At 39.1% G+C, this 129,170-nt stretch overlaps 4 protein-coding genes and 2 long non-coding RNA genes across 8 annotated transcripts; 5 read left to right on the plus strand and 1 right to left on the minus strand.

Annotated features, from left to right (window-relative positions):
- Nucleotides 1-9,320: 9,320 nt before the first annotated feature.
- Nucleotides 9,321-13,851, minus strand: LOC117292147 (adhesion G-protein coupled receptor G2-like). The gene is made up of 7 exons (XM_033774083.1): nt 13,688-13,851; nt 12,724-12,854; nt 12,256-12,355; nt 11,766-11,931; nt 11,238-11,304; nt 10,515-10,785; nt 9,321-9,953 (listed from the first exon to the last, which is right to left on the minus strand). Exons 1-7 carry the CDS (start codon nt 13,745-13,747, stop codon nt 9,702-9,704), a joined length of 1,047 nt encoding a protein of 348 aa, XP_033629974.1. The 5' UTR covers nt 13,748-13,851; the 3' UTR covers nt 9,321-9,701.
- Nucleotides 13,852-20,558: 6,707 nt separating this feature from the next.
- LOC117292220 lies at nt 20,559-23,168 on the plus strand. The gene is made up of 3 exons (XR_004519275.1): nt 20,559-20,731; nt 22,208-22,321; nt 23,087-23,168. It is a non-coding gene; the product is annotated as an uncharacterized LOC117292220 (long non-coding RNA).
- A 22-nt stretch (nt 23,169-23,190) lies between these two features.
- Nucleotides 23,191-26,624, plus strand: LOC117292268. Its single transcript, XR_004519283.1, has 3 exons — nt 23,191-23,277; nt 23,812-23,947; nt 26,539-26,624. It is a non-coding gene; the product is annotated as an uncharacterized LOC117292268 (long non-coding RNA).
- Nucleotides 26,625-30,709: 4,085 nt separating this feature from the next.
- On the plus strand, nt 30,710-81,601 carry LOC117292619. The gene is made up of 31 exons (XM_033774739.1): nt 30,710-30,961; nt 38,249-38,491; nt 39,286-39,558; nt 40,321-40,563; nt 41,886-42,158; nt 42,464-42,694; nt 43,084-43,194; nt 44,029-44,340; nt 46,266-46,574; nt 47,660-47,971; nt 49,707-49,889; nt 51,183-51,413; nt 53,010-53,120; nt 54,950-55,255; nt 56,903-57,214; nt 60,801-60,983; nt 62,226-62,456; nt 63,355-63,627; nt 65,283-65,513; nt 66,349-66,465; nt 67,480-67,607; nt 69,252-69,398; nt 70,290-70,668; nt 72,132-72,322; nt 76,475-76,642; nt 77,478-77,608; nt 77,982-78,081; nt 78,406-78,571; nt 79,034-79,100; nt 79,553-79,823; nt 80,385-81,601. The coding sequence occupies exons 1-31, from the start codon at nt 30,883-30,885 to the stop codon at nt 80,634-80,636; spliced, it is 6,564 nt and encodes a 2,187-aa protein (XP_033630630.1). The 5' UTR covers nt 30,710-30,882; the 3' UTR covers nt 80,637-81,601.
- A 6,759-nt stretch (nt 81,602-88,360) lies between these two features.
- On the plus strand, nt 88,361-103,246 carry LOC117292620 (adhesion G-protein coupled receptor G2-like). Of its 3 annotated transcripts, none has more exons than XM_033774740.1 (19): nt 88,361-88,625; nt 92,440-92,561; nt 92,694-92,981; nt 93,172-93,282; nt 93,931-94,069; nt 94,421-94,693; nt 94,987-95,217; nt 96,256-96,372; nt 96,877-97,004; nt 97,130-97,276; nt 97,495-97,873; nt 98,306-98,499; nt 99,056-99,220; nt 99,997-100,127; nt 100,529-100,628; nt 100,987-101,152; nt 101,616-101,682; nt 102,140-102,410; nt 102,969-103,246. In XM_033774740.1, exons 1-19 carry the CDS (start codon nt 88,544-88,546, stop codon nt 103,200-103,202), a joined length of 3,345 nt encoding a protein of 1,114 aa, XP_033630631.1. In that variant the 5' UTR covers nt 88,361-88,543; the 3' UTR covers nt 103,203-103,246. The 3 variants fall into 3 exon arrangements, with proteins under 3 accessions (XP_033630631.1, XP_033630633.1, XP_033630634.1); XM_033774742.1 differs by having other exon boundaries at nt 98,309-98,499; XM_033774743.1 differs by lacking the exon at nt 92,694-92,981 and having other exon boundaries at nt 88,362-88,625.
- A 12,620-nt stretch (nt 103,247-115,866) lies between these two features.
- LOC117293022 (serine/threonine-protein phosphatase CPPED1-like) lies at nt 115,867-123,752 on the plus strand. The gene is made up of 5 exons (XM_033775229.1): nt 115,867-116,044; nt 118,839-119,045; nt 121,529-121,810; nt 122,581-122,721; nt 123,427-123,752. Exons 1-5 carry the CDS (start codon nt 115,960-115,962, stop codon nt 123,618-123,620), a joined length of 909 nt encoding a protein of 302 aa, XP_033631120.1. The 5' UTR covers nt 115,867-115,959; the 3' UTR covers nt 123,621-123,752.
- The last annotated feature ends 5,418 nt before the right edge of the window (nt 123,753-129,170 follow it).

Below are 129,170 nucleotides of genomic sequence, written 5' to 3' on the forward strand. Positions count from 1 at the left end.
ATAAAAAATATACAATGAATAATCTACTGTCAAGACATGTAACGAGCTAAGTGTAAGAGGATTTAAATAAATGAGTTTTCAGCAAGTTTTTAAACAATGGAAGAGAACTACAGCATCTGATGTTATTAGGTAAAGCATTCCAAAGTTTAGGAGCACAAGCAGAAAAGGCACGATCGCCGTACGATGAGGAAGTTCTAGGAATAGTTAAAAGGGACTTAGCAGAAGAACGAAGAGTGCGAGAGGGGGCATAAGGTACAAGGAGATTTGCAATATAAGACGGAGTTAAGCCGATATGAGATTTAAAAGCAATAAGTAGAATTTTGAATTGAATTCGTTGTCGAATGGGAAGCCAGTGAAGTTCCTGCACTATACAATGTAGGTGTAATATGATCACATTTTTTAGATTTGGTTAAAACACGAGCGGCAGCATTTTGTAAAAGTTGTAGTTTGTGACAATGATATTGAGGATGTGAGTGAGGGGCCAGAACAAGGGCTCAAACCTACTGCAGGTTCTGAGACTGGTCCAGCTAATGTAGTGGGCAATACAGGGTTAGATATAGGCCTACCTGATGGGCAGGAAACCTCTCGGAGGTATCCAAAAAGGGGACACCGACTACCTGTGAGGTTTAGGTAGCACTGTTAGGTAGCAGGGTTATTGATGGTGGTAGGTATTGACTGAAGGTTTTGTTTGGTTGTTTTTGTTTTGCTGCAGGATGGTTGAGGAGTGCTATAAGTGTCATGACACCTTCACCTGCAAACAGGGCCTGTGGCGTCACCTTCGGGTTAAGCATGGCCCGCCCAAGTTTCTCCACTGCAAGTGGTGTAGCTTTAAGGGAAGGAGAAGAGGTGAGATAATTTTGGGAGACACTATCGAATTTGCCACCCTGATCACCTGGCGGAGGGTGCGAGGATCCAAGCCAAGCTCGAGAAGGAACCTCGCAGAGGTTCCCCTGTGTTGAATGGGGGAATGACACTCCCAATCTCGGTGGACCGGTCAGTGCTGGTTGGACGACTAGCTGGTGATGACCCAACCAAGCGGTCCTTAGCCCCAGCTATGGTGAGCAAGCCACCCCTATCGCCCAAGGCTCCAACCGAAGATAACCAGGCACCTCTGAGCCCCACAGTCATCAGCCTGTCACCATCCCCGATATCGCCTCTTCATGCTCCACCAAGGTCCCCTTCGATTCGGTTGGGGGGCGAACCCCGCACCATGTTGGCAATCATGAGAGGGAAGCCTGCAAACACAGACGACTCTCCCCCAGGGACATCGTCCGAATCATCGTCCAAGAGCGCAGCTCCCGAGGCAGACCAAGATGGCGGCGAGGACTCCGTGGATCCGGAGGTACCAGCAAGACGGACCCGGTTTGCCCTGGTGGAGGAGACGATGTGTCGGAAGACGTACTTGGGCTCCAAGCTCGTCGACGTGGAGAACATCACACGCGTGTATATCAAATTAGTGGACCCTTCCCGCTACACCTTGGACCCCTAGCTGAGTAGACGAGCGATGAACTTAAGACTGAAATAATTTTTATTCTTGCCACAATGACCTTTTTGAAAAATCAGTGCAGTATTCCGTCAAATTTATATTTTGATTATTGTTAAATTTTAAGATAAATCACAGTGTTCTTGTTTAATTATAACGACTTGTATGCTTGCGGGTTCTGTGAGGTGTTACGCCGTTGTGAGGCATACGTGTAGTCTGTATTTGAGACGATTGTGTAACTTGCGTGAGGTTCACCTGTCACTTGGGCCCGATGATGACTGCTCTATGAATGACGACAACCCCCTGGGGTCAATTTCACAAAGTGATAGGACTAGTCTTAACTTAAGACTAGTCCAAGGAGATATTTTAACAACGTACGGCTAGTCCTATAGTTAAGACGAGTAACTCGTTCTAACTCGAGATAAGACGAGTCTTAACTCTTTGTGAAATCCACCCCCAGTGATCTTCACTTTAGGGTAAAGATTAATAAGGGGGACGAATTCTAACTTAAAACAATAAGTACTTTTAGTTACTTTTTATAGTGCCCTTCGGTTTTCGTTGGGGCTACAGTCGTTTTCCCCTCAGACTTTCCGCTTTGGGGAATAATTACAAGTATTTAGTTAGGTTCATATTTAAGTTGATACTTTTTGTTTGTTCATGTACAGCGGTTTGTTATTTTGTACTAACAAGGCAATGTGCGTTTGTGTGTTCAACAGCGGAGGTCCGGTAGTAGAGTGACCTGTAACTCTTCCCGGTGTGGTTGATGTGTGTCTGTTTAGCCGGTTTGCCCTGTGTTTGGTATCCGGCTCATAACCTACTACTAATCTACTTGCGGGAACATTTCACAATTTGGTGTGTGAATAAATTCGGCTTTTAAGCTGTGGCCTAAATCAAACTACTTTTGTTATTGTTTAGTCTGTAATGTGTCTGAGTATAAACCATTGTTATTCAATAGAGACGTATTGTAGTCACTTTGGTTGGGGAGCGAGGAAACTAGTAAAACAGACACATAAATCACAGAGCTGGCTGGGACAATGTTATGGTTCGCTGAATATAAGGGGGTTGGTTGTATCGACAACAACCTTTTTATCCTTTTGACAAGCATCATATATAACGTAACTTCAACGGCTGATGGTTGCACTTTGGTATTGTCACTTTTCAACTCGGCTCCGTTACGGGCTGTCTGGTACCTTCCATACATACATTTTGTTGTGAAGATTTTAATTGTGTAAATTGTGTGATATGACGAAAAGATACTTTTTCCTTTTGAACTGAATTCATGATTTATTGTCTCACTCTTCTCACGCAGGTATTTAGTAGGGTCAAAACGTGAGGCCATTAACTTCTTTGTTACTACGTTATTGATGTGTCTGTATAAAATGGAAAGCACAGTGACACAAAAGAATGAACAAACTGTTTATCACTAATCTTGACAGTCCTTGATTATTTACTATATATCAATAATATCACGCCTAAAACTCAACTGCAGTTTTCATATAATTAACAGACCCAAATAGATGTGAGTGTATTATTATTAGCAGGCACGGCACTGATCGTTTTAACGATCAGTGCCTGCCGATGAGCATACCGCAACATGTACATTTAAAACTAACTAGACTGTGAAACAAGGGAAGACTTGTGCTCAACATCATGAGCACAGATCAGCCTCCTGCTAAAATAAAACCAACAGATTTCAGTCTGTGTGTGAAGTGTCAAAATGTTCTAAAAAATTACAAACTTACATCACCAAAACGTTTGTCTTCAGTTGAGACATTTCTGTTTAGTGTTCATAAGAGGAGTGAATGATGCAATCCAGATTTCTTAAATCCCCCCAAATCAGTCCAGCCAACAAGAAGGCCTTTGAAAAGGAAGGGCCTATAACAGCACATGTAGTTGACATTCCACGAAAGCGCTTGAAAGGTATACAAAAGTTCTGACTGTTGATAGTATGCTCTCACTCTCACTCATATAGGCCTGCTTTAATCATATCAAAAGCCTTTGTTTAAAAGTAATCATTATTTTGGGGTATGTGAGATTAGAAATTGAAATGTCTATACCATAATAAAGTTAGTATTGTTTGAAGCTTTGCACTGTGTGGAGAAAGTAGAAGGAACTATAAATAAATAGTAAACTTGCGGGTACATGTACAACCACATGTATATCTCTTTAGTGTGAATGTTGGTTTGGTCTCGACATTTCTAACGGTATACTCTGCTCATCTCTGAAGACGAGCAGAGTTTGTACACTGTTCGAAACACCAAGACCAAACCGGCTCTTTTCAGAGCCAACACTCACCCGTTACAGGTTTACACATGGTTGTACCCGCAAGTTTACTATTTATTTATACTTCCTCCATAATAAAATTGTTCTTCCTTGTATTAGAAACACAGCTTTTGCTTTTTTTGCAACAGCAAGACATAAGTTAGACTTGACAGATTTTTGAGCTCAAAAGACCTTAGCTCTCATTGTTAGCGTTGGAGAGCTCTCAGTAAAGCTAAACATCAGTTTGTCTTGTGAGCTCAAAAATCTATCAATTGAATAGTTCTGTCAGATAAAACAAGAAAGGACAGACACTGTTCTTTATTCCTGTTCTGTACACATTTTGTTATTGATTGTATAGTTTTTACATTGCAGATTGTACATGAGAGTGAGTGGTCATAATATACTCTATTGCGTGCTATTTAGCCAACCAGTACCCATGCAAGTCCATAAAGTCAATAAAAGGCAAGCTGCGAGGGCGTATTGTTGCTCTGGCCTAATTTCATGGCTCTGCTTACTATAAGAAAAGAATCAGCGCTTACAAAAGCAGGGAATTACGGCGCTTATGTCAAGCGTATTTCACAGGTTAGCAGGAAATTTTTGCTTGTGGGCATGCTTACTCCACGGTACCTAGCACAGAAACCTAGCACTTGCACAGTAAGCACAGAATTTGACGGTAAGCAGAGCCATGAAATTAGGCCCGGTTAATTTTGGGCATGGAACTGTTTTGGGAGATGAGCTGAGTTGCAGATAGTCAGAGCTGAGCAGTAGATCAGTGCAGCAGGATGCAAAGTTGCAGAACAGCTAGCCCACTGGTGGTTGCTGATAGAGATGGTTAGTTAGCTGAATGAGCAGAGACAGAACAGATATCCAGTGACATACACAGCAGGCTACACAGAGCACACAATAAATCAAACCGTATGCTATTTACTAGAGCAGCGCAGACTCCCCACCCCCTACACATTTCCACAATTCATAAGATGCACAGTATACAAATTGAATCACTCAATCTGATATTACATACCAAGTGTACTAATTGTGAATATTGATGGTTGAAGTTTGCATGAATAAATAACCACAATTCTTCTGTTGAAATTAAATAAAACGTTTCAAAGACTGATTTATATTGCTGTTTTAGTTGTCAGATAATAAGTAGACTGGCTCCTTGATCTTCCCCAAACTCTCCTTTATTGACTCCAAGATCATCATGACCTATCTGCCAACTGTTCAGACTTGATTGGAATTGCCAGATTTTTGAGATTACAGATTACAGGCTGCAAAAAATCAGAACATTCCTACTTCTGAAAAGAAACCACTGTGAACAATTTCTGGCAAAAGTGTATTCCATTTGTTTGTGACAGCAGAGATTTTCTTACAGAGATTTGAGCACATTGTAATGGTGTACATAATTTGTTATGGATGTAATAAGCTTTACTGCATAACCTTTTGTGTTTCTATCTGAGAACTTTATAAACTGGTGTTCCTATTGTTGAGGTTTCACGGTTGGCAGGTATGGATTATGCCCCTTTTAGCTTCCATATTTATATCATCAGCCTCTGTGGGTAAATGCTCTCCAATAGACAAAACCCCAAACACCGATGAAGCATTGGCGTTAACAATCCTGTTCCTAATCAGCGGATGCAGATCAACTACTTCCGAGTCCCATCTATCCCTACAGCTTAATCAACCCAGTCATAGCAGAGAAATCATCAAGTGCAGAGAAAACACAACTTGAAGCCCCACTCTCTAGCGAGTGTCATATTTGTTTAATCTTATATTATTCTTAACTGTAAAGGTGTATTTTAAAATAAATGAACCCTAAATCTTGAAAACGTCAGAATAAATGTGTACTGCACACCTCTGTTAAACACCAAAATGTATTTTGTTCTCTGATGCTTTTATGTTTTGTTATGTATGTACTTCATTTTAATCAGGACTCTAGTCTTATCTTAGTCCTTGTTGTGACAACTGACAACAATTTTGTAAATAAAATAGTTGAAGGCAGGCTTGTCATTGTATTGTAATTGATTAAACCATGGATGGAGCTGTAAAAGGGACAGAAGGGACAAACAAGCCCCAATTTGATGTAGTTCTTTTCAAACGTTTGAGTTTTATCACAACAATAGGATAGTCATTCATAACTGTGGAGTTCCAAAATTTCTTCTAAATCTAAGCATACGATAAAATGCCGATATAAAATGGCGATATAATCTTGGCAGTCATTAATGAATCCGAGAAGTTGACATTTACCTTAAAAAACAATCTTCATTTGTACTTATTGGCCATCTGATGTGAAAAAAAGGAGTGAGATCAGATGATCGTGCATATGCACCCGGTCACTCTTCGCGTTTGTTTACATCAACATCCGGGACATTTCACATGCCTCACCTTGCCAGAATGGCGTCCGCTGGCCCCCACGATTATTTCACGTATTTGCACTGCGTCTGCGTTGAGTTATCGATCTTGCGCCGCTACGCGGCGCTATACGATCGTTGGTGGCGACGACGTAACATTTTTCCAAATTTATTCCTCCATGGATATACGTACATTGTACTGTTCGGTGCCGGTCGGAGTCACATGTATCATATCATTGTATGATTTATTCATTCATTGCATAACACATGGAAGTTAGTCCTACTTTACTTGCGGTTAATGACAAGAAAAATACAGATATTTAAGATTTGTTTTCTCTAAACATACCTTTGAAACATAGCAAGTCTTTAGTGAACAATCAGGTGTACCTTGAAGAATCATAGGCGGATGGAAAAACTTCTAATTTTTCATAAACTTAGTGAGGTCTTTTTTTCCTGCTGGTGTCGGCCTCAAATCTCCCTCCATTGCTCAAACATTGAACAAGAGAGGGCGCTCTCCAACAATAACGGGGATTTAAAAGGACTGGAAGGGGTTTCCCCTTTCAGATTATCATGAGTGTACTTTAGCCCTGGCGGCCTTACACTTTCGTTTTGTTTCTGTGTTGTTGTTTTATCGTGTATTATATTTATATCTACATTGGTTGTTCAATATTATTCTGCCTATAATTTTACCTAAACCATCTCAGCTCCCTGGGGAGTATAGGCCTATTATACTCCCCAGGGAACTGAGATACAACCTGTGCAGCCAAGTATATGCAGCGAACCAAGCTTAACCAATCACAGGAACCACCTCTGCCCTCAAGTTTACCCCTTGTTGAAGAGAACCAATATAGTTAGAGTGTCGACTTGCTGAAGAACACAAGTGTCATGACCGGGATTTGAACCCACACCCTGTTGCTCAGCAACCCAGAACTTAAGATCTTAAGACCAATGTACTAAACCTCTCAGCCTTGACATGCCACAGAAATGGTGCAGAATTTATGGTAGAATAATATCTGAATGATGACTGCTCTATGAATGACGACAACCCCCTGGGGTCAATTTCACAAAGTGATAGGACTAGTCTTAACTTAAGACTAGTCCAAGGAGATATTTTAACAACGTACGGCTAGTCATATAGTTAAGACGAGTAACTCGTCCTAACTCGAGACAAGACGAGTCTTAACTCTTTGTGAAATCCCCCCCAGTGATCTTCACTTTAGGGTAAAGATTAAGAAAATACACTTGGGTGTCGCAACCTAGGGGTGCATGCAATCCTTCTTATTGTTAAAACCCTGCGTTAAAGGGGGGGGGCATCACGTACTGCCAAATTTGTCCCTTTCAAATAAAATAATAAAAAATTGCTGATTCATTAATGAAACCAAAAAAAAATAATTTCCTGACTTCCTTCATTACACGCTTGAGAAACAAAATGAAAAGTTTGACGTGACGTCATATGCAAGAAGTCTATTGTTAAATGAATCACATGAAATATAGGGATATATTATAAAACAAACAGGATGTATTTTATTCATAATACAATGTAGCAAAATAATCCCTCCTTGAAATCTGGACTGTTCCATTTCACAAGGCAGAGTCGAGTGAAATGATTTCCCCTCCTTATATCTACTTTAAAGGCACTCTGGATACTTTCGGTAATTACTCAAAATAATTATTCGCATGAAATGAAACCTTACTTGGTAACAATGTGGAGAGCTGTTGATAGTATAAAACATTGTGAGAAACAGCTCCCTCTGAAGTAACCTAATTTTCGAGAAAGAAGTAATTTTTCACGAATTTGATTTGGTGACCTCAGATTTAGAATTTCAGGTCTCGAAATCAAGCAAAGAGAAAGCACACAACTTCGTGTGACAATTTTTTTTTTCCCTTCATTATTATCTCGCAACTTCAACGACCGATTGAGCTCAATTTTCACAGGTTTGTTATTTTATGCATATGTTGAGATACACCAAGAGAGGAGACTGGTCTTTGACAATGGGAGACTTTGAGGCGCTAGGTGGCAGCAGACTGACCATGTAAATTTCCATTGTTTACAGAGTTCTGAGCATGCGCACATTACAGAGAACAATGGATTTTACCTGGTAAGTCTGCTGCCACCAAGCGTCCTGAAAGTCTCCCATTACCAATAGTGTCCACTGCCTTTAATGTACTCATATCCTGCAGCCAATATTTGTATAAAAGGTAGCCCTGTACTTCTATTTATTACTCATAACTCTGTGTACAATCAATTTGATTATATAACATATTGTATTATTCATTTTGAATTACTGTGATTTCTGCAATATCAATAAATGCATACATAATATCCTTCTAACAAGTTAACTTTTCAGCCTTTGAGCTAGCCTTGCTCAAGGCAGTCGCATTATTCGCTCCGAAAAGACGCCGCTGTAAACCCACCCTTATGCCCTGTGCATGGTGCGTGCGATCACACCGCATGACCCACCCGTATACACATTGTCACATCGTACGACTACTGTGCACACAAATCATCCGCCCTCGTACCACTAACCGCATGCGGAGGCCGCTGACGGCCGACGCATGCGGATAGTGTACGGGGGCATCGTGTCGTGCGATGTTACGCACAGTGAATACGGGTGGGTTTTTTATACAGCGGCGGTCTTTTTTCGGAGTGAATAATTCGACTGCCTTGACGAAGGCTACCTTTGAGCACAAGTAAGAAGTGCTAACTGTATTCTAACCAAGACGAAAAACCTAAGCTTAGATATGTTTTCTGCTTCGCAAAAATTAATGTTCTAAGCAGACAACTGTGCATATAGCGTCATGATGATATCAATACAATATTATTTATACTATGCAAAACTATATAGCGACTCCGTTTAGAAATAACGTATTTAAAATCAGTGAATATATACCAAAGAATCACCGTTTAGCAAAACACTCTAAAGGTGTTAAACTTTCAAAAACTGAGCATATTAATAAGCATACGGTGCAAAAAACTCAAATGTAAAAAACAACAAAAAAGCCCAATATACTTAGAAGTCTCGCAGCTCGTTTAAAGAAGGAATCTGTTCATTGACGCTTAAACTGTTATCCTCTGCTCAAGTTGATATGGGGAGTCACAGGGTCCATTAATTTATTCTCCAGTCCCTCTCTTTAAATAAAATCACCCCTAATTTTACAAGTCTGAGCATCAATCTTGGAAAATGTCCCTACACCTCTCGACAAAGAACCATTTATTTCAGGGCCTATGTCATCCACAATACCTCAAGTTGGAAGTCAACAAGCCCAGGTCACAAATAGGCAAAATTTTTACACACTGTAAGTCTTTTCTCAGACTCTCAAATCTGTCTAGAGTAGAATTATTTTGAGGGTCTAGCTACCAAATATTAATCGGGACAACGATCTGTTTTCTCTTATTTGAAGGGCATATAACAAAGTGCACTTTGAACAGGTTAAAGGTGAGGTTGGAGATTTAAAATTGTTCCCAGTTTCATTGGGACTCTATCTATTGTTAAGTGAGTGGATCATAAAACTCAATTTGACCTTGAAGCTCCTCTAGTAAAAAGGAGCTATGCCCATCCCTGAGCCTCAAATCCCTTCCCGGGAAAACTTAAAAGCCCTGTAATTCAGAGAGCCTCTGTCGATACATATTTTTTACGTGACTCCTCCACTGCTACAGACACGGAGAGATCAAGGCTGGCTGTGTTAATACTTGAAGTGCCGAGTGCAGTCTGAGAGGTTGGGAGATCGTAGGACCTATCGGGATGAAGCTCAGGTGCTTGACAGACACGGCAACAGCAGATCCGTCTAAGGTAAGGGGCGACCGCTGCTCGGACCTCTTCACGTCGAGCACAGAACATGACAAAGACGACCACACCCTACCACAAACAATAGCGACATACATATGAATTTGTAATTATATAGTTTTTATATTGATTGTGTATACTTGTATTTGGCCAGTGGATGTCACGTTTCTATGGTTTTTAACGTGGACAATAAATAAATCTATTCTATCTATCTATTCTATAATATTTACTTCTGCAATATGACTAAATAAAGTGGTGGGCTTCCAAGCAGAGGGCCGACCGCCCACTGACTTCAGTAGAGTGTAAGCGCCTTTTCACATGAGGCAACTTTGAGGCAACCAATTGCGATGCATGCAAATGGAACACTTTGGTAGCACATTTTTTGAGTAATTTTTCAAATAATAGCCTTACAATCACTAAGAAACATAGGTGAATATTTCAATTTGATTGCCTTTCCTTCACGAACATTGCCTGGAATCAGTTGCATGCAAATTAGTTTGCGCATTTTGATATGTTCATAAAAAACTTGAATTTGTTATCATAAGTTTTGTACACATTGTGTTCTCCCTGTTTTATGTATGGAATACAGCTCAAATAACCCAAATAATTTAAGAAACAATACAATGAGCAGACCTGCAAGGAGTTAAACAGACAGAAGAGGAGCTGGAAGGCAAAAGTTGCCCCTTCAATGGCCAGAAACCCAAAGCACCAAGTTAAGCCCATGAGGGCTGAGATTCCCACAGCATTCTGGAGGCGTTTGGTTATTTGCTCTGACCGAGATGCCTCTTTGACCTTGAGGAGACTGCGCATGACCAGGATGAAAGTGATGACGTTGTGGAGGAGGATGAGAGCGATTGGGGTGATGAGACCGAGGTTCATGGGCAGACCAGGAGAGATGAAACAACTACAGTCAAAATAAAAGTGATGATTGTGTTGTAAAACAGCTCTAATTAATTGTACTTTATTCAATAACAGACCCAGAGGTAGACCGGGGAAACGATGGCTGGAAGATATCAAGCACTTCTGTGAAGAGGCTGACACACCATCAGTGGCAGCAGCAGGACACCTAGCAAGGAACAGAGACCTATGAAGACTCATAGTTGGGAAGCAAATCTCCGGGAACAACCTCGGGAGGACGGCTATGATGATGATACTTCAATAACACTAACAGGTTGTCAAACTACTCTAGCATTACATGAACCTACATAGCATCAGGCAAGTACGAGGTACAAGTTTCTGTACTCGACGTCTCATTGTTGAATTGAAAAAATTCTAGAGGAATATTTTAAAATCCCTTTAAATTCCGGTCCTAGTAGAAAGTTAGTATTTCATAGGTATCGCTATTACAAAACTTACTAATCATCATGCTTGTAGGATTCTGTCGCTGCTGCCAAAGTTGCGGTCAGGACAATCAGTGGAGATCCTTTAAAAAATAAGAGCAGTGTGAATTAATAGTAGGAGCAATGCAGGTGTTCCACAAGGTGTTTTTTTAGGCCACTCAATATAAATTCCATGCAAGTTCTGATGTGTCGAGCCACTGTATCATGTCATGAATAGCAAGTTATGCAGAATTATTCAACTCTGAGGAGATCCTTTAAAAAATTAAAAAACAGTGTGAATTAATGGTAGGGGTAATGCTAGTGTTCCACAAGGCTTTGTTTAAGGCCCATCATGATATTTACTGCATGTGCTGATGATGTGCCCAAATGTATCGTATCATGAGTGGCAAGTTATGCAGAATTATTCAACTCCTCTAAAAAGACCCTTATACCGATGCTAAGTTAGGACTGGCTCAGCGCCTTTGCCAAAAAAGAAAAGATGTGTCCAACCAGTCCTATGTTATGTGAAATCGATTGAAATTGAATTCATGTTTTAGAGCTTTACCCCAAGCAAGGAGTCCAGCTTTGATCATGTATCGTGGCGTGTCTTCAGGGAACACCTTAACGGTGCTGACGTACATATTCCTGGCTTCAACAGCCATCCACATCAAGGTGGTCAGACTCAAGTAGTGAATCAGAGCTCCAACAAATACACACCATCCTCCAGAACCCTGCAGATGAGATCAGAGAATAATGAACTGCACGTTCCCTTATCAATTGGTCGTCGAAGTTGCGAGGAAATGATGAAAGAAAAAGCACCCTTGTTGTACAAATTTGTATGCTTTCAGATAGGAATAAAAGACTTCTAGCTAGAAGTCTCTTAATATTTTAGTGAGAAATTACCTTTTTCTCAAAAACTATGTTTCTTCAGAGGGAGTCGTTTTTCACAATAGTTGATACTATCAACAGCTCTCCATTGCTCGTTACCAAATCAATTTTTAAATTAAGATTTGTTTTGAGTAATTACCAAACGTGTACCTTCCCTTTACACTTACCCTTCCATTGTCAATGCCAGCCAGGAACACAATGTACAGCATCAACAAGGAGAAACAAAAATGGATGAAAATCTGACGAGATTTGCCGGTGCGTAGTTTGCTGGATGGAAAATCAATCATCAGCTATTAACATACATTGTTTGTCTGTTTGTTTGTTTTTTTGTTTTTTTGTTTGTTTGTTCGTTTGTTTGGGCTTTGTCACTTAAGCCACAACTGCCATTAAAGAATGATAGATCTTTAATTCCTTAAAAAAAGATATGATTTCTTTCTGTCCATGTCTCCAATACAATTTGAATGAAAAAGGATGGCTTCACTGTCAAGGGTTACACAAGTGAGTAAATAAAGCCTATTTAGAAATAGGTGGAAAATTAGATGTTCTGGTCGGTCAGCTGATATTTCTCTACATCCATTCTTCAGTCTTGTTGAAAAGAGCGGTCTTGCGACCAGTGCCACCCCCCACAGACTTACCTTATAGACAAATAAATTACTACTGTAATAGCGAGAGCTGCGACTGATAGAGCACCTCCTATTTGGCTGATGAGATCAAGTGCTGGGGTGAAGGAGAGACCATCATCTCTACGTTTCTGACCCTTCACATCCTGCGCAGAGAAAAAGGTAAAAAAAAATTTGTTTGGATGTTTCCCGTAGATCCATTACATTTTTACCCTGAGGCGATAAAGAGTTGTCTCAATAATGACACCTGCACTTCAACATCCACTGCTTTGAAACCTCAACATTGAAACCTTAACATGTACCTCATTTAACCCTCAATACGTACCTCATTTAAACCTCAATAACTACCTCCCTGAAACCTCAACACGTACCACATTGAAACTTTAACATGTACCTTATTTAAACCTCAACACGTACCTTATTGAAACCTCCACACATACCTCATTGAAACCTCAACACGTACCTCATGGAAACCTCAACACGTACCTCATTGAAACCTCAACATGTACCCATTGAAACCTCAATATGTACCTCCTTGAAACCTCAATGCGTACCTCATTGAAACCTCAACAAGTACCTTATTTAAACCTCAACACGTACCTCATTGAAACCTCAACACGTACCTCATTGAAACCTCAACAAGTACCTTATTTAAACCTCAATATGTACCTCCTTGAAACCTCAATGCGTACCTCATTAAAACCTCAACACGTACCTCATTGAAACCTTGACACTTACCTTTGTGACACCTCAACATGTAACTACAGTGACCCCTTAACACATAACTCCTCAAAACCGCAACATGTACCTCTATCTTGCACATACCTACTTGTATAAACCTCAACATGTACAATCCTAGTAGGCTACTCTTAAAATCAAAACATGATTTGCAAAATTAAATAAATATGCTCAAATCAGACTCGTAAATAAAGTGTTGGATTATGTAAAGTGTTCCAGAGTCTTGGAGAGAACTACATACCACAAGTATGGCGAAGTTAGTAGCATGGTCACAAACACATGACACTTTGTCATCGGTCATCTCAGCAAGCTGGCAGCCCTCTGTGGACCAGAAACTGGACTCCTCACCAAATTCCCAGAACACACATTTGATTGTGTCGATGTCTTCTTGGGATACATTGGGTAGAATCTAATAATAAGATCACAAAAAAGTCATCTTGCATGGCGTTTAAGTTAAACTTAATGCAAAGTAGACCTATGATGGTATCTCTATAAGGTGCCGCTGAAGCAATCACACAACATCGGTAAACAGTATTGTCCAAAGGCCCACACTTCGTGTATCACAACTTATATATAAAACTAGACATTAGGTGTTTGTGAACAAACACAAAGCTGTTCCGTGTTCTTTTGCTTTGATTATGTGTTAACATTACCAAGGAGTCTATAACTGAAAAAAAGTTTGAAAAATACTGTACAGTGTCTTGAGTTACGGTGCCACTTCATGGGGTCACGGTAACCTAAGGCTAATCTCTAACGCCCAAGGAGTCTGTAACTGAAAAAAGTTAGAAAATCGGTTGTGTAGTTCTTGAGACATGGTGCCACTTCTGGTTGACCCGGAAGTAGAGGTCAACTTGGGGTCATGGATTTTCAAAGTTTATTTTTAATGCCTTAGGAGGATAAAACTGAACAAACAGGATTGAAAATCGGTTGTATAGTACTTGGCGTATGGTCCCACTTCCGGTTCACCCGGACGTAGAGGCCAACATGGGGTCACGAGTTTTCACAGTCAATATTAATGTCAAGGAGTCTGTAAGTGAAAACAAATTGAAAATCGGTTGAGTAGTTCTTGAGATATGGTCCCACTTCCGGTTGACCCGGAAGTAGAGGTCAAATTGAGGTCACGGTTTTTCCAAATTTTTCTCCTATCCCCATGGAGTCTTATAACTACAAACAGTCGACATTCTTAAAGAAGAATGTCGTCTTCCTGTGATAATTTATCTCGGAATGTCGACATCCTAAAAGTAGGATGTCGTCTTCCTGTGATAATTTATCTCGGGATGTCGACATCCTAAAAGTAGGATGTCGTCTTGCTGTGATAATTTATCTCGGTATGTCGACATCCTAAACGTCAGTTGTCATCTTCCTGTGATAATTTATCTCGGGAAGTCGACGTTCTAAAAGAAGAATTTCGTCTTCCTGTGATAATTTATCTCGGAATGTCGACATCCTAAAAGTAGGATGTCGTCTTCCTGTGATAATTTATCTCGGGATGTCGACATCCTAAAATTAGGATGTCGTCTTGCTGTGATAATTTATCTCGGTATGTCGACATCCTAAACGTCAGTTGTCATCTTCCTGTGATAATTTATCTCGGGAAGTCGACATTGTAAAAGAAGAATTTCGTCTTCCTGTGATAATTTATCTCGGAATGTCGACATCCTAAAAGTAGGATGTCGTCTTCCTGTGATAATTTATCTCGGGATGTCGACATCCTAAAATTAGGATTTCGTCTTCCTGTGATAACTTTAAATCTCGGGAAGTTGACATCCCGAAAGTAGGATTTCTTTTGTTGAAAGGATTTTACTTGTATACGTTTTGTTAACTAGTATTACATTTCCAACAATATTTCTAATATTCATGGTCATAATAACGTTAAACTAAAATAATGGACGAAACAAAATGTCCCACGTTTGGAACATAATGGTCCCGCAAGTTCAAATACGCGCGAGACTTGCTTAGTCTACACAGAAGGTAATAAATAATTTATTACAAGCAAATGCAATCGTACAATAATAGAAAACAAAAACTAAAAATCAATGCAAAACACATGTAGGGGATTGAAGGGCCCATAAAAAGCAAACCTTAACGAGTACGGACCCCCTCCCCCTTTTTTTTCTAACGAAGAAAGCAATGTAAGCAATTCTATTTAGTGGGTGTAATCTTATGTAGAGGCAAAACAATTCAAAATTACAGGAAGAACAAACACAAAAACAGTTAGCGTAAAATAAAACTTAACCATATATTTAAATGAAACAGATAAACAAAATACCCAAAATAAATACTAGAGAAATTGGGCCCCACAACTCTTGCTGGGAAAAAAACCATGTCGAAATATACCATTGTTATCCATTAGAGACGTTTTGTAGTCACCTTGGGAGCGAGGAATCTAGCAAAAACACACGAAAATCCCATGGTTGGGACATCAGTTTATACACCAGACAAATCTATTATATGGATATTCTTTTGAATATTTTATTTTGTGCATATGGTCCGTGATTCATGGTCCGTTGAATATAAGTGGGCGGTTGTATCGACAACAGACTTTTATCCTTTTGATCACCATCAGCCCCATGTATAATAAACTTCAACGGCTGACGATTGCACTTTTGGTATTGTCATTGTTAAACTCCGGTTCCATTGTGTGCTGTCTGTAACCCTCCACACATAGATTTTCTTGTGAATTGTAGCTGTGTATGATTCATGGTTCGCTGAATAATGTGGCAATAACAAACTTTTATCATTTTGAACTGAATGCTTGATTTATTATCTAGAGGTAAGTGCTTGAGGCCAGTAAGAATATTGTGCACGTACACCATGTAGTTTTTGTTGGAAACCGTTTGCTAACAGCCATTTATGTTACACTTTGAAATAAAATCAGAAAATTTATAAGTTTGCTTGTTGCATAAAATTAACTTGAAGATGATGCCTGAATTGATTTTTACAATCAGAGTTGGACTCTAGACTGACGTGTTGGACTCCTTGAACACTCCGAGTGGTTCAATAGGTAGTGCAATTCCAATACTTATGCTGATGTTATCATGATGTCAGCATCAACAGGAAGTTCCAACAACTTTGTCCCCTTGTACAATTAAATATACAAATATGGGTCACGTGGTTAATTAATTACGATTTTTTTGGGGGGGTCGGTGGTTTGATGTTTGATCTATTACAAGTTGATTTCACAGAACTCTTAACCTGCAAACTCTGCGCTTATGATCACCATTTTTCGCTTACTGTGTTTTTAAACATCATCATGTCATGCATGCACACAGGTTATGTTGGGCTAACATTTGAGAAAAAGAAAAGGCAACACTATCGATATAAAGATAAGAATCAAACTTAAATATTACAAAAAGAAATATATTTTTAGTTTTGGGGGATAAAAAAATATTGATTTCGGACGGAGATTCGAACTCGCAATTCTCAGATGTGTAGTCGCGACTGATGACCACTAGGCTAGAAGGGCACGATGTAAAAATGGGGGGTTTTTACATGTGTGCATCAACAGAGGGGATTATGATCCGACGGTAAGTTAATAACAAACCTGTGAAAATTTAGGCTAAATCGGTCATCTGAGTCGGGAGAAAATAACAGGAGAACCCACCCTTGTTTCCGCACGATTCACCGTTTTATGACATGTGTTTAAACTAAATCTGTTATTCTCGATATTGAGAACTGATATTGTTTTCTATGGGCGGCCAAAAGGGCCAAAAGCTAAATAAAATAAAAACTAACTATTTTTGAACACTAACATCAAAAAAAATAATAAAAAATCAAAGAACAATTACAAATATTAATGATAAAAAATAAAACAAATAATAAATTAACAGAATTTATGTGTTGATCGTAAACACAGAGCATCAAAAGTTTAAAATGAATAACATAACAAAAAACAGTATACTGTAAATTTAGACGAAAGGGAAAAGCTAAAGAATTAGTCAAAACTGGAAATATTAATCCATTAGAAAAAATTACACTAAATGAACAAAAAAGTTAATAATAAAAAAATGTTTATCCCTGAAAATAATCCATTAGAAAGAAAATTACACTAAATTAAAACAAGGTTATAATGAAAACAATTGTTGTCCCTTAAAAATACATACACGAAATATTTTTCAATTAACAATAAAAAAAACAATAAAAATAAAATCCAATAAAATAATCCATTAGAAAAAAAATACACTAAATAAATAAATAAAAATAAAAAGAATGTTTGTCCCTTAAAAATAATTACACGAAATGTTTTTAAATTTAACAATTAAAAAAAAAACATATTCAATAAAATAATCCATTAGAAAAAAAATACACGAAATAAAAAATAAATAAAATAAAAAGGTTTGTCCCTTAAAAATAATTACACGAAATGTTTTAAAATTAACATTAAAAATAAACTAAAAAAAATTACATTAATTTTTTAAAATTAATTCTACCTGAAAACCAACAACGTCAGCTAAAATGCACAAGCTACGTTAACAAAATTTAAACAAACATTGAGGGCGTCAAACTAAAGACAAATTTTGTAAAGGACAAATTTCAGAATCAAAGAACAAAAGTTTTTACGAACTGACCATAAATGAACGTAGAGGGCGCGTATAATGGCGAGTCGCGAGTTTATTTCCCAGTGGTAGGGCCAAGATTTCCCATTGGCTGCAAGACTGTTAGACAGCATCTTCATCGTACATCACTTCTCGCCGGGCCAGTGTTCCCCTATTATTACAGCTATTATCATATAATAAGAATAGCTGTATGGGTTGAAACATGTGATTTCATGGAGCTATAATAATAAAAAACAATTTTATTTCACAGTTGCAGTTACAGTGCATTGGTCCATGCATGATGGGTTCATGTACATGTACATGTACAGTCCATGCATGGGGTGACGATCATTGATAAAAACCTGTGCTTTCATGGCTGATCATGTGTGTGCTATGGACCTGCAAAAAAAAGAAAAGCTCTTGTAGACATTCGGATATAATGGGGGTTTTCATGTACACATCAGAGCACTGGAGCCCGCCCCCAATTCCATGGCTCTGTTTACTGTGCGTATCGACGCTTGCGGAAGCAGGGAATTCTGCGCTATGTCAAGCGTGTTTCACAAGATAGCGGGGAATTTCGGTTCTTGCGCACTCGTAATCTACGTTAGCAGCTCCTCACCGTAAGCAAAGAATCAACACTTTGGAAAGCAGGAAATTCTTTGCTTACGTCAACATTTTCACAGGTTAGCGGGGGATTTTGTTGTGCCCGTGCGCACTTCACGAATTCGATCGCGACGTCTTTCATAGTACATAGTCTTAGTCGCACGACTAACCAAGTGGGTTGAATACCAATAGTCGCGACTCGATTAAGCAATCAAAATCCGCAATTTCCCATGAGTTGTTCTAAAAGATATGGTTAAGACTACTTTCCAAAAGATATTTTGTATTATAGTGTTGTGATAATACTTACGAAGGACTTGTACAAGTCTACACTCATGCTTTGAATCTTATGCTAGTAAGCCGATTGTATGTCACACAACCAGATCTGCAGTTGCTCAATAAACCATTGTGTTTCAACTTATAACAAAGTCTCCAACCTTATAACCATGGTTGTTCCTTGGCTACGCAGCTACTTAGATACGCTTACGTTCCAAGATACATTTAGGTTCCAAGTTACGCTTTATTATATCAAAAGGTACGCTTTCAATCCCTAGTCGATAGGCTCACGTTTCAAGATTTGCAGCATCACCTACGTTTCAAAAACCAAGGACGCTTTCGAATCCCTCAAGATTCCCTTCCCCCAAGATTAAAAAATCTTTCACTGTGACTACTAACAGGGCCCACCAGTTTCATTTGTTTAGCAAATCATACTGCTAACAAAATTTCTTCACTATCAAAAAATTTAGTCGGGCACCAGCCAACAGTCCAAAATTTCAACTGGTTTTCAGAGCAGACTGTATCACTGATTTTATTTTATTTTCATGTTATCCCTGATCGTAAGCCACCAGAGTAGGCCAGCTTTCAGCTGCATATGGCAAAATGCTCCATATGGATCCTACCTTCATGGATACACGTACAATAGTTTTTAACTTTTAAGTCGTCTTGCAATTGCATGGCCAGCATCTGAGACCATAGAGCAAATAATAGCTTTAATAATAGGGGAACACTGGCCCGGCGAGAAGTGATGTACGATGAAGATGCTGTCTTGCAGCCAATGGGAAATCTTGGCCTTACCACTGGGAAATAAATTCGCGACTCGCCATTATACGCGCCCTCTATGTTCATTTATGGTCAGTTCGTAAACACTTTTGTTCGTTGATTCTGAAATTTGTCCTTTACACAATTTTTCCTTTACAAAATTTTTCCTTTACAAAATTTTTCCTTTACAAAATTTGTCTTTAGTTTGACGCCCTCAATGTTTGTTTAAATTTTTAAACGTAGCTTGTGCATTTTAGTTTACGTTGTTGGTTTTTAGGTAAGAATTAATTTTAAAAAAATAAGTATTTTTTTTTAAAGGATAGGTTTTTTTTTATTGTTAATTTTAAAAACATTTCGTGTACTTATTTTTAAGGGACAAACATTTTTTTATTATAAATTTGTATTTTATTTAGTGTATTTTTTTTCTAATGAATTATTTTATTGGATAGGTTTTTTTTTATTGTTAATTTAGACACATTTCGTGTATGTATTTTTTGGGACAAACATTTTTTATTATAACCTTTTTTGTTTAATTAGTGTGGGGTTTTTCTAATGGATTATTTTAAGGGATAAACATTTTTTTATTGTTAATTTTGTTTTCATTTAGTGTAATTTTTTCTAATGGATTAATATTTCCAGTTTTGATTAATTCTTCAGCTTTTCCCTTTAGTCTAAATGTACAGTATACTGGGTTTTTTTTAAATAATATTCATTATAACTTTTTGGTGCTCTGTGTTAACGATCAACACATATATTTCGTTAATTTATTATTCGTTTTATTTTTGTATTTAATTATTTGTAATTGTTCTTTGATTTTCGTTTTTTATGTTAGTTTTCAAAAATATAGTTAGTTTTTATTTTATTTAGCTTTTGACCCTTTTGGCCGCCCATAGTTTTGACCCCCAAAATCTATTCATTCATGATGCTAAGAAAAAGCTACTACCTGGGCGTACACGCACCCACCCATTGTTACCAGTACTCCTGGCCGTGGAGGATTAGTCGTGATTAACGAGGGATTAGCGGTGGAAGTGTCAGTGACAGCCTGGTGTGGGCGAACTCCTTTGTTAGTTGTAAACCACAGTCAAGTACCAACTCTTTTGTGTTTCACCTGAGTAAGTCTTTCTATAATCTCTGGAAACGACTGCGTTCCGAAACTCAACCGATTGACCCTCTGTAAAATAATCGTTTGCGGCAATCGTGTGATGGTTGCCGAACCGGCCCTAAATGGACCGCGCGCCTTACATTTGTTTCCGTATTGTGTACACGATGAAAATAGTGTGTTAAAGAGGCAAGACTTGTCATCTTAAATATAATTTTATTTTTATTTTTATATAAACAAAATTGCTTACGCGTAATCTTCACAGTTAAAGATAATTGGCCAGCCAGCTTTGCACTGTTTATGTCATTTATTACCATACAGTAAGCACCGAAAATTAGATTGCCATTTCGTGGGCTTAACGGCTAGCAGCGCTATGAAACAGAAATTTTCGCAGTAAGCACAACTTATCAGCTGTTATAAGCAGCCCGCAGTCTATGAACTTGGCCCATGGCCGGGTGTTCAGGGGTCAAAGGTGACTTTTCATGGCACAAATTTTTCGTACGCTCAATGACGAGCCTGCATCTTTAAAGTACGGGACGGGGAAATGGGGGGGGGGGCACCCTCTGGTCCTCTTATGATCCGCATTCATTAAGGAAGAATAATTTGTCTTTTTTTTTCAAAACTTCTCCGATTCTTATAGAAAATGTCTTGAGGATTTAAATTTTGGTTTATAAATTCAAAACTACTTTAATTAAGACAACTAGACTCACAGTCCACATATTTTGTAAAAAAAAACAGCAACACTTGTGTGGACAAGTGCTTGGGTCCACCCTGAGGTTGTAATGCATTCCTTTAAGCAAGGCCCTGGACACTATTGGTTAATGTCAAAGATCAGTCTTCTTACTTGCTGTATCTCAACATATGCATAAAATAACAAACCTTATAATTGGTAATCGGTATTGCGAGATAACTTTGACAGAAGTTTTCGAGAAAGAAGTAATTTTCCACAAATTTGATTTCGAGGCCTCAGAATTAGATTTTGAGGTCTAATCAACTTGCATCGCAAAGCACACAACTTCGTGTGAACAGTTTTTTTCTTCTTTCGTTATTATCTATCAACTTCGACGACCAATAATTGAGCTCAACTTTTCACAGGTTTGTTATTGTTTACTTATGTTGAAATACACCAAGTGAGAGAAGACTGGTCTTTTTACAATGTGTACTGCCGTCGATTTCACAAAACTCTTCCTAACTTAAGACTAATCTTAGGACTTAGGACGAGTCCCAACCCTGCACTGTATCATACAGACCTTAAGATTGATCCTAAGTTAGGACGAGTTACTCGTCTTAACTCGAGATAAGACGAGTCATAACTCTTTGTGAAATCTACGGCAGTGTCTTTGATAATGGAAACCTTAAATAGACACACACTCATGGTCCTTGCATGTTCTTTCATGGTTCAAGATCAACTTCAAGATCAATGTGGGGAGTGAAAATGGCTGTCAAAAAAAAATTAATAGTTCATTTTTGGTTTTAAACGTTATTGTAGTCTGCAGTGACGCTTTGGGTATGGGGAGCAGGAAAATACCTGACAGCAGTTTATCAGCCTCGACTGCCGGCAATACAGACTACGGACCAAAGAAAGCCAGGCTCAATACGAATGGTAATTAAATGTGATTTCTGAAATATCGCTTGACACAATTTCCCCACGCGAGAGAGCGCTGACTACTACTAACGGCCAGAGCCGTATATTGGGAGAGTTACGACAACTCGCGGTTAGAAGCCATTTTGTTCCACAAGAAACGCGTGGGCGAAAACGGGGTGCCAGACTAGTCTGCCCAGTGTATGGGTTGTGCTGCATTTGGAGACAACACGGCGTCCAGCGACCACGTGACCAAAGCAAACTGGTCCTTTCATGTCGCCGACTCTCTCAATACACAGCTCTGCCAACGGCTCTTTCAAAGTTAAGACTGGCCCCTGGTTTATGGGTCAGATTTAACTGCGAATCTCCATAACCATATTGAATTCAATGTGAAATGATGCGAGGTCAAATGTAATGTATACGTGGGCTCAACGGCAACTCTCTTGCGTAATTCACAAGCCAAATTTTGACGCCAGATGATACGGACAAAAATGTTTACCAAATCAACAAAAGACGGCTTCCAAGTCTAGACCCCTTGCAATTCCTTTGGTCGCCATCTTTGACAAAACGTGCACGCGTGAAAGGCTACCACTTGGCCGAGGGTAGTGTGCCGAGCGAACGCGCGTGCACTTTTCTGTTGTTTTACATCAAAGATGGTGGCCAATGACGTCACCTGCAATCCATCATTTAGCTACTTTGACTGAGCCAACTCCCCCCCCCCCTCCTCCCCAACAAACACACAACAAAGCATATTTTAATTGCATTGTCTTGTTTTTTCCCCAATAGGTGCCTATTGTTCATCAGATCCCGCAAACAATTGGTACCGTGTTTCACTTGATGAGACAGTCACCATTACGGGCCTCATCACACAGGGGCGGCACTATAGCAATGTGTGGACCAAAACATTCACAGTGAAGCTCGGTGTCGCTGGTAATCAGTTGGAGTATGTGACTGGAGCCGATGGGTTGCCAATTGAGGTAACGTCTGATTAAAGGCACTTGACACAATTGGTAATTACTCAAAATAATTATTAGCACAATACCTTACTTGGTAGCGAGTAATGGAGAGAGGTTGATAGTATAACACGTTGTGAGAAACGGCTTCATCTGAAGTGACGTAGTTTTCGAGTGAGAAGTATTCATTTCCCACGAATTTGATTTCGAGACCTCAGAATTAGATTTTGAGGTCTCAAAATCAAGCATCTGGAAAGCACCCAACTTCGCGTGACAAGGGTGTTTTTTCTATCATAGTCATCTCACTCCTGGCGTCAATTCAGGGGCAGCCGTTGCTCACAATATTTTATTCCATCAACCTCTCCCCTTTATTCATACCAATTAAGGTTTTATGCCAACAAATATTTTGAGTAATTATCAAAAGTGTCCACTGCCTTTAAAGAATAAAAACATAAACGCACAGGACAGAGAAATTCTGAACAGGAACAATGTTCCCATTATGTGACACACAATCATGATATACTTTTTGGATAATAATTTATTCCTTTTTCCCTTCAGTTTTTGGGTAACACAGACAGCGGCACACAGGTAACTAACTCGTTCCCAGAGGCCGTGAGGGCTAACGTGATTCAAATAGAACCAGTCGAGGTGGAGCGGGCATTTTGCATCCGCTTCGAGTTACTTGGCTGCAGAGGTACGTTAAGTGATTTATCTTTTGTTGAGTATTCCAGACAATTTTTATTGATCACAACAGTAGTCCTATATTGAAGCTTTGCATGGTGATGTATCAATAGGCCTATTGGTTTGCGCATAGAGTAACACCAAACCTACTTGCTACAGGTACTTATGTTTAACATCTATTAGTTAACAATTATAACATCAAAGTCTTATAATGCGCTCATATCTACCAGCAAGATACTCAGGGTGGTGAGGATACAATATACAAACTCTCAGAAAGATAGGTTATAACAGCGATGCATTCTGAGACCCAATAGTATTATGTAGCACTTTATAAGGGTTTATTCAGCCATCTTTTCGATAAGTGCACTGGGGTATTTTGTATGCGTTACATAACACATGGGACCAACGGCTTTACGTCCCATCCGAAAGACGACACAATGGTTGAGTGTCTTGCTTAAGTGTCTTGCTGACACGGCTGGGTATAGCTTATGTTCTTTTAAGAACTTGCTTGCTATATTTATATTCTACAACCGGGGAGTAAATAATTGATCTCTGAATTTGGAGACTTCTCTTATATCGCTCCCTTCTCCTGACGACCTAGCGCAGTCGAGACGTTTTAAGAACTCACTCTGCGGTAGTGAAACTAATAGCGAGGATTCCCTCGATCCACTATAGGCGAAAGTAGTTCCGGGCAATTTATATACTTTCCGCCCATGGTGATAGTTAATAATACCCGCTAAATTTGTTGTAAAAAGCATCGAATTTGAAAACTTTTCCCGGTGCCCTCTGGTGGGCTAAGGGAGCCAGTCTGTGATCGTCCTATTTAATAAAGAACCATATGTAATCATTTACATTTTGCCACAATTAAGGAAAACGTATATTATGAACGTGTTACAAAAATGAGATATTAAGTAATAAGAAATGTTTTTATTTACCATGGAAATTCTACCTCTGATGTTCACTAATCACTCAGAAAATTATAATATTCTTAAGTGTTTTCTTTTGAACCCCCTATTTTGTATGAGATGTTATATTTAAAGGCAGTGGACACTATTGGTAATTGTCAAAGACTAGTCTTCACAGTTGGTGAATCTCAACATACACATAAAAAAAAACAACCTGTGAAAATTTGAGCTCAATCGGTCGTCGAACTTGCGAGATAACAATGGAAGAAAAAAAACCTTGTCATAAGAAGTTGTGTGCGTTAAGATGGTTGATTTAGAGACCTTAAATTCTAAACTTGAGGTCTCGAAATCAAATTCGTAGAAAATTACTTCTTTCACGAAAACTATGTCACTTCAGAGGGAGCCATTTCTAACAAAGTGTTATACCTGTCAACCTCTCCCCATTACTCGTCACCAAGTAAGGTTTTATGCTAATAATTATTTTGAGTAATTACCAATAGTGTCCACTGACTTTAAAGCGCAGAGGGTCTGTTGTTCATTTCTGTCTTTAGCTTGTTTAGAGAGCCACTTGGTGCTTCGTGGCTCCCGGGGATGGATGTATCTTTTAAAGATGTGTCCAGCGATTGCATTATTTTCTTTGAAAGTTATTAGACTTGTACCAAAATTTGGCAAGGGGTAATTTGGGTACGTAGTTGAAGTCATGGGGTACATTAGTTTGCAGAAATCGGTCGTGAAGTAAACGTTTTAATTATTCAAATTATGCAGATCTTTAATTTTGCATATTCTCGCGACTTAAGATTTGCATAAAGTGAATAATTATTCTAAAACGTTTACTTCACGCCCGATTTCTGCAAAGAACTTGCACACCATGACTTTAACTACGTCCCCAAAATACCCCCTTGCCAAATTTCTGAATGGTTCAAATAATTTACAGCAAGGAAAATACTGTGGCTGGAACCATCCAGTCCCGGGGGCCACGAAACACAAAATGGCTCCCTAAAGAAGCTAAAGACAGATAAAAAAATGCAAGAGATAATATGGTCCGGTTCGTAGCGGTTCGAGCTGGTCTGGGACGCTTTAACGAAACCACCTAGGCCTATGTCAAAGTTTACATCAAAATGCATGGATTTCATTCAGTTAAAAATTAAGGGAATTCCAGGTCTTCAACTATCTTGATGAAGTGTGCAACGTAAAGCTTAATTTACTTCGACCTCTATCTCACGTTGTTTACGCACAATGTTCAAGTACACACACGAGCAGGTAGTTGAATGTGCCGATGAGGGCGCACCACTTTGAGAAATAGTAGGAGCGTTCACTTAGCTTCCCTGGGTCTACCCCGCGGTGCGCACTCGGGTGAGCCCCTGACAAGAGTTAAACGAACGACCGCTCTCGTAGTGACGTCGTTTACCTGGGGCCAGCCCCCAAGTGACCCACTCCACAACTGGGCTGACCTGGGTGAGCCCCTGGAATGACGTCAAAAGCTATTGCACCGGGGCAGACCGGGGATGACCCAGGGAAGCTAAACAAACGTACCCAATGTTTAGCAAAACCACCGGCATTGTTACAATAACCCCCCCCCCTTTATTTTGCAGCAAGTTGTTTGCTCTACACATTTTAACACAGTATTCATATTAAACAGAAACGGGAGTTACTAAAAAATATAAATTTAGTTAATGCATACTACTTCTCCCCTCTGCAGATTCTGAATAGAAGACGAAACCAAATGGAAGATGGTTCGGGTGATCCACCAGAGACGTATGTAACTGACTAGACTAGACTTGTGGACAAGTCGTTAAATGCCTGTCGCCCTGATAGCATTCCGACTCTATTCCTTATCTCCCCGCGATTCTTGCGGTATTCTCGCGAGACTGCTTGCCCCGCTAGTCGCGGCAACGGGGAGTTCGCGCGTCTCGCGAGAACACCGCACCGCACAACTCGACTATCTCACCGCGGCATACAATTAACAACTTGTCTACAAGTCTATAGAAACTGACATATCTGACCAATATTTAGTTGTTGTTCAAAACATTTTGAGAGGGCCCCCTGAATCAATATTCAGTTTCCAATTGGCATAGATATGAATCCGTGTGTGCGCCCCACGGAGTAGTGGCGTAAAATGTAGAATTTGTTTTATCTGAAAGCACACACCAATTTGTGCAAGAATGGTGTTTTTCTTTAATTTATTCTCTTGCAACTTTGATGACCAGTTGATTCCAGGTTTTAAAGTACAGATTTATTATTTCGTTCATATAGTTGGGATACACCAAGTGAGAACGCATGGTCTTTGACAATATTACCAAACGTGTCCATTGCCGTAGTCAAGTAAAACATAAACAAGGTCTTTATAAAGAATGCCCGCACTGAAAACAACCCCAACATCAAAGGGTGTTAAAAAATAACACAAATGTAATTGTTTTTGAAGAATTTTGTGCTATTTTGACACCCTACGGTGAACATTTCGCTTCATTTGTTAGTATTTATTATCTATATTTGACAACACACATGTTGTTACCCGAGTTTTTGCAGTACGTATTATTTGAGAAGCTGACCTACTCCTTGTTGAATATGCTGTGAACAATTCATTGAGATCCAATTCTTTTTAAAGGGAAGGTTTGAACAGTTCAACCACATTCAGAGCAATCAAGACACTGTAGACATTTCCCAACAGCCCTAAAACACATCTCTTTAAAGGCACTGGACACTATTGGTAATTACTCAAAATAATAATTGTTAGAATAAAACCTTACTTGGTAACGAGTTATGGGGAGAGGTTGATAGTTTAAAACATTGTGAGAAATGGCTCCCTCTGAAGTGACCTAGTTTTCGAGAAAAAAAGGTTTTGGGACACGGCTCCCTCTGAAGTGACCTAGTTTTCGAGAAAGAAGTAATTTTCAAAAATTTGATTTCTAGTCTAAAAATCAAGCATCTGAAAGCACACAACTTCTTGTGACAAGGGTGTTTTCTCTCTCATTATTATCTCCCAACTCCGACGACCAACCAAGCCCAAATGTTCACAGCATTATTATTTTATGCATATGTTGAGATACACCAAGTGAGAAGACTGGTCTTTGACAGTTACTAAAGTGGCCCAGTGAGGAATATTTCCCCCAATTTCATGGAGATTTTGATATTTGCTTATTCTGCTGCTGTTTTACCAAGTACCCCTTTACTCATTTTTCTTGCCAGTGCACAGCTGGAATACATCTACTTGAGCAAGCTCAGTGGATAATTATAATTTTAGAAGCACCTTCGTTGATACCTGCACTAATAGAAGAAGTAATTAAGATTAATAATATTCAGCCCACTCAAGGAACAAAATGAGATGGACACAGAAGGGCAGTTTTGTTAGTTTCATAGCACAAATGAGTATGTTGCCACTTTTTAAAGTTTAGGTTTAGCATAACACAACACGGAAACTGAGATTCGATCAAACTTCCTCAAACAACAAGAAATAATTTCTTTTCAAAAGTGTGCAATGTGTGTGCTCAGGCATTTAGATCAACAATCAATATATTAGTTTTGTTAGTTTCATAACACAAATGAGTATGTTGCCACTTTTTAAAGTTTAGGTTCAGCATAACACAACACGGAAACTGAGATTCGATCAAACTTCCTCAAACAACAAGAAATAATTTCTTTTCAAAAGTGTTCAATGTGTGTGCTCAGGCATTTAGACCAACAATCAATATATTTTGAAATGTTGTGTTTTGTGACATTTTTTAAAGTTTGAATAGGTCTAGCACAATAAATCACAGAAACAGATTCGATCAAACTTCCTGTTAAAAAAAAATGAATTTCTTTATTGAAAATGTTCAATGTGTGTGCTCAGTCAGGCATTAAGAACAACAATCAAGACATTTTTTCGCAACGGGTAGGGTCTAGATTTTGTTGTACTTCCCACGCGCTTGTTAACCCTAGGTATGTTTTTCTTGTGAATAATTACAGTTTTTCCGGGTTCACCAAAAACCACAATGACTAAAGGCGGACATTGAGTTGCACTTGAACATTACTGTTGGATTCGAAGTATTGGCTATTTGGTTTCAGGATGTGAAATGTCAGCCACAACTATAGGCATATCGTATTTTTATGAAAATGCATATGATTTTTTATATACAACAAAACACATAAGTATGGTGGCCCTGAAGGGACATCGCACATCGCAAACATCTTTGCAAATAATTATTTGCGATGTCGCAAAATATCTTTGCAGATATTTGCGATGTCGCAAATATCTTTCCAAAGATATCTATCTGCAAAGATATTTGCGACATCGCAAATAATATTGCAAAGATATTTGCGATGTGCATTGTCCCTTCAGGGCCACCATACATAAGGCCTTTTCACACTATCGACCTTCTATCCGTGTCGAACCTTATCCGGACGATAGGGTCCGTGTTGGTTTGGTTAAATTTCAACACGGAAACAAACAGCTTCGCTTTCACACACTAGCTACTGGCAGGAAATCAGCTAGATATATAATTAAAATAACTAGATCGGCCGCGCGTACATACGCGCCATTGCCTGTGTATAAAAAGTTTTTGTTCGCCATGGACGCGGTACAAATTTCACGTTCGAAAGGCGACGCGCGGAAAATGAACACGGGAGATAGGCCTTTGACGCGCAAAATGTTACGTGCTGACGGCAAAAAGTCGCGTGCTGACGGCAACGCTCAGAAAATGTACACGGGAGATAGGCAATGGCGGCCCCCATGCCAGAACCCGCGTATGTATGCGCGGCCGATCTAGTTGTTCTATTCTATATCTATGCTGTAGTGTGCGCGGATGGCGCCACGCACACTCAACACGGATCGAAAATTAACCCGGATGTGTTCACACTACCTACGGCTCTCGATCCGTGTTGAAATCTTCGACACGGATAGAGATTTATCAACCCACCTCCTGGGCAGGGTTGGTTGCCATATCCGGATCGACACCGTGTTGAAAAGGTTTGGGAAGGTCTGCGGTAACACCATGTACTCTAAATGAGTTGGAGTGGTTCTGAGAAGAACCGTTTTTTTTGTTTAACTCGACGTTTCGATCATTATGCTCTGATCGTCTTCTGGAGAAAGCTGGACTCTGATGCCAAACACGTAGACTTCGTAAACACTAAAAAAACATACCACACACATACGTTTACTATTGAGCCTCTGAGCACCTCCGGCGATACTGGATATTATTGTGGGTGCAATATTTGTCAATGCAGTTTAGTTTCTTGTGGGTGCAGCGTAGATGTTTCTCAGTCCCTAAAACAGCTACCACAAATAAATCGAAAGCACTGAACACTATTGGTAATTTCTCAAAAAAAATTGTTTGCATAAAAACTTACTTTGAACAAGCAACGGAGAGCTGTTGATAGTATAAAAACGGCTCCCTCTGAAGTGACATAGTTCTTGAGAAAGAAGTAATTTTCCACGAAATTGATTTCGAGACCTCAGAATTAGATTTTGAGGTGTTTATTCTCCCATAATTATCTCGCAACTTTGACGACTAGTTGAGTTCAAAGTTTTACAGGTTTGTTATTTTGTGCATTATTATGTTGAAATACACCAAGTAAGAAGGCTGGTCTTTGACAATTACCAAAGGTGTCCAGCGTCTTTTAATAGATAAACTTGATTGTGTGTTAATTATCTGGAAGATTGTTTCAGTTGCCATTGATTTCACGAAACAAACGTACACAAACACTAAATTCTACAGACGGTTATAACGTTTTCCTTTTCGGTTATAATAGTGTCTGGAATGGTGCCAATAAACCGTTTTAGTATAGTGACGTCATCATTGAGCTTCCAGGCACCTTTTAGTCTGAGCCACAATAGGATACCATTGTGCGTGCAAATTTTGTGTGATTTTTATATCTGCCATTGACTGTATGGTTTAGTTCCTTGTTTATGTTTGCTGCGTCAGGTAGTCTCGACTTACCCTCCGTCTCTGAAACAGCTACCAGAAACAAATAATCTACTTTTTAGACGAATTTGATTTTGTTGTAATTATCTGATGGGTTGTGTCAATCATTAACACTAAGACATAAACCAAACGCGAAGGGGGAAATGACACGCTTCGCCCAGATTCTTCAAGTTGTGGCGGCAATAGTAGGCCTTTGTGTCGTCGCTGCAGTGAACGCCCAAGGTAAGTGGTTTTTGACACCAGTTTGTAGGCCTAGGTTTAGTTTACAAAGTGGACACTATTGGTAAATGTCAGAGACTAGCCTTCACAGATGGTGTATCTCAACATATGCACAAAATAACAAACCTGTGAAAATTTTAGCTCAATCGGTCATCGAACTTGCGAGATAATAATGAAAGAAGAAAAAACACCCTTGTCACACGAAGTTGTGTGCGTTTAGACGGTTGATTTCAAGACCTCAAGTTCTAAACTTGAGGTCTTAAAATCAAATTCGTGGAAAATTACTTCTTTCTCCAAAACTAGGTCACTTCAGAGGGAGCTGTTTCTCACAATGTTTTATACCATCAACCTCTCCCCATTACTTGTTACCAAGTAAGGTTTTATGCCAATAATTATTTTGAGTAATTACCAATAAAGGCAGCGGACACTATTGATAATTACTCAAAATAATTATCACCATAAAACCCTACTTGGTGACGAGTAATGGGGAGCTGTTGATAGTATAAAACATTGTGAGAAACGGCTCCCTCTGAAGTAACGCAGTTTTCGAGAAAGTAGTAATTTTCCACGGATTTTATTTCGAGACCTCAGAGTTAAATTTTGAGGTCCCGAAATCAAGCATCTGAAAGCACGCAACTTCGTGTGACAAGGGTGTTTTTTTCTTCCTTTATTATCTCGCAACTTCGACGACCAATTGAGTTCAAATTTTCACAGGTTTATTATTTTGTGCATGTGTTGAGATACACCGAGTGAGAAGACTTAGCAGAGGGTCAGGCATGGTAAGGGTGTTTTTCTTGCAAAAGCTTCGATGACCAATTAAGACCAAATTTTAACAGAAGTTGGAATTTTATATACAGGAATCTGACACACGATGTTATGCTTGAATCGCTTCTCAGATTCAACAGTTTTGGGTGACAAAAAGATATTCAAAATAATTTTTTGAAGGGAATCCTATCTCGAAATAATTTATACTATCAGCGGTTGCAGTTCTTCTCATCGAATAGGTTTTGATGGTAATTTCTGTGGAATCTTTTACCAAATGGATCCATTATAGACACTGGACACTGTAGGTAATATTGTCAAAGACCAGTCTTCTCACTTGGTGTATCTCAACATATACATAAAATAACAAACCTGTGAAATTTTGAGCTCAATTGATCGTCAAAGTTGCGAGATAATAATGAAAGACGAAAAAACCCATCCTTGTCACACGAAGTTGTATGCTTTCAAATGCTTGATTTCGAGACCTCAAAATTAATTCTCAATCTCAGGTCTCGAAATCAAATTCGTGGTAAATTGCTTCTTTCTCGAAAACCACTTCACTTCAGAGGGAGCCGTTTTTTACAATGTCTTAAACTATCAACCTCTCCCCATTACTCGTTACTAAGAAAGGTTTTATGCTAATAACTATTTTGAGTAACTACCAATAGTGTCCACTGCCTCTAAGGCAATCGTAAAAATGTAGGGTATCAGACCTTATATGCTTCCTGCAGGAAAGTTCATCGTAAACATTTTTTTCTTCTTCTGAATTTAAAGCAAAACCAGGCACGTTGAGACCGTTATGAACTGCCTAGGAATGTCAATTGTTGTTTTATAATGCAACTGCTTCCGCCATTGATTTGTTTTGATGAAATTATAAACAATTTGTGGAGCCATCTCTAGGGTGCGTTCGTTTAGCTTCCCTGGGTCGACCCCGGTGTGTGGAGTTTTTTTTTCCAGGACGAACGTGTGCAGATAATTACCCACGTTCGTTCTGGACAAAAAAAAACGCCACACACTGGGGTAGACCCAGGGGAGCTAAACGAACGCACCAAGGCGTATGAAGTTAAACCACGGGTGGTTGTGCCTGAACTGCGCATGTGCATACTGTAAATAGCCACGTTATGGAATTCGGTTTCCCCCTTTTAAATAATCCTTGGGGGCGTTATTATCGAACTCGGGCTTTCTTTCCCTTTTTGAAACAATCCACCGAGAGGGATGGTTGTGACACTTCACTAAGTATTGTCGATTGCTCAAAAGTTGTACATGGTTGTTAAAGATGCTATGTCAGATTTTTGGCCCCAAACATTAAAACATTTTTTTTTAGTGAATGGTATTTCAAAGAGTATCACCCGCTCTAACGAAAAAAAGTTCAACTTTTACTTTTAATGGTCAGGAACCATGACAAAAATTTAAAACGTTTCTTATAAAACACATAAGAATTGGTCACGTGAGACATTTCCCGACAAAAATTCATTTTGAGCACTTTATTTCACTGCTACTATTGGCGGACTTTTTCGAGGAATGGCTCAAATGAAAGCTTGTAACTTTCTCGACCCCCATCAAAGTTCCTAGTGAACTTAGATATTGGCAAAAATTCCTTGGGTCAAATCGGCCAAAAATCCGACGTAGCATCTTTAACTACACGCATGCCCTTTTCACACTTTCATGGTAATTTTTGGTAGATATTATCATCACGCTACCCTCACGGGATTTTCCCGGGAAATAACTGATTCACAGGAAATAATTAACCCTGCTCTCACGGGTAGGTTTGGAAGTGTTTACGAAAATAGAAGTAAATTACACCCGCCGTTTACACAAAAATATGAACTAAAAAGAAAGACCACGAATGGATTAAAACGCGTGGCATTGTGGAAACGGACTTCCGCCCACAACCAATGGCAACTTCCGCAATGGTTGACCTACCTCTTCAACACATTTCCTATGGGGTTGGATCGTAAGTTCATTCATTCATTTTTTGTAAATATATTTTGTTACCACACACAAAAAAAAGTGATAAAATTTACACTATATTGTAATGATTAAAGAAAAACATAAGTACAATAGGGTTTTGTGTGAGGCTGGAGGTTTCCTAGAAGCATCAGTGCACTCATAAAAATAAAATAACAAAACAAAGAACAGTAAAACAGTATATTAAAGGCATTGGACACTATTGGTAATTAATTGTCAAAGCGTAGCCTTCACAGTTGGTGTATCTCAACATATTATGCATAAATTAACAAACCTTGAGAAAATTTGAGTTCAATCGGTCATCGAAGTTGCGAGATAATAATGAATGAAAAATAGCCCTTGTCACACGAAGTTGTGTGCGTTTAGATGGTTGATTTAGAGACCTCAAGTTCTAAATCTGAGGTCTCGAAATCAAATTCGTGGAACATTACTTCTTTCTCGAAAACTATGGCACTTATTCAGAGGGAGTCGTTTCACACAATGTTTTACACCATCAACCTCTCCCCATTACTCTTCACCAAGAAAGGTTTTATGCCAATAGTTATTTTGAGTAATTACCAATAGTGTCCACTGCCTTTAACTCCTCAAATTGCTAGCAATATGACTAACTTGATCAGAGGTAACAATGGAGTTAAAGGTGTGATCCTTCCAGGGCAACTTGTTCAAGATCAAATTAAATCAAATCAGATCAAATTAAATCAGATCAAATCAAAACACGCTGATGACACCAGTATTTATTACTGACAACACAGAGTTCAATGCATGACGAAGTTTGTTTTACAGTTATGGAGAAGGGTCAGGCTCTAAAATAAATGCTTCGAAAACTCAAGGATTGTGGCTTGGTGCGTGGAAAAAAACAGAACAGATAAAGCCAGGGAATTTCAATTGGAATAATCAAAAGATTAAAATTCTTGGCATTTATTTTGGAAATGGTGTCAAACCAGAAGATATTTGGTTGGAACGGGCTAACAAAACGAAAAATGTTCTGAATAGATGGAAAGAAAGGTCTCTGACTATGAAAGGGAAAGCTGTTGTTGTGAATAGTTTCATTGGTAGCGTATTATGGTTCAGTGGTCCCTTGCCCCAAATATCTGAAAGACGAATTGGATAGAAGTATTTTTGATTTCTACTGGAACTCTAAACCTAACAAAATAAGAAGAGACACTATCAGAGGTCCATCAGAATTAGGTGGAACTGGTTTAATCAACATTTCATGTAAACTTGATGCTTTGTTATTAAAGTGGCTTCAGAAATACAGCTCGAGACCTGGGAAATGGAAATTCCTTTTCGAGTTTTGGATCAAACAGGCAAACACCGATCAATCACTCGGGTGGTTTGTCTTTAACAATGCTAAACTGATTGGCTCTAAATTGCCCTTTTTCATAGAAAGCTTGTGCTGGTCTTTCAAACGGCCAATGGTGTGATGAAACCAAACGTGACTTGTATTAATGAAGCCATTGAAATACCTTTGTGGAACAATACTGTCATTACCAATACAGACAAAAAAATGGATACTAAAATCTTGAAACAGCATGGTATGGTATGTCTGAAACATGTCATCAATAATGGCAACCTTCTAACTGCTCAGGAATTGGCCAAGAAATGTCACATCAAACCAATTAATGCAGGGAAAATTATGTCAGGCTTAAGGAAACATGTAAGTGATGATTTGTTAACAGAAAACAGAGAAGGTCCAGCACGTCACGTCAGTAGTATGTTGCATTTTTAAAATAATGATGAGAGTGTTCATGTTTCAGATACTACTGTGAAAACTATTTATAAGAGCATGGTTATGGACCGCTTTGTTCAGCCAATTGTTGAAAAGACCTGGCCAATTAAGCTTAACATTCGTCAAAACATTATTGACTGGAAAGAGGTTTGGAAAAAAGCTAGCACCCAAAGTATTGATTATGACGATAGAGATCTCTGGTTTCGGTTGCGACATCGCATTCTTCCTACTTGTGATGTTTTACAGAAAATGAAAAAAATAGCACCTAAGGACAATCAATGTGGTTTATGTAAACAAGAGGAAGAGACTATAGAACACGTCTTTATATATTGTAAATGTACTTGGACTTCTTGGTTATTTTTGGAATTATGTTCTTCGTAAGTATAAGGGTAATAAACACTTTCATCTCAACGATAGTAACAAAATATTGGGATACGGCAAACAAATTGAAAACATAAATTTTGTTTGTTCCTAATAGCTAAACTTCACAGAACTATCTGGAACTCCAGATGCAGAAATCGCCCTGCAATCAATCCGGTCTCTGATAAAAAATTGTTGAAGTTTTTCCAGCACAAACTTAAACGAATGATTCTTTTGGAAAAACAAAGACTTAATGATGATGATTTTGTTGAATTGTTTTGTAAAAACCAGGCTTTGTGCCACATGATTGGGGAAAAAGTTGTATTTTCGTTCTAAGTCCTCTTGTTTTGTATTTTTTCTTTTTAGTTTTGTTTATATAATGGTCTTTTAATCATTGATCTGTTATGTAGTGTTGTTGTTTTTCTGTTGAAAGGTTTTTGATGGAATGTAATAAAAGGAGATGCATGTCTCCATTGCAGAAAAAAAATAGTGTCCACTGCCTTTAATACAACTAAATTACAACTTAGATATTGGCATAAAGTTAACTCGAGATTGGAATAAAGAAAGTCTGCTTAAGTTGAGTTTTTAGTTTCTGCTTGAATAAGAATAAACTCTGTATTTTTGTCAAAGAGGAATCCAAGGAATTGGATGGTTGTTGTGCCAGAACTGCGCATGTGCGTACCGTTTTTAGCCTCGTTATGGAGTTCGGGCTTTGTTTTCCCTTTATAATCCTTGGAGGAGGCGTTATCATTATGGGATTCAGGCTTTATTTTCCCTTTATAAACCTTGGAGGGGGCGTTATAGTAATGGAATTCGGGCTTTCTTTTCCCTTTTTGAAATAATCCTCCAAGAGAAAAATGGTTGTGACACTACACTGCCTATGAAGCTTTGTGCATGGTTGTAGCCTGCTCGTTATCAAGAATAGGTTCGAGCTTCCTTGGGTGGGTCGACCCCGGCGGTGCACCCGGTGCACCCGGTGCGTTCGATTTACATCATTCCAGGGTCTCTTAGGTCAGCCCCAAGTGCCGTGCCGTGCCGTGTATGACGGTGAGTGATCGTTCGTTTAGCTCACGTCAGGTGCTCACTCGATCGAGTGAGCACCGCGGGGTCGACCTGGGGAAGCTAATCGAATGATGACACCTGCCAAAATCGCTCTATATAGCGCCCCCTCTTGACAAGTATTAGTGTCGAGATGGTCGCGTTTCTAGACTCCTTTACGTAATGTGCAGTTAACTGGTTCGCAACCAGACTGCTTGCTTGTTTATGTTTTTGGTGTTGAAGCAGAGAGTCGCACGTGTAGAGCGACAGTTACTTGAGATGTTGTCACCAAACTGACGATTTCTACTGGCTAAAGTAAGAAACAACTGCAAGTTGTATTTATTCATTTACATTTTTAGTTATTCGACATGGAAGTTGGGAAAAACATGGACGATATAATCAATAATGAAACAGAAAAACTATAAAAACTGTTCCTGCAATGAAATACAAATAATATAATAAATTAATAGTTTGTGTTTGTTGAATACATATGTTTACTTTGGTGTTGATGCTTGAAGCTACAGCTTGTGTTCCTCTTTAATACTGCATTTTGGGTTCACATTGATAAGGGCGGTATTCCAATGATTTTCGAGTTCTGGCTTGAATTAGTTAATTGATGGGGCATTAATGGCTTTGTCAGGAAGGTCGTTCCAATTATTTCTGCTTCTCACTGAAAATGACATCTGCCTCGTCTTAGTCAGATCTGCAGTGGGGCTTCCTTATTTTGAGCCTGTGTCGTGTCCCCTAGTTAGTTCTGATTTCAAACTTGTCATACAGCCTCAAATCCATGAATGAATTTGTATATTTGAAGAAGATCAGCCCTCTGACTGCGGGACTCTAGTGATGGTAGTTTGAGTGTCTTGGTAATGAGTAATGGGGAGAGGTTGATAGCATTGATGTATCCGGCAGGATATTTTGCTGTTAACCAATAGAGATGGAGAGATGAGAGATGGATACAAAACATTGTGAGAAACGGCTCCCTCTGAAGTGACATAGTTTTCGAGAAAGAAGTATTTTTCCACAAATTTGATTTTGAGACCTAGAGTTTAGAATTTGAGGTTTTGAAGTCAACCATATAAAAGCACACAACTTCGTGTGACAAGGATGTTTTTTTCTTTTGTTATTATCTCGCAAGTTCGACAACCAATTGAGCTCAAATTTTCACCAGGTTTGATATTTTATGCATTGAGATACACCAACTGTGAAGGCTAGTCTATGACAATTACCAATAGTGGTAATTCGTAACAGTCTATTTTCTGGAAAATAGACTGCTCCAGGACAGGCTGCATCTCTAAATAATAGTTGTCATTTTATCTTTATTATTGCTTCCAAGAAAAGATTGAACTTACAATGATAATTATTTAAGTTGTGCAGGTTTATTTTTGGAGATTTGAATATTTGCTTAATATTCTTTTTTCGTTTCCCATTTGCAGATGAAGAGGCTCCAAACATTACGTGTCCTGAAAATATAGTCAATAATACAGACCCCACTTTGCCATATGCCACTGTCGTCTGGTCTGACCCTATTGTCACAGGCAACTCTGGACAGGACGCCACATTCTTTGGAGATGAAAAATCAGGATCTACCTTCGACATTGGTTCCCATGTTGTGATTTATAACGCAACAGATAGCAGCAACAACACTAATTATTGCAACTTCACCATCCAAGTTATAGGTAAATATTTTCTAACCAAATCTGTGAGTGTGACGACCCACAAACAAACAAATAATAGTTGCTCTGCTTTTACCCAAACAATGCATGTACACATTGATTCAAAGTTTGTCTTTATATCACTTGTTAATGCAACCCCAACTGACTGGGTTTTGACCAGTCAGAAAGCATGATTTAATAATAATAATAATAACACAGCAATTATAAAGGTGCACTAAATCTGGTGTTAAACCATTCAAAGGCGCCGGTCAAGATGGAGGGAAGTCTCAAGTGTTGGGGAAAGCAAGTGTGAACAGGTGTGTCTTAAGTTGCTGCTGAAGGATGGAAATGTTATGTATTTGAGGTTTTCAGGGAGTGAATTCCAGAGCCTGGGTGCTGTAATGGAAAAAAAAACCTGTCCCCGTAGCTGGCTAGACGAGACCGGGGAACAAGGAGCATGTTGCTTGTGAATGGTAGACTTGGGGTGGATTTCACAAAGAGTTAGGACTAGTCTTATCTCGAGTTTGGACGAGTTACTCGTAAGCACAGAATCGCGCTTACGGAAGCAGGGAACTCCGTGCTTACGGCAAGCGTATTTCACAGGTAAGCGGCGAATTTTGGCTTCTGCGCGTGCGTAAACCGCGTTACTAGGGATTCTACGTTTACAAAGCTAGCGGAGAAATTCGGCGCTTGCACGTAAGCGAGGAATCGTGATCGTAAGCGCAGAATTCTGCGTTAAGCCCAGGTCTTGGGCCCAGGTCTTGATTTCTCCGCATTATTTATTGATGTTATTTTTTGTACTTTGTATTTTGTAACAGATGATGAATCTCCCAATATAACATGTCCCAGCAATCAGACAGTTATGACAGATCTGGGTCAGAATTATGCAACATTTACCTTACCTGCGGAGGACTTTTCCATTGACAACTCTGGACTTTCTCCTGATGTTACCGTCGATGTGAATGGCGCAGCCTACATCATTGGAGACACTGTTGTATTGAATCTTGCAAGCATGCCACATTTAGTGCAGTACACAGCCACAGACAACTCGACCAACAATGCCTCTTGTGATTTCTACATCGCAGTTATAGGTAATTGTAATTTATCATTTCTTGCATACTGTGCAAGTAACCTACTTTGTATTTAGAACAACTGGCTCCTGATTGAAAAACAAGTGTAAATTACTTACTCTGCACTTTAAAACATGGACGGCATAATCATTAATGAAAAATAAAAATTACAATCGCTAACTGTTCCCTGAAATGTTATAGTTTGTGTTAATAATAATAATAATAATAATAACCCGTTTTTATATAGCGCTTTTTACACCAAGAGGGCGTCCCAAAGCGCTTCACATTATTTTACCCCTGGTCACTGGGCCTTAATTCACTCCTTAAACCATCTTAGCTCCCTGGTGGAGTATACAGCCTTGTACAATAAATATGCACTGCTCGGCTAAATCAATTATAACAACCATCTCTGCCCTCACAGGGAACCATCTACCCCTGGGTGGAGAGAAGCAATTAAGTGTCTTGCTCAGTGATACAAGTGTCACAAGCGGAATTCGAACCCACAATCTGCTGTACAGAAGCACCAGAGCTTGAATTCGGTGCTCTTATCCGCTCAGCCACGACACCCTACCTTGTTTGTTGATGTCTCAGGAAAATAGACATCTCCAGGCTGCTCTCAAAATAGTAGTTTTTTTGATGTCATTGTAGTCAATGTTTGAATCTTTGTATTATTGCTTCCCAAAAAAAGATTGAACCTACCATGATAATTATTTATGTTGTGCAGGGCTATTTTTGGAGATTCAAATTTTTGCCAAATATTCTTTTTTTGTTACTCATTTTCAGATAAAGAGGCTCCAAACATAAAGTGTCCTGAAAATATAGTCAATAATACTAAGCCTGGTTCACCAAACGCCACTGTCGTCTGGTCTGACCCTATTGTCACAGACAACTCTGGACAGGACGTCACATTCTTTGGAGATGAACATTCAGGATCTACCTTCGACATTGGTTCCCATGTTGTGATCTATAACGCAACAGATAGCAGTAACAACACTAATTATTGCAACTTCACCATTCAAGTTATAGGTAAATATTTAATATATATTAAAGTATTTTCTCATCAAATCTGTGACAACCCACACACAATGCTGCATAATATTTGTAGTCTTCAAGTTTACTTTCGAATTTACACTAAACATTGCAATTTTACTGTTAAAATTGTTAGCTAAAGTATGGAACGGTTAAAGACAGTGGACACTATTGGTAATTGTCAAAGACCAGTCTTCTCACTTTGTATATCTCAACATATGCATAAAATAACAAACCTGTGAAAATTTGAGCTTGATTGGTCGTCTGAGTTGCGAGATAACAATGAAAGAATAAAATGCCCCTGTCACTTGAAGTTGTGTGCTTTCAGATGCTTGATTTTGAGACCTCAAATTCTAAACTTGAGGTCTCAAAATCAAATTTGTGGAAAATTAATTCTTTCACAAAAACTACGTCACTTCAGAGGGAGCCGTTTCTCACAATGTTTTATACTATCAACCTCTCCCCATTACTCGTTACCTCGTGAGGTTTTATGCTGATAATTATTTTAGTAATTACCAATAGTGTCCACTGCCTTTAAGTCTACTTTTAAAATTTAATTTTTTTTTAAATTTTAGCATTTTATATGCTCTGTGGTGCAATCTTGGGCCAATATTGATGGGGGACATTTGATATAGTGTCCCCCCCCCCACCCTTCCAAAAGTTGTGTCATCCTTTTCCCCCAGGAGTAATGCCCATGGCGGGACACAGGGTTTGGTCTTACACAGTGCAATACTTGGGCTTCGTGATAAGGTGCTCAAAGGTATCCCCCAGCCTCCCAAATATGGGGGGAGGGGACATGTCCCCCTGTCCCTCCCCGGATAGGCGCCCATGGTGACAGTCAAAGCAATTGAATGTTTAGTTTTGTCTTGACGTTGCTCCCTTTAACAGTGTTTTGGGCATAAATATTTAAATTGATAACTTCATTTTGGTTTATTATAGTGGGATTAAATTTGTTTAACTACCAACCCGTCACCACGGTCAAGTTGTTAGACTGCAGGACTTGCAATCACAAGGTTTTGGGTTCAAATCACCCAGCTAACCGCTGATTTCAATGACAAGAATAAATATTATCGTCTAGTTACTGAATCAGAATTTCTTGATTTGTGTCAGTCATAATCATGGACGTTAAATCAATGGTTGTATGAGAGAGATTGGCTGTTGCCAGTTTGGTGTTTATATCCCTTTGTGGGGGTTTGCCAGGTTCCCTTGATGGGAAGAGCATTCAAACAAACAGACAAACAAACAAAACAACCCTATGCTACCCGTTTTCTTAAGTTTAAATGTACATGTAGGATGCTCTTTTTCGTTTACGTATTTAGATAACGAGCCTCCTAGCATTAATGGCTGCCCTGATGATGCGATAATTCCTGCCGCGTCAACCATTCCGGTACCTCACTCATGGGTCCCTCCAGTCTTCTCGGATAACTCTGGTCAGTCTGTTGATGTGGAGTTTGGTTGCTTAGCAACCATCTCCAATGACTGCCATCAAGATGGATACGGAAATTTCTCAGTTGGAGATACCAAGGTGATGACCAAAGGAACAGATGCGTCTGGAAATCAGAAATTCTGTAACTTCACCGTCACAATCAAAGGTGCATTGAAAAAGTTTTTATCTTACAAAGTTTTTGTTGTTTTTCTTTTGCCAGGATGCATCAAGCTATCTTCAAGAAAGACCTATTTATTACTTGATAGACCTCAATCTAGTTTCCCCCAATATGGCAGAGTATTTTAATCTGAATATTTGTTTCTTCCTTCAAGAATGAAAATCAAATTTATGGATAAAAATGGTCCCATCTGTTCATAAAATGAAAATGACACAAATCAATACTTTGACCTTGTGTTGGCGCTCACCTGAGCTACCAATCATGGTGGTCTCCTTCTTTGTTTCTTTTTGCAGAGGTTGATCTAGTCTGCCCGTTGAATAAGACGTTCTCAACTGATCCTGGCTCTAGTACAGCCATAGTCAGCTGGCATGAACCGGATCTAACTGGATGGGACGAGACAAACTTCACATCAAGTGCTGTTTCCGGACTGGTACATCCGATTGGTTCACAGAGAGTGACATATCAGCAGTGGTTTGGAATCAACAATCTGGTTCTGACATGCTCTTTTGAAGTTGACGTTGTCGGTAAGCTCACTGTTATGTATAACAGGCCTGGAATTACAAATATTTTTAGGGCAATGCCACTTTGGAGGGCACCAAGGCCAGTAGAAAGGGCATCAAGGCAAAACAAATTCAAAATCGAGGAGCAATGCCAATTTAGGGCAATACCACTTTGGAGGGCACAAAGGCCAGTACAAAGGGCACCGAGGCCAAAATTTATAAAAAGAGGAGGTGTGTAGGCAATTAAGTTATTTCAAATGGGTCATTAACCTAACTTAGAAACAAGTCAATTAAAAATTTAAAAATTGGGCAGAGGTTTCTATAGGGGCGCAGAATCGCTATATTTTTCCTTGTGCGATAACCTATACTAACCAAAACAATTTGCATTCGTTCATTTGTTTTGTCTCCCATAGATACGGAACCTCCCACAAACAACTGTCCTACTGACGTCATCCTCCCATGGTTATCAGACACACCTGATGTATCTTATGCATGGAGCCCTCCATTCTTCTCAGACAATTCTGGTGAGTGATTTCTTTTGCTGGAATGCCCCGAGGTGAAACAAAAAAAAAGAATAATAAACATTAGAACAAACCAATAACTAGCACTTTGACAAAAATACACGCAAATGTTATATTTTGGAATCTTGTGATTCTAATTATTTTGCAATGGGCCATATTTTTTACCGCGCGAGGGCGCTGTCAATCATTTATGGGGTTATATTCATTCATACCCAATCCATCAAGGACAATAAGACATTTAAAGGAGCCGATACAACCCACCTCTAAAGCAACTTAAAACTATGGTGCAACAAAAGTGACAGAACGCCTATTGAAACTGTGCGAGACAAATCGCGTATACTCCCAGAAGTGATAAACATACTCTTGAGCGCGCCCTCACGCGGCTGAGGAACACTTAATTAAACTAAATGAAAACATTGATGGGATGTTGTCGCAGGTTGTATCACAATAACAATTTTCTATAGCTGCGACTAATTTTTAATTCCCAAGATGCATTGCAGCGTAATGTTGGCCAGACAGGTGCAATAGTAAATTTCACACTGAAAGGGTTGCAAAGGATTGTGTCACTGATGTCTGTTTGTGTTTTGTAAGTAAATTCACTAAACAGGTAGTCGCTACTATTTTTTGTAGTAGTCAGGGTGGCATGATTAACCGAGCAGTAGAAAAACAGTAGTTGGTACTCGACTAAGCAGTCAATAGTCGCGGCTACAACGACACTCCTCGCACTAGTCGCCAAGCCTTGCAGTTATACCAACATTAATCTTTTCACTCTTGCGTTTATATTCTTCTCTGTAATACTGCGTTAACGTAATAATCCCTTCTTTCTCGCCAAAATAGCTGGTGTCCGACTTGTTGGCGGAAGCGTCCTATCTGAAGGTAGAGTTGAAGTATTCTATGGTGGCCAATGGGGCACTGTATGTGATGATTCATGGGACATCACAGACGCAAGCGTTGTGTGCAGACAACTTGGCTTCTCTAGAGCTATTACCGCATGGAGCAGCTCACAATTCGGACAGGGAACAAGTCGAATACTCATGGACAACGTCAACTGCAATGGGAGTGAGCACCGACTGCAAGATTGTGCTTTTCCAGGCTGGGGTTCCCACAATTGTGGCCATTCAGAAGATGCTTCAGTGACTTGTGACCCAGGTAATACATTGTGTAATTTACCTCATTTTAAAACATGGACTTTCATTCATTCATTCAGTCGATGCGGAGCATCAGATGATGGCCCTCCAAACGCGTTGGTCCTCCATTGCTGTATGCAGCTCTTCCCGACGCAGTCCAGAGTCCCGGCACAAGGTGTCAACATAGGTGGTTTGTGCTCTGCCTCGGGAACAGTGACCTTGAGTAGGGGCCCATAGCACCAGCCTGCTCACTGCCAGCTCAGCATGTCTGAGACAGTGACCTGCTAATCTCAGCCTTCTTGTCCTAACCTTGGTGCTAACTCTCGGTAGTCCACTGTACAGCTCCAGATTTGTGACATTGCCTCTCACATGTACAGTAAATGGCAAATAGTATAAAAAAAAGCTGTTACCCAGGGCCTACACTGATTTGTTTATCTCTCGCTTCACTTTACAAAACCAAACATAAGCAAGTAAAGTAAACCTCAAAACCCACCAGTATCAATTAATGCTAGAGATGAAAACAACACACTCAAAGTAGAAAGCTTTGTTCATCCTATTCCAGTAAAGACAATCAACTTTCATCTGAAATATCTGCATTTATGAAATCCAAATTGAGGTTGAGGTACATTGACTCAATCTTTGTTAACAGAGAGGAGACTAAGTGTTATTAATAAATACCTTGGACGGTTTCAAGTCGCTGATTGGTCAAAACCCGGTCACGTGTGGGAGTGTTAACGGCAGTATAAAGACCGGCTTTGGAAAATAGCGAATACGTGGCCACTAAATCAGCATACATTGTGTAAACCTTGCGCGTTGCACTGTATGGCACGCTTATTTATATCCCTGTTAGTTTCATTGCAACTTCGCGCACTTACGCGTACGCGCGCTGAAAATGTATAAATTTTGAGTGCGCGCGTGTAACATGTGCGCGCTTATAAACTGACGCCAAGCTCATGCACGCATTTTAATGCACAAGGAACAGCTATCGTCCAATCATTTGCCTTCTTTGACCCCAGTGAAGGCGCTGAACAGATCATTATTTAAAAGAGTCACTGGTCTCAAAGATGAGTAATGTGATAAACGCACGAAAGAGATGGGAACCATCAAAAGCTCAAATATGGCCCCTGAACATGTCTGGAAGTACCGCCGAGAGAAAAGTCACACAATTTGGACAATTTTAGCCATTTAATTCGCTAAAAAATGTATTTATTAATGGGAATAACAGTGTTCGTACCCGGTCTTCACTGCGTGGTGATGACCTTGGTTGGTGGCTGGCGCTGTTAACGGAACTCGCCTCCGGCTCGGTCCGTTAACAGCGCCAGCCACCAACCCGGTCATTACCACGCAGTGAAGACCGGGTACTCGCACTGTTATTCCCTAATTAACGACTGTGTGTATTGGAAGAGCCATGCAACCATTGTACCAATATGAATCTGAAGTAGATTTTTCCTGAAAGTGTTGTGGCCGAGTGGTTTATAAGAGCACCGAATTCAAATTCTGGTGTTTCTGATCAGCCGTGACACTTGTGTCCTTAAATCATGACACTTAACCATTGCTTCGCCCTTCGAATGGGACGTAAAGCTTGTTTCCCATGTGTTGTTTAACGCATGTTAAATAACCCAGTGCACTTTTCGAAAAGAGAAGAGGTTCGCCCCGGTGTTCCTGGCTGTTGGTGCTGTATGCGCCGCAGCACCTTGTTAACCCTTATTTAAGTTGCTACATAATTGGGTCTCAGAATTCATAACTTTCAATAACATCTCTTTATGTATAAATTTTAGCGCTTTGAGTACCTTGTTGGTAGATATGTGCGCTATACAAGCCTTTGATATTATTTTCCTCTAACTTGCTTTTGTTCTCTTGTCTGTAATTCCGAGTTAACGAAATGCAGCCCCATAAAGATGGGAAGTTACATTAATCAATTTATCAACTTTCTTTCTCGTAAAAAAGACGTCCGGCTTGTTGGTGGAAGCGTCCCCTCTGAAGGTAGAGTTGAAGTATTCTATGACGGCCAATGGGGCACTGTATGTGATGGTGAATGGAACATCACAGACGCAAGTGTTGTGTGCAGACAACTTGGCTTCACTGGAGCTACTAATGCTTGGCAGAGCGCATACTTTGGACCGGGAACGGGTCAAATACTCATGGACGACGTCAACTGCGATGGAAATGAGGAACAACTTCAAGATTGTGCTTTTCGGGGCTGGAGTTCCCACAATTGTAGTCATGGAAATGATGCTTCAGTGACGTGTGAGCCAGGTGGGTGCGATAAGCATAACAAACCTTGTCTGTTTTTACCTCTCTCTAAAACTTGGACAGTTAATTGCAGATAGTAATACAAAGATGTCAACTACAGCCAATACAGATCTCTATCTTCACTTTACATATCTATTCTATATTGATGCTTTAATCGTAGGGGCGCCGCCATGTTGTTTTCATGTCAAGTGGTGCACGTATCCCTGCTGAATTGATGCATCCTTTTGATGGTCCATTTCAGGGTACCCATGGGTTGGGGGTTTGTGTCGTTTGTGACGTCCCAGTCAAAGTGCGAGCATGTAGTAACTTTGGGGTTGGTGGGCTACCTTTTGGTTGTCAGGGGGTCTTCTTCTGTTTCTTCACTAATTGAAGATTATCGCACTGCGGCTGGGTGCATGCATGAAACCATGAGACCGTAAGCCAAATCAAGTGCAATATATATTGCACGGTGGTGCAAGTAAAAATTGGTCAGCAAGATTACTAACGAGTTTCATGTGGGATGGGGAGAGGAGGAGAAAGGGGCACACAGTGGTACGTCTGTGGAACCGGGGATAGGGGGGGGACGGGAAAATGAACAGGGCTTAGGTAGGGAAACGAAAAAGTGAAAAGGGACTATGAATGATGATATGGGATATGGGATATGGTACAGGAAAATATTAAACTGAACTGGGAACAAACCACTATAATCGGGACGTCCCGCGCAAAACTGGAAAGCATTAGAGCGTGGTATTAACGGGGTGACCCCCCTTTCCTTCCCAGCAAATTGTTTGGGTGCTCTGAAGGAAAGAGTCAGTGGCATCCCTGTATTATGGCTTAGTAAGATTTATTTTATGTAAAAATGTAATGTTCCAGGGATAATTTTAAAATTTTAAAAGGATACAGAAACCTGTGAATAAACCACAGAGGTCAAATCTTGCAAAAAGGACTGGCTTGCCGGGTATTTGTGTTTACTGTACTAAACACAACTTTTCTTTTTTCTCTTGCGTTTGTTGTCGTGTCTTTAATGCCGAGTTAAACAAGACAGCCCCATATACAGATGTACAGGTTACATTAATCGATTCATCATTTCTCTTTCTCTTGTAAAATAGATGATGTGCGGCTTGTTGGTGGAAGCATCCCCTTTGAAGGTAGAGTTGAAGTATTCTATGACGGCCAATGGGGCACTGTATGTGATGATAACTGGGACATCACAGACGCAAGCGTTGTGTGCAGACAACTTGGCTTCACTGGTGCAACTTCTGCGAGGCAGAATGCACACTTTGGACAAGGAGCAGGTAAAATACTCATAGACGACGTCAACTGCAATGGAAATGAGCAACGACTGCAAGATTGTGCTTTCCGGGGCTGGGGTTTCAACGACTGTTCACATTCAGATGATGCTTCCGTGACCTGTGAATCAGGTGGGTGTGATAAGCATAACAAACATTGTCTGATTTACCTTGAATTTAAAGGCAGTGGACACTATTGGTATACTACTCAAAATAATTATAAGCATAAAACCTTACTTACATGTAGTTACGAGGAATGGAGAGCTGTTGATAGTATAAAACATTGTCAGAAACGGCTCCCTCTGAAGTATAACAAAGTTTTTGAGAAAGAAGTAATTTTCCACAAAGTTGATTTTGAGACCTCAGAATTAGATTTTGAGGTCCCGAAATCAAGCATCTTAAAGTACACAACCGTGTGACGGGTGTTTTTTCTTCCATTATTATCTCGCAACTTCGACGACCAATTGAGTTCAAATTTTCACAGGTTTGTTATTTTGTGAATATGTTGAGACACACCAAGTGAGAAGACTGCACATGGTCTTTGACAATTACCAACAGTGTCCAGTGGCTTTAAAGCATGGACAGTAAATAGCAAATACACATAAAAAGCAGTCACCTAGAGCTAAAACTGACAGGTTTATCTCTCTCTTCAGTTTACAGAATCATACATAAAGAGATATAATTGAACCAGGAAGAATCATGTCATCATCAAAATGCACCACTATACAATAATGCCAAAAGGGAAAGCAACAGTCTCAAAGAAGAAGCAAACTTAGTTCATCTTACATTTTTAAACGGAATACACGAGCAAAACAAAAGTGACACGACAGAGAATTCAAAACGTAGATTAAATTAAACGGGTACACCTAATAAAAGTTTACGTGAAGTTTCCTAATCAAGCAATTTCATCTCTTTATATCCTTATATCATGATGATGCCAATTTACGAGGCACTTCTTACAAGCAACGGGGAACTTAAAGCCATTGGACACTTTCTGAACAGAACAAAAATTAAAAGTTCACAGATTTACAAATAACTTACAGAGTTTACAGAAGGTAGTGGTGAAAGACTTCCCTTGAAATATTATTCCATGAAATGCTTTACTTTATGAGAAAACATTAAAACAATGATCAATTCTCGGTAACGAGAATTACGGATTTATTTTAAACACATGTCATGACACGGCGAAACATGCGGAAACAAGGGTGGGTTTTCCTGTTATTTTCTCCCGACTCCGATGAACGATTGAGCCTAAATTTTCACAGGTTTGTTATTTTATATATAAGTTGTAATACACGAAGTTTGGGCCTTTGGACAATACTGTTTACCGATGTTGTGCGCTTGCTTTAAAGGCAGTGGACACTATTGGTAATTACTCAAAATGATTATTAGCATTAAACCTTTCTTGATTACGAGTAATGGGGAGAGGTTGAGAGTATAAAACATTGTGAGAAGTGGCTCCCTCTGAAGTGACATAGTTTTGGAGAAAAAAACAATTTTCCACAAATTCGATTTTGAGACCTCAAGTTTAGAATTTGAGGTCTCGAAATCAAGCATCTGAAAGCACACAACTTTGTGTGGCAAGGTTGTTTTTTCTTTCATTGTTATCTCGCAACTTAGACGACCGATTGAGCTCAAATTTGCACAGGTTTGTTATTTTATGCATACGTTGAGATACACAAAGTGAGAAGACTGGTCTTTGACAATTACCAAAAGTGTCCAGTGTCTTTGAGAAGGAATATATTATTTCAAAAACCAATTTGAAGCTTTGCTTAGGAGAATCTTGGATTATCATATTGCCATCCAGCTCATTTAGATTCTTAACGACCAGTCTTTGGGAACCTTCTTTGGTGTTTATTTTTTTTAGATGACTTGTCTATGAATCTTGGTCAGTCTGTTGATGTGGTGTTTGGTTGCTCAGAAACCGTCTTCAGTGATTGCCATCAAGATGGATATGGAACTTTTTCAGTTGGAGATACCTTGGTGATGTACAATGGAACAGACACGTCTGGGAATCAGAACTTCTGTAACTTCACCGTCACAATCAAAGGTCCGTTTAAAGATTGATGTTACATATGAAGCATTTTTTCAATGCCTTTAAAGGCAGTGGACACTATTGGTAATTACTCAAAATAATTACTATCATAAAAGCTTTCTTGATTACGAGTAATGGGGAGAGGTTGATAGTATAAAACATTGTGAGAAACAGCTCCCTCTGAAGTGACATAGTTTCGAGAAAGAAGTAATTTTCCACAAATTTGATTTTGAGACCTCAGATTCAGAATTTGAGGTCTCGAAATCAAGTTATCTGAACATGCTGAAAGCACACAACTTTGTGTGGGACCATGGTGCGACAAGGGTGTTTATTTCTTTCATTAATATCTCGCAACTTCGATGATCGATTGAGCTCAAATTTTCACAGGCTTGTTATTTTATGCTTATGTTGAGATACACCAACTGTGAAGGCTAGTCTTTGACAATTACCAATAGTGTCCAGTGTCTTTGATATATTAAGTACTTTTCTCACAAGTTTTTTTTTTTTTTTTTTTTTTTTTTTACTAGACTATGCATCAAGCTATTTTTAACCTCAGAAGGGATTATTATTTTAACCTGAATATTTTCCCTCTCTAAGAGATTAAAATTTCAAGTCATAGATACCTCAGACAGTTTCGGTATTCCTATTTGGGGAGAGCGCGTCACGTGGGTGTGTTTAAACCTTTGTTTATGACCGGTAGAAAGTGTTAATTCATGGGCGTGACACACGACCTTGCACCTGTCCTTGCACCAGTTTCATCATTCCTATTGGTCGAGAGCAACAGCTGAAACAGTTGTGCCACTTCTTGCGATACGCGCGACGTGCACAGCATTCCCTTATAAGGAGTTGTTTACCCGAAGGCGGAGGGCTTTACCATTTCATAGCTGGAGGGGTGCTGTGTTGAAAGAAATCATTTAACAAGTAAAATTTTTGCATTTATTTTACTTTTTTACCAAAAAGTTATGATGTTTTTGACCGAAAATGTATTTATGAATGGGAATCAAAGTGTGTTGAATCGGTTTTCAACTAGTGGTTTAAACCTGCCGCGGCCTGGTTCTTTATAATTTACCTCGACTTCGTCTCAGTAAAATTATCAAGGACCAGGCCTCGTTGGGATTAAACCACTAGTTGAAAACCTCTTCACCACACATTGATTCCCTTATTTATGGTCAAGCCAAGTCCAATCGATTTGTAAATGAAAGTTACGCAAACCAATGTTTTTGACCTTGTGCCGGCACTTTACCAACTGAGCTAACGACCAATGATCATGGCGGTCTCACGGTACTCTCTTTGTATCCTTATACACAGAGGTTGACCTAATCTGCCCGTTGAATTTGACGGTCTCGACTGATCCTGGCTCGAGTACAGCCAAAGTCAACTGGCAAGAACCGGATCTAACCGGATGGGACGAGACAAACTTCACATCGACTGCCTTTTCTGGAGAGGCTTTTCCAATTGGTTCACAGAGAGTGACATATCAGCAGTGGTTTGGAATCAACAATCTGGTTCTGACATGCTCTTTTGAAGTTGACGTTGTTGGTAAGCTTGCCCCTTTGTTTTGTATAAAATGCACTTCTTGATCCCAATCAGCCACTACATGTCATAAAACGAGGTGCAATCTTTTATTTTATGTAACTTCTCGTTATAGAAATTGGATTCTGACAGTTCTTGTGTTGTCAAAATTCCTGCTTAGTCAATCAGGGCCCAGTTTCATAGCTCTGCTTAATACCATAAGCAAAGATTACGCTCTTGCGTAGGCAGGAAATTCTACACTTATGTGAAGCGAATTACTTTGGAAACAAGCAATGGAGAGTTGTTGATAGTAAATGAGAAACTACTCCCTCTGTGGTAAACAGGGAACTATAGCTTGTGCAGGGCCCAACTTCATGGCTCTGCTAACTGTAAGCACAGAATCGGCGCTTGCGGAAGCACAGAATTCTGTGCTTACAGCAAGCGTATTTCACGGGTTAGCGGCGAATTTTGGCTTCTGCATGTGCGTACTTCACGTTACTAGGCAGTCTAGGCTTACAAGGCTAGCGCAGAAATTCGGCGCTTGCATGTAAGCGGGGAATCGCAATCATAAGCGCAGAATTCGGCGGTAAGCAGAGCCATGAAATTGGGCCCAGTCCAGTTCCTCACTCATGGATCCTTACAATTTTCTCTGCCTAACTTTGGTCTAGTCCACAGTAATCCTTATAGTATTGTTCTTATTGTGTATCAGAGCGAGATGTGTGTTAAAACTTATTTCAAGTTTTGGAGTCCTAAAATCACTCTAAGAGCGGTTGAGAGCACCAAATTCAAACTCTGGTGTTTCTGATCAACAGAGTGAGGGTTCGAATCCCCAGCCGTGACACTTGTGTCCCTAAGATGGGACGTAAAGCCGTTGGTTCTGTATGTTGTGTAACGCAAGAACCCAGTGCACTTATCGAAAAGTGAAGGGGTTCGCCCCGGTGTTCCTGGCTGTGGCTGCTGAATGCGCCGTAGCATCTGTAAACCCTTATATAAGGTGCTAAATAATTGGGTCTCAGAATTCATCACTGCAATAACCTATCTTTCTGAAAGTTTGTATATGCTCAGCGCCGTGAGTACCTTGTTTGGTAGATACGTGCGCTACATGTATATAAGACTTTGATATTATTATTATTAAAATATTGTCTTCTTGATGATAGCATTTTTCATCAAAAAGATGACAAAAAATGATATGAAACAACTCAAATTTTACTTCTGGGAAACTTTTGTTTCAGCTTTTAAAGAAAGTGGACACTATATTGGTAATTAATCAAAATAATTATTAGCATAAACCTTACTTAGTAACGAGTAATGGAGAGCTGTGATTGCATAAAACACTGTGAGAAATTGCTGCCTCTGAAGTAATTTTCCACGAACTTGATTTCAAGACCTCAGAATTAGATTTTAAGGTCCCGAAATCAAGCATCTGAAAGCACACAACTTGGTGTGACAAGGGTGTTTTTACTTTCATTATTATCTTGCAACTTCGACGACCAATTGAGCTCAAATTTTCACAGATTTGTTATTTTGTGCATATGTTGAGATACACCAAGTGAGAAGACTGGTCTTTGAGTCAATTACCAAAGGTGTCGAGTGTCTTTAAGGATTTGTTTTTGTCTCCCATAGATACGGAACCTCCTACAATAAACAACTGTCCTATTGACGTCATCATCCCTGGGCTATCAACCAGACCAGTATCTTATACATGGAGCCCTCCATTCTTCTCAGACAATTCTGGTCAGTTGTTGTTGTTTTTGCTGAAATGACAAAAAAATGTAAAATAATACTAATAAACATTTGTAGGAAAAAACATAGATAGCACTTTGACGAAAAATATACATTGTGTGAATAAATGTTTCATTTGGAAACTATTTTTCAGTTAAAAACTGTTGTAGTCATTTGTAATTTTCTTAAGCATTTTTAATCTGTTTATTTAAAATTTTCCAGCACTGTTCTTACTTGCTTAACTTTTTCATAATTGTCTTTGGTCGTTTGTAATTTTCTTAAGCATTTTTAAACTGTTTTTCTTAAATTGGTTTTTCCTTAAATTGGTCTGTTTTTGCTTAATATTTTTAACCTCTTTTGGGGTTAAGGGCGCTATATAAAAGCCGTTTATTATTTATTGTTTCGAAAATTTACCGGGATTACGAGTGGGATCCTGACTTAATCCCGCCAGGTCTCATTTAGTGGAGTATCAACAGACTTTGATGAACAAAAATTTAAGTCCCAGTAACTTTGTATTCTATGAAAAAAAAAAAAAAAAAGAGGACAAAAAATTCTAAATAAGTTCACTGACAAAAATCTTAGGAAATCAAATCCCACCAGGATCCCGAGAGTGAATTTTCCTGCCGGAGATCCTGGTAAAAAAAAAATTACTTGGATCCCAGACTTTTTCGTTTTCTATGTGGTTGGGGAGCACTTTTTTTGCATTTACTGGGAATTTTCTTGTTCGGATTTGAAACTTTGCATGGTGGAAATACGATATGGAAAGGTTTGCGATAACACCACCTGTAAATGAGTTGGGGTGGTTCTGAAAAGAACTGTTGGTTTCAACTCGACGTTTCGATCAGTATGCTCTGATCGTCTTCAGGAGAAAGCTGGACTCTAGTCGTTTTACAAAGGCTTTTTGGCAAAAACTTTTACTACATGTAGTTTGGTATGATCATGTATTTTTTAGGATGATGATCTGAGAACCCATGAATCACCACTTGTTACATTCTTACAGGCAGGGACTCTTAACAGAGTGGAAAATATGTGTTAATAATAACAATAACAATAATAATAATAATAATAACCAGATTTTATTTGGCGCTTTTCACACCCGGAGGGCATCTCAAAGTGCTTCCAACATCATTACCCCTGGTCTCTGGGACTTAATTCATTCCTTAAAGCCAGTGGACACTACTGTCCTCTCACTTGGTGTATCTCAACAAGTGCATAAAATGACAAACCTGTGAAAATTTGAGCGCGATCGATCGTCGGAGTTGCGAGATAACTATGAAGAAAAAAAAACACCCTTGTCACACGAAGTTGTGTGCTTTCAGATGCTTGATTTCGAGACCTCAAGTTCTAAACTTGAGGTCTCGAAATCAAATTCGTGGAAAATTACTTCTTTCTCGAAAACTACGTCACTTCAGAGGGAGTCGTTTCTCACAATGTTTTATACTATCAACCTCTCCCCATTACTCGTGACCAAGTAAGGTTTTATGCTAATAATTATTTTGAGTAATCACCAATAGTGTCCACTGCCTTTAAACCATCTCAGCTCCCTGGTGGGGAGTATGCAGCCTGTGCAACATTAATATGCGCTACTCGGCTGAATCGATCACAAGAACCTTCTCTGCCCTCACAGGTACCCATTGACCTCTGGTTACACCAGTAGCACCAGAGCTTGAGTTCGGTGCTCTTTAATATCCGCTTGGCCACGACACCCTGTGTGTCTTGGCACAGCCTTCAAATTGTACCAACATGGACCTTTCACTGTTGCATTTTGTCTTCTCTGTAATACGGAGTTAACAAAATGCAGCCCCACGATGTAATCAACTCTCTCTCTCTCTCCAAAATAGCTGATGCCCGGCTTGTTGCTGGAAGCGTCCCCTCTGAAGGTAGAGTTGAAGTTCTCTACCATGGCCAATGGGGTACTGTATGTGATCATCAATGGGACATCACAGATGCAAACGTTGTGTGCAGACAACTTGGCTTCATAAGAGCAACTTCAGTGTGGCTGGGAGGACACTTTGGACCGGGAACAGGTCTAATACACGATGTCAACTGCAGTGCAAATGAAAAACGACTGCAAGATTGTGCTTTTTCAGGTTTGGATTCGCACAATTGTAGCCATGGAGAAGTTGCTTCAGTGGCTTGTGACACAGGTGGGTGCGATAAAAATAAAATACATAGTGTGATTTATTTCATTTTAAAAGATGAGACAATGAACAGCCAATACTGAGATGTTTATCTCTTCTTCACTTGGAGCCGACCTCAGGTGGACCTACGATTTTCTTGCGCTTGCAACAAACCGTCGGCAATGCGCAGACAAAATATGCTCAGGTCACAACACTTGAGAAATCATGTGCTCGCGATTGGTTCCCGACCGTCGGGATCTCGTCGTACGGCGACTGTTTCAGATTTTCTTAAAAACATTGCATTTATGCTCGGGTCGTAAATAATCGCCGACTGCAAAGTTCCCGATACTCTTAGCTCAGGTGCAGTGTAATCCTGAAAAGTCAGTCGTCGCCTGTTTTTTTGTTGACGCAAGCTTGACTTGAGGCCGGGCTTTACAGAACAATAAATGGGGGAGATATTCAACACAGAAAAGCCATTGTGAACATGAGAATACATCATTATCATGTCGTTTTTAAGGCCATGTCAAGTCTAATTTGGGTTGGGCGTGTTTTCTCCCTGTGGCTCCTCCACGTGGCCTTGCCTGTCGCGTCCCTTGCCTTTACCCCCAAGAAGTTCCATGTCATTGGACAGGAGCTCTTCCATGTCTTGCGCTGTCGGCGGACTGGTGTGGGCCCACCACCAATAGGAGACTTTCCAACGCTAGGTGGCAGCAGACATACCGGGTAAATTTCCATTGTTTACGTAGTTCTGAACATGCGCATAATTCTGAGAACAATGGATTTACCCGGTAAGTCTGCTGCCCTCTATCGTCCCAGAAAGTCTCCCATTACGTTGGTACACCTCTTTGCCCAGTTGCCATCCTCCTATCTCTCCACTTGGCCAAACCACCTCAGCCTTTGCCGCCTCAATACAGTGCCTCCACTCCACTTAGCTCTCCTCACTTGACAGCCTGTCAGCCAAAGACGGGGTACATTTAGTATAAATTAACGCTACAGATAAAAAAAAGTCTTAAAGTAGAAAACTTTGTTAATCCTATCCCATTAACAACAATTGGTGCTTGCTCTAATAGCTGTATAACAAAAGTTGAGGTTGAGGTAATTTGACTCCCTAATGTTTACATTAGCTCAACCACCACCAGTAGCCCAGCATTCTCTTGAAGACGAGCAGAGCATTCTGTTCGGAACGTCGAGACCAAACCGGCTCTTTTCAGAGCCAACACTCCCTCATAGAAGATTTTACACATGGTTGTACCCGCAAGTTCACTAATCATATTAGTATATCATAGCCTCGTTCACTTAGTTGTAAAATAAAAAGGTTTTAATCATGAATGTCTATTTCTGATTTTAATTCTATCGTACTGTTTTTATCTTTCGTATTTCGCCTGTATATTGTAATACTTTTCAGAGTTGTTTATATTATTTTTCGATGTATTTTTGTATAAATGGTAAATTTTTAGTGTAATTTTTATATAACATATAAACACGCAAAACCAAAACGAATTTCACTGTACTAATATTTGTTTTTTACAAGTGACAATAAAACATTATTCTATTCTATTCTATATTTATATTTACAGTTACTCTTATTCTCCACACCATGCAAACCTTCAAACACCATTTAGGAAACTTATGCCAGTGCCTTTGATCAATCACCTCTCTTTCTCTCCAAAATAGATGGTGTGCGACTTGTAGGAGGAGACGTTCTCGCTGAAGGTAGAGTTGAAGTATTCTATGATGGCCAATGGGGCACTGTATGTGATGATGAATGGGACATCACAGACGCAAGCGTTGTGTGCAGACAACTTGGCTTCACTGGAGCAACCTTTGCGCGGCCGAGCGCATACTTTGGAAAGGGAACAGGTCAAATACTCATGGACGGCGTCAACTGCAATGGAAATGAGGCACGATTGCAAGATTGTGCTTTTTCAGGCTGGGGTGTCCACAATTGTGCTCATGGAGAAGATGCTTCAGTGACGTGTGACACAGGTGGGTGAGATAACATACATTGTCTGAAAGAACTCAATTTAAATCACGAACAGTAAACACCTGCAAATAGGGCCACTTCTCTCTTATCTCTTCAGTCTCCTGCCGATGATTAGAGCAAGCTAGTCGAAACGTTCAAGAACTGACTTCGTGGTGGTACAGTTAATAACAATCCTTTAGGCAAAAAGTAGTAGTCCCAGCCAATTTTCTATACCTTCTGCTCAGGCTGTAGTTAAAAAGCAGGACAGTTCTTCTGAGAACTAAGAAGTCTCCAGAACAATCCGATAAATCTACTCCGCGGTAGTAGAATATAGAAAGACAGTTCTCTAAAGAACAAACTCTACCTGGCAGGTAGATACACACATGGTATTACCACAAACCAAATATATAAACAGTAAATAGTGATAAAAAGCTGTCATCTAAGAGCCAATACCTATTATATTTATCTCTCTTGCTTAACTAAAAGAGAACCATACATAAAGAGATACTTGTGTAGTTAAAAACACTTCAGTATCAATTAAAGTCACATGGAAATAGAATTTGTTCTTCTTTAAACATTAGAGTATATGTTTCTAAACAATAAAATAATTTTTGTAGTAGTTGTTTTTAACGATTTATATGTTAACAAAATTAATAAAGTTGTGTGGGGGGGTGACTCTGCCTACCCCTTTTGTGACGTCAATCGAGGCAGACTTTGCCTCGATCGAACATCGAACACACGTACGTGCAAGTACATTCAAGTCCTAGTCATAGAGTTTGTACGTTTCGAAAAAGTTTTTTTCTTGCATTTTTCCGGCAATGTCGACCAGGTGTATTGCTGCTGGATGCAGCAAAACAACTAAAGATGGGGTCAGTTTGCAAGTCTTTTCCAGCGCTGTGCAGCAAACACTTCGAGCCGTCGTGCTTCGAGAATCCGGAATACACATTTTGACATGAAGAGAAAATGTCTTTTCTAAAACATGACGCCACAGCCCTGATACTTCTTTTAAGGGGCACGGCAGTTTTGCCTTGACTTTTTGTAAAAATTTAGGGCACCAAGGCAAAAAGTAGTAGTCCCAGCCAATTTTCTAAAAAGTAGTAGTCCCAGCCAATTTTCTATACCTTCTGCTCAGGCTGTAGTTAAAAAGCAGGACAGTTCTTCTGAGAACTAAGAAGTCTCCAGAACAATCCGATAAATCTACTCCGCGGTAGTAGAATATAGAAAGACAGTTCTCTAAAGAACAAACTCTACCTGGCAGGTAGATACACACATGGTATTACCACAAACCAAATATATAAACAGTAAATAGTGATAAAAAGCTGTCATCTAAGAGCCAATACCTATTATATTTATCTCTCTTGCTTAACTAAAAGAGAACCATACATAAAGAGATACTTGTGTAGTTAAAAACACTTCAGTATCAATTAAAGTCACATGGAAATAGAATTTGTTCTTCTTTAAACATTAGAGTATATGTTTCTAAACAATAAAATAATTTTTGTAGTAGTTGTTTTTAACGATTTATATGTTAAAAAAATTAATAAAGTTGTGTGGGGGGGTGACTCTGCCTACCCCTTTTGTGACGTCAATCGAGGCAGACTTTGCCTCGATCGAACATCGAACACACGTACGTGCAAGTACATTCAAGTCCTAGTCATAGAGTTTGTACGTTTCGAAAAAGTTTTTTTCTTGCATTTTTCCGGCAATGTCGACCAGGTGTATTGCTGCTGGATGCAGCAAAACAACTAAAGATGGGGTCAGTTTGCAAGTCTTTTCCAGCGCTGTGCAGCAAACACTTCGAGCCGTCGTGCTTCGAGAATCCGGAATACACATTTTGACATGAAGAGAAAATGTCTTTTCTAAAACATGACGCCACAGCCCTGATACTTCTTTTAAGGGGCACGGCAGTTTTGCCTTGACTTTTTGTAAAAATTTAGGGCACCAAGGCAATTTTCAAAAATTTGGAAGGGCATCACGGCAATCATAAAAAGTTGCGAAGGGCACGACGGCAGTTTGAAAAAAAACCTCTGAATTGCCTGTAAAAAATAGTTCTTCCAATTTTTCCATTTTCTAATCTAACTGTTACCCAATGAAAAAAGAAAGCATTCATCTAATTCAACAAAATAAAGAACAACTACTTACAATACACAATAAATAATTTTTGTTCATACGTAATCCTACTATTGGTCATGTACATTGTGTAGTTTTTCGTAGAGACGCTAAAATTCCCACGTACATGTAACTGCTCCATTTTGACACGATGTTGACAGAATAAATGCATGCGGTGCGCGACGCCTATGCTGTACATGATGGTACATCAATGTACCAAGCATGGGGAAAACCACTATCCCAGCATGCAAAGACACGTCGAGTCTTTTTCTCAAGGCGTTTAGCCTTGGTTCGCGTAATTTTACCACTAGAGGGCGTTTAAACTCACGCTATCACTGTTCCGAAACGCCCTCTAGCGTTCGATGTTTCAAGTATTTTTTTTGTCGCACGCAAAGAACAACGACAAACGGGCCTGAAATCTGCTGTTGTGCCTTACGTGCGTGAAATTGGGGTATATTTCGTTGCGTGAAATTTACACAGACATCGGGACTTTTGGGCTTATTTTCGAACTTTGACAACGTTGAATATAATTTGTTTTCGGGAGGAAGGGCACGGCGGCAATGATGAGAAAAGGGCACGGCAATCATTGCCGTGAAAAATTGTTTTTTTGAAGGGCATTGCGGCAATCGGTAGGGGCAACGACGGCAATTGCCGTCGTTGCCGTCGTGAAGTTTCAGGGCTGACGCCATCCCAAAAATTTTTCCAGCTAGTGGGGAAGTCGAAGAAGGTACATGAAAGAAGAAGGTACATGAAAGAAGAAGGTACATGAAAGAAGTAACAAACCTAAAGGAGCATTTGCCTAACGTGAAAAAAATCAGGTATTATATCAACTTTGAAGGCATGTTTTTAGCTTGCGCCAAGCGTCACTATCGTGTTGGCACTGCATGCGATTCGTCGCACCGCCATTGACGTCACGAACTTGGTAAGAAGCAATGGAGAGCTATTGATACACTGTAGTATAAAACATTGTAAGAAATGGCTCCCTCTGAAGTAACGTAGCTTTTCGAAAAAGAAGTAATTTTCCATGAATTTGATTTCGAGACCTCAGAATTAGATTTTGAGGTCTCAAAATCAAGCATCCGAAAGCACACAACTTTGTGTGACAAGGGTGTTTTTCCTTTCATTATTATCTCACAACTTCGACGACCAATTGAGTTCAAATTTTCACAGGTTTGTTATTTCTGCCATATGTTGAGCAACACCAAGTGAGAAGATTGGGCTTTTACAATTACCAATAGTGTTCAGTGCCTTTAACAAAAGGTTATGTGAAGTTACCAATCCAGGGCAATGGCATCTCTTTATATCATGCGACATGCCAATTTACGAGGCTCTTCAATTACAAACTGAATATACGGAGGTGTGACGAAGGAATATATTATTTCAAAAACCATTTTTGAAGCTTTCTTTAGGAGAACCTTGAATTATCACAATGCCAACCAGCCCATTCAGATTCATAACGACCAGTCTTTGGGAACCTTCTTTGGTGTTTATTTTTTTTAGATGACTTGTCTACGAATCTTGGTCAGTCTGTTGATGTGGTGTTTGGTTGCTCAGAAACCGTCTTCAGTGATTGCTACCAAGATGGATACGGAACTTTCTCAGTTGGAGATACTGAGGTGATGTACAATGGAACAGACGCGTCTGGAAATCAGAACTTCTGCAATTTCACAGTCGCAACCAAAGGTTTGTTGACAAATTTGATGTTACATATGAAGCGTTGTTTTAATACCCTTCATAGATGTGACCCTCTCTAATACTTAAGAGAGTCGTAAAGGATAGAGGCTAACGGCAAGTTGTTTCTTTACACTCGGTGCACCAAATTATTTCCTGTAAACAGACGAAGACGAAAATAGGTGTTGTCACGTCTTCACTGGAATAATTATGCGGGCGGCGGAAGCGCGCAAAATTGGAATGCTGTTCAAGAGAGGGCGCTTCTCTTGAATAATTAAATGTTACATAATAAGTAAGTGCGATAAAAATAATAGTGGGGGGGGGGTACAATTTCTATGACCGTCACATAGATGTTACTCTGGTCTTACAATTCTAGCCTCCTTATTGAGCCCATATCCAATCAATCATGGGGAGACCGATCTTTCTCACATGCTGCCCCACGCCTATGGAACAAATTAAAACCAGTAAAATCATCTGTTTCTTTAACCCAATTTTAAAGTTGAGTGAATGGTTTGATTTTTTTACCCTTCGATGTTTTCTTAGATATTGCATTTGTATTGTATTTCTCTACCACATGTACTGGATTTCTTCTTAGCTTAGAGATACTTTTCAGTTTTGGTCATTGAACATACAGTATGTGTGTTTTTGTTTATATTTAGCGCCATGAGCACTTTTGATGAATTTGTGGGCTTTATAGGTTTTCGGTATTAACTTTTCATCTTCTGATGTTTTGATTTGTTTTTCTTTGATCAGACCATGCATCAAGCTATTGGATTACTTAAAAAAAAACCTTTAAAAAACAAGCTGGTTTTCTTTTAGAAGACCAGTCTTCTCACTTGGTGTATCTCAACATATGCATAAAATAACAATCGTTGAAGTTGCGAGATGAAAATGAAAGAAAGAAACACCCTTGCCACACAGAGTTGTGTGCTTTCAAATGCTTGATTTCGAGACCTCAGCTGAGTTCTCAAATTGATTTCAAAATATTTTAGTGAGAAATAACTTCTTTCTCAAAAACTACGTAACTTCAGAGAAAGCCGTCTCTCACAATGTTTTATACTATCAACAGATCTCCACAGTTTTTAGTGTCCTGTGCCTTTAGGAGATATATTTAATTGGATTATAGCTAAAACACGGATCAAATGGTTTGTAAACGAAAATTGCACAAATGAAAATTGTTGTCCTTGATCGGGCGTTCTACAAACTGATGGTCATGGCGGTCTCACAGTATTACCTTTGTATCCATATATACAGAGGTTGACCTAATCTGCCCGTTGAATGTGACGATCTCAACTGATCCTGGCTCTAGTACAGCCATAGTCAACTGGCAAGAACCGGATCTAACCGGATGGAACGAGACAAATTTCACATCGACTGCCTTTTCTGGAGAGGCTTTTCCAATTGGTTCACAGAGAGTGACATATCAGCAGTGGTTTGGAATCAACAATCTGGTTCTGACATGCTCTTTTGAAGTTGACGTTGTTGGTAAGATTTGTTATGTATTAATTGCACATCTTGATCACAAACATAAATACCTCAGACAGTTTCGCTATTCCTATTGGTGGAGAGCGCGTCACATGGGGGTGTTTAAACCTTTGTTTATAACCAGTTGTGAGCGGGGACTCCGCGCTAGTCTTGATGCAAGACGTTTCTTGTTACGGGCGATGCAGGCGCTTTCGTTGAGTTGGCCGCGCTGTGTGTAAAAGGAAAACCAGCGAATATGCACCAAGACTATACGCGCATGGGCACGAATGGAACCGGAAAATACGCGCTTATGGATATCGTACATGCACATGTAACATGTATACTGAACATTCCATGGAGGTGGAAACATATAGACAAGCACTCGGAAACGGATAAGTTTTACAGAGGTTCATACTTTATTACGCCTTTTAACCAAAAAAGTGTTTATGAATGGGAATCAAAGTGTGTTGAATCGGTTTTCAACTAGTGGTTTAAACCCGCTGAGGCCTGGTTCTTTATAACTTACCTCAACTTCGTCTCGGTAAAATTATCAAGAACCAGGCCTCGTTGGGATTAAACCACTAGTTGAAAACCTCTTCACCACACATTGATGCCCTTATTTTGTCATAAAACCAATTGCATTCTTGATTGATTTCAATTTCTTGTTAATATGAAATAGATGTTGATCTTTCTGGCGTTGGCAGTTGCTCCGTACCGATGATGTCAGAATTCCTGCCGAGTCGACCAGTCCAGTTCCCCACTCATGGATCCTTCCAATTTTCTCTGCTAACTTTGGTCTAGTCTACAAAAATCCTTATAACTTATTTCTTAATGCAATACATTTTAGTAGTTATCACCAATTTCATTAAGGTTAGAATGCACTTTCTCATAATTGCTTTTTTTGTTTGAACATATTTAGATAACGAGCCTCCTGGTATCAATGGCTGCCCTGATGATGCGATAATTCCTGTCAGGTCGACCATCACGGTATATCACTCATGGACCTCGCCAGTCTTCACTGATAACTCTGGTCAATCTGTTGATGTGGTGTTTGCTTGCTCGGCAACCGCCTCCAATGAATGTCATCAAGATGGAAATGGAACTTTCTCAGTTGGAGATACCGAGGTGATGTACAAGGGAACAGACGCGTCTGGAAATCAGAACTTCTGTAACTTCACAGTCTCAATCAAAGGTTTGTTGCAATCGGATGCTGTTCCACTTTATCAATTCCAGTTGCTATTCGTATTTGCAATTTGCCTGTTTTCTGTTTGTTTTTCATTCAAACATACCCAAAACAAACCTTTCAGAGTCACGGCTGTGCGTCGTCTACAATCTTGCAGGGTCATGGTTGTACGCCATTTAAAACCTTGCAGGGTCGTTGTTGTGTGCCATTTAAAACCTTGCAGGGTCGTGGTTGTGTGCAATTTAAAACCTTGCAGGGTCATGGTTGTATGCCATTGAAAACCTTGCAGGGTCGTGGTTGTGTGCCATTTAAAACCTTGCAGGGTCGTGCCGTGCCCTGTTAAAAACCTTGCAGGGTCGTGGTCGTGCGACGTCTAAAACCTTGCAGGTACCTTGCCGTGTGCCGTTAGACCTTGCAGGGTCCCCGCCGAGCGTCGTCTAGGAAGTCTAAAACCTTGCTGTCCTTGCCGTATGCCGTTTGAGACCTTGCAGGGTCCCCGCCGAGCGCCGTCTAAAACCTTGTAGGGTCGTGGCCGTCCGCCGTCTAAAACCTTGCTGTCCTTGCCGTTTGCAGTTTGAGACCTTGCAGGGTCCTTTCCGTGCGCCGTCTAAAACCTTGTAGGGTTGTGGCCGTGCGCCGTCTAAAACCTTGTAGGGTCGTGGCCGTTCGCCGTCTAAAACCTTGTAGGGTCCTTGCCGTGCGCCGTCTAAAACCTTGTAGGGTCTTGGCCGTGCGCTGTCTAAAACCTTGTAGGGTCGTGGCCGTGCGCCGTCTAAAACCTTGTAGGGTCGTGGCCGTGCGCCGTCTAAAACCTTGTAGGGTCCTTGCCGTGCGCCGTCTAAAGCCTTGCAGGGTCCTTGCCGTGTGCCGTCTAAAACCTTGCCATTTGAGACCTTGCCGGATTCTCGCACGAGCACCATCTAAAACCTTGTAGGGTCGTGGCCGTGCGCCGTCTAAAACCTTGTAGGGTCGTGGCCGTGCACCGTCTAAAACCTTGTAGGGTCGTGGCCGTGCGCCATCTTAAACCTTGTAGGGTCCTTGCCGTGCACCGTCTAAAACCTTGTAGGGTCCTTGCCGTGCACCGTCTAAAACCTTGCAGGGTCCTTGCCGTGTGCCGTCTAAAACCTTGCTGTCCTTGCCATTTGCCATTTGAGACCTTGCCGGATCCTCGCGCGAGTGCCGTCTAAAACTTTTCAGGGTCGTGGCCATAGGAAGTCTAAAACCTTGCTGTCTTTGCCGTATGCCGTTTGAGACCTTGCAGGGTCCTTGTTGTGCGCCGTTATAGACCTTGCTGTCCTTGCCCAATGCCGTTTGAGACCTTGCAGGGTCCTTGCCGTGTGCCGTCTTAAACCTTGTGGGGTCGTGGTTGTAGGCCATTCAAATACCCTGCGGGGTCGTGGTTGTGTGCCATGTAAAACCTTGCAGGGTCGTGGCTGTGTGCTGTCACAACTCTGTTTACGCTGCGTAAGAGAGTTAAGCACAACTCAACCCCTGCGGATTATTTGTTACGAGTTTGTGACGTCAACAATCGAAAAAACATCAATTTAACATTCATGCATTCATCAACTCAACCCGTGAAAAAGAAATATGAGAAATTGTTAAGTTTTAAATCGTGCAAATTTCCTCTGCTCCGAACTAATTATTTGTATCTGTGTTTCAAACAGTTGTGGATCTGGTCTGCCCAGAGACCTTTTCAGTCGTGGCGAACCCTATCGACTCTTTAACTATAGTGGACTGGGAGGAACCACATCTAACTGGTTGGAATGGTACAAACTTTACATCGACTGCGGTTTCTGGAGGTGGATTTATGATTGGTGCACATGAAGTGACGTATCATCAGTGGTTTGGATTCAACAATCTGGTGTTGCAGTGTTCTTTTGTGTTTCGGGTTATCGGTAAGCTTTTTGTAAAACTTTTGTATAACTTTTTGTTTACCAATTCGACGAAACAAAATTGGTAGCACCCTGAAAAATTAACAACTGCGATGTCTCTTTGTGCATAATCTAGGCACTGAAGACACCACAGCACATTACTTGTACGCCAGGTGCGCGCTCGGATTGGTGTATAGTGTCCATTGTAAACCGTTTATGAAATAAAGAATAAAGACTGCTGTCCAAGTTGTCGATTATTCCAGCATTTTGCTTATGTCAAGGGTGGAGAAGAGGAATTCATAAATCAGTTAGACATCTAGGTAATAGTACAATGGAAAAAAACAAAATTGTCTCCTTAAAGGCACTGTACACGTTTGGTAATTGTCAAAGACCAGTGTTCTCACTTGGTGTATCCCATCATAAGCATAAAATAACAAACCTGTGAAAATTTGGGCTCAATTGGTCATCAACACCGTGTTGGACGAATTTGTGTGCTTTCAGTTAGGAATAAAAGACTTCTAGCTAGAAGTCTTTTATTATTTTAGTGAGAAATTACGTCTTTCTCAAAAACTACGTTACTTCAGAGGGAGTCGTTTCCCACAATGTTTTATACCAACAACAGCTCTCCAATGCTCGTTACCAAGTCAGTTTTTAAGTTAATATTTGTTTTGAGTATACCTTCCCTTTAAGTTGAAAAATAGCATTTGTAAAAAAAAATGTCTTAAAAGCAATTTTATCTTTGCAGAGCATTTGTATTCTTTACAGAACTACGGAAAATCATTATTTTTTAGAGCTCAATATTTCTGGATAGGCACAAGACGTTATTGAACATTTCCTTTCATGCCCCACTCTAAAATAGGTCAGTGTGCGTCCGAAGTAACCAGAGATACCATGGTTGGTACCCTGTCCTGGCCGGTGACAGTGCCTGGTATAACTGCAGAGTCTATTGAGAGATGCCCGCTCACTACGACGAACGGTTTGTGTGAAAATAATTGACAAACAAATGTGAAGATGTATTTTTCAATAGCTGATTCACTAATTAAGGAGATATTTAACAAAAAAGGTCCTAAAAGAACGGCAAGTCTCGTATTTGAACTTCCGGGACCATTGTGGTCCCAATTTTGTTTCGACCATTACTTTAGTTTTATGTGGTTTATGACCATAAAAATGACATACGTTGTTGAAAATGTAATAAACAACATATAAAAAAGTAAAAATAAATTCATCAAAATAACAAAGAAAAACCGTTATTTAAACTTGACCTCAGGTCAGGTTACTTGTAAAAAACTAAGAATTTGTGCCCATCTCTGATCGCAAAACTTACGGAGATGCTTGTTTTGGTCGCATGGGATGAAAAGCCTTTTTATTTGTCGTTAAGGTGCCAGCTTCCTATTTAAACTGCATCACGCGTTAATCTAACGCCCTCGCGACCATCGAGCGTTCACGTATAAACCAGCTTTTGGTAGTTTCACATTCGGGCGTAGATTTACAAAAGGGGTTTCAAAAAATTTAAGATCAAATAAACATCCTTGTCCCAGACATAGACTTTAACCGATAATTGTGTATTTGTTTTAAAAGCTAAAACTAATTTAAACAAGCTCTAATGGGTATTTTTGTTGTTCAGATTCAGCATTAAGAATAAATTAAAGCAAAGATTTGGTTTCATAAAAAATTCAGTTGTCGTGTTTTCTCACTCAAGTGCGCGCGAAACTTGCACAGTCTAACGACAGCCATTTTGAAATCCAAGATGGTCGTCGTACCAGGTGTAATTTTTCTGCTGTCCTTTGGACTAACAATGTTGGTAATGTTTTACTTTAATCATGCGCCTAGTTTCATGCTTTACAGGGAAAGTGCACAATCGACCTGTTTTTTTTTGAGCTACATGTAAGCCTCCCTTTGTTTTAGATCATTTTAGTGTTTTTCAATAAAATGAAAAGTTTTTTGGGGGATAAAAAAAAGATTGACTGACGATGAATATAAACATTCACAGCTGGATTTCCAAGAGCCACAAGAAACTGTTCAACAGCACCTCCCCCTCGGTTTTTCATGTGGAAGGAACACATGATTCAAAGCTGCGGTGAAGCGGTGAAGACTGTAACTGTTGAAGATATCGTTGATGTAAGGTTTGGTGAACTGTTGGAATTGTATAGTATACACATAATGAATGTTTATGAGTGCAATGGTGCGAATTATGTTCATGAGTTGAAAGATGGAATGTTCTATTCAACGAGGCGGAGCCGAGTTGAATGGAACATTCCAGCTTTCAACGAATGAACATATTCGCACCATTGCACGAATGAAAAACATTCATTATTTGTTTTATATAACATCCAAGTAGAACTTTGTAATTTTGATTGAAAGATACAACTTTCAAAACAAACAATTTCAACTGTAGAAGCCGAATGCTAGTAATTTTACTATGCCTTCTTGCAGAACACCTGCTGCGTTACCAAAGACACGCGCACGCAGTGATGTTTTTACTCAGCTTTTTCGTTCCATCCGAAAAGTACCATTGCACGCTGCCAGCGTGCCAGCGTGCAATGGTACTTTTCGGATGGAACGAAAAAGCACGGTGAGTGACTCAGCGTGCAATGGTACTTTTATTTGCTATCACGTGACGGACAATCCTCCAATCAAATGGCAAGGATCTGCTTGGGTGTTATATAATATACAAATAATGAATGTTTATGAGTGCAATAATATGTTCATGAGTTGAAAGATGGAATATTCTATTCAACGATTGTACATCTTTGCACTATTGCAAGAATGAAAAACAGTCATTATTTGTTTTATATAACATCTAAGTAGATCTATCATTTTGATTGAGATTACAACTTCCAAAACAAACAAAGCGTAGGCCTACTATGAATGTGAAATTACACCCATTTCTTTTGGGTCGGCCTGTTGGATTCAACAGTGACTGTGTGCATTCTGAACAGCTGTTTTGAGACATGCAGACGCCGAAATAATGATGCATTACAAAAGACGGCACGCAGTGATGTTTTTGCTCAGTGTGCAATAGTACTTTTTGGGTGGAACGAAAAATGCACGGTGACTGACGTAGTGTGCAGTAGTACTTTTATTTGCTACCACGTGACGGACAATTCTATCAAATGGCAAGGATCTGCTTGGGTGTATACAACATGCTACAGAGGGATTTTGTTGAAATTTAACAGATGCTTGAACAAAGCATATTAAACTGTACTGGGTTCTTATTTATTTTAGCACTTTATCACACCCCTTCAGGGGCCTATCAATGCGGCCAGTATTTTTTTTCGTGCAAGATATGTGGAGCAACATCTATAGTATAATAAGACCTGGGGTGGATTTCACAAATTTAAAACTAGTCTTATCTCGAGTTCAAGTAGGACGAGTTACTCATGTCTTGGTCCGGCCAATCCAACTGTTAATACAGCAAATTTGGACCCTACTTCGTGGTAACGGACCCTTCCCATGAAATATGCTAATTACATTCACGCATGCGTACAGACCCTGTTGGTTGGCAAACACCATAGAGTTGTGCACTAAGCAGACGCGCAATCGCGCCTGTGTCACGCACCCATAGCCGTGTACAAAACAGCGGGAAGTTCCCTCATTTTGCCAACCAAAACGTTAGTGCGCACGCGCTATGTGCAATTTACATATTTCACGGGAAGGGTCGTTTATCTTCTTGTTCGAACAAAATATTTTTACCACTTTTAGCCCCCGAAAACAATCTTCGGCAGAATTGATTGTCTGGGACACAAATTTTAATTTTGGCAGGTTGATGTGACGGAAGGAAATGCAGAAGAAGTGGCCGAGTTTCTTGTCAATCAAACTTCCTCGTCCTCTTCATCCAGTGAAAGTGACGTCGAAGCGATTTCACAGGTTTTGGAAAACATCGTCAACGCCAAATCTGGAAATCCCGGGGTAAGAGTGAATTCTTACCTCTCGGTACCGTCTTGTAATTTTGGTAATGCCTACCAACTATCCTATTGACCTCCTGCACGCACGTCACACGCGGCAACTGTGCCGCGCTCACCATGTTGGTTGGCAATTAGGTTTACGTGTAAAAAATGCGCACTTCACTGAATAATGCTCACTGACATTGCCCACCATTATGGCGCATCCAAGATTACTCGATGATGACGTCAGGTGAATTGGGTCAAAAGGACAAAAATTCCGGGACTTCCGGCAGAATCCCGGGATATCGGGGGGAATCCTGTCGGGAACCCCGGCCTGATATGGGGCACAGGGTATCCCAAATATTTCCATACTGGTACTCACTATTTTCCTCCTGTTAGTACCCCTCTTAATAATTTACTGAAGTTCCAGGCACATGATAAAGACCATGGTCAAAGACGGTTAAAGACACTGGACACTATTGGTAATTGTCAAAGACCAGTCTTCTCACTTGGTGTATCTCAACACATGCAAAAAATAACAATGTGAAAATTTGAACTCAATTGGTCGCAGAAGTTGTGAGATAATAATTGAAAAAAAAAACACTTCTGTTACGCGAAGTTGTGTGCTTTCAGATGCTTGATTTCGGGACCTCAAAGTATAATTCTGAGTTCTCGGAATCAAATTCAAATTTTTTTTAGTGGAGAATTACTTATTTCTTGAAAACTGTGTTGCTTCAGAGGGAGCTGTATACTAGCAACAGCTCCCCATTACTCGTTACGAAGTAAGTGTTTATGCTACCAATTATTTTGAGTAATTACCAATTGTGTCGAGTGCGTTTAACAACCTTTGTAAACATGTTACCCAACCATTACACGGATCTCAGAGAATAAATCTCGTTTGGCTTAACACAATCAGGTGACTGATGCTGTGGTAGAGACAGTCTCAAATGTCATCGTGAACGCCAAAGAGACGCAAGATTCCCCAGACAGTAAGAGCTCCTCGGCTATCATCCAGTCAGTTGAGGCTCAAGTTTTATTGACCCTTCAGCAAGAAGGAAATGTCAGTATACAGCAGGATGCCATCCATGTCGAGGCAGTGAGCATTGACCCCATAGACGCAAGTAATGGATTCAGCTTTGCAACAGCACAAAAGGAGTCAGCTGGCTCGAGGCCGCCACAAGAGGGCTCTCTTGATGGGACTGAGATCAAGACATTCACAAATGCCAGTGAGGTACCAAAGGGTGTGGTTGCATCGATTCAGTTACCAGCGAACATTAATGACCTGCTACCACAAGGTAATAATGGAAATAAAAAACAGAGAAATAATCTTTTTGAGGGATTCAGTTGGCACAAATGAAACTGTGGTTTTGCAAACACCAGCACAGCAGGTTTTGAAATTTTTGTACTCTATAATGATTCAAAGAAGTTGCCGTCCCAGTTGTATTATTTAAAAACTTTACACAAGTACCAAGTTACAGAGAGATGAACAATGCCAGCATATAATAAGGGAATCAATGTGTGGTGAAGAGGTTAAATTATCAAGAACCAGGCCTCGGCGGGTTTAAACCACTAGGTGAAAACCGATTCAACACACTTTGATTCCCATTCATAAATACCTTTTCGGTCACAAAAAACATCAACACTTTTTGGTCAAAAAGTAAAATAAATGCAAAAATTATAATTGTTCAATGATTTCTTTCAACACAACACCCCTCCAGCTATGAAATGGTAAGGCCCTTCGGGTAAACAACTCTTTATAAGGAGATTGCTGTGCGCACGTCGCGCGTATCCCGCGATGTGGCACAGCTTTTCCAGCCGTTGTTCTCGACCAATAGGAATTAAAAAACTGTCTTATAAGCACAGGTGCAAGCTCGTGTGTCACGCCCGTGTTTCAACCCTTTTTTCTGGTGTTATATCATCCGTTCAAACACCCCCACGTGATGCCCTCTCGACCAATCAGAATAGATAAACTGTCTTTATGAATATTTATGAATATTGCCAAGGCTGTGCATTATCTTGATTGAAAGCATGGTTGGCCGTACCATACATCATTTTGAGAAACGTGCATTTAAATTCCCTTAATTAAAAGCTTGTAAAGCTATGTGGAACATATTTATAATTATTTCACTGTTCTGACTTTCAGACCTACTAAAACCTTTGAAAAAAATTGAGCCATCTGTTCTTTGCAGCAGGTTTCCAGATGTCTTGTTGACTGCAACACCCCTTCCATGTCAGTGAGACTCTTTCGACATACTGAGTTGGCAGTAACTAGTTGAACCATCCCACATTTGTGTAATTCCTTGAGTTACTCTCCCCCCATTAAAAGGTTATAAATAAGGGTATAAAAGAGTGGCAGCGTCGTGGCCGTGCGATAAGTAAGGTTTGAAACGGCCGTTTAAAAAAGAGTCATTATTCTTTTATTCCCATTCATACTAATGCCCTTTTTGTTAAAAGGCAAAACAGTTTCATAGTTCAAGACTTTTTGCCACTTGTTTCCTTTGCGAATTGACAAAATCTTCTGTGAAAATGTTTTGTGCGCATTAGGCTCTGTTTACTAACAGCTTTGAAATGCGTTCCACATAAGCTTAACTGGCGTACATGAGCTTGTGCGCCCAACATGCGGTCTTAAACAGCTCTAGCTGGTCATTATCAACCGCTTAAACACCCCTACGTGACGCGCTCTCCACCAATGGGAATGGTGAAACTGTCTGGAGTATTTATGAATGATAACTTAAAATGAAACCATTGGTACCTGTAGGTAGCAGTAGAACATCATTACGAGCTAGTTTCATAGTCTACGCTGATGAAACATTGTTCCAGACTGGAGTTATGGAAGGTTCAAACGGCACAAACAACTTGACAACAAAAGTCGCTGGGTCCATCGTTTCACTGGCAGTAGAAGGTGTGGAGCTTAAAAACCTCACTGATCCAGTGGTTATTGACTTCAAGGTAAGACCATCTGTTATATGAAGCTCTGTTTGAAATATATTTACAAAAAATAGTAATCTAAAGTTTAACTGTAAAAAAAATCCACATCGAATGGTTTGGTTACTATTTGTGCAATACAAAACTCCATAGATGTACATTGAACTTACACGGTTTAAAGATAATGATAGTAGAAAACTTCCCTTCAAATATTACTTTCTGAGGTGCTGTAGTTCTTGAGAAATGAGCAGAACACTTCCACCAAAACTCTTTTAGTATGTACAAGGGATTTACGGAACTCTCCTGAAAAAAATGCTGTGTGATTTTCACTTTTTTCTAAAAAAAAAATAACTACTAATTTGAAGCTGAAACTTCATCCACTGGGAGTTGGGGTGTCAAGGCCAAAAATATACAAAATGTATCAACAAAACACTTTACAGCCATTGGACACTTTCTGAACAGAGCAAAACTTAAAAGTTCACAGATTTACAAATAACTTACAGGGTTTACAGAAGGTAATGGTGAAGACTTCCCTTGAAATATTATTCCATTAATTGCTTTACTTTTTGAGAAAACATGTAAACAATATCAGTTCTCAATATCGAGAATAACAGATTTATTTTAAACACATGTCATAAAACGGTGAATCGTGCGGAAACAAGGGTGGGTTCTCCTGTTATTTTCTCTCGACTCAGATGACCGATTTAGCCTAAATTTTCACAGGTTTGTTATTAGCTGTTCCGACTTACCGTCGGAACAGGTATTGTTTTCGTCAAGATTTTTATTATTTTTATTATTGGGATTTTCGTTAGAACGTGCGTTAAATTTTTCCTTGTTTTTCTAACCGCGTTCTGGACCAATTACTCTGTGCATGGGTTTTCGTTAAAACGAACGTGCGTAATTAGATATTTGACATTGACGTCGTCGTCAAAAACCTCCTTAAGGCATCTGATACTAAATTTCAACCCTACTTAATAGTTATAGGCGTTAGCAGTTCATATTTAGTGACAATGGTCGCAAAATCATGAAACGAGAATTATTTCGCCGGATCATAATCCCCTCTGTTGATGCACACATGTAAAAACCCACCATTTTTACATCGTGCCCTTCTAGCCTAGTGGTCATCAGTCGCGACTACACATCTGAGAATTGCGAGTTCGAAACCTCCGTCCGAAATCAATATTTTTTATCCCCCAAAACTAAAAATATATTTCTTTTTGTAATATTTAAGTTTGATTCTTATCTTTATATCGATAGTGTTGCCTTTTCTTTTTCTCAAATGTTAGCCCAACATAACCTGTGTGCATGCATGACATGATGATGTTTAAAAACACAGTAAGCGAAAAATGGTGATCATAAGCGCAGAGTTTGGTGGTTAAGAGTTCTGTGAAATCAACTTGTACTAGATCAAACATCAAACCACCGACCCAAAATTTTTTTTAAAATCGTAATTAATTAACCATGTGACCCATATTTGCATATTTAATTGTACAAGGGGACAAAGTTGTTGGAACTTCCTGTTGATGCTGACATCATGACAACATCAGCATAAGTATTGGAATTGCACTACCTATTGAACCACTTGGAGTGTTCAAGGAGTCCAACACGTCAGTCTAGAGTCCAACTCTGATTGTAAAAATCAATTCAGGCATCATCTTCAATTTAATTTTATGCAAACAAGCAAACTTATAAATTTTCTGATTTTATTTCAAAGGGTAACATAAATGGCTGTTAGCAAACGGTTTCCAACAAAAACTACATGGTGTACGTGCACAATATTCTTACTGGCCTCAAGCATTTACCTCTAGATAATAAATCAAGCATTCAGTTCAAAATGATAAAAGTTTGGTATTGCCACATTATTCAGCGAACCATGAATCATACACAGCTACAATTCACAAGAAAATCTATGTGTGGAGGGTAACAGACAGCACACAATGGAACCGGAGTTTAACAATGACAATACCAAAAGTGCAATCGTCAGCCGTTGAAGTTTATTATACATGGGGCTGATGGTGATCAAAAGGATAAAAGTCTGTTGTCGATACAACCGCCCACTTATATTCAACGGATCATGAATCACGGACCATATGCACAAAATAAAATATTCAAAAGAATATCCATATAATAGATTTGTCTGGTGTATAAACTGATGTCCCAGCCATGGGATTTTCGTGTGTTTTTGCTAGATTCCTCGCTCCCAAGGTGACTACAAAACGTCTCTAATGGATAACAATGGTATATTTCGACATGGTTTTTTTCCCATGAGTTGTGGGGCCCAATTTCTCTAGTATTTATTTTGGGTATTTTGTTTATCTGTTTCATTTAAATATATGGTTAAGTTTTATTTTACGCTAACTGTTTTTGTGTTTGTTCTTCCTGTAATTTTGAATTGTTTTGCCTCTACATAAGATTACACCCACTAAATAGAATTGCTAACATTGCTTTCTTCATTAGAAAAAAAGGGTGGAGGGGGTCCGTACTCGTTAAGGTTTGCTTTTTATGGGCCCCTCAATCCCCTACATGTGTTTTGCATTGATTTTTAGTTTTTGTTTTCTATTATTGTACGATTGCATTTGCTTGTAATAAATTATTTATTACCTTCTGTGTAGACTATTAGCAAGTCTCGCGCGTATTTGAACTTGCGGGACCATTATGTTCCAAACCTTATGGAGTTTTACGTGGGACATTTTGTTTCGTCCATTATTTTAGTTTAACGTAGTTTATGACCATGAATATTAGAAATATTGTTGGAAATGTAATACTAGTTAACAAAACGTATACAAGTAAAATCCTTTCAACAAAAGAAATCCTACTTTCGGGATGTCAACTTCCCGAGAAAAGTTATCACAGGAAGACGACATCCTAATTTTAGAATGTCGACATCCCGAGAAAAATTATCACAGGAAGACGACATCCAACTTTTAGGATGTCGACATTCCGAGATAAATTATCACAGGAAGACGAAATTCTTCTTTTAGAATGTCGACTTCCCGAGATAAATTATCATAGGAAGATGACAACTGACGTTTAGGATGTCGACATACCGAGATAAATTATCACAGCAAGACGACATCCTAATTTAGGATGTCGACATCCCGAGATAAATTATCACAGGAAGACGACATCCTACTTTTAGGATGTCGACATTCCGAGATAAATTATCACAGGAAGACGAAATTCTTCTTTTAGAATGTCGACTTCCCGAGATAAATTATCACAGGAAGATGACAACTGACGTTTAGGATGTCGACATACCGAGATAAATTATCACAGCAAGATGACATCCTACTTTTAGGATGTCGACATCCCGAGATAAATTATCACAGGAAGACGACATCCTACTTTTAGGATGTCGACATTCCGAGATAAATTATCACAGGAAGACGACATTCTTCTTTAAGAATGTCGACTGTTTGTAGTTATAAGACTCCATGGGGATAGGAGAAAAATTTGGAAAAACCGTGACCTCAATTTGACCTCTACTTCCGGGTCAACCGGAAGTGGGACCATATCTCAAGAACTACTCAACCGATTTTCAATTTGTTTTCACTTACAGACTCCTTGACATTAATATTGACTGTGAAAACTCGTGACCCCATGTTGGCCTCTACGTCCGGGTGAACCGGAAGTGGGACCATACGCCAAGTACTATACAACCGATTTTCAATCCTGTTTGTTCAGTTTTATCCTCCTAAGGCATTAAAAATAAACTTTGAAATCCATGACCCCAAGTTGACCTCTACTTCCGGGTCAACCAGAAGTGGCACCATATCTCAAGAACTACACAACCGATTTTCTAACTTTTTGCAGTTACAGACTCCTTGGGCGTTAGAGATTAGCCTTAGGTTACCGTGACCCCATGAAGTGGCACCGTAACTCAAGACACTGTACAGTATTTTTCAAACTTGTTTTCAGTTATAGACTCCTTGGTAATGTTAACACATAATCAAAGCAAAAGAACACGGAACAGCTTTGTGTTTGTTCACAAACACCTAATGTCTAGTTTTATATATAAGTTGTGATACACGAAGTGTGGGCCTTTGGACAATACTGTTTACCGATGTTGTGTGATTGCTTCAGCGGCACCTTATAGAGATACCATCATAGGTCTACTTTGCATTAAGTTTAACTTAAATGCCATGCAAGATGACTTTTTTGTGATCTTATTATTAGATTCTACCCAATGTATCCCAAGAAGACATCGCCACAATCAAATGTGTGTTCTGGGAATTTGGTGAGGAGTCCAGTTTCTGGTCCACAGAGGGCTGCCAGCTTGCTGGGATGACCGATGACAAAGTGTCATGTGTTTGTGACCATGCTACTAACTTCGCCATACTTGTGGTATGTAGTTCTCTCCAAGACTCTGGAACACTTTACATAATCCAACACTTTATTTACGAGTCTGATTTGAGCATATTTATTTAATTTTGCAAATCATGTTTTGATTTTAAGAGTAGGCCTACTAGGATTGTACATGTTGAGGTTTATACAAGTAGGTATGTGCAAGATAGAGGTACATGTTGCGGTTTTGAGGAGTTATGTGTTAAGGGGTCACTGTAGTTACATGTTGAGGTGTCACAAAGGTAAGTGTCAAGGTTTCAATGAGGTACGTGTTGAGGTTTTAATGAGGTACGCATTGAGGTTTCAAGGAGGTACATATTGAGGTTTAAATAAGGTCCTTGTTGAGGTTTCAATGAGGTACGTGTTGAGGTTTCAATGAGGTACGTGTTGAGGTTTAAATAAAGTACTTGTTGAGGTTTCAATGAGGTACGCATTGAGGTTTCAAGGAGGTACATATTGAGGTTTCAATGAGGTACATGTTGAGGTTTCAATGAGGTACGTGTTGAGGTTTCCATGAGGTACGTGTTGAGGTTTCAATGAGGTATGTGTGGAGGTTTCAATAAGGTACGTGTTGAGGTTTAAATAAGGTACGTGTTAAAGTTTCAATGTGGTACGTGTTGAGGTTTCAGGGAGGTAGTTATTGAGGTTTAAATGAGGTACGTATTGAGGGTTAAATGAGGTACATGTTAAGGTTTCAATGTTGAGGTTTCAAAGCAGTGGATGTTGAAGTGCAGGTGTCATTATTGAGACAACTCTTTATCGCCTCAGGGTAAAAATGTAATGGATCTACGGGAAACATCCAAACAAATTTTTTTTTACCTTTTGCTTTGCGCAGGATGTGAAGGGTCAGAAACGTAGAGAGGATGGTCTCTCCTTCACCCCAGCACTTGATCTCATCAGCCAAATAGGAGGTGCTCTATCAGTCGCAGCTCTTGCTATTACATTAGTAATTTATTTGTCTATAAGGTAAGTCTGTGGGGGGTGGCACAGGTCGCAAGACTGCTCTTATCAACAAGACTGAAGAATGGATGTAGAGAAATATCAGCTGACCCACCAGAACATCTAATCTTCCACCTATTTCTAAAATAGGCTTTATAATTTACTCACTTGTGTAACCCTTGACAGTGAAGCCATCCTTTTTACATTCAAGTTGTATTGGAGACTGGACAGAAAGAAATCAAATCTTTTTTTAAGGAATTAAAGATCTATCATTCTTTAATGGCAGTTGTGGCTTAAGTGACAAAGCCCAAACAAACGAACAAACAAACAAAAAACCAAAAAAAACAAACAAACAGACAAACAATGTATGTTAATAGCTGATGATTGATTTTCCATCCAGCAAACTACGCACCGGCAAATCTCGTCAGATTTTCATCCATTTTTGTTTCTCCTTGTTGATGCTGTACATCGTGTTCCTGGCTGGCATTGACAATGGAAGGGTAAGTGTAAAGGGAAGGTACACGTTTGGTAATTACTCAAAACTAATCTTAATTTAAAAATTGATTTGGTAACGAGCAATGGAGAGCTGTTGATAGTATAAACTATTGTGAAAAACGACTCCCTCTGAAGAAACATAGTTTTTGAGAAAAAGGTAATTTCTCACTAAAATATTAAGAGACTTCTAGCTAGAAGTCTTTTATTCCTATCTGGAAGCATACAAATTTGTACAACAAGGGTGCTTTTTCTTTCATCATTTCCTCGCAACTTCGACGACCAATTGATAAGGGAACGTGCAGTTCATTATTCTCTGATCTCATCTGCAGGGTTCTGGAGGATGGTGTGTATTTGTTGGAGCTCTGATTCACTACTTGAGTCTGACCACCTTGATGTGGATGGCTGTTGAAGCCAGGAATATGTACGTCAGCACCGTCAAGGTGTTCCCTGAAGACACGCCACGATACATGATCAAAGCTGGACTCCTTGCTTGGGGTAAAGCTCTAAAACATGAATTCAATTTCAATCGATTTCACATAACATAGGACTGGTTGGACACATCTTTTCTTTTTTGGCAAAGGCGCTGAACCAGTCCTAACTTAGCATCGGTATAAGGGTCTTTTTAGAGGAGTTAAATAATTCTGCATAACTTGCCACTCATGATACGATACATTTGGGCACATCATCAGCACATGCAGTAAATATCATGATGGGCCTAAAACAAAGCCTTGTGGAACACTAGCATTACTCCTACCATTAATTCACACTGTTTTTTAATTTTTTAAAGGATCTCCTCAGAGTTGAATAATTCTGCATAACTTGCTATTCATGACATGATACAGTGGCTCGACACCATCAGAACTTGCATGGAATTTATATTGAGTGGCCTAAAAAAACACCTTGTGGAACACCTGCATTGCTCCTACTATTAATTCACACTGCTCTTATTTTTTAAAGGATCTCCACTGATTGTCCTGACCGCAACTTTGGCAGCAGCGACAGAATCCTACAAGCATGATGATTAGTAAGTTTTGTAATAGCGATACCTATGAAATACTAACTTTCTTCTAGGACCGGAATTTAAAGGGATTTTAAAATATTCCTCTAGAATTTTTTCAATTCAACAATGAGACGTCGAGTACAGAAACTTGTACCTCGTACTTGCCTGATGCTATGTAGGTTCATGTAATGCTAGAGTAGTTTGACAACCTGTTAGTGTTATTGAAGTATCATCATCATAGCCGTCCTCCCGAGGTAGTTCCCGGAGATTTGCTTCCCAACTATGAGTCTTCATAGGTCTCTGTTCCTTGCTAGGTGTCCTGCTGCTGCCACTGATGGTGTGTCAGCCTCTTCACAGAAGTGCTTGATATCTTCCAGCCATCGTTTCCCCGGTCTACCTCTGGGTCTGTTATTGAATAAAGTACAATTAATTAGAGCTGTTTTACAACACAATCATCACTTTTATTTTGACTGTAGTTGTTTCATCTCTCCTGGTCTGCCCATGAACCTCGGTCTCATCACCCCAATCGCTCTCATCCTCCTCCACAACGTCATCACTTTCATCCTGGTCATGCGCAGTCTCCTCAAGGTCAAAGAGGCATCTCGGTCAGAGCAAATAACCAAACGCCTCCAGAATGCTGTGGGAATCTCAGCCCTCATGGGCTTAACTTGGTGCTTTGGGTTTCTGGCCATTGAAGGGGCAACTTTTGCCTTCCAGCTCCTCTTCTGTCTGTTTAACTCCTTGCAGGTATGTTCATTGTATTGTTTCTTAAATTATTTGGGTTATTTGAGCTGTATTCCATACATAAAACAGGGAGAACACAATGTGTACAAAACTTATGATAACAAATTCAAGTTTTTTATGAACATATCAAAATGCGCAAACTAATTTGAATGCAACCGATTCCAGGCAATGTTCGTGAAGGAAAGGCAATCAAATTGAAAAATTCACCTATGTTTCTTAGTGATTGTAAGGCTATTATTTGAAAAATTACTCCAAAAATGTGCTACCAAAGTGTTCCATTTGCATGCATCGCAATTGGTTGCCTCAAAGTTGCCTCATGTGAAAAGGCGCTTACACTCTACTGAAGTCAGTGGGCGGTCGGCCCTCTGCTTGGAAGCCCACCACTTTATTTAGTCATATTGCAGAAGTAAATATTATAGAATAGATAGATAGAATAGATTTATTTATTGTCCACGTTAAAAACCATAGAAACGTGACATCCACTGGCCAAATACAAGTATACACAATCAATATAAAAACTATATAATTACAAATTCATATGTATGTCGCTATTGTTTGTGGTAGGGTGTGGTCGTCTTTGTCATGTTCTGTGCTCGACGTGAAGAGGTCCGAGCAGCGGTCGCCCCTTACCTTAGACGGATCTGCTGTTGCCGTGTCTGTCAAGCACCTGAGCTTCATCCCGATAGGTCCTACGATCTCCCAACCTCTCAGACTGCACTCGGCACTTCAAGTATTAACACAGCCAGCCTTGATCTCTCCGTGTCTGTAGCAGTGGAGGAGTCACGTAAAAAATATGTATCGACAGAGGCTCTCTGAATTACAGGGCTTTTAAGTTTTCCCGGGAAGGGATTTGAGGCTCAGGGATGGGCATAGCTTCTTTTTACTAGAGGAGCTTCAAGGTCAAATTGAGTTTTATGATCCACTCACTTAACAATAGATAGAGTCCCAATGAAACTGGGAACAATTTTAAATCTCCAACCTCACCTTTAACCTGTTCAAAGTGCACTTTGTTATATGCCCTTCAAATAAGAGAAAACAGATCGTTGTCCCGATTAATATTTGGTAGCTAGACCCTCAAAATAATTCTACTCTAGACAGATTTGAGAGTCTGAGAAAAGACTTACAGTGTGTAAAAATTTTGCCTATTTGTGACCTGGGCTTGTTGACTTCCAACTTGAGGTATTGTGGATGACATAGGCCCTGAAATAAATGGTTCTTTGTCGAGAGGTGTAGGGACATTTTCCAAGATTGATGCTCAGACTTGTAAAATTAGGGGTGATTTTATTTAAAGAGAGGGACTGGAGAATAAATTAATGGACCCTGTGACTCCCCATATCAACTTGAGCAGAGGATAACAGTTTAAGCGTCAATGAACAGATTCCTTCTTTAAACGAGCTGCGAGACTTCTAAGTATATTTGGCTTTTTTTTTTTTTTTTTACATTTGAGTCTTTTGCACCGTATGCTTATTAATATGCTCAGTTTTTGAAAGTTTAACACCTTTAGAGTGTTTTGCTAAACGGTGATTCTTTGGTGTATATTCACTGATTTTCAAACAAACAATGTTTTCGTAAATACGTTATTTCTAAACGGAGTCGCTATATAGTTTTGCATAGTATAAATAATATTGTCTTGATATCATCATGGCGCTATAGGCACAGTTGTCTGCTTAGAACATTTGCGAAGCAGAAAACATATCTAAGCTTAGGTTTTTCGTCTTGGTTAGAATACAGTTAGCACTTCTTACTTGTGCTCAAAGGTAGCCTTGCTCAAGGCAGTCGAATTATTCACTCCGAAAAAAGACCGCCGCTGTATAAAAAAACCACCCCTATTCACTGTGCGTAACATCGCACGACACGATGCCCCCGTACACTATCCGCATGCGTCGGCCGTCAGCGTCCTCCGCATGCGGTAAGTGGTACGAGGGCGGATGACTTGTGTGCACAGTAGTCGTACGATGTGACAGTGTGTATACGGGTGGGTCATGCGGTGTGATTACACACACCACGCACAGGGCATAAGGGTGGGTTTACAGCGGCGTCTTTTCGGAGCGAATAATGCGACTGCCTTGAGCAAGGCTAGCTCAAAGGCTGAAAAGTTAACTTGTTAGAAGGATATTATGTATGCATTTATTCGATATTGCAGAAATCACAGTAATTCAAAATGAATAATACAAAATGTTATATAATCAAATTGATTGTACACAGAGTTATGAGTAATAAATAGAAGTACAGGGCTACCTTTTATACAAATATTGGCTGCAGGATATGAGTACATTAAAGGCAGTGGACACTATTGGTAATGGGAGACTTTCAGGACGCTTGGTGGCAGCAGACTTACCAGGTAAAATCCATTGTTCTCTGTAATGTGCGCATGCTCAGAACTCTGTAAACAATGGAAATTTACATGGTCAGTCTGCTGCCACCTAGCGCCTCAAAGTCTCCCATTGTCAAAGACCAGTCTCCTCTCTTGGTGTATCTCAACATATGCATAAAATAACAAACCTGTGAAAATTGAGCTCAATCGGTCGTTGAAGTTGCGAGATAATAATGAAGGGAAAAAAAACATTGTCACACGAAGTTGTGTGCTTTCTCTTTGCTTGATTTCGAGACCTCAAATTCTAAATCTGAGGTCACTAAATCAAATTCGGGAAAAATTACTTCTTTCTCGAAAATTAGGTTACTTCAGAGGGAGCTGTTTCTCACAATGTTTTATACTATCAACAGCTCTCCATATTGATTGTTACCAAGTAAGGTTTCATTTCATGCGAATAATTATTTTGAGTAATTACCGAAAGTATCCAGTGCCTTTAAAGTAGATATAAGGAGGGGAAATCATTTCACTCGACTCTGCCTTGTGAAATGGAACAGTCCAGATTTCAAGGAGGGATTATTTTGCTACATTGTATTATGAATAAAATACATCCTGTTTGTTTTATAATATATCCCTATATTTCATGTGATTCATTTAACAATAGACTTCTTGCATATGACGTCACGTCAAACTTTTCATTTTGTTTCTCAAGCGTGTAATGAAGGAAGTCAGGAAATTATTTTTTTTTTGGTTTCATTAAGTGTATTTTCCTAATCTTTACCCTAAAGTGAAGATCACTGGGGGTGGATTTCACAAAGAGTTAAGACTCGTCTTCGAGTTAGGACGAGTTACTCGTCTTAACTATAGGACTAGCCGTACGTTGTTAAAATATCTCCTTGGACTAGTCTTAAGTTAAGACTAGTCCTATCACTTTGTGAAATTGACCCCAGGGGGTCGTCGTCATTCATAGAGCAGTCATCATTCAGATATTCTACCATAAATTCTGCACCATTTCTGTGGCATGTCAAGGCTGAGAGGTTTAGTACATTGGTCTTAAGATCTTAAGTTCTGGGTTGCTGAGCAACAGGGTGTGGGTTCAAATCCCGGTCATGACACTTGTGTTCTTCAGCAAGTCGACACTCTAACTATAATGGTTCTTTTCAACCAGGGGTCATTTTGAGGGCAGAGGTGGTTCCTGTGATTGATTAAGCTTGGTTCGCTGCATATACTTGGCAGCACAGGTTGTAGCTCAGTTCCCTGGGGAGTATAATAGGCCTATACTCCCCACGGAGCTGAGATGGTTTAGGTAAAATTATAGGGAAGAATAATATTGAACAACCAATGTAGATATAAATATAATACACGATAAAACAACAACACAGAAACAAAACGAAAGTGTAAGGCCGCCAGGGCTAAAGTACACTCATGATAATCTGAAAGGGGAAACCCCTTCCAGTCCTTTTAAATCCCCGTTATTGTTGGAGAGCGCCCTCTCTTGTTCAATGTGTGAGCAATGGAGGGAGATTTGAGGCCGACACCAGCAGGAAAAAGACATCACTAAGTTTATGAAAAATCAGAAGTTTTTCCATCCGCCTATGATTCTTCAAAGTACACCTGATTGTTCGCCAAAGGGATTCCCGCCAAAGACTTGCTATGTTATAAAGGTATGTTTAGAGTAAACAAATCTAAAATATCTGTATTTTTCTTGTCATTAACCGCAAGTGAAGTAGGACTAACTTCCATGTGTTATGCAATGAATGAATAAATCATACAATGATACATGTGACTCCGACCGGCACCGTACAATGTACGTATATCCTACTAACTATTCCTATTTAAGTACTAGCATAATTTATAACTAGAAACTATAACTTATAAGTAGGGATACACCAAGTGAGAATTGCAATTACCAAAAGGTTTAGCGCCTTCGTAGGACGTCCTATTTTCAGGATGTCCCTAAAATCGTGGCAAATATTGTGGCGGGACCGGGGGGGGGGGGGGGGGGTGGGGCCAAAGAGGGGTAATCTTCCTGTCGTCGCCACCAATTTATCCGCCGTTAATTAACTCCAAAACCACTGAATTTTTTTCTTACCTTAGAAGAAGGGTTAACGCATATATACATCCAGAAAAAAAAAAAAAAAAAAAAAAGTGCCGGAAGTTGGTGGCGACGACGTAAAATTTTTCCCCAAAGAGTCTGGTCTTGTTCGACAGGGACACCGACCCCCGGGTTAATTATCACACCCCAAAATATATCTATGAGTCCTGGTGCTCAGGTGAGCGGCTACCCAAACACAAGGGGGGGGGGCTAAAATATAACGAGAGGCGGCTAAAGCCTGCGGGCGGTTCGTTTGGTGGAGATGTACCTACGCCTAGACATAGATTAATCTCAAACTATGAACGAGCAGTTAGGAAACTTCACGAGGATTCATAGGTTTCAAGGCACAATTAAATAGTTTATTTCAAGTACAATAATCAATAGATAATTCACAGGTTTATAATTACAACACAACCCAATAACTTCGCCTTATAATGATATCAGGCCCTTAGACAATGCAATGAATAAATGCAGTTATGATCGGGCCCAAGTGACAGGTGAACCTCACGCAAGTTACACAATCGTCTCAAATACAGACTACACGTATGCCTCACAACGGCGTAACGCCTCACAGAACCCGCAAGCATACAAGTCGTTATAATTAAACAAGAACACTGTGATTTATCTTAAAATTTAACAATAATCAAAATATAAATTTGACGGAATACTGCACTGATTTTTAAAAAATGTCATTGTGGCAAGAATAAAAATGATTTCAGTCTTAAGTTCATCGCTCGTCTACTCAGCTAGGGGTCCAAGGTGTAGCGGGAAGGGTCCACTAATTTGATATACACGCGTGCAGGCTTCCCTCTCATGATTGCCAACATGGTGCGGGGTTTGCCCCCCAACCGAATCGAAGGGGACCTTGGTGGAGCATGAAGAGGCGATATCGGGGATGGTGACAGGCTGATGACTGTGGGGCTCAGAGGTGCCTGGTTATCTTCGGTTGGAGCCTTGGGCGATGGGGGTGGCTTGCTCACCATAGCTGGGGCTAAGGACCGCTTGGTTGGGTCATCACTAGCTAGTCGTCCAACCAGCACTGACCGGTCCACCGAGATTGGGAGTGTCATTCCCCCATTCAACACAGGGGAACCTCTGCGAGGTTCCTTCTCGAGCTTGGCTTGGATCCTCGCACCCTCCGCCAGGTGATCAGGGTGGCAAATTCGATAGTGTCTCCCAAAATTATCTCACCTCTTCTCCTGAAAGCTACACCTCTTGCAGTGGAGAAACTTGGGCGGACCATGCTTAACCCGAAGGTGACGCCACAGGCCCTGTTTGCAGGTGAAGGTGTCATGACACTTAGGCCTATAGCACTCCTCAACCATCCTGCAGCAAAACAAAAACAACCAAACAAAACCTTCAGTCAATACCACCATCAATAACCCTACTACCTAACAGTGCTACCTAAACCACACAGGTAGTCGGTGTCCCCTTTTCGGATACCTCCGAGAGGTTTCCTGCCCACCAGGTAGGCCTATATCTAACCCTGTATTGCCCACTACATTAGTTGGACCAGTCTCAGAACCTGCAGTAGGTTTGAGCCCTTGTTCTGGTCGCTCACTCACATCCTCAATATCATTGTCACAAACTACAACTTTTACAAAATGCTGCCGCTCGTGTTTTAACAAAATCTAAAAAACGTGATCATATTACACCTATATTGCAGGAACTTCACTGGCTTCCCATTCGACAACGAATTCGATTCAAAATTCTACTTATTGCTTTTAAATCTCAGATCGGCTTAACTCCGTCTTATATTGCAAATCTCCTTGTACATTGTACCTTATGCCCCCTCTCGCACTCTTCGTTCTTCTGCTAAGTCCCTTTTAACTATTCCTAGAACTTCGTCATCGTACGGCGATCGTGCCTTTTCTGCTTGTGCTCCTAAACTTTGGAACGCTTTACCTAATAACATCAGATGCTGTAGTTCTCTTCCATTGTTTAAAAACTTGCTGAAAACTCATTTATTTAAATCCTCTTACACTTAGCTCGTTACATGTCTTGACAGTAGATTATTCATTGTATATTTTTTATTATGTTCTACATTTCTTTTTTGTTGTATATGTATTGTTTTTTGTTCTGCGCCTCGAAATAGGGTCTTGTACACTAGATACATGTAGATGGTGCATTATAAATGCATTATTATTATTATTATTATTATTATTATTATTATTATTATTATTATTATTATTATTGTGCCCACTTTCCAGGACAACCTCAGGTTCATCACCTACGCTCCCAATCTCACTCTCATAGTGCCCGTTTTCAGGGGCAACCTCATGTTGATCTCCTACGGGAACTTCCACAACCCTCTTAGGCTGATACGCCCAAGGCTCAAGGGGTTTACCCTCATACCGCTTTAAGCCTATCCCAGTGGACCACAAAAGCCTTACTCCCACGTTTTAATTAAAAGCAGGCTCGTACACGATCAAAACGTAGCACCACGACAATAAAAACTACGGGCCTTGTACACTCTTTAACAAGGGGTGTGCGTGCGACGGTTGATTGTATCGAGAAATGTCTCATCAATTTCCTTTATGTTACCATGCTAGTTGATACAAATTAAGAACAAATCAAGAACAAACAAACAAAACCAAACAAACAAACAAACATTTTTCTTTATTAATTTAAAACAAAGCCATTTTTCTAGACAAGTACACCCCTTACACATCAATCGAGCAACCCGGTCCAAAGTCTGCTAGAGTAGATCGAAGACCCTCATGACTGAGGGTCATGACCCTCCTCATAAAAAGGAGGTCTTATAACGCCTCTCATACTACTGCTCCATCGAGTTTTCCCTCTTTGCCGTTGCTTTGCCGCCAATGTTTTGGGGATTTTCATGTTCATTACCTTCCGTTGGGTCTTTGCCAACACTATTTGACCCAGTCTTGAGAATCTTATGTGATTCAGCAAGATGTTTTTACCTTTTTTACCTACTACACGTATTAAGTTTGGACGCAGATTCGTATTTTAAGGCTGGTGGCTCATTGATTTGTTAGGTTACTTCCATAAACAAAAAATTAATGTGTTTATTTTGATATATTATTGTAGTGTAAAAGTTAGAATAGGGTTATCATAATACTAAACTGAAACTGATATTCGACGAAACTTCCTCAAAAAACTTGGATTTAATTCAAAAGGTCCGTATTGATGTGTGTCATCATGCAGAACAACGATCTATATAATTTTTGAAATGTGACACTTTTTGAAGTTTGAATAGGTTGAGCATATTAGGCCAATACATCGCGGAAACAGTTTCAATCAAACTTCTTGCAAAAGGAATCTTATCAAATATCATTATTGTTCAATGTTTACTCAATGTGTGTGTAACCAATATGGGTGTGTTCAGTTGCGTGTGAATGGTGTTCCTAGTTAAAGGGGATGGACACTATTGGTAATTACTCAAAATAATCATCAGCATAAAACCTTACTAGGTAACGAGTAATGGGGAGAGGTTGATAGTACATTGTGAGAAACGGCTCCGTCTGAAGTGACGTAGTTTTCGAAAAAAGAAGTAATTTTTCAAAAATTAGATTTCGATAAGTTGAGATTAAAAGTGTTATATGTTGGTACCGAAATAGACTATTTTGGTTTTGCTATACCGTCAACAGCCTGCAGCAGTTTTACGAAAACACAGATATAAAGCAAAACATAGGTTAAAGCAGTTATTATTGTTTTCTCTAACCAAAGCAAAACCAGACAACAACAATAATCCTATATATTTGGTTTGCTGTAATACCATTTCAGAACTGAGAAGTCTCCCGAGGACATCCGAACAATCTACTCCGCGGTAGTAGAATAAAGCAAGACAGTTCTCTAAAGAACAAACTCTACCTGGCAAGTAGATACATATGTGGTGTTACCGCAAACCAAATAATATTTGAAAACATAAAGCAGGTTTGTCATTGTTTCTCAAAACCAAACCAAACCAAAACCAGGCAACAATATTCCTACGACGGATTTAATAATACTTTTCCTGTGGCAGTTGTATCTTGAATGGTGCCTCACAGACCGTGAAAGTCTGGCGACATCACCTTTGAACTTCCCAGGCATTTCTGCAAGCCACAACAAGTGGTTATTGTGTCATATGTGAGTGCAATTTCTTTGTGATTTTTTATACAACTGTCACATGACTGTAGTTTAGTTCCTTGTTTAGGAGTGTGTGTCGTAGGTACGTAGTCTCGGCTTTCGGTCTCTAAAACAGCTATTTTACCACAAATAAATCCTCTGTAGCCTCTGTAGACGCAAACTAGCCTATGGGTTGTTTGAATTTTTTTCAAGCATATTGTTTACATATAAACCAACTTAAAAGGAGAAATGACACGACTCTCACTGATCCAAGTTGTTGCGGCAATAGGCCTATGTGTTGTCGCTGCAGTGAACGCCCAACAAGAAGACGGTAAGTCATTTTGACGCCCGATTGTATGAGAGGTTGAGTTTACAAATTGCCTCCTGAAATCAGACCACACAGAAAATGATTACATCCAAGGGTATGTGATTTACTGGACACAGGTTTGGTAATTACTTAAAATCTATAAACACAAAAAAATACTTCATGTAAAAAACGAGCAGCATAAATCATTTTGAGAAACGACTCCCATGAAGTAACGTAGTTTTTAATCAAAGAGGTTATTTCTCTTGAATTGGTTTAGTTCGAATCTTAGACTTCATGCATCTGAAAGCAAGCAATGTGCAAGGGTTTTCTTTCAATCTTTTCTTGCAATTTAATATTTGTAACCAATGAGCCAACATTTTTACAGATTTGGATCTGGTCTTTGACAATATTATTTTTAAAACTTGTCAAGGGAAGGACGTTTTGACAATCACTCTTAATCACTCTTAATGTCAATACAAACTTTGGTATAAAGATTACAGCAGCTTTAGAGAGTAGTTCACTATAAAGCATTTTAGTAGATTATAAAGCAGAGAAACATTTTACTTCAAATTAACAATTTTTTTAGGCCAACTATAACAAGAACGTTTCTCAGAATGTGTGTTCCTATTACACAATTATTATTCCTGGGTTACTCTCTACCGATTTTCAGAGGTATCACAAAAACGCAAAGCCCTTCACCTTCACATATGTAAAGGGCCTATTCAATATCTTCATTAAAAAATGTATAGGGCGTACTTTTGCCTTCAATTTGCAGATTGTCTCGCCCTCTCTACAACAGTTCTCATGTCCCCTGGGGGGGGGGGGGGTTGACATCGTTATAAAAAAAAAATACGGCGTGGTCCGGGCCCGGGTTAGGGCCCCGGGAAAACTTTTAGGCCGCAGATGCTGTCTGAATGGTGCAATCTAGAGAGTCGCAGTTGTTGGAATTTAAGACCAAATTCATGCCTTGAGGCACAATTTCTTATTTTATCATGATTATTGTATCTAAAAAAACAACTCAATAGTAGCTCCGTACCCATATTATTATGCATATATATATAATGCTCAGACGACATTTTATCCCTTTCATCACCAGCATCGTCAAGGGTGGATCAAGGCAAGAAATTTTAGGGGGGGTGGGGTCGGTGGTTGGTGGGTGGGGCAAATCTATTAAAGAAGGAGAAAAGCAAAACGCGAAGCCTTTTACGGACCCGCCTAAAAAAGGGCATGGGAAAATGTTGAATTGTAGATGCTCTGTGGTGCAATCTTAGGCCAATATAAAGAGGCATATAGAATGATAGAATGGAACAGAACTTATAATTATGAGCAGCATTAGAACCTTTCGCGGAGTTTACAGCATTTTTAGGTGCAGATCTATGGCACAAGTTTTAGGGGGCAATTGCCAATGCAAAAGGGGCCCAGGAAAATGTTGAATTATAGATGCTCTGTGGTGCAATCTTAGGCCAATATAAAGAGGCATAAAGAATGAAACAGAACTTATAATTATGAGTAGCATTAGAACCTTTCACTTAATGGCCACAGGGATAACCTTATCATGGCAGTAATTCTACTGTGCATATTGAACAAAGTGCTGCACTATTTTCTAACTTTGAACTTTTTTTCGGAGGAAGCTGTGTTTAAATGAGTCAAAGGTTTTGCTAGTAAATCTTGTGCACTTGACACTATTCCTACTTGGCTTTTGAAAGATCATTTAATAACTGTTTTACCCATACTCACTTCAATCATCAATGCTTCTCTTTCATCAGGCTCTTTCCCAAACACACTTGGTCAAGCCATAATCTCACCATTACTAAAGAAACCTTCACTAGATCATAATACATTAAGTACATAGTTATCGGCCAGTTTCCAATACAAGTTTCATTACAAAACTTATTGAGAAAGCTGCTGCTAAACAACTGAAGCAACACATGTCAATCAATAACCTTGAGGAGCTCTATCAGTCCGCATATAAAACACACAATAGTACCGAAACTAATCTTTTGAAGGTTCGGGATGATGTTCTTAAGGCAATGGATAGGTCTAATGTTGTATTTCTAGTGCTATTAGACTTGTCTGCTGCCTTTGACACCATCGATTATGATATTTTACTTGACAGAATGAGGGATGACTTTGGCGTTTCCGATACTGCACTACTATGGTTCAAATCATATCTCTCAGGTAGACAAAGTCGGGTTTCTAATTATAACCTATACTCTGATCCAGTTGATTTGGAGTATGGGCTACTCCAGGGGTCCAAATTGGGTCCCTTGATGTTTGGAATTTATACCCTCCCACTTGGCAATATCATACGTCATCATAACATAGACTTTCATTTGTATGCTGATGATACACAGCTATATTGTTCCTTTGATCCTAGAATACCTGGTGCTTGGCAAGTTGCCATTGAGAAACTGCAGCTGTGTATTACTGATGTTCAAAACTGGATGACTTCTAACATGCTTAAGCTCAATGAAAACAAAACTGAGTTCATTGTGCTTGGTACTCCCCAAAACCTTAAGAAACTGCCGAAGATATCGTTGCATATGGGTGATACATCGATCAGATTCTGTCCGCAATTTAGGTATAAAATTTGATTCTCATAATATGACAATGAGCAAGCAAGTTTCTAGCCTCTGCCAATCAATAAATGTTCAATAACGTAACTTAAGGAGAATCAAATGGTACCTGGATAAGGATACTCTCCATCATGTTGTCGGAGCTTTAGTCCTCTATCGTATTGACTATGGCAATCTCCTTTTATTTGGTGCAACGTCATATGAATTGGACAGAGTTCAAAGATTACAAAATAGTGCAGCTCGTTTAATGTGTTCCACACCCTTGAGAGAACATATTACCCCATCACTTTAGGGAACTTCATTGGCTACCAATTAGAGAACGAATCAATTTTAAGATTGCTCTTCTCGTTTTTAAATGCTTTAACAAAACTACACCTCATTATATTACTATATAGAAGAGTTTGCGTTAATCCAACAGTTCTTTTCAGAACCACCCCAACTCATTTAGAGATTGTTATTACATGGTGTTACCGCAAACTCTTCTATATCTTATTTCCACCATGCAAAGTTTCAAATCCTACTTATTATATTACTACTTTACTGTCACATTAAACTCCTCCACAATTTCTTCGGTCCGCACTTGACATCACTCGCTTGAATGTTCCCCGAGCAAACAACATTCTAGGTCAAAAGGCTTTCAGTGTGGCTGGGCCAATGATTTGGAACAATCTCCAAACTGCCATTAGGGAATCTAATACTCTATCTGCTTTTCGTAAGGTCCTTAAGACTCACCTTTTTCCAAGTTAATTTCTTTCTAGTGCGCTATGATCTTGATGGAATTGTGCCTTATAAATTTTAATTGTTATGTTATGTTATGTTATTTTGATAGGCAATACTATGGTGGCCCTGAAGGGACATCGCATATCGCAAACATGTGCGCGCACGTATGCAATGTCGTGAAACAATTCGCAAATATGTGCGCACATGTATGCAATGTCGTGAAACAATTCGCAAATATGTGCGCACACGTATGTAATGTCGTGAAACAATTCGCAAATGTGTGCGCACACGTCTGCGAAAATTATTTGTGTACTAAACAGTACACTCCTATCATGTCTGCAATACCTCAAAAAGGCTGATGGAGTTGGTATAAAACTGGCTTCAGTTGCTTAGATAGTGGCGGTTTTGGGATACTCTCTCGATCGTCACATTTTCGCCTCACATGGGATTTAGATATTAAACCCTGAAAATATTCAATATTCAGCTGATGTACGAATTGTTGGTTTGACAATGTTATCTTGCAACTTTTACCTTCTTTTCAGATATCTTATTTCCATTTGGGATTGGAGACGCATCAGTGACAAGTATACTTGACGTTTTTTCAGACGTAATAACACCTCCGATGCCCGTTCCATTCTTTGGTCAAAGCTTCTCTTCTTTGTTTGTAAGTGGAAACTATAGTTTCTTCCATCATGGTTCGTTTTACATGGCAAAAACACTTTATTAAATTACAACATCATTCTGACCCTGGAGTTTTTAGAATGCTCTTAGAATTTTGTTGTTCAATTTTTCAAAGGTGTCCGTCAAAGGCTTAATATCATTTGGAGAAGGCACGACTGTGTTCAGCCCTGAGCCCTTTCCATGGGATATACCAATTCTTGCAGCCTTTTGGAGCGATATCGACATTAGAACAACTGGGAATGCGACGTACCGTCCATATAATCGGACCTCTGATAGTGAGGTTATATTTGAGCGTGGAGAGGCGGTTGTCAGACAAGGAAGTGACCAGTTTGGTTTCAGAGCATCTTGGATTTTAATAGCAACTTGGTACGAAGTTCCAGCCTACGCAAAAGACACAAACATAGTAAGACAATATACTCTTTGTTTGGTTATTTCTCAAGAAGAGGAACCCGCCAATACCCAGCTTCTTGCGCTGCAAAAGTAATACTTTCGTAATATTTCACTATTACTTTCATAGTATTTCACTATTCGATTCGATATTCTATTCGATATGTATGTTTCTCACTAAAGTGCCTTATCTTTCCCAAATGCAGACTAATACATTCCAAGCTGTTTTACTGACGGATGGTGCACAGTCTTTTGTGATTTATAATTACAAAGAGATAAGATGGGGAATAGCACCGGACCAACGTGAATGGGCACAGGTACTTCACCCTTTGTCACCTTGGAAAATTTTCCGTATGGCGCCACCACTTTTTTATTCGACACGAAATATAGGCTAGTATCTAATTTTCCTCTATGAGATATTCCTTTTTGTAAAATTGAGTGAAAAAGTGGTGGCACCATCTGGACAGTTATCCCTTCCCTTCACCTCTATTACTTTACTATCTCCCTCTCTGAATCATAAACATTACTTGTTTGATCTAGCCTGTTGGCTAAGTCCATGGTATAGTCTAATCATGGAGCTTATAAAGGAGCTATTTTTATAGCTCAGTGAACTGATGTGAAGCCAGAAGTGCAGTGTTAACGACAAATTGTGTGTACCATTTACGCTGGACACTTGAGTGCGCCGTTTGATTTGGGTGTTTACAGACAAAAAATTACCTAAACCTAAAGCGTCTTGATGCGTCCACCATTGGCTTATTCGTTTATACTGCACTTCGGGCTCCAATACGTCATTGTTTACTAAGAGGATTATTCCAGAGGTATGTTTTTATTTTCTAGCACACCCTAAAAATATTTTTAGTGCATCCCTCATAAAGACCAACACTGTTGCCAACAACTTCAAGTAATTTTAAAGGGGCTTTTTGTTGATATAATCTTTTGTCTGATTTATACATTCAACTTTCCAGGTTGGTTACAATGCTGGTTATGTCACATACCACAGTGTAGCTGGATCACTGACAGATGACATTGTAAACATCAACGAGCGTACCAATATCGGCACAAGAGGGCGCTGGCTCTTCCACTTATCCAACAGCACGATCTTTGGTTAGTCCTATTTCAAAACTTAGCTTTCTGGTTCTATCTTGATACAGCTTCGATAGAAGATACAATTCGTGTGATAGTTGCAAAGTTCAGTATATCAATAGTTTAACAGTTATTGTTAAAATCCGTCTTACATACAGCTATTGATTATTCTTTCCATTCAAGGTTGCCCTGACGACGTCATACTTCCTACAAGATCGTCAAATCCGGTGCTTTATTCATGGATCCCTCCAGTCTTCCTAAATAATCCTTACAACAAATGTCTTAATAACTGCATATTATTATGTTATTAGTTTTCAAAGAAATGTGTTGTTAGAATGCACTTTCTTGATTTGCTCTCTTTAACGTATTTAGATGACGAGCCTCCTGGTATCAATGGCTGCCCTGATGATGCGATAATTCCTGCCGCGTCAACCATTCCGGTACCTCACTCATGGGTCCCTCCAGTCTTCACTGATAACTCTGGTCAGTCTGTTGATGTGGTGTTTGGTTGCTCAGCAACTGTCTCCAATGAATGTCATCAAGATGGATATGGAACTTTCTCAGTTGGAGATACCAAGGTGATGTACAATGGAACAGACGCGTCTGTGAATCACAACTTCTGTAACTTCACCGTCACAATCACAGGTGCATTGCAATCTGATGATATTTTTGCTATTGTTATTGCTGTTTGTATTTGTTATTTGCCTTCTTCAATTTGTCTTGTCTTGAAAATATTGTTCACTTGGTCATTCTTTAGGTCTGTACGTGGAAACGCTGCATTCAAGAAAATCAATTTTTTGTGTGGCAAACAATGTATGCATTCAGTCTATCAACCCGTAAACAAGAAACATGAGAGAGACTTGTTCAAATCTATCAATAATAGTTTTTTTTGTGGGGTTTTAAATGTAAATTTTTAATTGGATCTTCCTTACAAACAGTGGTAGATCTGGTTTGCCCAACAACCTTTTCAGTCGTGGCGGATCCTGGGCTCACTTTGACTAGAGTCAACTGGTTGGAACCGGATCTTACTGGCTGGGACGAGACAAACCTTACATCAACTGCCGTTTCTGGGGGTGAATTTTCTATTGGTAAACAGAGAGTGACGTACCATCAATGGTTTGGAATGTACAATCTGGTCTTGCAGTGTTCTTTAGAATTTCTTGTGATTGGTAAGTATACAGCGTACATGGGAATTTTGTTGTGCAACCTTTAGATAAAGACAAAATGTCTGGTGCATACTATAGAAGACTATGAGGCTATGTTGAATATAAAGACAATGCATAAATAACATTAAAGACACTCGACACTTTTGGTAATTGTCAACGACAAGTCACTTGGTGTATCTCAACATAAGTATAAAATAAACCTGTGAAAATTTGAGCTCAATTGGTCATCAAAGTTGCGAGATAATAATGAAAGAAAATGCTTGATTTCGAGACATCAAATTCTAAACTTGAGGTCCCGAAATCAAATTTGTGGAAAATAACATCTTTCCCCAAAACTACGTCACTTCCGAGGAAGCCGTTTCTCACAATGTTTCATACTATCAACAGCACCCTAATACTCGTTACCAAGTAAGGGTTTGATGCTAATAAATATTTTGAGTAATTACCAACAGTGTCCACTGCCTTAAAGCCATTGTTCACTTTCGGAACAGAAGAAAAAATAAAAGTTCACAGATTTACAAATAACTTACAGGGTTTACAGAAGGTAATAGTGAAAGACTTCTCTTGAAATATTATTCCATGAAATGCTTTACTTTTTGAGAAAACATTAAAACAATTATCAATTCTTGATAGCGAGAATTAAGGATTTATTTTAAACACATGTCATGACACGATGAAACGTGCGGAAACAAGGGTGGGTTTTCTCGTTATTTTATCCCGACTCCGATGACCGATTGAGCCTAAATTTTCACAGGTTTGTTATTTTATATATAAGTTGTGATACACGAAGTGTGGGCCCTTGGACAATACTGTTTACCGGAAGGACTGTGGTTTAAAGACTTTGTTTTCAGGTGTTTTGTCGGGCAAAAGTGGAGGATAATGAAAAAATAGTTGGAGAATAGAACAGAATATAATCATGAAAGCATTTTTACGTTTGCTGAGCATTTGTGTTGTTTTCAGAGCATCTATATTATATGTATATCCTTTTTTTTTTGAGAGCTCAACATTGAACGTTTCCTTTCATGCACCACTCCAATATAGGTCAGTGTGCACCAGAAGTCACCGAAGATGCGGTGCTTGGTACCTTGTTCTGGCCGGTGACGATGGCTGGTTTAACTGCAGAGTCCATCGAGAGATGCCCGCTCACTACGACGAATGGTTTGTGTGAACAATAATTACAAACAAATGTTAACTTGGAGCAAGTGTTGTGATAATAAAGTGAAGGACAACATTAATAAGAACATTTCTGTCCAGTTCAATAGCTGCTCCCCCACAGAAAACAAAACTGTTTTTCCTCTAGGTTCTCACCTCGATCCTGCAAAAGATTCCTCCAAGTCCTGTCCGAATTCTGCTGGGAACCCGGCAGGATTTCCAATCAAACTCCTTCTGGATTCTGCTGGAATCTCAGGGAATTCTGTCTTCCGGTGATTTTGTCCCCTTGGGTAATTAACACTGGCTATAGGAGCATGGTTCAAAAGTGGGCACATGATCAGAAGAAGTTTGTACACAGTTCGCCGTACGGGGAATCTCCCAGTAGATTTTCCTTTCAATCACCATCTCTCCAATTTGTTTTCATAGTAGTAAATATTTTTTTCTGAAGAGAGTGTTTGTGATATAATGAAAATTAATTTCTTAAGAATATTTTTTTTTGAATATTCACAGCTGGATTTCCAAGAGCCACAAAAAACTGTTCAACAGCACCTCCCCCTCAGTATTTCTATTGGAAGGAACACGTGATTCAAAGCTGCGGTGAAGCAATGAAGACTGTTACCGTTGAAGATATCGTTGATGTAAGGTTTGGTGAACTATGGAATTGTATAGTAAGCTAAATGAAAACATGAAAACATTGCAGAGTTTTATGAGTTTTTTGTTGTCAGAATTTGTTGTCTCAAACATAAATTTTTCATTTTGGCAGGTTGATGTGACGGAAGGAAATGCAGAAGAAGTAGCCGAGTTTCTTGTCAATCAGACTTCTTCAAATTCTTCATCCAGCGAAAGTGACGTGGAAGCGATTTCACAGATTTTGGAAAACATTGTCAGTGCAGGATCTGGGGATCCAGAGGTAAGAGTGAAGTTGTCTCTCTATAATGCACTGTCTTGTCCGCCTCTTGCCAAACTTTGAATTGTTCAATTTTATGTCTAAAATGTTCCCCTTCTTGCATACTCGTTTTATGTCTTCTTATCACTGCAGCAAATACCATAACCATCAGACCGTACGATCTCTAGAAACTCAGCAGTTTATGCACTGAGTATAAACCTCGTTTGGCTTTACACAATCAGGTGACTGATGCCGTGATCGAGACAGTCTCTAATGTCATCATGAACGCCAAAGAGACGCAAGATTCCCCGGACAGTAAGAGCTCCTCGGCCATCATCCAGTCAGTAGAGGCTCAAGTTTCCCTGACCCTTCAGCAAGAAGGAAAGGTCAGCATACAACAGGATACCATCCATGTCGAGGCAGTGAGTATTGACCCCATAGACGCAAGTAATGGGTTCAGCTTTGCATCAGTACAACAGGAGACAGCTGGCTCGAGGTCACCACAAGAGGGCTCTCTAGATGGGACTGAGATCAAAACATTCACGAATGCCAGTGAAATACCAAGTGATGTTGTTGCATCGATTAAGTTACCAGCGAACATCATGTACTTGCTACGACAAGGTAATAATAGAAACATAGAGTAGAGAAGACCAACATAAGTTTTGTTTAGCCAGTGAAAAAAAAACTTGGGTTTTTGCAAACACCAGTACAGCAAACAAGTTGTTAGAGAATGCCAGTATTTATTCCTGTACGTATATTGCCAAGACTATGCAAACTATCTTGATTCAAAGCTGGTTGATGATACCGTACACACGCTTTGAGTAATGTGCCTTTGGATTAAGAGCTGGCAGGCTTCCAGATGTCTTGCTGACCCACTATGCTAGCTAGGTTCTGTGGTTTCACACCCCTACAAATATACCCTGCCAGTCAAATTTGCGCTTATTAGCGGTGTGCCAATAACTAGTTGAACCTTCCCACATTTGTGTAGTTCCTTTGGTTACTTCACTCTACTTTAAGGTTATAAATGATAGCTTAAAATAAAACCATTGATAGCAGGTAACAGCACAACATCACTACAAGCAAGTTTTATAGTCTACGCTGACGACACGTTGTTCCAGACTGGAGTTATGGAAGGTTCAAACGGCACAAACAACGTGACAACAAAAGTCGCTGGGTCCATCGTTTCACTGGCAGTAGAAGGTGTCAAGTTAAAAAACCTCACTGATCCAGTGGTCATTGACTTCAAGGTAAGACCATCTTTATAGGCCTGTTTGAAATACACTTACAAAAACAGTAATCTAAAATTTAACTGTAAACAAAATCTACGTCGAATGTGTTGGTTACTTTTTGTGCGACACAAAACTCCACAGATTTACATTAAACTTAAACACGGTTTAAAGATAATGATGGTAGAAAGCTTCCCTTCAAATATTACTTTCTGAGGTGCTGTAGTTCTTGAGAAATGAGCAGAACACTTCCACCAAAACTCTTTTAGTATGTACAAGGGATTTACGGAACTCTCCTGAAAAAATTGCTGTGTGATTTCATTTTTTTTTCTTCTAAAAAAATGACTACTAATGAAGTTGAAACTTCTTCAGGTGAATAATATTACATACATCTTCATCCACTGTGTGTCAAGGCCAAAATTTTACAAAATGTATCAACTAAATCCTTTAATATGAATACACAGCTGTATTTATGCAAGCGTAGGGTACTGACTGACACTCGTAGGGATCAAGAACTACTTTGCATTAAGTATATAATGCCCGTCAAGATGATTGTTTTGTGATCTCACTATTATAGATTCTACCCAGTGTATCCCGAGAAGACGACACAATCAAATGTGTGTTCTGGGAATTTGGTGAGGAGTCCAGTTTCTGGTCCACAGAGGGCTGCCAGCTTGCTGAGATTACCGATGACAAAGTGTCATGTGATTGTGACCATGCTACTAATTTCGCCATACTTGTGGTATGTAGTTCTCTCCAAGACCCTGGAACACTGTACATACATTTACTGTATTTACGAGCCCGTTTTGAGCATATTAATTTCATTTTGCTAAAATTATTACAAGTTTTTATTTTAAGAGTAGTTGGATTGTACATGTTGAGATTACAAGTACATGCTGAGGTTTTGAGGAGTTATGTACTTGTTAAGGGGTCGCGTAGGTACATGTTGAGGTGTCACCAAGGTAAGTGTTGAGGTTTCAAGGAGGCATGTGTTCAGGATTCAATGAGGTATGTGTTGAGGTTTCACTATAATACATGTTGAGGTTTCAATGAGGTATGTGTTGAGGTTTCACTGCGATACATGTTGAAGTTTCAATGAACATTTTTGAGGTTTCAAGGAGGTACCACTTCTGATTTCAAGGAGTTGTTTCAAGGTTTCAATGAGGTACGTGTTGAGGTTTCACTGCGATACATGTTGAGGTTTCAATGAGGTACGTGTTGAGGTTTCACTGCGATACATGTTGAGGTTTCAATGAGGTACGTGTTGAGGTTTCACTGTGATACATGTTGAGGTTTCAATGAGGTACGTTTTGAGGTTTCACTGCGATACATGTTGAGGTTTCAATGAGGTACGTTTTGAGGTTTCACTGCGATACATGTTGAAGTTTCAATGAACATTTTTAATGACTGTATTTATAAAGTGCAAAGTTGCCAAGGGATACAAGGCGCTGAATCGTAATGTTACAATGGTTAGACCGGGAAACAGTCAAACAGATTTCTACTTTTTTCTCTGCGCAGGATGTGAAGGGTCAGAAACTTAGAGATGATGGTCTCTCCTTCACCCCAGCACTTGATCTCATCAGCCAAATAGGAGGTGCTCTATCAGTCGCAGCTCTTGCTATTACAGTAGTAATTTATTTGTCTATAAGGTAAGTCTGTGGGGGGTGGCACTGGTCGCAAGACTGCTCTTATCAACAAGACTGAAGAATGGATGTAGAGAAATATCAGCTGACCGACCAGAACATCTAATCTTCCACCTATTTCTAAATAGGCTTTATAATTTACTCACTTGTGTAACCCTTGACAGTGAAGCCATCCTTTTTACATTCAAGTTGTTTTGGAGACTGGACAGAAAGAAATCAAATCTTTTTTTAAGGAGTTAAAGAACTATCATTCTTTACTGGCAGTTTTGGCTTAAGTGACAAAGCCCACGTCCAAAAAAACAAACAAACAAACAAACAAACAAACAAACACCCCAACAAACAAACAAACAAACAAACAAACAAACAAACAATGTATGTTAATAGCTGATGATTGATTTTCCATCCAGCAAACTACGCACCGGCAAATCTCGTCAGATTTTCATCCATTTTTGTTTCTCCTTGTTGATGCTGTACATCGTGTTCCTGGCTGGCATTGACAATGGAAGGGTAAGTGTAACGATAATGAAATGTGAAATCACTGTTGCCTTAAAGGGAAGGTACACGTTTGGTAATGACTCAAAACAAATATTAATTTAAAAACTGATTAGGTAACGAAGCATTGGGGAGCTGTTGATAGTATAAAACATTGTGAAAAACGACTCCCTCTGAAGTTACGTAGTTTTTGAGAAAAAGGTAATTTCTCACTAAAATATTAAGAGACTTCTAGCTAGAAGTCTTTTATTCCTATCTGAAAGCATACAAATTTGTACAACAAGGGTGCTTTTTCTTTCATCATTTCCTCGCAACTTCGACAACCAATTGATAAGGGAACGTGCAGTTCATTATTCTCTGATCTCATCTGCAGGGTTCTGGAGGATGGTGTGTACTTGTTGGAGCTCTGATTCACTACTTGAGTCTGACCACCTTGATGTGGATGGCTGTTGAAGCCAGGAATATGTACGTCAGCACCGTCAAGGTGTTCCCTGAAGACACGCCACGATACATGATCAAAGCTGGACTCCTTGCTTGGGGTAAAGCTCTAAAACATGAATTCAATTTCAATCGATTTCACATAACATAGGACTGGTTGGACACATCTTTTCTTTTTTGGCAAAGGCGCTGAGCCAGTCCTAACTTAGCATCGGTATAAGGGTCTTTTTTAAGAGGAGTTGAATAATTCTGCATAACTTGCCACTCATGATACGATACATTTGGGCACATCATCAGCACATGCAGTAAATATCATGATGGGCCTAAATAAAACCTTGTGGAACACTAGCATTACTCCTACCATTAATTCACACTGTTTTTTAATTTTTTAAAGGATCTCCTCAGAGTTGAATAATTCTGCATAACTTGCTATTCATGACATGATACAGTGGCTCGACACCATCAGAACTTGCATGGAATTTATATTGAGTGGCCTAAAAAAACACCTTGTGGAACACCTGCATTGTTCCTACTATTAATTCACACTGCTCTTATTTTTTAAAGGATCTCCACTGATTGTCCTGACCGCAACTTTGGCAGCAGCGACAGAATCCTACAAGCATGATGATTAGTAAGTTTTGTAATAGCGATACCTATGATTGAAATACTAACTTTCTACTAGGACCGGAATTTAAAGGGATTTTAAAATATTCCTCTAGAATTTTTTCAATTCAACAATGAGACGTCGAGTACAGAAACTTGTACCTCGTACTTGCCTGATGCTATGTAGGTTCATGTAATGCTAGAGTAGTTTGACAACCTGTTAGTGTTATTGAAGTATCATCATCATAGCCGTCCTCCCGAGGTAGTTCCCGGAGATTTGCTTCCCAACTATGAGTCTTCATAGGTCTCTGTTCCTTGCTAGGTGTCCTGCTGCTGCCACTGATGGTGTGTCAGCCTCTTCACAGAAGTGCTTGATATCTTCCAGCCATCGTTTCCCCGGTTCTACCTCTGGGTCTGTTATTGAATAAAGTACAATTAATTAGAGCTGTTTTACAACACAATCATTACTTTCATTTTGACTGTAGTTGTTTCATCTCTCCTGGTCTGGCCATGTACCTCGGTCTCCTCACTCCAATCGCTCTCATCCTCCTCCACAACGTCATCACTTTCATCCTGGTCATGCGCAGTCTCCTCAAGGTCAAAGAGGCATCTCGGTCAGAGCAAATGACCAAACGCCTCCAGAATGCTGTGGGAATCTCAGCCCTCATGGGCTTAACTTGGTGCTTTGGGTTTCTGGCCATTGAAGGGGCAACTTTTGCCTTCCAGCTCCTCTTCTGTCTGTTTAACTCCTTGCAGGTATGTTCATTGTATTGTTTCTTAAATTATTTGGGTTATTTGGGCTGTATTCCATACATAAAACAGGGAGAACACAATGTGTACAAAACTTATGATAACAAATTCAAGTTTTTTATGAACATATCAAAATGCGCAAACTAATTTGCATGCAACTGATTCCAGGCAATGTTCGTTAAGGAAAGGCAATCAAATTGAAATATTCACCTATGTTTCTTAGGGATTGTAAGGCTATTATTTGAAAAATTACTCAAAAAATGTGCTACCAAAGTGTTCCATTTGCATGCATCGCAATTGGTTGCCTCAAAGTTGCCTCATGTGAAAAGGCGCTTACACTCTACTGAAGTCGCTGGGCGGTCGGCCCTCTGCTTGGAAGCCCACCACTTTATTGAGTCATATTGCAGAAGTAAATATAGAATAGATAGATAGAATAGATTTATTTATTGTCCACGTTAAAAACCATAGAAACGTGACATCCACTGGCCAAATACAAGTATACACAATCAATATAAAAACTGTATAATTACAAATTCATATGTATGTCGCTATTGTTTGTGGTAGGGTGTGGTCGTCTTTGTCATGTTCTGTGCTCGACGTGAAGAGGTCCGAGCAGCGGTCGCCCCTTACCTTAAACGGATCTGCTGTTGCCGTGTCTGTCAAGCACCTGAGCTTCATCCCGATAGGTCCTACGATCTCCCAACCTCTCAGACTGCACTCGGCACTTCAAGTATTAATAATGATAGGAATATGAAACATTCATATACCGCTCTACGGAGAACAGAGCGCTTTACCTGAGACTATGACAACAAAAGAAAAGAAAAACAAACAAACTAGGATGGGTGGGGAAAAAGAAATGTCTTGAGGAGGCTTTTGAATACAGGCAACGAGATCGCCTCTCTCAGACCCGCGGGGAGCTCATTCCATAGGCGAGGGGCAGCCATGGAGAATGAGCTATCCCCAGCTTTCCGTCTAGTTCTAGGAACGGAAAGCCGGGTCTGATCAGCTGATGAGCGGAGTCGTTGCCTGTATTCATCAGCAGTATTGGAGTTTTGGGAATGAACAAGTTCAACCAGATATGAAGGAGATTGGGTGTGGAGGATTTTGTAAACATTAGTGAAAATTTTAAAGTATTATCACAGCCAGCCTTGATCTTTCTGTGTCTGTAGCAGTCGAGGAGTCACGTGAAAAATATGTATCGACAGAGGCTCTCTGAATAACAGATAATCTCCAGAGAGCTTGACAGTTTTCTCGGTAAGGGATGTCAGGCGCAGGGATGGGCAAAGCTCCTCTACAAGAGGCTATAAGGTCAAATTGAGTTATGTGATCCACCTCACTTTTAAAGGGAAGGTACACCTTTGGTAATTGTCAAAGACCAGACTTCTCACTTGGTGCATCCAACCATAAGCATAAATTTAATAACTAGCCTGTGAAAATTTAAGCTCAATTGGTCATCAGAGTTGCGAGAAAACGATGAGAGAAAAAACACCCTTGTTGGGCGAATTAGTGTGCTTTCAGATAGGAATAAAAGACTTCTGGCAAGAAGTCTTTTATTATTTTAGTGAGAAATAACCTCTTTCTCAAAATCTATGCTACTTCACAGGGAGCCATTTCTCACAATGTTTTATACTATCAACAGCTCTCCAATAATCGTTACCAAGTCAGTTTTCAGCCAATACTTGTCCCGAGTAATTACCAAACGTGTACCTCACTTTTAAAGGTACTGGTAATTGTCTTCTCACTTGGTGTAGCTCTACATGCATAACATAATAAACTTGTGAAAATTTGAACTCAATTGGTTGTCGAAGTTGCAAGATAGTATAGGTAGAAAAAACACCCTTGTCACAAGTTAGTGTACTTTCAGATGCTTTAATTTGAGACCTCAGCCTGAAGTCTTGAATTCAATTAAGAGGGAGCCGTGTTTCTCAATGTGTTATACTATCAACAGCTGTCCTATGTTCATTACCAAGTCAGTTTTTATGCTCAAAATTACTTTGAGTAATTATCAATAGTGTCCAGTGCCTTTAACTTGTGTAAAACGCACTTTGTTAGTAGATGTCCTTTAAAAAAAAGAAAACGGACGTTTGCCCAAATTAATATTTTGTAGGCCCTCAAAAATAATTATATTCAAGACAGATTTTAAAGCCTGAGAAAGGTCAAACAGTGTAAAAATGTTGCCCATTTGTGACCTGGGGTTGTTGAATTCTAACTTGGGGTATTAACCCAATTCACCTGACGTCATCATCAGAATAATCTTGCATGCGCCATATTGGTTGGCAACGTCATTGTGCGTTGTTCAGCAGAGAAGTGCGCATTTTAGGCGGCGCAGCGTTTACACGTAAAACCTATTGACCACCAGAACGGTGAGCGTGGCACAGTCGAGGCGTGTGACATGCGTGCAAGGGGTCAATTGTGGATGGATAAAAAATAAAAAAAATCAAGATTGATGCTCAGACTTTTGTAAAGTTACACTGGTGAAGTTTTTTTTTTTAGGGAGAATAGATTAATGGAGTCAAAGAATAATGTACCCATACTGTACAAAGCTGTGAGACTTCTTGTTTTAGAGTTAAAGAAAGTGGACTCTATTGGTAATTGTCAAAGACCACTATTCTCACTTGCTGTATCTCAACATGTGCATAAAATAACAACCCTGTGAAAATTTGAGCTCAATCGGTCATCGAAATTGCGAGATACAAGAAAAAACACCCTTGTCACACGAAGTTGTGTGCTTTCAGATGCTTGATTTCGAGACCTCAAGTTCTAAATCTGAGGTCTCGAAATCAAAATCGAGGAAAATTACTTCTTTCTCGAAAACTACTCCACTTCAGAGCGAGCCAATTCTCATTAGGTTTTATATTACCAACCTGTCCCCATTACTCTTTCCCAGATAAGGTTGTATGCTTATAATTATTTTGAGTAATTACCGATAGTGTCCACTGCCACTGTATGCTCAGTCTTTGAAGTTGAACACTTCCTGAATGTTTTAGCTGTTGGTGATTTTTTTATATGCTCTCATTTTTTAAAGAAGTTTATAGGTTTATTCAATATTGCAGAAATCATCGTAATTCAAAAGGAATAATACAAAATGTTATATAATCAAATTGATTGTACACAGACTTATATGAGTAATAAATAATGATAATAATATAGGCCTATATCTTTTATACAAATATTTAATGAGTAGGGTAGATGGCCTTAGCTTTTGATCCAAACCGGACCTTTTACAGAGGCATGAAACAAGTACAAACAAATACAATCCATTTATAGAAAAAGAGAGGAGAAATATATGATGTAATTATAAGTACATTATAGCAGAAGATAATCAGGAGATGAAATTATAGACTTTCATTTCGCTTGACTCTGCCTTGTGAAAGATGAAATCTAGACTTTCATTTCGCTTGACTCTGCCTTGTGAAAGATGAAATCTAGACTTTCATTTCGCTTGACTCTGCCTTGTGAAAGATGAAACCTAGACTTTCATTTCGCTTGACTGTGCCTTGTGAAAGATGAAATCTAGACTTTCATTTCGCTTGACTCTGCCTTGTGAAAGATGAAATCTAGACTTTCATTTCGCTTGACTCTGCCTTGTGAAAGATGAAATCTAGACTTTCATTTCGCTTGACTCTGCCTTGTGAAAGATGAAATCTAGACTTTCATTTCGCTTGACTCTGCCTTGTGAAAGATGAAATCTAGACTTTCATTTCGCTTGACTCTGCCTTGTGAAAGATGAAATCTAGACTTTCATTTCGCTTGACTCTGCCTTGTGAAAGATGAAATCTAGACTTTCATTTCGCTTGACTCTGCCTTGTGAAAGATGAAATCTAGACTTTCATTTCGCTTGACTCTGCCTTGTGAAAGATGAAATCTAGACTTTCATTTCGCTTGACTCTGCCTTGTGAAAGATGAAATCTAGACTTTCATTTCGCTTGACTCTGCCTTGTGAAAGATGAAATCTAGACTTTCATTTCGCTTGACTCTGCCTTGTGAAAGATGAAATCTAGACTTTCATTTCGCTTGACTCTGCCTTGTGAAAGATGAAATCTAGACTTTCATTTCGCTTGACTCTGCCTTGTAAAAGATGAAATCTAGACTTTCATTTCGCTTGACTCTGCCTTGTGAAAGATGAAACCTAGACTTTCATTTCGCTTGACTCTGCCTCGTGAAAGATGAAATCTAGACTTTCATTTCGCTTGACTCTGCCTTGTGAAACGGAACAGTCCATAATTTCAAGGAGGGCTTATATTCTGCTATTTGTTTAATGAATAAAATGCATCCTATTTGGTTTTTATACCTAAAATCTTTCAGGTGAAATATTTTTGGTGTATTTTTGAATATTTTAAATTTATAATAATATGCTCAGTTTTTGAAAGTTGAACACTTTTAGAAATTTGTAGCTGAACAGTGATTCTTTGGATTATATTTTACCTTTTTAAACATATAATGTATTCGTAAGCTCTTTATTTCTATTAACGGAGTTGCTATATAGTTGTGCACAGTATAATATTTCTTAATATAATGGCGCTATCAATGGACCGTTCCGGCTTTCCACTAAGCTCCGCCCACCGCGCACGTGAGCAAGACACGTGTACGAGCACTCCCAATGACATTCTGCACGACTCTGCCGCGCGTGCCAAATAATTATACGTGCAAGCATGACCGAGTTTGTCCGACCACAATCATTGCTGTGATTGGTCAAAATGGGTGAACGCGCAAAACAAAAAATAAGCTTTTGTGTTTTCGCCTTAGTTTGGATACAATTGACACTTTTTACTTGTGCATTTAGGCTGGAAAGGTAACACTGTAAGAAGGATATAGGGTACGTTTATTCAATATTGCAGAAATCGCAGTAATTTCAAAATGTTATCTAATCAAATTGATTGTACACAGAGTTATGAGAAATATACAATAATATAGGGTTATCTTTTATACAAATATTTGATGCTTGGTATAAGTACACTATAATAAATTTCACTCGACTCCGCCTTGTGAAATGGAACAGTCCAGATTTCAAGGGGCCCTTATTTTAATGTTAATTTTGTATGAATAGAATGCAGCCTAGATTTGTTTTATTTTGCATTCATTCAATAATAGACTTCTTACCTGTGACGTCACAATCCACAAGGGTCCTCACTGAGGGCAATTCATATGATTGGCTGAGAGTTGTATCTTTCCATTGTTCGATCTCAGTTTGGTGGACAATGCAAGGGGTCTATCTCTAAGCCAGGGCCCAATTCCTTAGAGCTGCTAAGCACAACAAATTTAGCTTAGCATGAATTTTTTTCCTTGATAAAAACAGGATTACCAACCTAATTTCTTATTGTTGCATATTGCTTGTTACTGGTATTCAGCTGTAGTTTGCTCATCCTGAAAATAACGTGGAATTGTTCGGTTGGTAATCCTGTTTTATCGAGGCAGAAATTTCATGCGAAGCAAATTTTTGTGCTTAGCAGCTCTATGAAATTGGGCCCTGGTAAATTGCTAAAGTGCCTTGCCTTATTCATAGAAAAATCTTCAACCTGGAGCTCCTTTATACACATGAATAAGGACTGATTGTATAGAAGGTTTACATCCAATAAAGATAAACTAAATGACTAAAACAGAACTTTGTTGAAGGATTTGTGTTCATTTCTAGCAATGACTCGAAAAAACATGTTTTGTTCCCACCCCTTAAGATTTGTTCCCCTACGCCAGGTGCCGCTTGTAAAAAGTTTACATTTATGAAGTGTTGACAAAATTACGGCACAAGGTGGCGCTCTTCCGAACCCGCCTAACTTGCATATTATAATTTAAAGTCAACTAGTTTAGCCTCCCTAAACTTGATATCCACTTGAAGGGATGGACTGGGAAACGCTGACTGGCTCACAAGGAACTTATTCGCGTGTACGCTTGTTAAATATAAACGATCTTTTCGTTGATGATCCACTAACAGTTTCAGACGTAAAGTAGTTTTGCCACATGAGATGCATTTGCGCCAAGCTAAACACGTGTTTAGTTGAACGCATCAGATCGAAGTAGCCTGCTAGGTCTACTTGCTTGCTTTACCAAGACTTGATGAAGTCTTAAAGACACTGGACACTATTGGTAACTGTCAAAGACCAGTCTTCTCACCTTGTGTATCTCAACATAATATGCATAAAATAACAAACCTGTGAAAATTTGAGCTCAATCGGTCATCGAAGTTGCGAGATAATAATGAAAGAATAAACACCCTTGTCGCACGAAGTTGTGTGCTTTCAGATGCTTGTTTTCGAGACCTCAAATTCTAAATATGAGGTCTCGAAATCAAATTCTTGGGAAACTACTTCTTTCTCGAAAACTACTCCACTCCACTTCAGAGGGAGCCGTTTCTCACAATGTTTCATACTACCAACCTTTCCCCATTACTCGTTACCAAGTTCGGTTTTATGCCAAAAATTATTTTGAGTAATTACCAATTGTGTCCACTGCCTTTAAGTCAGTCTCTATTTCGCCACACTTGATCCTGCTTTTCATAGCCTAAATTGTGTAATCGTGTAGTTCATGCAACGGTCGTTGGTAGTATAGCACGTGCGTGGTGTGTTCCTGAGTGATTCACACACGCACACAGTGGGATCGAGGGTGTGGGTAGCGTCCCCGCAACTGCAAAGGGAACCGCACAGTGACTTCAGTGACCCGGATGTACACGTGCGTTCGTTCGCTAACAACAATCACACGTGTACTGTCAGTTTATACTTCGGTAAACCATGGAGGTGGGAAAACAAACTGTGAAATTACAGTCAAAACTCTGGAAATATATGGTGTATAAGTGAATCACGATTAAAGAGGGCACATTAAAGGTAAGAATAAGGATAGGGTGCATTAAACGCAATGGAAACTATTGAGTATTGGTAATAACTCAAAAATAATTTTTAGCATAAAAACCTTTACTTGGTAAAACGAGTGACGGGGCTCAAATTTTCACAGCTCGTTGTTTAGTGTATACACCAAGTGAGAAGACATATTTTCTTTGATAATATTATCAATAGTGTCCAGTGTCTTTAAGTTGCTTTCACTGTGTTGGACATGAACATTTTTATAAGACCCTGTGTGTTTTATTTGTTATGTATATAGAAGCAGATTTTGTTGTGATGAGTGCTACTTGTTTGTGCACACGGGTAGAAATTAATTAAGCCATGCAGAAACGATCTCATAGTTCATGCGCACAATGTTCCTAATACTGAACACACGATTTCCTCTACCTCCAGAACAGAGAAAGTACCCCCCCCCCCCCTAAACCTCTGCCCCCGAAACTCCTGAGATTACATGCTCACAATACCAAAGACCAATTGTAGCTAAACGTACTGTGAGAAACATGCACGGGTGTACAGAACCCCCCTGAGAACTAAATGTGAATGTCAAGAAACGACTTTCTTGTTGTGGTTACTCCAAACTCCTCATCAGCATGTCAGTAGGTCTATTAATATTTTGTTTATGTACTTTTTCCTAACAAAAAACACAAAGTCCACAGATATACATTAAACTTACACAGTTTGAAGATTATGATAGTAGAAAGCTTCCCTTGAAATTTTACTTACTGAGGTGCTGTAGTTTGTGAGAAATGAGTAAAAGTAATAATTTTCGTCTCAGTTTTAACATGTAAAAACGTATTAACCAGTTATGCTATAGTTTTGGTATTACATCATAACTGGTTAAGGGGATTTTACATGCTAAAATAATTTTGGTCTCATGAGACCAAAACTATTTTGTGACTTGTTTTACTCATTTCTCAAAAACTACACAACCTTAGTTAGTAATATTTGAAGGGAAGCTTTCCACTATCATTATCTTCGAACCCCGTAAGTTTAATGTCAATCTGTGGACATTTTGAAAAAGTACCCGAATCCTTTAAATTGATGCAACTACTTGGGGTTTGGAGGTTGGGTAAATTTGTATAATTGTTTGTGCAATTGAGCCAATACTGGTTTTGTAGCTGCACACCATTTTTGTCAAAATGGTGTCATATAAAAAACCTTTTCGGGGCCAATCATGCCAATACTGGCTTTGGCAAAACGGTAAAGAAATATGTTCTAATTACTAAACCGACTTGATATTTAAAAAGGAATTAGCCCATGCAAGTTATTGAAGCTGAGGTGGATTTCACAGACTAGTCTTATCTCGAGTTAGGAAGAGTTAGGAAGAGTTAATCGTCCTAACTTAGGACTAGCCATACGTTTCTTATATCTCCAAGGACTATGTCCTAAGTTCGGACTAGGCCTAACTCTCTGTAAAATCGACCCCTGATGGTACCGGCATTTTGAGAAACCGAATACTATTAATAAAACAAAATTCTAAAATGTATACCTCCTTTATTATTTTATTGGTTTTTACATAGCATTTTTAATTTGATTTATTCATTGCTGCTGTTTTTTCATTTTTTATGTTTTGTGTTTATCATGGACAACTACACTTTATTGTAATGAACTTTTTTTTGCAAAGTAATTGCATTTAAATTTAATATATTTGATATACTTTTTGCATTTTTATTTTATTAATAAAAACTTACGAGTTAAAATGCTGGTTGAATTTTCGTCTGATAATGAAAGTTTACTGTTTACTGGTTTGTTGGCGGCACACCATTTTGGCAAAATGGTAGAAAACCTCTAGTGTGCCAATACTGGTTTTGTAGCTGCACCATAGACGATCTTTTCTGGGCCAATACTTTTTTTTTGCGCCACGCCATTTTGACAAAATGGTATAGAAAACTTTTTCTGGGCCAATACTGGTTTCGAAGTGGCACACCATTTTGGCAAATAATGGTATAAACAACTTTTTTGTGCCAATACTGATTTGGTAACGGCCACCATTGGGCCGGCATTGAACCGACATTGGTCATAATATGCAATTTTCAAGGCAGGGTGTCAAAGCTGTGGCACAGGATGTCTTAAGATTATCGCAACAATTAAAAAATTACAAAGTAATGTAATTTGTTGAGATTTTTTCTGCTATAAAATAACCCCAAAATTGTAGATTTTAATAAATCTTGATTGCAATAATGTAATAATTTAGAATAACTGATTGCCCAATGTATGTATGCTATCTGGGTATAAAATGGTACTCTTCTAAAAATGTTTGGCAAGTCAGTCAACCCGCTGGTGAGTGTAAGTTATTCCTCCATGGTGGTGTGAACTAGAAAATAACAACAACTAATATCCACAATCTACACAATCATAGGTTTTGAAGTAGGCCTGCACCGACCGGACGCAAAATTCGGATATCCCAAAATCCCATCACCGGTTGCAAAAGTTGACCGATTGCAAAAAGCCACCACCGATCCCTAAAGTTGACTGATTGCAAAAAGCCACCTCCGATCCCTTAAGTTGACCGATTGCAAAAAGCCATCACCGATCCCTAAAGTTGACTGATTGCAAAAAGCCACCTCCGATCCCTAAAGTTGACCAACTGCAAAAAGCCACCACCGATCCCTAACGTTGACCGACTGCAAAGAGCCACCACCGATCACTAAAGTTGACCACCGATTGCAAAAAGCCATCAACGGTCGTGAATATGCATGACCGATCGCTATATACCATCACCGATCATGAATATGCATGACCGATCGCTAAAATGGACCACCGATCGTGTTTTATCACCGATGCTAAAGTTGATCACCGATCGCATAGGACCACCACCGATGACAAATTTGATCACCGGTTGCAATAGACCACCACCGATGATTAAATGCCTCTTTGGCGTTCCATACTTTTCTCCTTATTTTGTTCAACCTCCAGGTATTATTTTAATATATTGTGCGAAACTGCAACTACCGTAAATCGAAATCAAATCAGCTAAATGACACAAGAATTTTGAAATCGAAAGGAAAACGCCTGCTTATGTTATAGTTATATGTTTAAAGGAACACGTTGCCTTGGATCGGTCGAGTTGGTCTATAAAAGCGTTTGAAACCGTTTGAGAAAGACTCTGCAAGGGTCGAAACTTCAAGAAATTAACAACTTTGTGCACGCCAATAGGTGCCTTTGGTTGGTAAGATTATTGTTTGAGCTGGATGGGCAGTCGTTCAATTATCTAATTTAAATGTAAAAAGTTTTATAAAATTGTGGAAATTCGTTATTATAGGTTTTCTCGGTCAAATTCGGCAAATGAGCAGTCAATTTAATTTTCATGCGTTCGAATTAAAGCTGTTTTGCTTTTCCAGTTGTTACTGCGTTTCAAATTCAGAATTCGGCCATTCAATTTCGTTTTGGGTCGAGTCAATAAGCACTCTGTTCAATTTAGCGTAGAGTCATTCTTTTTCGTGACACACACGCCTCAAGAAGCGTCTGCGAATTTGAATGCTGCTTTGATGAATTGTTAAATTAAATGATTATTTTGTTAATTCGAATGACGCAACATTACATTTGACTAATCCCAAAACGAAATCAAATGACCCTTTTGAGTAGCATTCGATTTTGCACGAAATAGAATAGCTTGGTGGTTAAATTGGCTGCTCTTTTTCCGAAATTGACCGAGAAAACCTATAGTAAGGTTAAAAACGAGTTAAAATGCTGGTTGAATTTTCGTCTGATAATGAAAGTTTTACTTGTTGACATCTGTCTACTAGTTTTGTAACTCTAATGGACCGTTACTGCTTTTGTAGCTACACACCATTTTGGCAAACCGGTATATTTTTCTGGGCCAATACTGGTTTTGTAGCGGCAAAATGGAATGAAACCTCGATTGGGCCAAAACTGATTTTGCAAAATAATTTAGAAAATCTTTTCTTTTTTAAGAAAACCTCTTCTGGGCCAATACCGGGTTTTGGCAAAACGGTATAAAAAACACCTTTTTCTGGGCCAATACTAACATTGTAGCTGCATTTGGCAAAATGGTATAGAAAATCTTTTCTGGGTGTTAGCTGTTTGTATTTTGTGTCTAGTAGGTAATCTCTATAGTATTCTGTGCTTGTTTTTGTTTGAAAAATACTCAAAAACAGCTAAATTTTACGATTTTTGTCTTGTCTTCTCCATCCCTGGAAGACTTTTGAAGTTACATCTTCGTTTATTTTGTAGCCCAACTAAGCCCGTATAATGAGTTTTGATTTAAAATAAAACTGGCAATTACATAAAGTAGTTATAAACTATTGACCTTTCTCAAAGACACTGTACACTATTGGTAATGGATAAAGACTAGTCTTTTTCTTTGGTGTATGTCGACATTATGCACAAAATAACAAACCTGTCAAAACACCTTTGTCACACGAAGTTGTGTGCTTTCAGATGCTTGATTTCGGGACCTCAAAATCTAATTCTGAGGTGAGGTCTCGCAATCAAATTCAAATAATAACATTAGTGGAATTTTACTTCTTTCTCGAAAACTACATTTTTCAGAGGGAGCCGTTTCTCACAATGTTTTATAGTATCAACAGCTCTCCCTTGCTTGTTACCAAGTAATGGTTTATGCTCACAAGCATTTTGAGTGATTACATGGGAAAAAAATAAAAGAAAAGAAACAAAGACCAGGGTTTTTTATAAAGCGCAATAGTGGAGGTCGGATAGTGCAAGTTGGCTTTCAAGATCAAGATCAAAACAAGATGAAGACTGCAAAGTGTAAGAGAAGATCTAACCCGTTCTCTTGTCAAGCCCCTTCCCCACTGAAGTTTGCCGACCTTGTTGATGTTGTCCTTGCTTATTATAGCTTTCAAGATGAACTCGAATTGGTTTTAGGGGCATTTCTTGATTGTTTGCATAGTGGTCGAATCCATTGATGCTTATTAATGTTTGTTACTGGAATTTTCTTCAGGGTTGATGCTTTATCAAATTAACAGTTGTTGTCATGTTTTATTCCTAATTGTCATGATTTGTCAATAAGCGTAACTTTTTTTGAAGGATGATTACAAAACTCAACTTAAAACTTCAACATAACGTTAATTCTTGAAGAAATAAAGCGGAGAGAAAAAAATTTAATAGTAAATGAAATTATACTAACAATTGCAAAAAAAATGGAGGAAAAAATATTCTGCATTTTTCTCTATACTGCTCGGTGCTTTGAAGGGCTTAAAATATATCAAGTATTTCAGTGCAACCACCATTTATTTGATGGATGTTTGATTTAGGAGTACTAAACAGATAATGTATACCAGCTAAATTAATATTTGCATATCCCTAAAATTAGCATTACATCAATCCTAAATAATTTTATAATTCTTTTGAAAAATTAATAACATAAAGTCCATTAAATACAAAATAAACAAGAAAATAAACAGCATGGATCTGCTAACCCTTGTCCATTTGGCAAAAGAAATAAAAAATTAGAAAAAAAAGAAAAAGAAAAAGAAAAAAAAACGATTTTTATTTATTTATTTATTTATTTATTTATTTATTTATTTATTTATTTATTTATTTTTTTTTTTGGGGGGGACTTGTAGCAACTATCTAAGGCTGCATACTCAAAATGGAAGTCTTATCAATTACGATTATAATTTTGTGGCTCATTGCCAGAAACTTCCCTGAACTAATATAATTTTGTGAGCGCTGGGAAAATACACAAAACAAAACAAGACAGAAGAGACAAAAACAACAACACAAAACAAGACGGAGAAGAAGAAAGAAAGAAAGAACGAAGAGGAGAGGTGGAAACGAGCAGATTCTTCACGAAGGAAAGACGTCAGTAAATTTAAGGTTTGTATATAGATGGTATACAGTATAGGCCTGGTGAGTATTCACGTGTTGGCATAATAGATAATAGATACATAGGCAAGATAACTCATCAGTTTCTGAGAACAGGTTAAAAGGATCAGCTATATGACTTAAGTGTTAAGTTTTGATTATAAGATCCTCTCCCGGTGATGCCCTTGATAAGGATGCCAGTCCGTATTTCACTTTAAGAAATTCATCACAAGAGGAGTGGGTTTGAATATAAAAAAAAACAAAAAAAAAACAGTAGGCCTAACAGTACTTTCAACAACCTCATTGCCAAATGAAGTATATATTATATTTTTTTATTATTTTTTGTATAATTAATTATAACCTGTATACATTACCTTTTCATTGAGTTCTCCATTCAAGTAAAGGTTAGAAACATGTCAAATAAAAGTAGGAGGTGGTTTATTACATCGACCCAGCACCTCGAAGCCACCCACGGCAGCCGCCCCACCCCCTTGTTTTCGTGTTATTGATAAAGTACATAATATATTTAAGTAACAAATAATAATTATTCTCTTTTTATTAAATGTTTTCCCGAGTTAATCAATCGAAAACACCAGGATATGTTATTAATTTTTTAAACGCATTACCAATCCCGCCAGAGGCCCCTCCTCCTCATGTCTTCTTATTCCCCGCCCCCTTCCGTCCCCACCCTGCCCGAAGGTTCACCTGGTATCCAATCCAAGCCGTTGTTATTGTTACAGTTGTGGCGCTTCGCTGCATACGTGTTATCTGGCACGGTACCAAACAAGTAACAACGTCTCGAAATAAGATTAACCTCCCGTACACAAATGCAGGCGGTGTGGTCGGGATATCAGTGCTCAACAAGTTACGGCTGGTGGTTGCAGTGTTGTGGTGGTGGTTGCATTCGTCGTGGTTTACAGCCGATTGCCGTGAAAATGGCACTACAGGACAACCAAGGAACTGGCAAAGGACTCTTCCAAATTCGTGCTAGAAATCGTCAGTTTGATGGGTTCGATAAAGGTATGATTTAATTCCTTCACTGACATGTTTACCTTGAGTTTTTACTGTGACCACCACGTATTTTTATAGTGACCATGACCGAGTACAGTGCAGTGGCCACAGTGCAGTGCTACCGATTTACGTACAATAGGAGTGTAAAAGGTTGAATTCCTAATTGCCGAACGTACGATAACGATCATTTACTACCATCAACGGGCCACCATTGCTTAGGTCTGTCAGGTAGAATTCGCTCCATGGGCCTGTTTACCAGCTTGGGATCTTGTGTGTCACTCGACTGTCACTGTGTGCGAGTGTGATAAGTGTTGGGGAAATGATTATCCTTATAGTCATCCATCATGTCCATGCAGCTAGGCAGTTATAAACAGGGACCAGTGATGCAGATTAACTTCATCTGGTTTGATAACCAGACAATTTCACCTTTTTTTTGTTAATTCATTAGTTTTGGGCTATATTTTGTATTGTGGATAGTTTGTTTATATCACTTTAATTGATTATTTTAACCTGCTCTCATCATGGAGGTACCTCCATGCTCTCACCATCTCTAACCCCTGCTCTTTTTAGCACGGAGAGGGGTATAATTGGGGGAGGGGTCAATGGGGGCAGAGGGGTTCAATTGGGGGCACCGATTGGGGTATGGGTCATAGAGTTCAATTGTGGAATGGGCAATAAGAGGGTTCCAATGGGGGGGGGGGGCTTAATGGAAAGAGGGGTTCAATAGAGGAGGGGTCAATGAGAAAAGGGTTCAAATGGGAGGGGGGTCAATGGATAGACTGCTCTCTTGGGTTCCAGTGTCAAATAAGTGGTGTGTAGCTTGGGAAGACAGTGCCAACAGGGATTGGTAGATTTGAGAATATGGGGGAACATTGGCCTGAAAGCCATTTTTCAGACTTGTTCACATTCACTACCTCATCCACATATGAAAAGTTGTGTGGTGTCTGAACATTTCTGGGGGGAGGGGAGGGGGTTGGGGAGGTGGTTGGGGGAGAACAAATTCAAATATCTGTTCTCCCTCGACGCCAAACGAAACTAAAACGGTAATTCCCTGCCTTTTCTCTTAATTTCTTATCTGAATATTTGACCAGGTAGACTCCCGTTTTTTCCTCAGTCTCCCCCCCCCCCCCCCCCGAGGCTGATTGGATGTTAGATATCTTGTTGATTCATTTCTTGAATCATTTACTAAAAAATCCATCTGGCCAGCAGGGCAACTTAACACGTTTTTGGATATTAATTTTTGTTGGTGCATATGTCTTTGGTTTATATTTAGCTTTCAATACATTGATTGCCAAATTGTCAATATCTGGAATGTCTGGTTGTTGCGAATGCAAACACACATCTATTTTTTTTCCTGTCCGAAAGTGTACAATGGCTTTAATAAAAAAAAAAATAGATTTAAATAACAAAAATTAAATTGAAGCTTCATGCATTATTAATTAACCTGCAACAATCCTCCAGAGCAATATTTCCTTATTAATACAGTATGATGAATTGCAATAGACGCCGTCTTTACAGGCAAATTGCATTTTTGTTTTTTTTGGGGGGGGGGGCGCCAAGTGTCCAGTTTATTAACGCTCACGCTGTTTACTAACCAATCAGGCATCGAGTGTGAAATGTGCGTGTGGCTGTGTGTTCCGAATTGCCCATAAAGATGGTGGTTTATCTATTGTAATTGCCTGCAAAGGATGATTAAAGTTTTTTTAATTGAATTTTGAATTGAATTGAATATCTAGGCCTATATAGTCAATATGCTAATTTCAGTCTACCACAGTTGACCATATAATTATTTCACAGCATGAGACCACTTTCACCGGCAAATTTCTCTGCATCACGACAGTCCTGCTGATTTGAAAATCGCAGGCGTATGGGAAAAAGCACACCTGGGTTTTTGTTTAGGTTTGTGAATTTGCCGAGCGTCAAATTAGTGGTGCACAGGCTGGGACTGAAACCAAAGTTAGGCATATGTCAAGGTGTTGTTTACTGTTCATTTCCTTTCAAAATTCACACTAATTTGTATCCACTACAGCTTCAAGGGTTCCTTATTAAGACGTAACAGGTGACTGTACTTCATAATAATAAGAGTGGCTTCTTATACAGCGCTTCTCATTGAGCTTCAACCTTATTACCCTCATCACTGGGCCATACATGTACATGTAAATCATTCCTCATCTCAGCTCCCTGGGGAGTATACAGCCTGTGCTGCCAAATATGTAGTGCACTAAGCTAAATCTATCACAAGAACCAACTCTGTACACATTTACCTGTGGTTGGAGAGAAGCTTGTGGTTAAGTGTCTTGTTCTAAAGGACACAAGTGTCACGACCGGGATTCGAACCCACACTCTGCTGAACAGAAACACCAGAGCTTGAGTTCCCGCTCAGCCACGACACTCCAGACTTGTAGTTTGAGCGCGCCGTTAATATTGGCCAAAATACTGCATCTTGAAATTGGTCTGATATGAGTAGCTAACAGATCATTGATGTGTTGAACACTACAACACACATATATTTACTCTCAAGGTAAATGACCCAGCTATCCCAAACCATTGTTTCTGCTGCATTTCTCATTGTGTAGTGCATTGTGTAGTGATGTTGGCCATTGTTCACTTATAGGCCCGGTGCCTCTCAATACAGTAACCGCAAGTAGTCCTATCACAAAACTTGTAATGCATTGCATTGAAGGCAACTTATTTTATCAGTCGACATTATTGAAATCAATGGTAGATAGAATAGCCTCCCAAATTATTTTGTATTTATTATAATACCCAAGTTTTTCCCTCTTTTTTATTTTTATTTTTTTAGAACATGAAAGGACATGGAGAGGGCCATTCACGTTCATCGCTTCAGCTGATATACAGTTTGGTATGTCAGCCGCATGGGACGACCCTACAGTACAGGATTGCGAGCCAGAGGTGAAGCTGATGAGGAAAGGGATTGAAAAGATTAATAAGATGCAACCGAGCCCACGATTCCTCGTCGTACTCGGTGATCTGATTGACGCAAACCCAGGTATGTGTTGGGGGATAGAAGATTTGGGATTCACAGAATTCTGCGTCTTTCCTTTTGGACCAAAACATTGCACAAAACATTGTATACTAAATAACATCTTGATTGGTGTCAACAAATCCCTAATCACTAAACTCCAGAATGTCCAACGCACCTCTGTTCGTGTCATTGTCAAGCGCAAGAAGTACGACACCATCACGTAAGATCTCAATGCTTTTCACTGGCTCCCTATACAACAGCAGATCAAATTCAAAGTTCTTCTTCTTGTGTACAAATCTCTCCATAAACCGTCGCCATCCTACATACATGTATCTGACTTACTGCAACTGCAACCACAAAGCAGACAGCTTAGATCATCCACATCTTCTCATCAGTATACAATTGTTGCACGCTGTGACGAGATCCATGGCGTTTTGTATACCCGAGGGTGCCATTTGCCACCGAGGGTGTACAAAACCCATTGACCCCAGTCACAGCATGCAACAATTGTTTTGTTACGCCTTGGTATTAATAAGCAGACGAACAGTTCAAACAAGAAACAATTCTTTACCTGTTGATCGAACCCGCATGTGTTTCGCACAGCGCTTGAAATCGACGAACGGTGGGAACGATCAAGGTGATGTACACTTTTCATGTTACCCGGCGCGCTGTGCATTACGCGTAGCGCGCATCATTAGCCATGATACATGCGTATTTGTTGCACGGCACGTGATTGGTTCTCGACCAATCAAACTTCTCAATTTGCACAGAGGTATAACAATTTATTGTGCTCAGAACCCATGGTGTGTTATTTGCAGATCACTTACTCTCCTGTTTTGGACCAGAAGAATGGAACACTCTCCCTAACAGCATTAAGGATGCTAATAATAATATCATAATAACAAATTCTTATATAGCGCATCACAATAACCGTATGAATGTGCTTTACATTAGTGCCCTGGGGTTGATTTCATAAAGAGTTAAAGGCAGTGGACACTATTGGTAATTACTCAAAATAATTATTAGCATAAAACCTTTCTTTGGGACAAGTAATAGGGAGAGGTTGATGGTATAAAACATTGTGAGAAACGGCACCCTCTGAAGTGCCATAGTTTCCGGGTAAGTAGGTATTTTCCACGAATTTGATTTCGACACCTCAGATTTAGAACTTGAGGTCTCGAAATCAACCATCTAAACGCACACATCTTCGTGTGACAAGGGTGTTTTTTCTTTCATTATTATCTCGCAAGTTCGATGACCGATTGAGCTCAAATTTTCACAGGTTTGTTATTTTATGCATATGTTGAGATACACCAACTATGAAGGCTAGTCTTTGACAATTACCAATAGTGTACACTGCCTTTAAGACTAGTCCTAACTATAGGACTAGTCTTAGGAAATATGAAAAAAGAATGGGTAGTCCTACATGTAAGCTAGGACGGGTAACTCGCCCTAACTCGAGATAGGAGTAGTCTTAACTCTTTGTGAAACCCCAGGCTGGTCGTTGGGCCAATAAGATTCCTTTAATCTTTCTCAGCTCCCACTAGGGAGTATACAGCCCGAGCTGTCGTGGCGCTCCAAAGGCTTTTTCATTCACAATATCAACCTCTACCCTCGCAGGTACCCATTTATACTCATGGGTGAAGAGAAGCAATTATAGTAAAGTGTCTTGCTCATGGACACAGGTATCACGACCGGGATTCAACACTATTCACATTTTCAAGAAACTCCTCAAATGTTTTCTATTCCAACAAGTGAATCAAAATTAATTTCATCCAACGATCTTGAGCGCCTTTGAACAACTTTGGTTGATTTTAGCGCTTTATAAATTCCCTCTGATTGATTGATTGAAAACAATCGCAGCTCCTTCATAAATTATTAATCTTTCTTTTTCAAGTGATTTTGGAAGGTGACATTTGTCAGCTCAACAATCAAAACTAACAAGTAATATTGATACTTAACAGTTTTACTTTGGTGATATTTTGAGTAACGAATTGAGTAACCATTTAATGCCATATTTAATGCTCCATGCCTTAGTGCCCCTTCAAAAGTTGCCAACAGACTTAAAGACACTGGACACAATTTGTTATTTTCAAAGACCAGTCTTCTCACTTGGTGTATCTCAACATATGCATAAAATAACATACCTGTGAAAATCTGAACTCAAATGGTCGTCGAAGTTGCGAAATAATAATGAAAGAAAACACACCCTTGTCACACGAAGTTGTGTGCTTTCAGATGCTTGATTTTGACGCCTCAAAATTACTTCTTTCTCGAAAACTACATTACTTCAGAGGGAGCCATTTCGCACAACGTTTTATACAAACCAAATTCATGGAAAGTTACTTCCTTACTTCAGAGGGAACCGTTTCTCACAATGTTTTATATTATCAACCTCTCCCCATTACTCGTTATCATGCTTATAATTATTTTGAGTAATTACAAACAGTGTCCACTGCCTTTAATGAACAGTCAATATTTGTCTTTGTATTTTCATACTTTGTCAGGTACTGCAGGAAGCGATGGTCAGGTGACGTCTTTCATAGAGGAATCGAATCGTCTAAATCCATGCATACCGCTCGTTTGCTTACCGGGAAATCACGATATCGGTGACGTTCCAACACCTGAAGACATTCAATCCTACAGAAATACATTTGGGGATGATTACTTCGCATTCTGGGTTGGCGGGGTGAGGTTTATCGTCCTCAACTCGCAGCTGTTTGCCGACTCCAGCAAATGCGAGGAAGTGAAGAGGGAGCAAGACCTATGGCTGGATCAACAGCTTGAAGGTAGATTTTAAGACAATTTTTAGAAGTCTTTAGTTGCTTCTGTAAGTCCCGTCAAAGGCACTGGACACATTTGGTAATTGTCAAAGATTAAAGTAACGAACCTACAAACCTGTGATTGATAATTTGGTCATTGAATTTGCAAGAGAATAATGAAAGAAAAAACACCCTTGTTTGGTTTCATTAATTTGTATGCTTTCAAATGCATGATAAAAAAGGCTTCAGCTGAAGTCTTTTATTATTTGAATGAAAAATTACCTCTTTCTGGAAAACTACATGTACGTTTCTTCAGAATTCGGCGGTAAGCAGAGCCATGAGATTGAGTCCAGAGATTTAATCCAGTTGGCTCGACCGCTCTTCATATAGATGGTGATATCAACAATTAATTATTTGATCAGTAAAACTAAACAAGCTGTATGTATAATCCCTGTTACTCCTTACTTATTCCTTTTGGGGGGTTTAAGGCCCGGTCACACAGGCCCCCAATGATGACAACGAGAACGAAAGCGAGAACGATAAAATTGCACGCCCTCGATTGGTTGAATGAGCTTAGGCGTGTTCTGCGTGAAGCAATTCAACCAATAGATTGCGTTCTCTTTGCGTCGTTATCGCTACCGTTTTCGTTATCGCTGTAGTCTGACTTGGCCTTTTAACTTGTCCTGATAACATTTTGTCTGGAACTGTTTTTACAAACTGTTGTATCTTGATGACAAAATGTTTGAAAACTTTGAAAGGAAATGTTTTTCTTTTCTTTTTCTATTATCTGTTTGCAGACGCACAATCCTCTGGTTGTAAACACATCGTTGTGTTTCAGCACATCCCATGGTTCTTGAAAACGCCGGAGGAAGACAACGATTATTTTAATACTGACCTCAGCAAGAGAACGCCAATGTTGAAAAAGCTACATGAAGCTGGTAAGGGAATTGATAGTGCCACGTTTGTTGTTAACGATTCTGGTGAACACAAAGCAAAATTGTGACTTAAAGGAACGTTACAGAATTGGTAAGAAACAAAAATCGTGAAGATCACAGATTTACTTAAAACTTACACGGTCTAATGATGATGATAGTTGAAAACATTCCTTGAAATATTTCTGTCTGAAATGTCATATTTGATGAGGAATAAATAATCTATCTTCGCGTTTGGAGTTTATCGCTCAGTGAGCGTTTTATTCATTTTAATTTTGGCATCGATGCAATGCAAATTTGTAATCGTTTTTTCACTATTCTCTCGTGACCCAGATGGCTGATCGATCTCAAACTTCTACAAGGGTGTCAGTTTATGTATATGATGGATTACATTAAGTGCTTACACTGCCAGCAACTTTTTTGTTAGCAAAAACCAATTCTGTAATGTTCCTTAAAAATGACAAGGTAAATTTGAATAAATTTGGGGTTAAACAACGGAAATTTGACTAGAACCCAGTTACTTTCCTCTGTGGTTTACCACTTGCTTGGTCAAAAACACAACTTTTAAAAATAAGTTAAATTTTAGTTTCCCATACTACACCAATCACTTTGAAAACTGCTTTTACTAAGAGCTATTCTAGTCCATTAAAATTACTCAAAAGCTAATAAACATAAAGCAGCAAAATGTTAAAACTCTGTAATTTTCTGCAGGAGTGCGCATAATCTTCAGTGGTCATTACCATCGTCGAGCTGGGGGTTTCTACAAAGAAATGGAGCATGTTGTCGCTTCAGCGTGGGGTTTCCCACTAGGGGAGGATAAGTCCGGAGCGTACGTTGTCAAGGTAACAGTGGATGCCATTTCCCATCAATTCTATCCAATCGATGAGCTACCTCTTGAAAGTTAATAGTCAAGTGTATATATTATTGTCAAAGATCGCTTGATGTTTAACTCACAGATAGCAGTTGCTCTTAAAGGAACACGTTGCCTTGGATCGAACGAGTTGGTCTTTGAAAAGCGTTTGAAACCGTGTGTTATGAAATGCAAATGGTTAGATAGATAATTTAAAAGTAGAATATAATGATCCACACAAGTATCTCTCAAAATTGCACGATATACTTTTTTTGTTGCGAACTAATTTTATTCACAAAATGGCCGACCAGGTTTCTTCACGACATAAGAGGAAAACATGCAATTTCGAGGCATGTTTGTGTGGATCATTATATTCTACTTTTAAATTATCCAACTAACCATTTGCAATGCACAACAAAGGGCTTCAAACGCTTTTCAAAGACAAACTCGACTGATTCAATCAAGGCAACGTGTTCCTTTAACGACCTCTTGATAGATTTCAAGTAGGCCTGGGTGACTAGTGAAATTATCTACTTGACTAGTCGAGCCTCAAATAGTAACAACTTGGGCACTAGTTGCGACTATTATTTTATTCCAAAGATGCAATGCAGCATAATGTTTGGGGCAGGCGTAATAGTGAAACTCATGCTGAAAGAAATTTCCAAGGAATGTGTCACTGATTTCTGATTGGTTTTGTAAGTAAATTATGTTGTCGTGAATAGTTGTGAGCAACACAATTGGTTCACCAACCAGGTAGTCGCGACTATTTATGTCATAGTCACGACTATTTTTTTAGTATTCATGGCGGCTCGATCAATCGAGTTGTTGAAAAACGGTAGTCGCAACTCGACTAAGCAATCAATGCTAGTCGCACTAGTCGCCCAGACCTAATGTAAAATAAGGTCAATATCTTGCCTGTAACCAATATTTATGTGAAACAGAACTGAGCCATTCGTTTTGGTTCAAAGACGCCGAGTGACTATAGGTAAAGTCATGCAAAAGAATATCTTACTCTGAAGTATTGAAAACTCGCTATACAATACTGACATATTGGTGCTCCTGTGAATGTCAGTTGTTGTTTGATTTTTATTTTAAAAGTTTATTTACTTAAATTCCATATCAATTGGATAGAGTAGAGGGCACTGTTTGGTTTGGACCATAGAAATAGAACCCAGAGAACGCTGAGTGCGTCGTTGTTCAAGCGATTTCTTTGCGAGACCATTTTTATGGATGAGCGCTTGCCATTTTTTACGCTTGTATGGCAAAACAGTTTGCCAAACGGAACAGTAGACGTCATGAACATTGACCAATGAAAACACGTTTTATCGGTCGATGTGCGATGCAATCTTGCCATTTACGCGTGTCACGCGATGATCGTTGCAGGAGTTATGATTAAAAAATTACGCAGTGAGATCTTAGCCCCTTGGAACAAGGTTGCCACTGCCATACCAACTTGATAAAGACTTGTCCTAGTAATGAGATTTCAACAGAGAGCAAAACTGTGTAGATTTCTGCTTTTTAATTTGACGGTTTTGTATATTGACCCATTTCACCTGACGTCATCATCAGAAAAATCTTGAATGCGCCATACTGGTGGGCAATTTCACTGTGCGTTTTCATTTATAACTCTATGCATAGAGTACGCTGTGCGTTATGCAGTGAAGTGTGCATTTTAAGCGACGCGGCGTTAATACACGTAAACCTAACTTGCCCTACCAACATGGTGAGCGTGGCACCAGTCGCCGCGTGTGACGCGCGTGCAAGGGGTCAATAGGTATGCTGATTAGACTTGTAAAGCTAGATCTGCAATACATTTTTCCAGTAGAATGAATTATTTAGTTTACATAAACTGGAATCAATAGCCCTATTGATATTTTAAAATATTTTTTAGGTATTCTGGTAGGCCTATCTTTAAGAACATAAGCGTCAGAATATAGAGCTGGTTTTTATAATCATGTCCGCTTTCATATTATATTGTTAATAGTTCAGTTAAAAAAACAAAAACAGTACATATACAATTAAATGGAAATTCAAACAAAGGTTTTTAGAAAAGTATTTATTCATTCCTATATTCTAGTTGTTAAGAAACACACCATAAAATTAAATGTGTAGATGTTCACTATTCCAAGAACGAACCTAGAATTGTTGTGGACGCTCAAATATTTGCTTTTTTTTTATTTTTTATTGTTGAAGTTGAAAAAAGCAACAGGAGTTTGCAAGCGTGTCCTCAAATTCCAGCTTTTAAATTTTAACATAATTTTTGGCTCTTTTTTGGGGGTAGAAATGTAAATTGTGTGTGGCTATTGAACTCTCAATTTTAATTTAATAAATTTTGTAAGTTTGTTTAAAGGGTGGCTGCAGTGTTTTAAAAAATAGTTTACACGATTAAACATGGCTTTTTAAACCTGAAATATTTTTTATTATTTTTTATTAAATGCGCAAGTATTTTAAAAATGGGTTTCAAGAGATTAGGGGAACCCACCCCGCCCCTAAAGGACTCTTTTTGCCGACGATATGTTTGAATTCCCGACGTGACGTCGATGGTAGGGGGGGGGGGTAACAGTCCACAAAAGGGCGGGGGCATGACTTATTCGCTAGTTACGCAAGTGAGATATGTCGGGGAAAAAACGAAACGCATTTTATTGAGGTTCAATACATATATTAGAAATAAATGACAGCAAAATGAACTGTTTTATTTTATTTCACTGCAGCATCCCTTTAATCATTTTAAGAGTAGGTGGTGTAGTGGCTGTGGGGTTAAGAAGAGACGCAAGCTCTGTTGTAGGTTCGAGTCCTGGTACAGACACTTGGGTCCTTGAGCAAGATACTAACTACCATTATTTGTGGTTTTCCTTTTTCTTTTGGAATTATTTTTAACCAAATCAGGTGTTTTTGTTATTTATCCAGTCCGTTACTTTGTTAATACTGATGTAGTGGATTATAATCTTATTTATGCTGCAAAAAGACTGTAAAAACCCCCATGGAAGACATTTTAACTCTCTTAAGCCAACCACAGGTCAACCTACGATTTTCTTGCGCCCACAACAAACCGTCGACAACATGCAGACAAAAATATGCTCGGGTCACAACAACTGAGAGAACGTGCGCCTAAGATTGGTTGCCGATTGTCGTCAAGTCTTACAAGTTGAAGTTGTTCTATTCTTGCGACTGTTATTTTTTTTCGGGCGGCAACTGTTTCAGATTGTCTTAAAATCACGCAGTTCGGCTCGAGTCGTAAATAATCGCCGGTTGAAAAGTTCCCAATTAGCTCAGGCTAAGTGTGATCCTGAAAAGTCAGTCATCGACTGTTTTTTGTTGAGGTAAGGTTGACTTGAGGTCGGCTTTAGAGTGTGTAATTTTGTGTCCTCCACTCTACAAGTTAAACAAAAAGGTTCTGGAAACTTGAGACTGAAGAGGTGTTCAATGTCTACTCTTGATTTAGCCCTTATAGATTCAACCAGTCACATATGTAGTATATTAATTGCATTTCGGTTATATGATTGGTGGAAGTCATTTTTGAATTTGATCAATAAAATGTATTTTTGTACGAATATGTTTTTGATGTTTCATATTGTAAATGAATGCTGGATCAACTTTAAACCGAATTTTTGAAGTATGGGAACATTTATCAACTATTAAACTATTTACAAAACACTCTTTACAAAATACAACCCCCCACCCCCCCCCCCAAAAAAAAAAAAAAAAATAAAAAATAAAAAATAAAAAAAATTAAAAAAATTAGATAAATAGAATATAAAGGGATAAATACATACATTAATCAATCAATCAATCAATCAATAATATAAACGATAACAATCAACTAAACAAAAATAAAAAGACAAATAACACACTTACAAAAGACAGGTTTTTATATAAAAAACCCCCAATAATACAGTCTTGGAAATTTCCATTTGTATTTTAAAATGGTTTCCAACTTTTTGAAGTATGATTAGCATGAAAAAAAACCAATAGTTTGCCCAAAGGTAAATTGTTATATGTAACTTCTTAGTGTAAATAATGATTACAACTTTATAATATTATATCCTGTACTGTACTAAAGGATTGCATCAAATACTTGAATGAGAAAATCATGATGCCTTCAATATTCTCAAAGTGATAAAGATTAATTATAAAATAATAATAGTAATCATCATAATCATCATATTTTTTTGATGTGATTTTATTGTAAACCAAATGCCATTAGTCTATGATTTGTTATTTGGTATTGTATTTTTATATGAAATTAAAGCAATATTGAATTGAATTGAATTTGAATAAACACAAATTTGATTCATTCTAAATTATGTGTGATTATTAAAACCAGTTACTATTAAAGCCATTATACACTTTCGGTAAACAGTATTGTCCAAGTCACACACTTCGTGTATCACAACTTATGTATAAAATAACAATCCTGTGGAAATTTAGGCTCAATCGGACATCTGAGTCGGGAGAAAATATCGGGAAAACCCACTCCTGTTTTCGCCCGATTCGCCGTGTCATGACATGTGTTTATAACAAATCTGTAATTCTCGCTAATGAGAATTTATATTGTTTTACCGTTTTCTCAAAAAGTAAAGCATTTCATGGACTAATATTTCAAGAGAAGTCTTTCACCCATACCTTCTGTAAACCCTGTAAATTATTTGTAAATCTGTGAACTTTTTTTTCTTTTTTCTGTACCGAAAGGGTCCAATGGCTTTTAATGTTCGGAAAATAGCTTTCAAAATGTCAAAAGTCACAATTGTTACCAATGACATGTATTAAGTATGATCAGAACTAGACAACATTCCTCACAGTGGCAACATCTAAACTGTTTAACAAGGTTCACTTTTGTCTTGATAGGTTTAATTGGTTAGATAAAGTGCTTGTTTAAAGCCATTGGACACTTTCGGTTAACCAGTATTGTCCAAAGACTCACACTTCGTGTATCACAACTTTATAACATTACAAACCTGTGAAAATTTAGGCTCAATCGGTCATCGGAGTCGGGAGAAAATAACGGGAAAACCCTACCTTGTTTTCGCACGTTTCGCCGTGTCATGACATGTGTTTACTATAAATCCGTAATTCTCGTAGTCGAGAATTGATACTTGTTTTAATGTTTTCTCAAAAAGTAAAGCATTTCATGAAGTACTATTTCAAGAGAAGTCTTTTACCATTACCTTCTGTAAACCCTTTAAGTTATTTGTAAATCTGTGAACTTTTTCTTTTCTGTTCCGAAAGTGTATAAAAGGCTTTAAGGTAAATGTAGAAAATGTTGTCATTAGTAACTTCTCCAGTATACTCCTTATGTTGTCTTGGTTACATTAATTGACTGAATAATATCTTTCACCGGACGAAGACAATGCAATGGCTACTATAGTTTGTTAGAGAGTCCATTTTGGATACCTACAAACTATACAAAATGCCTGACAGAGTGGCAACACCGAAACCGTTTTAAATAGTTCACTTTTTTGACAGGTTTATTAGTTGGTTGGATAAAGTGCTTGTTTCATGTAAATGTACGAAATCTTGTCCCTTAGTTAACTTCACCACTATACTCCTTATGTTGTCTTGATTACATTAACTGACTGAATATTATATCTATCACTAGATTATAATG

Source organism: Asterias rubens, chromosome 7 (genome assembly GCF_902459465.1).
Source record: "Asterias rubens chromosome 7, eAstRub1.3, whole genome shotgun sequence".
Taxonomy (NCBI): Eukaryota; Metazoa; Echinodermata; class Asteroidea; order Forcipulatida; family Asteriidae; genus Asterias; species Asterias rubens.

Bases quoted from the DNA above. Each gene is read 5' to 3' on its own strand.
- LOC117292147 (XM_033774083.1), bottom strand. From the start codon at position 13,747: ATGACCGATGACAAAGTGTCATGTGTTTGTGACCATGCTACTAACTTC. The intron at 11,932-12,255 runs GTAAGTGTAAAG...TCTCATCTGCAG, and splicing joins CTGGCATTGACAATGGAAGG to GGTTCTGGAGGATGGTGTGT. The intron at 11,305-11,765 runs GTAAAGCTCTAA...TATTTTTTAAAG, and splicing joins AGCTGGACTCCTTGCTTGGG to GATCTCCACTGATTGTCCTG.
- LOC117292619 (XM_033774739.1), top strand. From the start codon at position 30,883: ATGACACGCTTCGCCCAGATTCTTCAAGTTGTGGCGGCAATAGTAGGC. The intron at 55,256-56,902 runs GTGGGTGCGATA...TCTCCAAAATAG, and splicing joins TTCAGTGGCTTGTGACACAG to ATGGTGTGCGACTTGTAGGA. The intron at 65,514-66,348 runs GTAAGCTTTTTG...ACTCTAAAATAG, and splicing joins TTTTGTGTTTCGGGTTATCG to GTCAGTGTGCGTCCGAAGTA.
- LOC117292620 (XM_033774740.1), top strand. From the start codon at position 88,544: ATGACACGACTCTCACTGATCCAAGTTGTTGCGGCAATAGGCCTATGT. The intron at 92,562-92,693 runs GTAAGTGGAAAC...AATTTTTCAAAG, and splicing joins AAAGCTTCTCTTCTTTGTTT to GTGTCCGTCAAAGGCTTAAT. The intron at 102,411-102,968 runs GTATGTTCATTG...TGTTTGTGGTAG, and splicing joins GTCTGTTTAACTCCTTGCAG to GGTGTGGTCGTCTTTGTCAT.
- LOC117293022 (XM_033775229.1), top strand. From the start codon at position 115,960: ATGGCACTACAGGACAACCAAGGAACTGGCAAAGGACTCTTCCAAATT. The intron at 121,811-122,580 runs GTAGATTTTAAG...ATCTGTTTGCAG, and splicing joins GCTGGATCAACAGCTTGAAG to ACGCACAATCCTCTGGTTGT. The intron at 122,722-123,426 runs GTAAGGGAATTG...AATTTTCTGCAG, and splicing joins GAAAAAGCTACATGAAGCTG to GAGTGCGCATAATCTTCAGT.